Here is a 144,179-nt window from a genome sequence, read left to right as displayed (position 1 = left end):
CATCTTCTGTCTTTTTACTGCAAAGATGTTTCATAGGAAAAAGGTACTTTTGATAGAGAGTGATTGAATGGCAGCCTTTCTCAATGGCAGTTACTCTCTGTCTGACTTCCAAAATGCCTGCTTTTTTTTATAGCCCAAACATCGGATTATCTCATTGGTTTAAGCTTGGCAAAAACAATAAATTCAAACTCAATTGCGTTTTAGTATCCTGAGACATAATTTAAATTGATTGGCTAAGTTTGAATTGTTGTCAAACTAGCAACCAGGTCAGGCAGCATCCAAGGAGCAGGAAAATCGATGTTTTGGGAAGGGATTTTGCCTGAAACATTGAAGTTCCTGCTCCTCAGATGCTGCCTGACCTGCTGTGCTTTCTCAGCACCACTCTAATCTAGACTCTGGTTTTTCAGCATCTGCAGTCCTCACTTTTACCTAAACTAGCAACCAGCTCAGGTATCTATTTCACAGCCAAATGTTACATATTTTCAATTTTCCAGTACTCTCTGAGACTGCTAGTTAGTCGTATGGCAGGTGCTTGTAAGCTCTCAGTGTAAAACAGTATTCATTCTCCCTTAAAGGTACAGTACAGGGCTTTAACTTCATAACACTATGCTCCATGCATTGACAAAAAGAACATTACCTTGTGCCACACATGCTAACCTCTCCTTCTGCTCCAGCCATTATTGCCTTATATATTTTTGTTTCTTTCACCTGATTTAATTTCTTCATATCCTTTTTAGCCTTCTTTTTATCTGTAATGACAAATGTGATTTATCTTGATTATTTTCCTTCTTATTTCTAATAGAATACTCTCTTCCAACCTCTTCCATCAGGCAGAGGGTAGAGAATCTTGACCACACACACACCAACAGATTCAAGAACAGCTTCTTCCCTGCTGTTATTAGACTGATGAATGGACTCTCTAACTTCAAATAATATTTATCTTGTTTTGTGCCCCTCCTGTGCAACTGTAACCCTGCATACCTTGCTCTGTCTAAGCCCCCTATGATCTGTATGTCCTCGTTTGCTATGGTCTGCCTGAACTGCTCACAAAACAAAACTTTTCACTGTACTTAGTTATGTGTGACAACAATAAATCAAATCAAATTATAATTGTTACTACCTTTTTCCATATTTGCCCACCTCTACCTTCCTGTTGTGCTTGTCACTAGTGCATTCTGCTCCAGTCTGGTTCAGTTAGAGTCTAAGCTAATAGAATGGTCCCTTTCCTGCCCTAACACTGGTGCCAGTGTCAATTATAACGAGCCTTCGGGTTCAGTGTCTGGGAAGCTTTGGTTTTCGCTATTACAGCATGAGGAATGAAGTCTGTGCTCCCACTGACTTTCCTATGCCCATTGCATACATTGCATTGACAGCAACAGGAGCATTACAGAAGTGTCACTGCACAAATAATCCAGGCTAATGTTCTAGACAGAAAAACAGAAAATCATTTGATGCATTCTGTTTTAATGAGTGCAATCTTAAGAGTGTAACAGCGCAGAAAGAGGATCCACAAAGACAGTAAGTGAAAAAGACACAAAGAATTGCAAATGCTGGAAATCAGAAACAAGAGTGTAAATTGCTAAAAAAAAAGCTCAGCAGGTTGGGCAGCATCTGTTGGAGAGAAATCAGAGTTAACATTTCAGGTCCAGTTACCTTTTTTCAGAACTGCTCAGAGCAGCTGAGTTTTCCCACACAATCAAAAACAGAAGTTAGTAGAAAAGCTCAGCAGGTCTGAACAGTTCCGAAGAGTGGTCGCTGCATCTGAAACATTAACTCTGCTTTCTCTCCCCAGATGCTGCCAGACCTGCTGAGTTTTGCCAGCAATTTCTGTTTTTGATTGTGACATGTTTCTTAGACCCATGTGGGTTCCAATTAAGATCCACCTTCTGATCATTTTACAAATTTTAATTCTGTGCGCCCTTGATGGACTTTGCCGGTAAATTAATTAATGAGGGAATATGGAAGATTTACTGGTGATAGTCAGTAGGTGAAAAAAATACCATGGGCGATTTGATTATAAGAGAGCACTTGTGGAAATGAAGAAAACGGATTTAATTCTCTTTCCAAATGAAAATTCTCAGAATACCTTTTTTTCCAATTTAGATTATATTTACATTGGTATCAATGTGTCTGTATTCATTCATCCAGCAATTATGGCAATGCTAATTTCAAAAGTAATTGTGTGTGGCATTTCAAGATTTTTTGACACGACAATATGCTCAATAAATACGAGCATTTTATCTCACACTCATATTTATTGGCTCAGCTCTCTCTTATATTTTGGTTTAAATTTCTGGCCTTTACGGCCTTTTTATGGAATAAATGGATTTTAAAATTGCAACATTTACGAGCAACTCATCAACAAATGCATCCATAAAGTTGCTCGAGGCACAATGTGTAGCTTAAGGAGAACAACATATGGAAGTGACTATCATAAAAGCCTTTATGATGCAAGGGGTGGGGCTCATGTCAGGAGAAACAGCAGCTATTTGGCATCAGTTTAGACATTGATGGATCTAGGGTGGTGATCTCCTTGGAAGGGCAATTGTAAATGTATTTGTTTCAGATAGCCCAACCTGGTTTTATTGTGTCAATGTTGGCAGCTTTCTTTAAAGTCTTGCCTCTGGCTTCCAAATCATCAGGTGGCATGTCTAAATCTGGAAGGGTTCCAGCACCTGTGAGAGCATGCCTGAGATTGAAAAGTATACTTTACACATCAGCAAATGCTTGCTTTGTAAATAATACCCTACACCGCTCAATGAGTGAGATTGCTTGTCTTTCGAGCACACGATTGTGATTCACGATTTGGCTCCACTTGGCATACACTTCATGGGAAAGGTTTCAGTCTGACTTTCTGTACATCAAATTAATGGGTTTCATTTGTTCTGTGACTGTGAATAGAAGCTTCCAAGCACATAGAAAACAAATTGTAAATTAGGAACAAAAGAGTACCTCAGGGTCTCAGTTTGAATGCACGAAAAGGAGAGAGAGATTAAACAGGGTGTCTTGCTCAATCCTAAATGGCATGCTCCTAAACAAAGGTGATTTCACAACGTAGAATTGCGAAATTCATATGGTCCTAAAACACTGTTTGCAATCAGGTTCTAAACTTTGATTGCCCACTTCGCAAAATCTCAACATTTGTAACTGTTTATGCCAGCAGCTTTACACATTGTTGCTTCATTGGGTGTATTGTTTCCGGGGAGGGTAGGCTTATTGCCAATTCTAAAGAGCTGAGGATTAGATTTCCACCTGGCTTGCCATCCAGACGGTGCCAGCACAGAGCAGTAGGTAGTGCTTGTCTACAAGCCGGCAATATCCCAGATGTCAGTCTCATACATTGGTACAAACCCTTTGGGGTATTAATTGTTTGGGATGTTTGGGAACCCTCATCTAACCGCAGTTGCAAGTACGCATGGCTGATGTTCAGCGTCTTGAAGGACAGCACCCCCTGCCAATTTTGACTATAAATCCTTTATGTGAGGGACTGGGTACTTATCCAGCTGTGAAAAGTGGTTTACTTTTGTTTAAAATTCCCACAAAGGAGAGCCGACGCAGTGAACTTCCCGATTGTTATGACCGATGCTGCCCATTCCGCAAACTGGATTGGTTTGATGATTCCCTCACTCTCCAGCCTCCTGATTGCTGCCTCTACTTTTGCCCATAAGGCAAATGGCACTGGGTGGGCCTGGCAGAACCTCTTCCAGGTCAACATGCAAAATGGCCTTGGCTCCTTTGACAGTCTGTTGACCTTCCTGAAAAACTTCCAGGTATTTAATTAGGATTTCACTCTGGGGGCTATTTTCTAATCACAAAATGTTGAGCCAATTTCACCCCATCAAGCTTAGGCCTGAGCCTTTTGCTATGATCAGTGATAACTGAACCAGCTGCTTCTCATAAGAGGCCAGAATTGAAGTTGTGCCCCTAATCTGCAAAGGTTCCACGGTATCGGTTCTCAGTCTAGCTGAGGTCTTGCATAAACTTAAGGGTTGGAGGCCAGAGTGAATTTTGTTAAAGGCTGGTTCTGTGATCACTGAAAAAGCCATGCTGGTATCAATCTCTATTAGAACCGGGTGACCATTTAATTAGATGTTTATTTTGATTGGTTCTGATTTAGATGTTGCTAAACAATGTAACTGTTCAAACCAGATGTCAGTGGATTTTCCAGGGTGTGTACTCTCTAGGATACCGGCCTATGCATTCTCTCACTCAGTTTAGGTCTCGTGAAAATCTTTTGCTGTCTTGAGTCCGCATACTGGCAGCAAAAGTAATGGCTTGCTGGCCTGGATCTTGAAGAAAGTTTTAACCATTTGGCTGAGGCTTGGCTTTGTATTGGGGTTTTGCTGTGGGCTGAGCCAGAGTCCCTCTGCTCAGGATATGTCCTGAGTGAGGCTATGCAATTGCTTTTGCTCAAATGGTGAGCCCTTTCACTTCCAAGGGAACACCCTACAACACATAAGCTTAAGTTGCCACATTTTCCAATAACAAATCCAGTTGTGAAGCCTGTTTGAAGTCCAGCTGGGCTTCAGCTAGTAGGTGCTTTTATATGGCTACATCATTAATCCCACATACCAAACGGTCTCTCAGCATCTTATTATGGGTTAAACCAACATCACACGCCTCTGCCAGTCATCCTAACCTAGTCAAAAATGTCAATATGGATTCCATTAGTTCTCAAATTGCCAAGTAAAACTGATAGTGTTTCAGAGTTAGAGGAAGTTTAGGGCCAGAATATTCCTTAATTAAATCCATCAAGTCCTGAAAGGTTTTGGTATATGGTGCCTCAGGGAAGATTATGTTCCTAATAACTGAAAAAGCTGCAGGTCCACAAGCTGTCGAGAGAATTACACTTTGCTTTTCACCTGCCCTTATGTCATTTCCTAAAAAGAATAATGCATTCTTTCCACATACTAGGTTCAATCTTCGGTGGCAGGATTGAATGAGTCAAGCTCTCCAACAAACAGCATGATGCCAGAAATGATTACCCCAATTTGAATTCAATTGTTGTGAGGTAATTTCTTCAGGTGCATGCTGTTCTCTCGTCGCCACTGAAATAACTAGGGCAGCATGGTGGCACAGTGGTTAGCACTGCTGCCTCACAGCGCCAGAGACCTGGGTTCAATTCCCACCTCAGGCGACTGACTGTGTGGAGTTTGCACATTCTCCCCGTGTCTGCGTGGGTTTCCTCCGGGTGCTCCGGTTTCCTCCCACGGTCCAAAGATGTGCAGGTCAGGTGAATTGGCCATGCTAAATTGCCCGTAGTGTTAGGTAAGGGGTAAATGTAGGGGTATGGGTGGGTTGCGCTTCGGCGGGGCGGTGTGGACTTGTTGGGCCGAAGGGCCTGTTTCCACACTGTAAGTAATCTAATCTAATCTAATCTAATCTAACTCCGCAGAGGTCAGTATCCTATCACTAACTCACTCTCTATTTACATATGAGAGTCCTTGACACTGATCCAGCTCCCTCAGAGCCAGCTCTCAGAGTGAACAGAACCTCTGACACTCCTGTTTATATCTGTCAGCCAGGGCTTCCTGACTGGGCCAGGTTAGCAGCCCCAATCAAGGAACTCATATTAATCAAACAGCCCCAATCAAGGTCCACCTGGCTGACCTCATTAAAATCATTACAATAATATTTATACTAAATTTATCTGCCATTTAAAAGTGTTTACCTCTAGTCCATCAGTTTATAATTCCCACACTATAGGTTAAGACCCTTGGACTAGCCATAATGATTCTTGTATGAACTCAATACTAAGACCTGTTGAGTTTGGGTCTCCCTCCAGTGTGATTCAGAGCCTGCCCAGAAGAAAAACAACTTTTGGGGATGGACATTTTACACCTGGGTCCCACCAGCATTTACAAAGATCTGAAAAATGTTTTCCAACTTTGCAAAAAATCCTCCCCATTACGACTGCTTTACAGAAAGCAAATTCTTGCAAACAGTAATGTGAGACTGACTGGGTGATCTGTATTTTTTTAGTCATGTTTGCCGACTGATAAATGTTGGCCACAACACAAGTGAGAAATCCCCAGCTTGCCTTTGAAATTGTGCCATGGAATCTCAAAGAGTCATACAGCATGGAAACAGACTCTTCAGGCCAACTAATCTATTGTCGACCATGTTCCCAAGCTAAACTAGCCCCACCTGCCTGCAGTTGGTCCATATCTTTATATTGTTACTATTGTTTGCTTGACTCTACAACATAAACCACAGAGGTGAAAAGTGTGGCGCTGGAAAAGCACAGCAGGTCAGGCAGCATCCGAGGAGCAGCAGAGTCAATGTTTCAGGCACAAGCTCTTCATCAAGAATGACTCTCCTGGCCCTTGGACTCTGCCTGACCTGCTGTGCTTTTCCAGCGCTACACTTCTCGACTCTGACTCTCCAGCATCCGCAGTCCTCACTTTCTCCATTTACCACAGAGAGTTGGATGCTCCTTGAGTCGGATATTTGATGTTTATTTTCAAGGCTGCAGTCAAATACATAGTCTGGTTTCTATGATTAATGGAACATATAAATTAGGAGCAGAATTAGGCAATTTGATCCCTTGAAACCAATCAATGGGGTCATGTCTGGTCTGTTTAGATTTCAAACTCCATTCCATCTCCCACTGACAGCCTTTCATTCCATTGCTTATTGATGCTACTGTACACTACACACAACCGGCTGACTGTAAAGACCCTATTACACAGAAAGTGTGACGATAGGGGACTGTATAATGTACTGTAATGTCACATGTTTGTTTTTATTCATTCACAGGGTGACAGTGTTACTGGCTAGGCCATCATTTATCGCCTATGACAGTTGAGAGTCAACCACATTGCTGTAGGTCTGGAGTCACATGTAGACCAGACCAGGTAAGGATGGCCAGTTCCCTTCCCTAAAGGACATTTGTGAACCAGTTGGGGTTTTATCTGACAATCAGCAATGGATCCATTGTCATCATTAGTTCTTTAATTCCAGACTTCATTTTCATTAAATTCCAAATCTACCATCTGCCATGGTGGGATTTGAATGCATTCCTCAGAACATTACCTGGGTCTCTGGATTAACGGCTGAAAAATGTGTTGCTGGTAAAGCGCAGCAGGTCAGACAGCATCAAAGGAGAAACGTCGATTCTCCTGATCCTTTGATGCTGCCTGACCAGCTGCGCTTTTCCAACAACACATTTTTCAACTCTGATCTCCAGCATCTGCAGTCCTCACTTTCTCTGGATTAACAGTCCACTGATAATACCACTAGGCCATGTAATTATCGTAAAGATATTGACCTGTGTGGAGTGGAATCATGCCTTAGTACAACACCATCAGTTCTGTACTCCCTTGGTGCTGGACTATTCCCAAGATTGATTCCCATCGTTATCAGTTTACCTCTACATTTATTTCAATAAATGCATTGGTAATCACACTCTCACTTGTCATGGTCATGTGACCTCTGATAAACTTGCCTTATATTTTGAAGCAGAAGCCATTAAAGTCAGTGAAAGGACAGCAATTCTTGAGGATGCAATGGCCTACTGGCATTACCTTTGGACTGTTAATCCAGCAACCTAGTAATGGTTGGGAACCTGGCTTCAAGTCCCACCATGGTGGGCCTGGGATAAAGAGTCTAATGATGGCCATTGTTGATTGTTGGAAAAATCCATCTGGTTCACTAACGTCCTTTAGGGAAGGAAACTGCCATCCTTACCTGGTCTGGCCTACCTGTGACTCCAGACCCACAGCAATGAGGTTCATTCTTAACTTCTTTCTAGAATGGGCAACAAACTATGGACTAGGCAAAAATGCCCTCATTCCCATGAATAAAAGTTGCTTGGAGGGGAATTTGCAGGGGGTGGTGTTCCCCTGTATCTGCTATCCAAATCCTTTTAGAAGGTAAAGGTCATGGATTTGATAGGTACCATCTGAGGATCTTTGGTGAATTTCTGCAGTGCATCTTGTAGACGGTACACACTGCTGCTACTAAGTGTTGGTGATGAAGGGAGTGGTTGTTTGTGGATGCGGTGTCAATCAAGCAGGCTGCTTTGTCTTGGCTGTTGTCAAGCTTCTTGAGTGCTATTGGAGCTGCACCCATCCAGGCAAATGGAGACTATTCCATCATACTCCTGACTTGTGCCTTGTAGATGGTGGGCAGGATTTGGGGAGCCAAGAGATGAGTTCCTTGTCGCAAGGTACCTATCCTCTGACCTGTTCTTGTAGCCACTGTGCTTAAGTGGTGAATCCAGTTGAGTTTCTGGTCAATGGCAATCCCCAAAATCCCCAAGGAGCAGTGATCAGATTGTCTCCTATTGAGGATGGTCATTGCCTGGCATTTGTGTGGTGTAAATGCTACTTGCCACTTATCAGCCCACGCCTGGATACTGACCAGATCTTGTTAAATTTCAACATGGACTACTTCAGTGTCTACAGAGTCCTGGATGGTGCTGAATATTGTACAGTCACCACGTCTGACCTTATGATAGATGGAAGGTCTTTCATGAAGCAAATGAAGATGTTTGGGCCTAGGACACTCGCCTAAGGAACTGCAGTGATGGACATGATAAGACTAACCTCCAATCTTCCTATGTGCCAGATATGATTCCAACCAGCAGGGAAATTCCAGTTTTGCTTGGGCCCTCCCACTCCGGTTATACTCTCTCATACCCTCTTCCGTTGTGCAGAAGATATAAAAGTTTGAATACATGTACAAACAGATTCAAGGACAGCTTCTTCCTCACTGTTATCAGATTTTGAATGGGCCTCTCAAATGTTAATGTTGATCTGTCTCCCTGCACCTTCTCTGCAGCTGTAACACTGTATTCTGCACTCTGTTCTGCTGTCCTGGTGCACTTTGTATGACATGATCTGTCTGTAGAGCACGCAAAACAACATTTTTCACTATATCTCGATACATGTGACAACAATAAATCAAAGCAAATCAGATCAATGGTGCCAAGAGCTGTCATTCTCACCCCTGGGATTTAGCTTTTTTGTCCATGTTTGAACCAAGGCTGTAATGAGGTCAGGAGCTGAGTGGTCCTGGTGGAATCCAAACTGGGTGTCACTGAGCAAGTTACTGCTGAGCAGGTGCTGCTTGATAGCACTGTTGATGGTACCTTCCATCACTTTACTGATGAAATGTCATAAATCACAAAATGTATTTCAACTTTTAATTTACCCATTACAAAACCTGGCAACTCTATAATTTGATTATGAGTGTTTTCTCAGTCTGCAAACATATACACATTTAGGCTGCAATTATCAACTGAAATCCCTTTGAAATCTTAGCCTCTCCAAAGTCCCCACTGTCTGTCAAAGCCAAAACTGTGAAATCAACAAAGCATAGAGTCCTGGCTCTGCATGGACCTGCTCTGTAATGATGACCCGACAACTCTGGCCATAATTAATATATCTTGAATTCTTTAGAGAATTCCCTCATCTTGATTTGGCTTCCTGTATCAACTGTGAGCTCAGGAACCTGCATTACTCCCTAGCCCCCTGTAGACCATCCGCCATTCCTAATTGTACAGCTCTCCTGGAGACAGCTGGCCAGCATAGAAACCAATAAAAATGCAAACAGGAATAGGAGTGGGCCATTCAGCCCTCCAAGCCCACTCCACCATTCAATATGATCATCCAACTCAATCCCCTGTTCCCAATTTCTCCCCATAACCTTTGATCCCTTTAGTCCGAAGAACTATATATGTTCCTTTTCTGTAAAAATAACATACTTTGGTCTCAATCACTTTATGTGGCAGAGAATTAAATAGATGCCTGAAGGGACATCATACAGGATATGCGATAGGGACACTTGCAGTGATCAGAATGAGGTTGACCAGGTGGATCTCATTGAGTATGAGATCCCTGATTGTGGCCTTTAACCTGGACCAATCAGGGAGCCCTGGCTGACAAATATAAATCGATTCTCCTCATTCTTAGGATTGGCTCTGAGCTGACTGGTCAGAGTGCATGTCCTATGTACCTGGAAATAAATGGTGACTCGGTGACAGGGGTACCAGCCTCCGTGGAGTTATTTCAGACACCGTCAAGTTCGGGTTCTGCTTTCAGTCCCAATGCCTACAGGAAAATGCAGCATGATATTTCTGAATAATTAATAGAAAAAAACCATTCCACACCATAGAGATTTAGATTGAGTAGCTCTGTCAGCCATCACTGTTAAGAGAAATAATCTTTTTTTTTAAACAGATGCTTAAGAAAAGGTATGAGAGTCACTGACAAGAATGGTCTGAGACTCAGAAATACAGGTGGAGGGCAGCCCCAATACTGGCTTCATGGGACAAAACATTAACTCTGCTTTCTCTCTGCAGATGCTGTCAGACCTGCTGAACCTTTCCAGCACTTCCTGCTCTTTCTTTAATTTACATCATCCATAGTTCTTGGGTTTTGTTTTTTGTTAATTATCTTTGCGGATCCTCTTTCTATGCTGTCACGCTCTAAGATTGCGTTCACTAAAATAAAAAGCACCAAACTTGAAATAATTGCAAAAATGAAAACTAAAATGCCTTTCGAGACAGCACTGATCCTCCATGTGTATAATAGAGGGAGCACAGAGGGAGTAGGAGACGAGATATTGAAGGCGTCTCCCCAGCTCAGGGCTAGTGCCAAACTGTTCTTGTTATGTCTTGTCCCTTCTCACTGCTCCCACACAGAAATACACACAACTGCAAAAACATCATTCCATTTTCCAATTAAAGCTGTTTGAATCTCTCTCTTGTAGCCAGTATTTTAATATACATTCCTCATCTGTCATTAATGTCCTTGAACAGCAGACTTCCAGTATTGGCAGTGATAAGAGACAAGACAGGACTTCATAGCAACTTATAAACCTCTCAGTAATCTTTGCAAGCCTCAACACAGTCACACACAGCTGGAGAATACAATTAATTAACTTAAGGAGGAAGAGATGAATAAATAATATCCCACAGATAAGAAGTAGCAGATTATAGTTCAAACAGAGAAGAAGGGACCAGCTTCCAAGATGGCAACTTAATGTTACTCGTGATTTCCAAATTGTCTTTGGTATTGAAAAAGAATTTAGAAGAGTTGTACTGGACTCAAAGTCTGTTTCACTCTCTGAAGATATTGCCAGACCTGCTGAGTTTCTCCAGCATTCCCTATGCTTGGAGTCATACAGGACAGAAACAGGCCCTTTGGTCCAACCTGATGAACAGGTTATGCTTGAAACATCGATTCTCCTGCTCCTCGGATGCTGACTGACTGGCTGTGATTTTCCATCACCACACTCTTCGACTCTGATCTCCAGCATCTGCAGCCCGCACTTGCTCCTTCGGTCCAACCAGTCCATGTTGACCATAATCCCAGCCTCAACTCGTCCCACCTGCCTGCTCCTGGCCTATATCCCTCCAAGCATTTCTTATTCATGTACCTAACTAAATATCTTTTAAACGTTGCTATTATACTCACATCCGCCACTTCCTCAGGAAGTTCATTCCACAGGTGAACCACCCTCTGTCTAATAAAATTGCCCCTCGTGTATTTTTTTAAATGTCCCTCCTCTCACCTTAAAAATGTGCCCCCTAGTCATGAAATCCCCCCATCCTAGGGCAAAGACAATTACCATTAACTTTATCTATATCCCTCTTTATTTTATAAACTTCTATAAGGTCACCTCTCAACCTCCTACGCTCCAGTGAAAGAAGTCCCAGCTTGCTTGTTTGAAACGCAGAAGATTCTTAGGAGACTTAGCAAGCTAGATGTGTATAGGATATACACTCACATTGTGGGAGAGTGTAGGACCAGAGAGGCGTAACCTCAGAATTACGTTGTGCATTTAAAACAGAGATGAGGAGAAATTTCATCAGAGGGTTGCGAATCTGTCGAATTCTTTACCACAGAGGTCTGTCGTGGTTGGGTCGTTAAGATTAGACCAGATTAAATTACTTACAGTGTGGAAACAGGCCCTTCGGCCCAACAAGTCCACACCGACCCGCCGAAGCTGAACCCACCCACATTTACCCCTTCACCTAACACTATGGGCAATTTAGCATGGCCCATTTACCTAACCTGCACATTATTGGAATGTGGGAGGAAACCAGAGCACATGGAGGAATCCCACGCAAACATGGGGAGAATGTGCAAACTCCACACAGAGAGTTACCTGAGGTGGGGTTAAGGATATTCAAGGTTGAGATTGACAGATTTTTAATCGGTAAGAAATTCAAGAGTTATGGGGGACAAACAAGAAAGTAGAATTGAGGATTATCAGGTCAGCCGTGATCTCATTGAAAGGTGGTGCAGACCAGATGGGATGACTGGTCTTAAGATACCCCGATGTCTTCTGTTCTAAAGGACTAAACAATGCAATGAAATTCAGCAGAAATGTCCTATTCAGTAGGAATGAAGGTAGAATGTCTTCTCTCTTTTTTAGATCATGTCCCTGGAATATCTTACAGCAGCAAGTTAGCTAAAATAGCGGCCCTGGTCTTCGTTGCACAACACATTATTGAAATTTTACCACTATTTGGTCAAGATCATACGGACAATGGAGACGCTGTCAGATCCTAACACAAATCATAATTATACGTAGGCTCTTAACAAGGATCGGCTCAAAGATCTGAAGCCTCTTTCATCAAACATATGAATGAGGAGCAGGAGTAGACTATTTGACCACTGGATTCTAGATTAGTGGTGCTGGAAGAGCACAGCAGTTCAGGCAGCATCCAAGTAGCTTTGAAATCGACGTTTCGAGCAGAAGTCCTTCATCAGGAATAAAGGCAGTGAGCCTGAAGCGTGGAGAGATAAGCTAGAGGAGGGTGGGGGTGGGGAGAAAGTAACATTGAGTACAATGGGTGAGTGGGGGAGGGGATGGAGGTAATAGGTCAGGGAGGAGAGGGTGGAGTGGATAGGTGGAAAAGGAGATAGGCAGGTAGGACAAGTCCGGACAAGTTATGGGGACAGTTACTGAGCTGGAAGTTTAGAACTAGGGTGAGGTGGGGGAAGGGGAAATGAGGAAACTGTTGAAGTCCACATTGATGCCCTGGGGTGGAAGTGTTCCGAGGCGGAAGATGAGGCGTTCTTCCTCCAGGCGTCTGGTGGTGAGGGAGCGGCGGTGAAGGAGGCCCAGGACCTCCATGTCCTCGGCAGAGTGGGAGGGGAAGTTGAAATGTTGGGCCACGGGGCGGTGTGGTTGATTGGTGCGGGTGTCCCGGAGATGTTCCCTAAAGCGCTCTGCTAGGAGGCGCCCAGTCTCCCCAATGTAGAGGAGACCCCATCAGGAGCAACGGATACAATAAATGATATTAGTGGATGTGCAAGTAAAACTTTGATGGATGTGGAAGGCTCCTTTAGGGCCTTGGATAGAGGTGAGGGAGGAGGTGTGGGCGCAGGATTTACAGTTCCTGCGGTGGCAGGGGAAAGTGCCAGGATTGGAGGGTGGGTTGTTTGGGGGCGTGGACCTGACCAGGTAGTCGCGGAGGGAACGGTCTTTGCGGAAGGTGGAAAGGGGTGGGGAGGGAAATATATCCTTGGTAGTGGGGTCTGTTTGGAGGTGGCTGAAATGTCGGCGGATGATTTGGTTTATGCGAAGGTTGGTAGGGTGGAAGGTGAGCACCAGGGGCGTTCTGTCCTTGTTACAGTTGGAGGGGTGGGGTCTGAGGGTGGAGGTGCGGGTTGTAGACGAGATGCGTTGGAGGGCATCTTTAACCACGTGGGAAGGGAAATTGCGGTCTCTAAAGAAGGAGGCCATCTGGTGTGTTCTGTGGTGGAACTGGTCCTCCTGGGAGCAGATCCGGCGGAGGCGGAGGAATTGGGAATACGGGATGGCATTTTTCCAAGAGGTAGGGTGGGAAGAGGTGTAATCCAGGTAGCTGTGGGAGTCGGTGAGTTTGTAAAAAATGTCAGTGTCAAGTCGGTTGCCATTAATGGAGATGGAGAGGTCCAGGAAGGGGAGGGAGGTGTCAGAGATGGTCCAGGTAAATTTAAGGTCAGGGTGGAATGTGTTGGTGAAGTTGATGAATTGCTCAACCTCCTCGCGGGAGCACGAGGTGGCGATGAATTGCTCAACCTCCTTGCGGGAGCATGAGGTGTCCTCAACCTCCTCGCGGGAGCACGACCTCGTGCTCCCGCGAGGAGGTTGAGGCCACCTCATGCTCCCGCGAGGAGGTTGAGCAATTCATCGCCACCTCGTGCTCCCGCGAGGAGGTTGAGCAATTCATCAACTTCACCAACACATTCCACCCTGACCTTAAATTTACCTGGAAGAAAATTGGAAGAGTGAAAAAGAGCAAAGTAAATAGAAAAACAGGAAAGAGAGCAGGCTGAGGGAATGAGCTCTGTGCCCAGGACCCCTGCTACTGTGCCGACATCTTGTTTGAAAGCTGCTGATATTACCCTCCACACCATCAGCCTTAAGTTTTCACAATAATCTCTGCTCTGGTATTTGTCACTTATTTCCTGAAAAGCTAAGAACGCTACATCCACTATTCCCGCTTATTCGACCACATTCCTTTTTTTAAATAACTCCGATAAATTGGTTAAACATGATTTCCTTCTCAAAACTCTGCCTTATTTTCTTAAATTTTAAAAGTGCCCTGTTATAATGTCAGGTCCGATTCCATGTCACACTATAGACTTTGTAATGACTATCAGACTGTATTTATTTATTTTTATTTGAACTATCAGTATACATGTATTCACGCACAAGGCCTTTAATTTCACTTGTTTTATTTTTTGTGTAACCTCTAGCTTTATCTGTTGATTTACTCTCAGATTTGTTCTCTCTAACACTTTCTGTCATGGACCTTTGATTATTTACATTCTTTACACTTTTCCCTATTGTCTTGTCTCTACTTTTTAATTTCCTACAGCTTTCTAAATTCGATCCTTTGCCTCCACTATTTAGTTTAAAGCTGTCTGAATAAACAAGAACAAAGAACAAAGAAAATTTACATCATGGGAACAGGCCCTTTGGCCCATCAAGCCTGACCTGATCCAAATCCACTGTCTAAACCTATTGCCTAGTTCCTAAGCATCCGTATCTCTCTGCTACCCACTTACTCATGCATCTGTCCAGACATACCTTAAATTAACCTACCGTGCCTGCTTCTACTACCACTGCTGGCAACGCATTCAAGGCACCTACCACCCTCTGTGTAAAGTACTTGCCACGTATATCGCCCTTGAACTTTTCACCTCTTACATTGAATAATCTCTTGTTATTGAATCCCTCACCCTTGGACAAAGCTTATCTCTATCTACCCTGTCTTTACCCTTCATGATTTTGTATCTGCTGCTTTGCTTCTCTAATTGTGTAGTTTTCTTAAAGCCAGGGTTAGAGGATTTGAGCTACAGGGAGAGGCTGAACAGGCTGGGGCTGTTTTCCCTGGAGCGTCGGAGGCTGAGGGGTGACTTTTTAGAGGTTTACAAAATTATGAGGGGCATGGATAGGATAAATAGACAAGGTCTTTTCCTTGGGGTCGGGGAGTCCAGAACTAGAGGGCATAGGTTTAGGGTGAGAGGGGAAAGATATAAAAGAGACCTAAGGGGCAGCTTTTTCACGCAGAGGGTGGTACGTGTATGGAATGAGCTGCCAGAGCATGTGGTGGAGGCTGGTACAATTGCAACATTTAAGAGGCATTTGGATGGGTATATGAATAGGAAGGGTTTGGAGGGATATGGGCCGGGTTCTGTCAGGTGGGTTGGGATATCTGGTCGGTATGGACAGGTTGGACCAAAGGGTCTGTTTCCATGCTGTACATCTCTATGACTCGATGACTCTATGACTGTTCAGATGTAGATCATCCCAATTGTATAGTCCCAGTAGCAGTGCCCCACAAACCAGACCCCACCAATCCCACACAAGTCTTTGAGCGACATATTATTCTTTCTAACCTGCTTGTCCATTGATCAATTTGCACATTAGTCAGGCAACAATCTGGAGATATTACTACCTTTGAGGTTCTGCTTCTTAATTTGGTGTTAGCACTTCATATGGAGGGTAGCATGATGATTCAGTGGTGAACACTGCTGCCTCACAGTGCCAGGGACCTAGGTTCGATTCCAGCCTCGAGTGACTGTCTGTGTGGGGTTTGCACATTTTCCCCGTGTCTGTATGGATTTCCTCTGGGTGCTCTGATTTCCTCTCACAGTCCAAAGATGTGTAGGTTAGGTGGATTGGCCATGCTAAATTGCCCATTGTGCCCAGGGCTGTGCAGGCTAGGTGGTCTAGCACTGGGAAATGCATGGTTTCAGGAGTGGGTCTCGGTGGGAAGCTTGTTGGAGGGTCATTGTGGACTCAATGGGCCAAATGGCCTGCTTCCACACTATAGAGATTCTACAATTTTTCTTTGTCCTACCTATGTTAGTTATATCTGCATGGATCACGATGATTGGATCCTTTCCTTCCTGCTGTATATTCCTCTCTATGCCTGAAAAGATGTTGTAAGTTCTGGCAGCAGGTAGCCAATAAATCCATCAGGATTTTCTCTCTGCTGCCGGGAACAGTGTTGATTTGCTTCACTGTGCAGTCCCCTACCACCATTCCATCCCATGTCACTTCCACCATTTAAATGACTTCCTGTACCACAGTGCCATGGTCAGTTAGCTCCATAGTTCCCTTTGTTCAACTGCAATACTCACACTCTCAATTCTCCCTTCCCCGTCTCAAGTTGCAGATTAAAACTTATCATATTATGGACACTACTTCATAATGGCTCCTTTACTTCAAATTCCCTGATCAAATCCAGGACAGACAAGTTGCTGTTGCAAACTAACTGTGTCTTGGTTTGGAAGGAAGTAGAAGCAAAATTGTTGAGGGAGCCTTATGGAAAGGGTTAGCTGCAGTTCTCCTTGCAGTAGATGGCATAACCTCCCATCTTACTGACTGTCAGAAGGAGCAATTTTCTCCAATCACTGCCACTGGCACTGTTAGGGAAGTCAAATATCGAGGCAAGTGATTTAGGATCTCCTTTATGTTAATTGCAAGATTTCCATGCAGTGTAAACAAAGCAATCGCAGTGCAAGAAATTACTGCATCTTTCACCAGAATTCAATACAGCGCCATATATTGTTTAATAATCAAAAGAACTGCATATTCTACAAATCAGAAACAAAAACAGAAATTGCTGGAAAAGCTGAACAGGTCTGGCATCGCCTGTGGAGAGAAATCAGAGTTAACGTTCCGGGTTGACCCGACTTCTCTCCACGTGTCATACATTGTCTGACTATTTCACTGTGCTGTGAACAGCTCTGTCAATATTGCAACTCATCTCGCTTTACAATACTCCAAGATGTTTTCTAAGTTGGAGCAGCCATACAAGTTCAACTGTCTGGGATACCAGCCAGAGGAATGCTTTCTGCACTGCCAAACAGTTCTGTTTGTTATTGACTTCTCCTTCTCAGGCTCAGTTTCAGTTCCCTCTGCTTCATCAACTGCAGTGTCAGGGCCACCTTGAACTGAAGGCCACATTTTCTTTCTCTGCTGTTGCTTTGCTGATCAGATAATTGCTGTCAGAGTGTCTCGGTGTATGCACACCCACTTGTGAGGCAGTCTGCTGAGACAGTGACACTGAGCAATAACATCAATCCCTAGTTCAGCATTGTCTGTGACTCCATGGGCTGCCCCTTCCTTATACTTTAATACTTATTCACAGAGCAAGTCCAATCTTCTCTCCAGCACAAAGGCCATGCTTTTTTCTGTTCATGTCCTGCAGAATGAATGTGGTTTCCTTAATCCCCCAACTTGCCACAATCATCTGTAATTCTGCTTTGAGAAACAATATAGACAGACAGTAGGTTGGAAGAACACAGCAAGTTAGGCAACACCAGGAGGTGGAGAAGTCGATGTTTCAGGACCTGAAGAAGGGTTATACCCAAAAAGCTGGCTTCGCCACCTCCTGATGCTGCCTGGCTTGCTGTGTTCTTCCAACCTCCTGTCTGTCTACTTTGGATTCCAGTATCTGCAGGATTTTTTTGTCTCTAACCTTGAGAAGCAATTTGCCGGGATCTGCTGACAAGAAAAACATATTTCTTTTTTCGGAATCTCACCAATAGCTGTACCTCAGCAGCAACTGAGAAATATGTTTCATTCTGTTTGGAGATCCTGTTGTAGTTCCTGGGCAAATATGCAAGCAAACCATCACGAAAATATGTCATGGAGATGTGATGGTAAAGTGGCATTGTTGACTTGGCCAAAATGATGAACTGACATTGACCTCAAGTCAGTGAGCAAGGGGCAAATTTCACGGGAGCTGTAATGGAATAGCAGTTTCCACCTTGTCTTATTTTGTTCATAGTTCAAAGTTTGGGAGAAGATTTGTAGTTCGGGTGCTCATTGTTGTGGTTCTGTTCGCCGAGCTGGGAATTTGTCTTGCAAACGTTTCGTCCCCTGTCTAGGTGACATCCTCAGTGCTTGGGAGCCTCCTGTGAAGTGCTTCTGTGATGTTTCCTCCGGCATTTATAGTGGCCTGTCTCTACCACTATAGCGGCAGAGACAGGCCACTATAAATGCCGGAGGAAACATCACAGAAGCGTTTCACAGGAGGCTCCCAAGCACTGAAGATGTCACCTAGACAGGGGACGAAACATTTGCAAGACATTTGTTCACAGTTGCCAGTGTTCATGCTATTCAGGTGCAGTTCAGTTTGTTTCAGTTCAGCAGAACTTTCCAGAAGGCAAATTTTGACACTGTCCTCTGAATCGCTGCTTTCTACAATGACTTGCTACAACTCAAAGTAAAAAGATGAGGAGGAATAGCTCTCCAGTGCTGCAGGGCGACCGTGTGGAGTGAGAGGGTATCTGGCCACTGATTCTGCCCCCAGCCAGCAGGCCAAGAGAAAATAAAGCCATTGCCAGAAATTTCTGCAGCATCAGGCCAAACAGGTGAGATGAAGGCCTGGAGAGGCTAAGTTAGAATGGAATCCACACAGTGTGGAGGCAGGCCATTCAGCCCATCCCAACCCTTCAAAGAGCATCCCACGCTGCATTTCCCATGGCTAATCCCCCTAGCTAGCACATCATGGGCAATTTAGTATGGTCAAGCCACCATAACCTGCACATCCCTGGACTATGTGAGGAAACTGGATCACCCGGAGGGAACCCACACAGACATGGGGAGAACACGCAAACTCCACACAGACAGTCGCCCAAAGGTGGAATCGAACCTGGGTCCCTGGCACTGTGAGGCAGCAGTGTTAACCACTGAGCCACCATGCCACTCTAAACTACTCGTGAAGAAATACACTGGATGACTTATGCTATATATGAAAGTTAGGACAGGGGCTTTTTGTTGATGAGGACATTTTGCAAGATAGATTGACCGACCTGATAGGATCTCACTCTGTTCCACTGCAAGATGCAACAGTTCAAGATGGTGACTCAGCACCAACTGCTCATGAGCGATCAGGGATGGGCAATAAATGCTGGCCTTGCATGTGATGCAAGAATGAATAAACTTTGAAAAGCCTCCAACAGTCTTGGCCCAAATAGTTTTCAATGGCAATTGATATCAGTGCTGGAAATGGACTGCTCATTCAGAGATTTCCAATGGGATAGTGAGGTATAATTCTCTAACACTTCATGTCATTTTCTCATGCTAAAGACACTATGTAAATTAAAATGCAATTTCTTTACTCAGAGAGTGCTGAGCCTGTGGACTCAGGAAGTGGTTTTGGTCAAAATATTGATGGTTTTCAAGCCAAGTTAGATAGAGTTCTTCAGGCCAAAGCAATCAAAGGGTATGGGGAGAAAGTGGGAACAGGAGACTAAGTTGGATGATCAACCATGATCATACCAATTGGTAGAGCAGGCTCAGAGGGTCGAATGGCCTACTCCTGCTCCTATTTTCTATGCTTCTATATAAACTCTTTTTTTATTGGTAAGCAAATTATGGATGGCATGGTGGCACAATAGTTAGCACTGCTGCCTCACAGCGCCAAAGACCCAGGTTCAATTCCCACCTCAGACGACTGACTGTGTGGAGTTGCACATTCTCCCCGTGCCTGCATGGGTTTCCTCCGGGTGCTCCGGTTTCCTCCCACAGTCCAAAAATGTGCAGGTTAGGTGAATTGGCCATGCTAAATTGCCCGTAGTGTTAGGTGAAGAGGTAAATGTAGGGGAATGGGTCTGGGTGAGTTGTGCTTCAGCAGGTTGGTGTGGACTTGTTGGGCCGAAGGGCCTGTTTCCACACTGTAAGTAATCTAAATCTAAAGATGGCTTCTATTAATGACAGACTGGCAAATGAGATCGTAGAGGTCATTTTGTGAGATTCGCACCAAAACCATTTCCAGTCGACTGTATGTTCAATTAATGAGAAAATTCAGATAATGGCCATTTTCAACAAGAGTGAATCCTTGACAATCAATAGCAAGCCCAGCACTGATTATTCTATTATTCACAATAGGATGGTTTTTTGCAGGGTAGGGGAATTAAGGGTTATGGGGATGATGCAGGTAGGAGGAGCTGACACGATGGATAGATCAGGCATGATCTTAATGAATGGTGGAGCAGGCCCGATGGGCCAAATGGCCTACTCCTACTGCTATTCCTATGAAACTATTAACATTAAGTGGGTTGCTATTGACCAAAAATAAAACTGGACAAGGCACATAATATATATGCAGGTTGAAGAGTAGGTAAGTGGCTAGGAATTCTGTATCAAGTAACTTATGTCCTAATTCCCCAGCCCTGTCCATCATCTCCAAGGCACAACTCAGGAGAGAATGATGGGTTACTCTCCATATTCCTGGATGTGTGCAACTCCAGAAAGTTGAAACCATCAAGGGTAAAGCAGTCTGTTTGATCAACTTCATTCCTGATGAAGAGCTTATGCTCGAAACGTCGACTTTCCTGCTCCTTAGATGCTGCCTGACTGGCTGTGCTTTTCCAACACCACACTGTTCGACTCTGATCTCCAGCATCAACAGTCCTCACTTTCTCTCAGTCTGTTTGATGTCCAGCATTGTAAATGTCCACTCTGTCCACCATCGACACATATTGACAGCAGTTGGTACTATCTACAGGATGCACTGCAGTCACTCACCCAGGCTCCTTCAACAGTACCTTCCCAATGTGCTACCTCAAAGCCAAGAACAATGGGTACAATGGAACACTACCTTCAAGGTTCCCTCCAAGCCTGCACCATCCTGATTTGGAAATATATCAATGTTCCTTTCCTGGATAAAATCCTGGATCTCCTTTCCAAACAGCACTGTGGGGTGCAGGCACACTAATTAGGCTGAAGTGGCACGACAACCTCCTTGAGGACAAGTGAGTAATGATAAAAAATAGTTATTCTAGCTGAAAACACCCAGACCCTTTGATAGAATGAAGAAAGGAGAACAATTTGAATAGATGCAAGTGGGACATGGATAGGGTAAATAAATAAGGTCTTTTCCCTGGGGTGGGGGAGGCCAGAACTAGAGGCATAGGTTTAGGATGAGAGGGGAAAGATATAAAAGAGACTTGTATGACAACTTTTTCACTCAAAGGGTGTTGCTGGTACAATTACAACATTTAAAAGGCATCTAGATGGTACATGAATAGGAAGGGTTTAGAACCATTGCGCCAAGTGCTGGCAAATGGGACTAGATTAGTTTACGATGTCTCGTTGGCGTGGACGAGTTGGACCAAAGGATCTGTTTCCATCCCTATGACTCTATGAGATGCTTTGGGATTTAAGCAAATCAGATATGGGGATAAGATGGGCAAGTGGAACTAATCATAGAATTCCTACAGTGTGGAAAGAGGCTATTCAGTCCTTCAAGTCTGCAAATCCTCTCTGAAGAGCATCTCACCCAGATCCAGCTCCCCACCCTATCTCTGTAATCCCACACTTACCATGACTAGTCCACCAAACCTGCACATCCTTAGACTTTGGGAGGAAACCGGAGCACCCAGACACAAAGACACAGGGAGAATGTGCAAAGTCCAGACAGACAGTCACCCAAAACTGGAATTGAACCTAATGCCTGGTGCTGTGAGATAGCAGTGCTAACAACTGAGCCAACGCGCCACCCAAAAACATAGCTAATATAATGTAGTTAATGCATCTAATGTCGGAGCAAAGGTAGTCAATCAAACATTACCCACTTCAAAGGCAGAAAGACTTCTGCTGGATGGTGTTCGGAGGTTATGCTTCAATTATACATTTGAGACCTCATCTCAAATGCTGTGTGTGATGCTTTGTTGGTTTGCTTACCGAGCTGACGAGTAGTCATGCAGACATTTCATCACCATGCTAGGAAATAACAAAGTTAAAAATCACACAACAACAGGTTATAGTCCAACAGGTTTAATTGGAAGCACACTAGCTTTCGGAGCAACGCTCCTTCATCAGGTGATTGTACAATCACCTGATGAAGGAGTATCGCTCCAAAAGCTAGTGTGCTTCCAATTAAACCTGTTGGACTATAACCTGGTGTTGTGTGATTTTTAACTTTGTACACCCCAGTCCAATACTGCCATCTCCAAATCAGGAAATAACGACAATGTCACTTCCATGAAGCATTGTTGTTCTACTCTGCTCAATATTTAGATGATCTGGTGAATCGTAGGGCTCTAAGGAGTGTAGTGGAACAGAGATACATTAGAGTTCAGGTACACAGTTCTCTAAAAATTGAGTCACAAGTTGACAGGGCAGTGAAGAAGGCTTTTGGCACACTGGCCTTCATCAGTCAGGGCATTGAGTATAGAAGTTGAGAAGTTACATTGCAGTTGTAGAGGATGTTGGTGAGGCTGCACTTGAGTATTGTGTTCAGTTTTGATCACCTTGTTTTAGGAAAGATGTTATTAAACTTGAAGGAGTGCAGAAGAAATTTACAAGGATGTTGCCAGGATTCAACAATCTGAGTTATACAGGGAGCTTGAACAAGTTAGGATTTTTTTTCTTTAGAGGTTAGGAGACTGAGGGACGATCTTATAGAGGTGTATAAGATCATGAGTGGCATGGATTGGGTGAATGCACTCAGTCTTTTTCCCAGGGTTGGGGAATTGAGGACTAGAGGGCATCAGTTTAAGGGGAAAAAATAAAAGAGAACCAGATGGACAACATTTTTTACACAGAGGGTGGTACGCATGTGGAATGAGCTGCCAGTAGAAGTGGTTGAGGCAGGTACATTAACAACATTTAAAAGGCATTTGGACAAATAAATGGATGGGAAAGGCTTAGAAGGACATGGGCCAAGTGCAGGAAAATGGGGTTAGCGTAGATGGAGATTTTGGATGGCATGGACCAGTTTGGGTCAAAGGGCCTGTCCCCGTGCTGTCGGACTCTATGACTCTTTCATGACTGGTCTGTTAAGGGGCGTATTATCATTTCTGGTTTTGTTCTGCAGTGATTTGTATATGGGGTCTATTTCTACAGGCTTGTTGATGGCATATCAGGTTGAAAACCAGGCCTCTAGGAATTTCCATGCGTGTTTATGGCAGTCATTACATGGGATTTTGGTCATGCATATTGTGGGTTTGGGTCTTTTGTCCTTGTGATTAGTTTGCATAGTGTGGCTGTGCATTGGTGTGTTACCACGATTACTAGTGATCATAGGAGTCTCTCTGTATGTAATTTTGGACTCTTGACTTAAGGAAGAATGTAAATTGATGAGAAGCGGTACAGATGAGTTTTATTAAGATATTAGATACCTGGAATGAGCAGGGTGTTGTAAGAGGATTGGGTTGGACAGACTTAGCCTGTTTCTAATGGAGTTCAGAAGATTGGAGGATGACTTGAGTGACTTGTATAAGATCCTGAATGGTCGTGACAAGGGGACAGGAAAGGATGTTCCTTCTTGAGGAGCAATCCTGAACTTGGGGACCTGGTTTTAAAGTTAAGATGTTGCCTTTTTAGAACAGAGATGAGGGATAATGTTCTGCCTCTCAGAAGGGTGTAGACTTTTTGGAACACTTTACCTGAGAAGACAATGAAGGTAGGTCATTGAATATTTTTAATATGGAACAAGTTAGATTCATATTGGGCACAGAATCAAAGGTTATCAAATGAGAAAGTGGATTTCCAAACACAAACAGATCAGCCATGATCTTATTGAATGATTGGGCAGGCTCGGGGGCCTGAATGGCCTACTGCTAGTTTTAACTATTTCTTATGTTTATATGTTTTTGAGGAGTGAAAATTGAAAAATTAAAGAGCTAAGAAACACACTGTTGAGAATTTCTCAACAGTACCCAACAGAATTTCTGATGCTTACTCCTCAGGCCAGTGTATCTTTGATGGTGGAGTTGCAGATAGTGAGGAGGATTGTTAAAGGATACAACGGGATGTAGATAGATTGTAGATTTGTACAGAGCAATAGCAAATGGAGTTTAATCTGGACAAATGCGAAGTGATACATTTCGGTAGATCAAATTCAGGTACGAATTATACAGCAAATGGCAGATCCTTAGGCACGTTGACATACAGAGGAATCTGTGTGTTCAGGTCCACAGATCACTGAGAGTGGTAACACAGGTGGATAAGGTAGTCAGAAAGGGGCAGCACAGTGACACAGTGGTTAGCACTGCTCCCTCATAGCACCAGGGACCCAGGTTCGATTCCAGCCTTGGGTGACTGTCTGTGTGGAGTTTGCACATTCTCCCCATGTCTGTGTGGGTTCCTGCAGGTGCTCAGGTTTCCTCCCACAGTCCAAAGGTGTGCAAGTCAGGTGAATTGGCCATGCTAAATTGCCCGGAGTGTTAGGTGCATTAGTCAGGGGGAAATGAATCTGGGTGGGTTACTATTCAGAGGATGGGTGCGGACTTGTTGGGCCGAAGGGCCTGTTTTCACACTGTAGGGAATCTAATCTATAAAAAAAGCATACAGCACGCTTGCCTTCATCACATAGGGGAATGAATATAAAAGTTGGCAGCAGTACAAAACTTTAGTTAGGCCACATTTGTTCTGGTCACCACGCGACTGGAAGAACATGGATGCTTTGGAGGGGATGCAGAGAAGGTTTACCAGAATGTTGCCTGGTCCAGAGGGTTTTAGTTATGAGAGAGGTTGGATAAACTCTGATTGTTTTCACTGGAAAGACGGAGGCTGAGGAGCAATCTGATAGTGGTCTACAAATTTATGAGAGGCATAGATAGGCTGGATAGTCAGAGGTTTTTTCCCAGGGTGGAAAGGTCAACTACAAGAGGGCACAGATTCAAGGTGAGAAGAGGAAAGTTTAAGGGAGAAGTGTAGGGAAAATTTGTGGTGGATGCCTGGAACACACTGCCAGTGGAGGTGGTGGAAGCAGGCAAGTTAGCAACGTTTAAGGTATATCTTGATAGACACATGAATGGGAGGCAAACAGAGGGATAGAAACTGTGTATGGGCAATAAGTAGTGGGTCCACGTTAAGATGAGGTCACAGTGCAGACTTGGAGTGCTGAAGGATCTGTTCTTGTGCTGTATTAAATTCCATAAATTATATATTGAATTAAGTTCAAATATCTAACTCGTTACCAGAAAGCAACAAAGCAAAATATGAAGGAAGTAACAGTGTTGATTGGGATACCACAGTTGGGAATGCAGATGAAGGTCTGTGCAGAGATGAGGAATTCACAAGACAATTACATCTTTGGTTAGGGACAGCATTAAGGGTCTTTGGGGAGTGTTTGCCTTAGGGACATTAGCCCTCAACTCATAATCTGGAGACCTAGGGAATATCCTGTGAACCCAAGTTCAAATTCACCATGGTGGATGGCAGAATTGGAAGTAAAATGGAAACTGTTGTCAATTGTCAGGAAAAGAGTCTAGATTAGAGTGGTGCTGGAAAAGCACGGCAGATCAGGCAGCATCCGAGGAGCAGGAAATTCGATGTTTTGGGTCTGGTTCACTAATGTTCACTAGGGACACCTGGAAAGGCTTATTTGTGACTCCAGACCCACAACAATGAAGCTATTAACTGCCTTCTGGGCAATTAGGGATGGGCAATAAATACTGACCTGGCCAGCAATACCCATGTCTCGTGAATGAATGAAAAGATGGTAAAATGAAGGGGAAATTGCGTTATCTTTAGTGTTTCATGTGGATGGTAACGTTATGAAGAATGTTCTGAGGGAAAAAATGTTCAGGTTGTAATAGACAATAGACAATAGACAATAGATGCAGGAGTAGGCCATTCTGCCCTTCGAGCCTGCACCGCCATTCAATATGATCATGGCTGATCATTCCTAATCAGTATCCAGTTCCAGCCTTATCTCCATACCCCTTGACTCCACTATCTTTAAGAGCTCTATCCAATTCTTTCTTAAATGAATCCAGAGACTGGGCCTCCACTGCCCTCTGGGGCAGAGCATTCCACACAGCCACCACTCTCTGGGTGAAGTAGTTTCTCCTCATCTCTGTCCTAAATTGTCTACCCCGTATTTTTAAGTTGTGTCCTCTGGTTCGGCACTCCCCCATCAACGGAAATATGTTTCCTCCTGCCAGAGTGTCCAGTCCTTTCATAATCCTATACGTTTCAATCAGATCCCCTCTCAGTCTTCTAAACTCAAGGGTATATAAGCCCAGTCGCTTCAGTCTTTCCGTGTAAGGTAATCCTGCCATTCCAGGAATTGATCTTGTGAACCTACGCTGCACTCCCTCAATAGCCAGAATACATGTAATACATACATGTGCGGTAGAGGGCGCAACAGTGACTTCTTCAGGATCAGTAGAAGGCACCTCTGACAAATTAGGAATGATTACCAAAGTAAAGTAAAAAGTAAAATCATTCTTATTGATTATTCATAGGTGATAAGTTGGATTTACATATGATAATGGTACAGAAATTGGCAGTGAAATTTAAAATGGCAACGATAGAATAATTTATATTCAATGTTGGTGCAAATTGGTACAAAAACAGAAATTGCTGGAAAAGCTCAACAGGTCTGGCAGTATCTGTGCAGAGAAATCAAAGGTAATGTTTCGGGTCTGGTGACCCTTCCCCAGTGCCAATTTGTGTCTGGGATTGTAGAGTCATACAGATCTACAACACAGAAAAAGGCCCTTCGGCCCACTGGTATCTGTGCTGGTCAAAAACAACCACCTAACTGATCAAATCCCATTTTTCAGCAGTTGCCCACAGCCTTTGGCATCGCAAGTAAACATCTAAATACTTATTAAATGTTAGGAAAGTTTCTGTCTCCACCAGCCTCACAGGCGGTGAGTCCCAGGTTCCTACCACCTTCTGTGTGAAAAGGTTTTCCTCACATTCCCTCTAAACCTTCTGCCCCTTACCTTCAATCTATGCTCCCTGGTTGTTGATCCCTCCATCAAGGGAAATGGTTCTGCTTGTTTACTCTATTTATGCCCCTCATAATTTTATACATCTCAATCACATCCCCTCTCAATCCCCTCTGACCTAAGGAAAGAAGCCCCAGTCTGTCCAATGGCCAATAGCACGACTGAAAACAAAAAATGTTGGAGGTCACACCAGGTCAGGCAGCATCCATGGAGAGAGAGAAAGCTAATGTTTCAAGTCTAGATTACCCTTCATCAGAGCTGATGTGAAGTGTGGAGGGGGTGAGGCAGCATTTATGCTACAGTTGGGGGGGAAGTGGGATGGATACACTGGAATGCTGCAGCATGCCAAGAACAGACAAGCAGGGTATGCCAACAGGATGCTGTGTTATAATGATCGGCTGAAGGAAGGTCGGGGTTCTGCTTGCACACGGACCAGAGATGTTCTGCAAAGTGGTCACCCAGTCTGCGTTCTTCAATGTAGAGTAAGCCACATTGGGTGCAGCAAATACACACACAATCTTGGAGGAGATACAGGGAAATGGTGTTGGAGTGGCACGGTGACACAGTGTTTAGCACTGCTGCCTCACAGCGCCAGAGAGACCCGGGTTCAATTTGCCTCGGGCAACTGTCTGTGTGGAGTTTGCACATTCTCCCCATGTCTGCGTGGGTTTCCTCCAGGTGCTCCGGTTTCCTCCCACAGTCCAAAGATGTGCAGGTTAGGTGAATAGGCCATGCTAAATTGCCTGTAGTGTTAGGCGAAGGGGTAAATGTAGGGGAATGGGTCTGGATGGGTTGCTCTTCAGAGGGTCGGTGTGGACTTGCTGGGCCGAAGGGCCTGTTTCCACACTGTAAGTAATCTGATCTAATCTAATCTAATCTAATTACCTGGAAAGCCTGTTTAGGTCCTTGGATAGTGAGCAGGGAGCAGGTGACAAGGTAGGTGTTGCACCTTCTGTGGTTACCTGGGAAGGTGCCATGGGAAGGGGAGGACAATGTTGGTGGTTGTGGAACAGATTTGGGCGTCCCAGAGGGAACGATCCCTGTGAAATGCAAACAGGAGTGTGAGGGGGAGATGTGTTTGGTGGAGACATTCTGCTGGAGCTGTCTGAAATGGCAGAGAATAATCCTTTGAATGTGGAGGCTGGTGGGATGGAAAGTGAGGACAAGGGGCACCCCATCACGCTGTTGTTGAGTGAGGGGAAGGGGCAAAGCTGGAAGCATGGTTGATAGGTCAGATGCAGTTGAGGGCCCTGTCAACTACAGTGGGTGGTAAATCATGGTCAGAGAAGAAGGAAGCCATGCCAGCAGCACTGTTTTGGAAGATGGCATTGTCTGATACCACTAGTTGGGAATCTAGCTCTGTAGCACTAAACCCACACCTCCAGCCTCAGCTCTTCAGCTGCTGAAGTTCTCATTGTCACCTCAAACATAATTATCTCAAAGAATATGCACTGACATTGGAACGGCTCTTGTAGCAAAGTGGTAGTATCCCTACCTCTAAGCCAGGAGGCCTTAGTTCAAGCCCTACCTGCTCCAAAGGTGTGTAATAGAGGACCTCAGTACAGGCTGATTCAAAATACTTATAAATGGGTTCAAGCTATCCAGACAAAGCTCACTTGATTAGTATAGAGTAATTGTCTTCTAAGGAAAGGTTGTGTCGATGCACAGAAAATTGGAATAGGCGGAGGCCTTTCAGGTCTGCTCTCCATCCAATACAAACACACTCGATCATCCAACTCAGTACCCTGTAGGCCAAGCCTATGTACATTAGAGTTTGAAAGAATGAGATGAAACCTTATTGAAGCACATAATGTATTAAAAGACTGAAGAAGATGGACACAGAGAGGTCGTTTCCCCTTGTGAGAGAGTCTAGGACCAGAGGGTTTAATCTCAGAGTAAGGGATGGCACATTGAAGATGGTGATGGGAAGCAGTCCCCCTCACCTCCTTTCAGACTGCTCAGGCTCCAAGCCCAGTGAGTGGCACTAACTACCTGAACCAGAAGTCAATGCTACAGGTTGCCATGTGCAGAACTTTGGACCAATTACATGTGCACACAGCCACACAGCTTAGAGGAAATGTTGGGGATGAGGAGGAATGTGAGGATTGTGAATTACATCTACAGAGGGCTTAGGAGGCTGGGTCATTAAGTATATTCAAAGCTGAGACAGACAGATTTTTCTTCAGGAAGGGAATCAGGGATATAGGAAAAGAGCAGCAAGTTTTTGTTTTATTCATTCACAGGATAAGGATGTCACTGGCTAGGTAGCCTTTATTGCCCATCCCTAATTGCCCAGAGGGCAGTTAAGAGTCAGCCACTTTGCTGTAGGTCTGGAGTCATGTGTAGGCCACACAGGTAAGATGCCTTCCCTTGTGGGTGGCACGGTGGCTAGCACTACTGCCTCACAACACCAGGGTCCCAGGTTCGATTCCAGCCTTGGGCGACTGTCTGTGTAGAGTTTGCACATTCTCCCCATGTCTGCGTGGGTTTCCTCTGGGTGCTCCGGTTTCCTCCCACAGTCACAAAGATGTGTAGGTCAGGTGAGTTGCCCATAGGGTCAGGTGCTTTAGTCAGAGGGAAATGGGTCTGGGTGGATTACTCTTCGGAGAGTTAGTGTGGACTGGTTGGGCCAATTGGCCTGTTTCCACACTGTAGGGATTCTGTGATTCTATAAATTACCCTGTAGTGTGCAGGCTAGGTGGATTAACCATGGCAAATGGAGGAGATAGGTCTGGGTGAGTGCACTTTGGAAAGTCAGTGCAGACTTGATGGGCCAAATGCCTTCTCTGCACTGTAGGGTTTCTATGGTTATCAGATTAGTTATGATCATATTGAATGATGGAGCAGGCTCAATGGGCTGAATGGCCTACGTCTGCTCCTATATTGTGTGGTCTTATGGATTTCAATCACAACTCCTCTGGTTTCTCTTTCCTCCGTTAAGTTACTCCTTTTTAAAACCTTTGTGTCCTCCACAACCACCTGACGAAGGAGCGGCGCTCCGAAAGCTAGTGCTTCCAATTAAACCTGTTGGACTATAACCTGGTGTTGTGTGATTTTTAACTTTGTACACCCCAGTCCAACACCGGCATCTCCAAATCTTTTTAAAACCTACCTTTTTAAGCAAAATGTTAATCAGCTGTCTTATTTCCCCCACCCCCCCGTGTGTGTGTGTGCAGGTGTGAGACACAGTGAAAGACACAATGTGTCAGCTGCCTTAATATGAGTGTTTATGTCAAATTTTATTGGGTAATGTGGCTTTGGAATATTTTACTATGTGCTCTGTGAATGCAAGTTGTTGTTGAAAGCAAACAGAGCAGAACAGATCTCAAAGATTGGCACAAAGACCCAAGGCTGAAACTCCTAATTAAACACATCGAACAGCCCAGGCACTGTTGACAATTTTACGGATTCTTACCACAAGATGTAGACTAAACTGAAACCAATATCCAAATAGCATCAGCTTGAAAGAAAAATTAGCACCTTTTTATCTCCTTCCTGAGCACACCTAAAATCTAAACATATCTCATTCAATGTGACTACCTGTCCAAACAACAAATCCTCACACCTCATCATTGTAAAACTCTTAAGTAAGCAAACCATCCATCTTGCATTGAAAACTCTGCCACCTGAAGCACAAATGAATGTGTCACTTTGTAGGTGGAATTACCAGATTCCAAGGCATGATATAACCAAGACATTGACAAACTGTGAAGGAACGAAACAGCTTCTATATTTATGAGCTGGAATTCTGTGAATTTTTGCAGTTTTGTTACTGGTCAAATTCCACAAAACCGCTCAGTCTGACTATAAATCAGTTGCCTGGAATACAACAAGGCTGCATTGTAGTGTAGGGAAAACAGAGAGTTATGCAAATATTCAATAGGTCTGCAAGCATCAATGGAGAGAGTAAAACAAGTTAACATTTCAGGTCTGTGACCCTTTGGTCATTTGTTCCTTGAGATAATTTATTTCAAAACGAATACACATTTTAACACAGGAAAACAGAAATTACAAGAGACACTCAGCAGGTCTGACAGAATCTGCAGAGACGAAACAGAGACGACATTGCAAATCCATCAGAACAGTTTTAGACAGAATCACTGAACTCGAAACATCAATTCTGCTTTCTCTCTCAAGACCTGCAGTTTCAGTTTTTGTTTCAGATCTCTAACATTCACAGTTCTTTGTTTTACTTTTGACGTGGAGGTGCCGGTGTTGGACTGGGGCAGCCAAGGTTAAAAATCATACAACACCAGCGAACTACTTGATGAAGGAGCAGCGCTCCGAAAGCTAGTACTTCCAAAAAAAACCTATTGGACTATAACCGGGTGTTGTGTGATTTTTAACTTTGTTTTAATTTCACATTTTAATACGATTGTTAAAAAGCTGTCGCATAGCCTATGGTTGGTCAATAAACATAATTGCTCTTAAAGAGGATAGGAGAATTCTTAAATGGCAAGAAGTTACAAAGACAGTCTTGAAGCCTTGAATTCTGAGGGTTTACTGAATCCTTCAAAAATATTAGATTAGATTAGATTCCCTACAGTATGGAAATCTAATCTAATATAGTATCTAATATAGAATTAAAAAGCTAGTTGAAAAAGCCAGAAGAGTCATAAAGGATCAAATGGGCTCTGTGCATCGTGTCATAGAGCATGAAATCAGACCTTTCAGTCCATCCAGTCCATGCTAAACATAATCCCAAACTAAACTAGTCCCACCTGCCTTCACCTGGCCCTCCAAAGCTTTCCTATTCATGAATTTATCTAAGTACCTTTTAAATATTGTAACTTCACCTGCATCCATCACTTCCTCTGGAAGTTCATTCCACATGTAAATCACGCGTGTGACATTGTGGTGTAGGAAATTGCACAATAAATAATGGGGTTTGTAAGAAAAGCAGGGTTAGGAATGAACCACCAAAAATATCAGTAAAAATCAAAACTAAACCACAGAGGAACCCCTATTATCCAGTATTTTGATTATCCGAATACCAGATTATCCGGCAAGGTCCCTATGTTCAACTAAACTATGTTATCTGGCATTCGATTATCCAGCATTCGATTAACTGAATGAAATACTCCCTGCCTCTGTCCTTCGGATAATCGAGGTTCCTATGTAATAGTTAGCCTAACATAAACAATAGCACAGTCTAAGCAAATCTTTAAATCATATATTTTAATGAAATAACACAATAAATGTAACACTTTAACACTACAATCACTAAGCTCTTCACCAGAAAGCCTGCAAGCCAGTTGACCCCGTGATACCGATGCAGAATTCCAGTCTTCGAGATTCTCCCCTGGCTTGAAGTAAAGTTCTTTCTAAAAGTACATTATAATTTCCAGTTTCAAGCTAAGTTTCAAGGTTTGCAAAGCTGATTGCTCGCCTGTTTTAGCTGAACACACTGAGCGTGCATTTTGCAGACAGAGGATCCTGAGGCTGGGTTTGGCTATCCAGCTGGTGCCGGGGATGGAGTCGCATCACAGTGAAAGGGAGCTATGCAAAAAAAAACGATCCACATATCACTAATCACATTACAACCAAATAAACACGCATTATAGAAGAATCACCTGTAACTCAAACCTTCCATACCTGGCAACGGTCCTGGTAAATCTCTTCTGAACCCTCTCCAGCTTGATAATGCCCTTCCTGTAACAGGGCGACCAGGACTGGACACAGTTCTCCAGAGGTGACAGCTCAGTGAGTGGAGACATCGAACACTATTTTCACTCTTTGGTGTCTTTTTCTGCCATTTCACATTGACTTATTCCGAAGAACAAAAGAACCAGGAGCAGCAGGAGGCCATTCAGCCCTTCAACCCTGCTCACCATTTATCCAACCATGACTGATCTCATCTCAGCCTCAACTGCACTTTCCTGCCCGCTCTGCATTACCCTTTGGCCGGTTATGAATTAAAAATATATGAAAGATACGATTAATTCACAACACCGTTTTTTTTTCTCATCTGCTTATGCAGTAATTATGGCTGAAATGTCTTCAGGTTCTCTGGTATTATCATGCATGTCAAATTAGACTTTCATATTAGTTCAGGAGTCTAAGGGCTGCATTTTATTTGTGCCTGCCAGGTTTCTTTCCAACCATGATAACAGGGGGGAGGAGGAGTGCTGTTACAAAATAGGGAGAGCACCAAAGCCACCCCCTTCCCACCCATCATTTAGGTGACCATCATAATGCAGGGCAGTGGGTGGGTGGTGGGTCCCAAATTCAGCAACCCAACTGTTAAATTTCATGAAGTAACTAAGGGTCAAGTGGACTCAGGGTGATGCTTGAGAGCCAGAGGAACTAGAAATGGGAAAGGAGGAGTCAGCCATAACTCCACTGTCTTCTGGAGTTTTTTCACCACACATTAGTCAGGATGTACCTGTTATGGCTAGAAGATCGATATGGTTTAGTTAGAATCCAGCACATCGAGGGTGCCCAGTGTGTCTGGACCCCGATCTAGAGATGTCCATATTGTATAAGGTAATGGTTCTGGATGACTCAGTGTTGGAGATTGCTTTAAGCTCTGCCCAGAGGTGAGGACTTGGGTAGGCCCAGAGGTGAGAACTCCAGTAGGCCCAGAAGTGAGGACTCCAGTAGGCCCAGCAACGAGGATTCAAGTAGGCCCAGAGGCAAGGACTCAAGTAGGCCCAGAGGTGAGAATGCAAGTAGGCCCAGAGGTGAGGACTCCAGTAGGCCCAGCAACGAGGACTCAAGTAGGCTCAGAGGTGAGGATTCAAGTATGCCCCAGCAGTGAGGACTCAAGTAGGCCCAGAGGGGAGGACTCAAGTAGGCCCCAGCAGTGAGGGCTGAAGTAGCCCAGAGGTGAGGACTCAAATAGGCCCAGCAGCAAGGACTCAGGTAGGCCGAGAGGTGAGGACTCGTGCGAGCGTGTTCAGAGGCGAGTTTGATTTCCTAGCGGCTTCTGCATTGACGAGGCCGTTCCAGCGCCCCCTCATGGCTGCTGTGGGGGAGGTGAGTTTGGGGTCCCAGTAGTATTTGTATTCAGTGCAGATACATGGAAGTGGGGGCAAGTTTGAGCCCAGTTTGAGACCGGCAGCGGCTGCATCGGCAAGAGTGGGTCTGAAGCAGACTCATGGTGTCAGCAGCGTCAAGTTTGGAGCAGTGTTGTACCTGACAGTATTGGTGGTGACTGCATCAGTGAGGTCCGGCGAGGACTCACAGTGCTGGAGGGGTCAGTGGAGGTGAGATGACACTGGAGAGGGAGAACTTGCATTCCAGCAGTGGTGGCACAGTGAAGGGGAGTCATGCCTTGCCACCAGGCCCATGGCTCATGGCCCATGGTGGAGCACTTACCATGAGTGCATCTTGTCAGGGCAGGCACAGTGGCTCAGTGTTTAGCACAGCTGCCTCACAGCACCAGGGACCCAGGTTCAATTCCTACCTTGGGTGACTGTGGGGAGTTTGTACATTCTCCCTGTGTCTGTGTGGGTTTCCTTTGGGTGCTCTGGTTTCCTCCCACTGTCCAAAGATGTGCAGGTCAGGTGAGTTGGCCATGCTAAATTGCCCAGAGTGTCAGGTGCATTGGCTAAAGGGAAATGGGTCTGGGTGGGTTACTCTTTAGAGGGTCGGTGTGGACTTGTTGGGCCAAAGGACCTGTTTCCATACTGTAGGGAAGCTAATCCAATTTTTCTGCCTTTATATTCCATGTTTCAGTTTAACTTTTTCTGTTTTAAGATTGCACCAGAGAGTGACAACACTACTCAACAATTTTCACTGTATTTTGTAACAAAATACATGTTACAATAAATAAACCAAAATCAAATTTGTGCCTCTGTGAATCTCTCTTGTGCTCTCTTTCACTCACTCAACAACTGACATTCATAATAATAGTGATAATTTAAAGATAGTCCTCTGATCTTTTCTCTGTATCTCCTGATCTTGCAGGTTCCTCATCCACTGCTCATTGGAGCTTCCGATTTAAAATTTTAATGATCAACATGATTAAGAAAAAGAATACATAGGGCAGAATCTTACTGGGTTTTACTGAAGTAGGTTATGGTGAGATGTGTGACAGAATCAGATGAGAATTCTGATTTTTAAACTCGAATTTGGGAACACCTCACTCCATCTGTCACGCTCTTCACAAACAATGCTATGAGCTTCTCAGCAGGCAGAGACGAGTTGTCAATTAAGGAGGATTGTCGCATCCTAAATGTTTGTGGTATCTGTGCTCTTCCTCATTAATATTCAGCTGTCTACCTTACCTGACACACAAAGCAGGCTGGGAGTCAGGAAAACATGGCACAGAAACCAGGCTGGGATTCAGGAAAACCTGGCACAGAAAGCAGAGCTGGAGCCTGCTACGATCAGGAGCAAGTGAGGATTGCAGATGCTGGGAATCAGAGTTAAAAAGTGTGTCACTGGAAAAGCACAGCATTTGAGGAGCAGGAGAGTCAATGCTTTGGGCATAAGCCCTTCATCATTATTGTTTACAGGAATAGTGCCAGAAGACTGGTGGATAGCAACTGTTGTTCCCTTGTTCAAGAAGGGGAGTAGAGACAACCCTGGTAATTATAGACCTGTGAGCCTTACTTCGGTTGTGGGTAAAGTTTTGGAAAAGTTTATAAGAGATAGAATTTATAATCATCTAGAAAGGAATAAGTTGATTAGGGATTTGGAGATGCCCGTGTTGGACTGGGGTGTATAAAGTTAAAAATCACACCAGGTTATAGTTCAACAGGTTTATTTGGAAGCACTAGCTTTCAGAGCACTGCTCCTCCACAACCACCTGATGAAGGAGCAGTGCTCCGAAAGCTAGTGCTTCCAAATAAACCTGTTGGGCTATAACCTGGTGTTGTGTGATTTTTAACTTTGATTAGTGATAGTCAACACAGTTTTGTGAAGGGTAGGTCATGCCTCACAAACCTTATTGAGTTCTTAGAGAAAGTGACCAAACAGGTGGATGAGGGTAAAGCAGTTGATGTGGTGTATATGGATTTCAGTAAAGCATTTGATAAGGTTCCCCATGGAAGCTATTGCACAAAATATAGAGGCATGGGATTGAAGGTGATTGAAGGTTTGGATCAGAAGTTGGCGAGCTGAAAAAGACAGAGGGTGGTATTGATGGGAAATTTTCATCCTGGGGTTCAGTTACTAGTGGTGTACTGCAAGGATCTGTTTTGGGGCCACTGATGTTTGTCATTTTTATAAATGACCTGCATGAAGGTGTAGAAGGATGGGTTAGTAAATTTGAGGATGACACTAAGGTCAGTGGAGTTGTGGATAGTGCTGAAGGATCTTGTGGATTACAGAGGGACATAGATAAACTGCAGAGCTGGGCTGAGAGGTGGCAAATGGAGTTTAGTGTAGAAAAGTGTGAAGTAATCCACTCTGGAAGGAGCAACAGGAATGCAGAGTACTGGGCTAATGGTAAAAGATTCTTGGTAGTATAGATGAGCAGAGAGATCTTGGTATCCATGTACATAGATCTTGGAAAGATGCTACCCAGGTTGATAGGATTGTTAAGAAGGCATAGGATGCATCAAGTTTTATTGGTAGAAGGATTGAGTTTCAGAGCCATGTTACAGCTGTACAAAACTCTGGTGCGGCTGCACATGGATATGGCAGTTCTGGTCACCACATTATAGGAAGGATGTGGAAGGTTTGGAAAGGGTTCAGAGGAAATTTACCAGGATGTTGCCTGGTATGGAGGGAATGTCTTATGAGGGAAGGCTGAGGGAGTTGAGGCTGTTTTCATTAGAGAGAAGAAGGTTCAGAGATGACTTAATTGAAACAAATTAGATAAACAGAGGGTTAGATAGGGTGGACAGTGAGAGCAATTTTCCTCGGATGGTGATGGCTAGCACAAGGAGACATAGCTTTAAATTGTGAGGTGATAGATATAGGACAGATGTGAGAGGTAGTTTCTATACTCATAAAGTGGTAGGGGTGTGGAATGAACTGCCTCAGCAATAGTAGACTTACCAACTTTAAGGGCGCTTAAGTGGTCATTGGATAAATATTTGGATGAAAATGGTATAGTTTAGGTTGGATTGGCTTCAGATTGGTTTCACAGGTCAGCACAACATCGAGGGCCGAAGGGCCTGTGATACACTGTAATGTTCTATGTTCTATGCTGTCCCAATCAGGGAACTCATATTCTATAAGGTCCACCTGACCGATCTCATTCTAATCAGCACAGTTCCTGGATTGGCCGTCACATTTCATCACAAGATGCCTAAAGATCCGATAGCTCACATCCTAGAATCTAAGTAATTAACACACTAGTGCCTGGTGCACAATCAGTACAGGAGGTTGAGTTTTCTTCTCCAGCTGGAGTTAGGAAATGAAGTGCAAATCAGTGCACTTGGTTTTGTTTTGCAAGAGAAGTAAATTTCCTCTGCTTTTACACCTCTGTGTTAGTTTTGTCTATTTTTAAATTCATTCACAAGATGTTGACATCTCTGGCTAGGCCAGTATTAATTGCCTTTGCCTAATTGCTCGGAGGGCAGTTAAGAGTCAACCACATTGCTGGAGTCACATGTAGGCCTGATCAGATAAGGATGGAAGATTTCCTTCCTTAAAAGATATTAGTGAGTCGGATGGGATTTTCCAACAATCGACTCTTAATTCCAACAAGCTCTTAATTCTAGTTTTTTTTTCATTGAATTTAAATTCCACCATCTACCATGGTGGGATTGTGAACCTGGGTTTCAGGAGCTTTAGCTGAATTTCTGGATTAATAGTCTAGCGGTAATACCACTAAGCCAACACCTTCTATTAATGCTTGTCCAGTCTGCCCAGTGTGAGAAATGCATGTGCTCATCTTCTGAGGTCAGTGACCACAGCGTGAGGAGCACAGGAAGATTGAATTTCCTCCTGCTCATCATGTTTATATAGTAGTTCAAGGTTTTAGATGCTTTAAACTTTATGTCCCTTTGCAAATGTCAGGATGACATGAAGAAGCCTGCTGAGAAGTCAGAAACACTTTGGCAGGTAAGTGTAAGATATTCCGAAACCTTCTAATGGTACTTTTAGTTGCTGAACTGTCATGTAAAAGTGCTTTTAATGCAGAGATTCATCATTGGGATCTTATGTTGACTGGTATTGCATAATCATTGTCGTGAGGTCACGACCTATTTTTAATTGGCAAAAGTGCCAATTAATGTGTTAAAAATGTGAAAATAAATATCCTGTCAGCCTCCAGTCTTGTGTTTAATACTATGATTTTCAACTGATAGTTTTAGGAGATAAACCATCCTGCTTTTGAAAGCTTTTTTTTATAAGAAACTTACGACTTGGTCTTTCCACTGACTGAAAAGGAAGCAAAATACTATCTGTTCTGTAAGTTCCATGCAATGTAGCTGTAAATGTTAGCTATAGTCATTGTGAATGCTTGGCTGAATGTCAAGAGCTGTTACAGCAGCAGTTCAGCAGGTGGTCTTTTTATCAAACAAATGTCAACTGTTGCAAGAGGTTGTAATAATAATGTTCTTTCCTGTTTGTTTACAAACCAAATGTGTAATTAAAGGATTTAATTTTAGAATGCTGTAAACTTTGTGTTTCTTTCATGTGCTTGAAATCAGGGTCTTATTAGATTGTTGGAATAAATTTATTTTTACAATGATTTTAAAATAATTCCTATCACATTGCTTTCTGGGGACTGTATGTAACGGATACTGTTGGAGTGGCTTTTGAGGATAAATGGCACAGGGTGACATAGTGGGCTGACGGTGGATGGAGGTGGCATGGACTATCTGAGAGGGCATGCGTTGGCATTGGGTGGATGGACTGAGAGGGAATGCATTGGAATGTGAAGTCTAAATGGCACTCAGTGGCATGGACCTATTTTGGGGAAATGAGAGCAATGAAGTTTGGAGGCATGTAAATGATGTTGGGATCTGCACTGCCAGTTGCACGGCCTTGTGGATGTTTTGCCTGCCTTGCCCCCCACACTCAGACTGATCATGCACCCCACTACGTCTTGCAAATGCAGTGTGACCGAGTGCAGCAGTCTTGGACAAAGTCACTAATGGAAGGCTCAGGTTGGGTTTTCTCAAACACGCACAAAAATGTTTTTGACATCACACTTTCACCATGGGCCCGATCATGACCTAAACTGCCTGGCAGGAAGCCAATACGACCAAATAGCCATCCATTTCACTTCCCTTTCTTGTATTCATTTGTGCAACATGGGCATTGTCATCTGTGCCAGAAATCATGGCACATCTCTAATTGCCCTTGAGAAGCTGGTGGTGACCTGCTTTCTTGAACTGTGGTAATCATTAGGGAAGGAGTTCCAGGGTTTTGACCCCAGCAACACTGAATGAATCACAATACATTGCCAAGTCAGGATAGTGAGTGAGGAGAACTTGTAGGCAGTGATTTTTTAATATAGATATTGAATTCAAATTCGACCATGATATGATTTGAACCTGGGACATTACTTGGGTCTCTGGGTTAATAGTCAAGATTAGAGTGTTGCTGGTAAAGCACAGCAGGCCAGGTAGCATCTGAGGAGCAGGAAAATCAACGATTTTCATCCCGATGAAGGATTTTTGCCCAAAACGTCAATTTTTCCTGCTCCTCGGATGCTGCCTGACCTGCTGTGCTTTTCCAACCCCACTCTAATCTTGACTCTAATCTCCAGCATCTGCAGTACCCACTTCTGTTCTCTGGGTTAATGGTCTAACTAACACCACTAGAGTACCAGTTCCCAAATTCTCAGCCGCTTTCACTTTTTGTTGGGCTACAGTAGCGCAGATCTGTATCAGGGAGCTTTAAAAATAGCCTCAACAGGTCAAAAATAGAAATAGAGAATGCACTCAAAATGCATAGTTTTCTTTCTCCTGCCCTTGAATGGGAATGACGTGGAGTTTTACAAACAACTGCAATCTGCGTAAATAACCCTTGAGAGTAAACTTCTAATTGGCTTCCTGACTGTTTCGGTCTCCTCCCCACTGGGATTTGGGTTTGATGTGATTGGTAAGATTAGCTGCTGTTCCAGTATGGAGGCTAAACATCACAACTGTTCTCCAGAGCCCGGATTCCCTGTGAGGGAGACCACAAGAGATCACCTCGCACAGTTTGAAACAGCTTGGCATGTTGGCTCGCTCACGATCTGGAATCTGTGTGCCAGATGATTAATGGCTTGCAGCTCGAGGCTGTGCACGATTTTCCGACTTTTGTTTTGTTCTCCTGGTGCCCGCTGCTTACAGCCAAGCATGTAATCGCCTCACGCTTCAGTGGCAAAGCACAATTTTCTAATGTCTTTTCTGCTACCACCCTGCAGTCCATAAGGGAGGCACCTCTTGTGCTTTGGGAACTCCTGGCTTACAGAAACTGGACTTGGATTGAGAACCAACAAACTTGTGTCAGGAGACTGGAGGCTGAAATTGGACCTGGCGATTGAACAATCGTGTCATTTTGACCCAGTGCAGACCTGCTTCTCCATGGAAAGGATCTGAGACATTATAATATTCCACTTTGTTAATTAAGACGTTCAGAGTAAATACTTTCTATACAGCAGCTCTGCATCACTGCACATTAAACTGCATGCTTTTTTTTAACAGTGCAAAACCTATTTTAACGAATCCAAAGGAAGAGTGAAGCACATATGGGACAGTATGGAGGCTCAGTGCTTAGCACTACTGCCTCCAGCACCAGGGACCCAGGTTCGATTCCACCCTCGGGTGACTGTCTGTGTAGAGTTTGCACATCTCCCCGCGTCTGCATGGGTTTCCTCCCACAGTCCAAAGATGTGCAGGTTAGGTGGATTGGCCATGAGAAACGCAGAATTATGGGGGGGGGGGGTGTCTGTGTGGGATGCCCTTCAGAGGGTCAGTGTGGACTCAATGGGCTGAATGGCCTGCTTCCACACTGTAGGGATTCTATGATATTAAATGCATTATCAAATTATCCCAAAATGTTCATAGCTGATTAAGTGTACTATCAGCCACGTACATAAATGGAAAAGCCACAATCAACACAGCAAGATCCAGGAGTGAGAAAATGACCAGATCATTCATTTTCGTTGCATTAGTTTGAAGACAATGTTGACCAGGATTCATTTAAAATATGCAAAGTTCTATTTTTTCCCTATGGTTAATTTTTATTCTATTTCGCTGTGTGTATGACTCTCTCTTGGCTCTACCCACACATTTTCCTTATTATTACTTAGCAGTAAAATGAACTTTTTGAAATAACTCACATAGAGGAGACTTCTTCCATTAAATCTATTGTTCGCTAACATTCCTGAGCCTTACGTTACTGCATCATCTGATCTGCATGTTTCTAATTAATAGTAACCACAACTGCCATTGTTACACTAATATGTTTGGTCTTATTCAAAGTGTAATAAGGAGTGGCAATGGTCTAGTGGTATTATCACTGAATGGTTAATCCAGGGGGAACCCAGATAACCCTCCAGGTGCCCAGGTTCAAATCCTGCCTTAGCCAATGGTGGGAACTGAATTCAATAAAAATCTGGAATCAAGAGTCTAATGCTGACCAAGAAACCATTGTCAATTGTTGGGGGAAAATCCCATCTGGTACACTAAGCCCTGTTCGGGAAGCAATCTACCACCCTCACTTGTCCTGGCCTACACGTGATTCCAGACCGACAGCAATGTGATTGTATTGTACCTGCCCTATCAGCAATAAATGCTGGCCTAACCAGAGATGCCATCATCCTATGAATGATTAGGAAAGTCAGCGACAACGTTTTGTTCAACTTGACGCTGTCAAGGTCAAAGCAATCCTGTTCAACTTCCATCAGAATGTCCACACCTTAATCCCAAAGCCTGCATTTCCCTGCTTGTTTACACAAATTAGACATGATCAAATGTAACCCTTGTGACTATCAGACCCCGAATCAAACTTTAAATCAACATCCCATTATGATGTTCAATTTCCACAATCACTGTTACCCCTTCACTCCTCTTTAGAATGACTTTAAAGATGTATTTTCTCCCATGCTCTCCATGCTAATCTCTCAAATCTGTGCCCTACACAGTAGGCCCACAATGGCATAAATGGTCTCCCTCCCCACAGTAATAATTCTGTGATCTTCTAATTCTCCTATTTTTCAATTCATCTTAAAACGGGATCTTGATCAGATGGGCCAATGGGCTGAGGAGTGGTAGATGGAGTTTAATTCAGAAAAATGTGAGCTGCTGCATTTTGGGAAAGCAAATCTTAGCAGGACTTATACACTGAATGGTGAGGTCCTAGGGAGTGTTGCTGAACAAAGAGATCTTGGAGTGTAGGTGCATAGCTCCTTGAAAGTAGAGTCACAGGTAGATAGGAGAGTGAAGAAGGCATTTGGTAAGCTTTCTTTTATTGGTCAGAGTATTGAGCACAGGAGTTGGGAGATCATGTTGCAGCTATAGAGGACATTGGTTAGACCACTTTTGGAATATTGTGTACAATTCTAGTCTCCTTCCTATTGCAAGGATGCTGTGAAACTTGAAAGGGTTCAGAAAAGATTTACAAGGATGTTGTCAGGGTTGGAGGATTTGAGATACAGGGAGAGACTGAATAGGCTGGGGCTGTTTTCCCTAGAGGCTGAGGGGTGACCTTATAGAGGTTTTTTTTAAATCATGAGGGGCATGGATAGGATAAACAGACAAAGTCTTTTCCCTGGGGTGGGGGAGTCCAGAACTAGAGGGCATAGGTTTATGGTGTAAGGGGAAAGATATAAAAGAGACCTAAGGGGCAAACTTTTCACGCAGAGGGTGTTATGTGTATGAAATGAGCTGTCAGAGAAAGTGGTGGAGGCTGGTACAATTGCAATATTTTAAAAGGCATTTGGGTGGGTATATGAATAGGAAGGGTTTGGAGGGATGTGGCTAAGTGTTGGCAGGTGGGACTAGATTAGGTTGGGATATCTGGTCGGGTTGGACTGAAGGGTCTGATTCCATGCTGTACATCTCTATCACTCTATGACTCTATCTAAATTGCCCATAGCATTAGGTGCATTAGTCAGAGGGAAATGGGTCTGGGTGGGTTACTCTTCAGAGGGTCAGTGTGGACTTGTTGGCCTGAAGGGCCTGTTTCCACACTGTAGGGAATCTAATCTAATCTAAAGCCTCATGCCAAGTCAGCATGAAATCTTTCCATTCTTCCAACTCTGCAATCCTACACCATCCCCATCCTCCACTCCTCCTCCAGTGCCACAGCCCCAACAAACTTGAACATTCACTCCAGGTCTCTTCAAATGTCTTGTTCGTTTCCTCTTAAATCCCTCCCCACTTTCAAATGCTCGAGCTGCCTTTGTTTGTCCTCAATAACACTCAGTGTTCATTGCTTTTCACTTTGGTTCATTTATTTAGTGAAGTTAAAAGATACAAAAAAAATGACAGCAATTGCTCGATAAATTCGTTGACTCGAGAAGAAGATTTTAGGACTATAAAGAGCATTATATACCGCATGGCAAAAGTTATAGCAGGGGAAAAGGCAATTAAGATGCCATTAGGGAAGATTTAGGATTTATAGGATGGGGAAGGAAACTGCAGGGGATGGGCACAGTTGAAATATGGAGCTTATTCAAGGACCATCTACTGGGGGTTTGCTAAATAGGTTGAATCTGTTATCAAAAGGAAGAAGAAGGCTTATGTTAGGATGAGATGTGATGGCTCAGTTAGGGCTCTTGACAGTTACAAGTTAGCCAGGAAACACCTAAAGAAAGAGCTAAGAAGAGCCAGGAGGGGACATGAGAAGTCATTGGCAGATAGGATCAAGGAAAACCCTAAGCCTTTGTATAGGTATATCAGGAATAAAAGAATATGACTAGAGTAAGATTAGGGTCAATCAAACATTCGTTGGATGCTGCCTGAACTGCTGTGCTCTTCCAGCACCACTAATCCAGTATTTGCTTTCCAGCATCTGCAGTCATTGTTTTTACCTCAATCAAACATAGCAGTGGGAAGCTGTGCGTGGAGTCAGAGGAGATAGGGGAAGTGCTAAATTAATACCTTTTGTCAATATTCACACTAGAAAAAGACAACGTTGTCGAGGAGAATACTGAGCTACAGGCTACAAGACTGGATGGGATTGAGGTGATTAAAGAGGAGGTGTTAGTAATTCTGGACAGTGTAAAAATAGATAAGTCCCCTGGGCTAGACTAGATTTATCCTAGGATTCTCTGGGAAACCAGGGAGGAGATTGCTTTGGGTTTGATCTTTGTGTCGGCATTGTCTACAGGAATAGTATCAGAAGACTGAAGGATAGCAAATGTTGTTCCTTTGTTGAAGAAGGAGAATGGAGACAACCCTGGAAATTATAGACCAGTAGTCTTACTTTTGTGGGCAAAGTGTTGGAAAGGGTAATAAGAGATAGGATTAGTAATCATCTGGGAAGGAATAAGTTGATTAGGGATGGTCAACACGGTTTAGTGAAAGGGTACTTTGTGCCTCACAAGCCTTTGAGAAGGAACAAAACAGGTGGATGAGGGTAAAGCAGTTGATGTGGTGTATATGGACTTCAGTAAGGTGTTTGATAAGGTTCCCCATGTAAAGTTATTGCACAAAATATGGAGGCATGGGATTGAGGGTGATTTCGTGGTTTGGATCAGAAATTGGTGAGCTGAAAGAAGACAGAGGGTGGTGGTTGATGGGAAATGTTCATCTTAGAATTCAGTTACTAGTGGGGTACCACAAGGATCTGTTTTGGGTCCACTGTTGTTTGTCAGCTTTATAAATGACCTGGATGAGGGCATAGAAGGATGGGTTAGTAAATTTGCGGATGACACTAAGGTTGGTGGAGTTGTGGATAGTGATGAAGGATGTTGTAGGTTACAGAGGGACATAGATAAGCTGCAGAGCTGGGTTGAGAGGTGGAGAATGCAGTTTACTGTGGAAAAGTGTGAAGTGATTCACTTTGGAAGGTGTAACAGGAATGCAGAGTATTGGGCTAATGGTAAGATTTTTGGTAGTGTAGAAGAGCAGAGAGATCTCAGTGTCCATGTACATAGATCTTTGAAAGCTGCCACCCAGGTTGTTAGGGTTGTTAAGAAGGTGTTAGCTTTTATTGGTAGAGGATTGAGTTTCGGAGGCATGAGAGCATACTGCAGCCGTACAAAACTCTGGTGCGGCCACATTTGGAGTATTGCGTACAGTTCTGGTCACCACATTATAGGAAGGATATGGAAGCTTTGGAAAGTGTGCAGAGGAGATTTACCAAGAAGGTCTTATGAGGAAAGGCTGAGGGACTTGAGGCTGTTTTCGTTAGAGAGAAGAAGGTTGAGAGGTGACTTAATCGAGACATATAAGATAATCAGAGGGTTAGATAGGGTGGACAGTGAGAGCCTTTTTCCTCGGATGGTGATGGCTAACACAAGGGGGCATAGCTTCAAATTGAGGGGTGATAGATATAGGACAGATGTCAGACATAGTTTCTTTACTCAGAGAGTAGTAGGGGCGTGGAACACACTACCTACAACCTACAACTCATCAACTTTAAGAGCATTTAAATGATTATTGAATAAACATATGGATGAAAATGGAATAGTATAGGTTAGATGAGCTTCAGATAGGTTCCACAGGTCAGCACAACATTGAGGGCTGAAGGGCCTATTCTGCACTGTAATGTTCTTCGTTCTATGTTCTAGAAAGCAATAGACCAAGTGCAGGTAATTGGGGTTAGTATCATTTCATGTTTGTTGGTTGACATAGACATGATGGGCTGAACAGTCTGTTTCTATGCAATGTGTCTCAATGACTTTATATTCACTCAAGTTTAGAACAATAAGGGAGATCTCATAGAAGTCTATAAAATTCCAACAGGACTAGACAGGGTAAATGCAAGAAAGATGTTCCCAATGATCAGGGAGTCAAGAACTAGGGATCACAGCCTAAAGAAAACAGGGTAGGCTATTTCGGACTGAGCTGAGGAGAAATGTCATCTCCGAGAGAGTGGAGAGCCTGTGGAATTCTTTATCACAGAAAGCAGTTGAGGCCAAGTTGGATATAGTTGGTTAGGGCCAAAGAGATCAAAGGGTAGGAGGAGAGAGCAGAAAGAAGGTGCTGAGTTGGATGATCAGTTACGATCAAATTGAATAGCAGCGCAGACTTGAAGGGCCGAAAGGCCTACTGTTATTTGTATTTTCAATATTTTTCAATGTCTCATCCATAACATGGTCCACCTGATATGGTGTCACTCCCTGGCTGTTGTGCAGGAATGTCAAACAAAAATATACTCCAACGTTTCTGGCCTGAGGTATGACCCGACAGTCTTGCTCATATACCCCTGAGGATACTTTCAACACCAACAGCCCAATTTATTTTTCATCGCGAAATCCTGTGCTAAAATAAATGAATCACTGAATGAGCTGTTAAGTTATGAATGTACTTTCCCGGCTAATTTAAGTTGAGTTATCCTCCCTATTCTGATTAGCACTTTCCACCTTTACAGAGCAGATGCACATAGATCAGTGTTGCAGCAAATTTCACATCCTCCACATAGAGTCATGGAGTCATACAGCATGGAAACAGACCTTTCAATCCAACTAGTCTATGCCAAACATAATCCCAAACTAAACTAGCCCCAGCTGCCTGCTCCTAGTCGTATCCCTCCAAACCTTTCCTATTCATGTACTTATCCAAATGTCTTTTAAACATTATAATTATACCCACATCCACCACTTCCTCAGGAAGTTCATAGCACACATGAACCACCCTCTGTAAAATATTTGCCCCCTCATGTTTTTTAAATCTTTCTCCTCTCACCTTCAAAATGTGCCCCTGGTCTTGAAATCTACCATCTTAGGGAAAAGACAACAATCATTATCTCTGAGTATACCTTTCATTATTTTATAAACTGCTATAAGGTCTAAAGGTCACCCCCCCAACCTCCTATGCTCGAGTGTGAAAAGGCCCAGCCTACCCAGCCTTCCCTTATAACTCAAACCTTCCACACCCGACAACATCCTGGTAAATCTCTTCTGAACCCTCTCTGACTTAATAATATCCTTCCTATAACTGGGCGACCAGAACTGAACACAGTATTCCAGAAGAGGGCTCACTAATGTCCTGCACAACCTCAAAGTGACTTTCCAACTCCTATACTCAAAGGACTGAACAAATGAAAGCAAGTGTGCCAAATGCCTTTTTAACCACCCTGTCTGCAAGTGATGCAAACGTCAAAGGACTATGTACCTGAACCCCTACGTTCCTGTGTTCTGCAACACTACATGTCTCGACTATATGTGATCACATGATTGTGTCTGCATCCACATTCTTGTGTTTTTTTTATCCCCTTCTCACTAGATCTCTTTGTCTGAGGAAACAAATGTATTCCTCATGTGCATTGGACTGGCAGAATAAGACTTTCTGATGAAATACGAAACATTAGGAATATGCAGCCAAGTGATAGAAGTCACTTGGGAAATTACTTTACCACATTGCTATAAATTTAATACTGGCAAGCGTCTGAATTTCTGTATAGACATGTCTCCAGACTGTCTTACTTGGTTTCATGTCAGGCATATGCTTTCCAAAGTCTGCACAGTCCAACTTTGCCTCATCTGGTTTCAACTTTTTTTTTTCAGCTTTTGAACCCACATCTAACGGAGAAAGCAGCTGTTGGCACGGTTTCCTACACAGTACATGGAAAAAATTACCCAACGTCCTTCGATGAGGATGCTGCTCTATTCTCCACAGAAATCACCCTAAATGGGTTTTGCAATGAAGCTAAGTTGGTTGAGAGCCAAAATGCTTTCCGAGCAAACCCACGAACAGGTTTTCCAGACCCGTGGAAAAAAAACAGCTGGTGTTTTATTTTCTTTGCGTCTGCAGATAGGAAAGAGAATGTTTACGGTCATATACGTTTCTGCAATATATAAGAGTTACATTCATTTGAATCCTGAGGTTGCCAGCTGTTGCAGGACTCTTGGTTCGGTGACCTGACTGAGAAGAGAGAGAGCAGAAGAGACTGGCAAGGTTAGTTCCAGGGACAAGTGGCCTCCATTAATGAGACAGGTAGAAGAACCTGGGTGAAGAATAGAATGGAAATGGAATAGAATACAAATTTATTGCCATGTGTACTTTTACACAAAAAATACAGTGAAAACTTTTATATGTCACTTACATCAATGACAGGAGTCATACATAATAATTTTTATAAGGTAAAATTAAGACAAAGCTCATCACAGTTCAGCGTGTCTTCCTCGCTGTGCAGACTTTGCACATTCTCCCCATGTTAGCGTGGGTTTCTTCCTCCTAAAGTCCAAAGATGTGCAGGTTAGGGTGGATTAGCCAGGGTAGATCACCTTCCTGATGAAGGGCTTATGTCCAAAACATTGATTCTCCTGTTCCTCAGATGCTGCCTGACCTGCTGTGCTTTTCCAGCACCACACTTTTCTACTCTGACTCTCCAGCATCTGCAGTCTTCACTTTCTCCATGATAGATTGCCCATGGTGTCCAGGGATGTGCAGGCTAGGTAGGTTAACCATGTGATATGCAGGGTTACAGGGAAAGGATAGGGGTGTGTCTGGGTGAGATGCTCTTCGGAGGGCCAGTGTGGACTCGATGGGCTGAATTGTCTGCTTCCAAACTGTAGGAATTATATGATTCCATGAGCTCAGTTAACAATTTCTGAGATCAGGGAAAGCTGATTTAGGAACGGCGGAATACTCTTAAAACACAGCTGGAAAGAGACCTCCTCCTGTAACACCTGGACACTGAAGATGAAGAAGACGCCCACAATTCAGACGAGACCTCCACACCATGACAAAACTGCCACACCAGGAGGCCACCACACTATACCGAGACCACCGCTACTACTCCTTCAGGCACCTGGGCCTAAGTGTGGACCTGAAGCCTCATCTTAGCTGCGAGTCCAGGCAGGGGTGGACTCCCAAGAGCTGTCCCTCGCTCACCGGGAGACCATGGGCTGGGGTAGACCTCGTTCCATGGAGACCCAGACGAAAAGATAATAAAGCAAAAAAAGAGTAAAAGCACAAAGAATAAAGGAAAGGAAGGAAACCGATGGGAATGGACTATCCCCAGGCTCAGCCGTTAAGGAGATGTCAGGAAGCACTTCCACACTGGTAGAGCTTTGGAACAGCAGGAGATGCTGGGATCAGTTGTTAATTTTAAATCTGAGGTAGATATGGGCCAAAAGGTAGGTATGTGAATTTAGGTCACAGAAAAGTCATGATCTCACCAAATAGTGTAACAGGCTCAAGGCGTTGATTGGTCCCTATGATGTTCAGATGCATAGAAAGGGACTCAGAAGACGGAAAGTAGTTTATTAAATTCCACTAGGAATAAAGCTCGGTTCTGTAACTGTGTCCCTAAAGAGCAATGATGATACAGACTGACCTCCATCAGACTGTGGATAGATTGTGTATTCCCAGAACCTGTCCCAGAATTAGTGAACTGCATTCCTTCAGTCTATGCTTTTAAACTTCATGGAAAGCTCCCTCTACTCTCTGAAAGGAATGGTCCCTCTACTCTTTTAAACTGAAATGAAAGCTCTCTCTGTTAAGTTCAAGGTCACAAAATGGGGCTAAACTGGCTGATGCTATGGTGATACAGATACAAATTCCCAGCAGGCACCTGGTGAAATTTTAAATTCAGCTCACACAAGTTGAGAATATGAAAGTTAAAGGTGGCTGTCATTGATTGACATTGGAATATCATCTACTCGTTTGTCTATATACCTTACAGCCTTCAGGACTCAGCGGTGAGTTTAACAATTTCAAACCATGAACACCTTCTGCCAGGTTCGTTATCCACCCCAGACCCCCAGGTCCCGTTCCTTATGTTCCTACCAGAACAGCCAACATTTTCTTGAGTATTAGCACTTCCTCTTAGCACCCATTCAGCATTGATCTCTTTCTCTAAGCTTAACATCGGCTACCCCTTTTCTTGTTTCTCCATTTTTTCTCTCCCTCTTTTTCTCTCAGTGGACACCAACTTCGTCTGTTTATCTCACTCCTTCCCCAACCGCTTCCCACCCCAGATGTGGCAAAACTGTTTTCAAAACACCAAGAGGAGCAAGGTTAACACTGAGGTGCTGTCTATCCTCTCAGACTGACAAAATAGATACCCAGATATTCCTTGGGAAGAAAATAGAAGAATTGTCCTTCCCATATCTTGGTCAATCTTTAACCCTAACCTGCATCACTAAAAAGAAGATTTTGGAAGGTTTGACACAGCCTTTGACCCCCTTATGGTCTCCATTATCAGCTTTTCTCCTTCCCTGGCTCAGCATTATCCATCCCTTTCTTTGCCTAACTGTCTTTGTCACCTCTGGGCTCCATCTCTCCCTATTTTCTCTATCCTTTATCTCTGACACACCATTTTTCACTTTCACTAGCAATTCTGACAAAAGGTCAGATGATCCTAAACATTGACTCTGCCTTATCTTCACAGACAGTGCCAGACCTGCTGAGTTTCTCCAGCAATTTCTGTTTATGTTTCAGGTTTCCATCATCTGCAGTTCTTTGTTTTCCCTTAGAATCCAGAAAGTCTCACTCCAAAATCTTGGGCAGAAGATTCTAAGTTGTCCCATCAGTGCAACCCTGGGATTGCGGAGAGTGGGCAGAGGTGATCCTGTTTGGATGAGTCCTCAAACTCAGGGCCCATCTGTCCTCACAATTGGACAGAAGAGAACCCATTGAAGTATTTAAAAGAAAGAGCTGGGAGGTTATTCTCAGTGCCCTATTTAATATTGATTCCTTCAAACAATATCAAGTTCAATATGGCAGAGCCCAAAACATCAGTGCAAAAGATAACACTGAAGCATTTGCAGCAATATTCAACCAGAAGTGCTGAGTGGATGTTCCATCCTGGCCTCCTCAAATGGTCCCCAGCATTACAGATACCAGTCTTCAGTCAATTCGATGATAACATCTTCACTGCTAATGACATCTTCCCTCATTTCACTGATGACTTAGAGTAGTTTGATGGGGAGATAATTGGCTGGGTTAGATTTGTTCTGCTTTTTGTGTACATACCTGGGCAATTTTCTACATTGTCGGGTAGATGCCAGTGTTGTACCTGTACTGAAAGATATTTGGCTGGGATCTCCATGCCTCAGGTGAGGGGAGAGGTTGGGAAGGAGAATCCTTCATGGTAACCTCCGGTGGTTCGGGAATTGAACCCATGTTGTTGTTGTCGCTGTGCATTGTATACCAGCCATCAAGCCAACCAACTGCTTTATAGTGAATATACTGCCCAGGGAGATGGGTATTCCTATCAGTGTTCATACTCTGACTGAATTCCCACTTATTCCATCTCCTACAACTCAACCTTTCAGCGTATTTTTAAAACTTTTTAATCTCGTAGACTCATCTATTGTATTTTAGAAAGGTCATGTGTAATTTGCTTCGACCGGTTTATGTGGTACATACACATATATGTGCACACACACACACTGACACAGACATATACACATACATGTACACACATGCACACACATATACACACATATATACACACATACACACACACACATGTATACACATACATACACACACATTCACACATACATATATATACACACATACACATAATACACACACACGCACATGCACCTATACATACATTCTTACACACATACACACATATACACACACTCACATACACATAAATGCACACACACAGATACAGACACACATACATGCACACACATATGCACACACACGTGCATACACATGCACATGCATACACAAACACATATACACACGTACACGCATACACGAGCTCATATATACACACATATTCACACACATGTCCACGATTATAAATTCTCTCACAAGTCAATGATGTCAGTATGATTGACAAGGGAGGCAGTTATTGTGTCCCTAATTGCCCTTATGGAAGAGGTAATGAGTCACCTCCTGCTGTCCATGTGGTGTAGGTACACTCACAGTGTTGTTAGGGATGGAGTTTCAGCTTTTCGACAGAGCAGCATTGAAAGAACAGTGACACAGTTCCAAGTCTGAATGCTGTGTGGGGAACTTGTAGGAATTCCCATGTGTTTGCTGCTCTTTCCCTCCTCGGTGGTAAAAGATCTGTGGGTTTGGAAGGTACTGTTGAAGGAGGCTTGACGAGTTGGCATTCTCTCCACATCTATGCTGTCTAACCCGATCATAATTTTACGGACCTCCATCAGAGTCTCCTCTTTATTTAAATAAATAAAACCTGTTTAATATTTCTCAATAGCTATGACCTCCATTAGGTTATAAGTCAAATTATTCAGTTGAAAAATTTCCCTTGCTGTACTGTGTGCTCTGCCACTGTTGATTCACTGAATACTCAGTTTTAGAAATAAAATTGCTGAATTTATATATCAAAAGCTATTTTCAGTCAGCTTAAGCAAAGCAAGAATGCACTTTGTTTGAATTGTATTGAGGAACGTTGATCAGATATGTTAGTGAATATTTCTTCAGCATTGACATGGTATTTTAATACGGATTTTGAACGTACTTTTGGATTGAGGGTGGCAAATGTACGTTGAATTATCCTCAAATACTAAGTATTGATGAAATACTTTCTTTGGGCTAAAGGGACCAAAGGGTATGGGGAGAAAGAGGGAAAGGTGATCAGCCATGATCATATTGAATGAAAGAGCACACTCAAAGGCCGAATGGCCTATTCTGCTCCTATTTTCTATGTTTCTATGTGAATTAAAATTTACATATTTACACATTTAGACTAACCATCACAGAGCAGGAAAGATGCATAGTTTATTACAGTATGTTTGTATCCATGATGTGGAGGTGCCAGTGTTAGACTGGGTGGACAAAGCCAGAAGCCACATGACACCAGGTTATAGTCCAACAGGTTTATTTGAAATCACAGTCTTTCAGAGCACTGCTCCTTCATCAGGTGAAGTATAGGGAATCGCTCCAAAAGCTTATGATTTCAAATAAACCTGCTGGACTATAACCTGGTGTCATGCGACTTCTGATTATGTTTGTACCATCACTGAAATTGAAGGCAATTTCATTACCATCATCTGATGGCCAGATGGGTGAAATCATTAAGAAACTTGGTGGACATGTCATATACATAATAAAGCACAGATTTCCTCTGTGGTTTCTTTTGGAGGAATTAGTTCCTGTGGTACATCCTGGATCTTCCTGTTCAATTGGAACACAATAGAAAACCAAAACAGCCTCTCCTGATTGACTTAGTTGCTTAGATTTACAATTTGATAACCACCTGATGAAGGAGCAGCACTCCTAAAGCTAGTGCTTCCAAATAAACCTGTTGGACTATAACCTGGTGTTGTGTGATTTTTAACTAGATTTACAATCCATTTCTCCCTTTTCACATTATTAATGCTCTTCTCAACCTCTCCCTTTGCTTGAGGTGTGACAGCCGTTGTGTTAAATAGCATCAGTTCTCTCTCTCTCTAATGAGAGCTTTGTGCACGGGAAATCATGTCTCATGAACTTGTTTAAGTTTGTCAAAAAGCAACAATGAGAATCGATGAGTGCAGAGCGGTGGACATGATCTACGTGGACTTCACAAGGTTCCTCGTGGTATACTGGTTAACAAGGTTAGACCACATGGAATGCATGGATGACCAAAGGTTCTGTTTCCATGCTGTACATCTTTTTATAACTCTATGACTCTATAACTAATCATTTGGATACAGAACTGGCTCAAAGGCAGAAGACAGAGGGTTGTGGTGGAGGGTTGCTTTTCAGACTGGAGGCCTGTGACCCGGGACAAGGATCGGTGCAGAGTCCACTGCTTTTCATTACTTATATAAATTATTTGGATGTGAACGTAGGAGATATGATTACTAAGTTTGCAAATGACACCAAAATTCCAAGTGTACTCGACAGCGAAAAAGGTCACCTTAGATCAGATGGGCCAAGGGGCCAAGGAGTGGTAGATGGAGTTTAATTTAGGTAAATATTGCATTTTGGAAAGACAAATCAGAGCAGGACTTATACACTGAATGGTAAAATCCTGGGGAGTGTTGCTGAACAAGAAGGCCTTGGAGTGCAGATTCATACTTCCTAGAAAGTGGAGTCGCAGGTAGATAGGATAGTGAAGAAAGCATTTGGTATGCTTTCCTTTACTGGCCAGAGCATTGAGTACAGGAGTTAGGAGGTCATGTTGCAGCTGTACAGGATATTAGTTAGGCCACTTTTGGAATATTGCATACAATTCTGGTTTCCTTTCTATTGGAAGGATTTTGTGAAACTTGAAAGGGTTCAGAAGAGATTTACAAGGATGTTGCCAGGGTTCGAGGGTTTGAGTCATAGGGAGAGGGTGAATAGACTGGGACTATTTTCCCTGGAGCTTCGGAGGCTGAAGGTTGACCTTATAGAGGTTTATAAAATCATGAGGGGCATGGATAGGGTAAATAGACAAGGTCTTTTCCCAAGGGTGGGTGAGTTCAAAACTAGAGGGCTTAGGGTGAGAGGGGAAAGACATGGGACAATGTTTTCACACAGAGGGTGGTTCATGTATGGAATGAGCTGCTAGAGGAAGTGGTGGAGGCTGGTATAATTGACAACATTTAAAAGGCATCTGGATGGGTACATGAACAGGAAGAGTTTAGAGAGATATTGGCCAAATGCTAGTCAATGGGACTAGAGTAGGTTAGGATATCTGGTCGGCATGGACGAGTTGGACTGAAGGGTCTATTTCCATGTTGTATACCTCTATGATTCTATAACTCTAGGAGAGAGCGAGAATTTGCTGACTTTATCTTTATTCTATGTAGAACTGATTTTGCATTCACAGCAGTGAGTTACTAGTCCACTATAGTTTGAGATAAATCATCCACTTCAGCACCCCAGAGGTAACTTAGTGGAGTGAACAGTTTTTTCTTCACAGACGCCATCTAGTACTTATTTAATTTCTCCCCTTTGTACTTAGCAGCTGTGGAAAGGCAGCTGTTCAGAATGTCAAAGCATTTGACGTCATTCGAATTGTAGAAAGTACTTTCCTTAAACATGTCTGCTGTGACCTCTGCCTTAGTTTTACTAGCTGTGATGTTAGGAAGTCTGGGAGACAGGCCACTGACAGTCTCCGAAGTTGGCGTGCATGTATGCTGCTTGGATCAAGGCCCTTCGTTCCAGATCAAGGCAAAGCAACAGAATCCATCACAGGAAGAAAACACACACTTAAGTATTATAACGTACTCCTTGGAAATCATCTTTCACGTACAGAACTGGTCTACTCATTAGTTGCTTAGGAAGGGAATTAAATCAGCTGAAGGAGTTTTACTCAGGCTGTATTAACATCACAATCGGCAGGCCGCTTTTGAATTTTACTGGCGCCTATATCCGTAATTTTCATAACGTGAGCTGTTAAGATTATTTTGGCCTTAGATAAACTGGTTAAGGAGGAAAAGAATTCTGAAAAAAGTCAGCATTCATGAGGAGAGAATTTGGCCAACCATGAAAACTTGCTCCCAGCCTCCACCTGCCTACACAACAGTAGCATGCATGAGATCTTCACCAACGGATCCACCAATGACCCAACACAGCCTGGAGTCAACTGAATATCACACCAATGCTGCTCTGTTGCAACAGCACATCCTATATTCACAAGCTTCCCATTGGAAGCTATTCTACAGGACAATGAGAATTGTCTCTGCACATATTGTCTCCAGTCTGCATTTAGGGTCCAACTTCCAAACCACGATCAGTATGTTCACAGAGACATATGACAGGACAGGTCCAAGGCTAAACCTTCAAAGATAAAGGTCCTCTGGCAGACTTCTCTTGGCTTGCAACACAGTTCCCCAAATGCCAAGATCCATGGAAAGCCACTAGATGTAGAGTCACAGTCATCGAGTCATACAGAATGGAAACAGACCCTTCGATCCAACCAGTCCATGTCAAACATAATCCCAAACTAAACTTGCCCTACCTGCCTGCTCCAGGCCCATATCCCTCGAAATATTTCACCTCCATCCAAGGCCCCAAAGGAGCCTTCCATATCCATCAAAGTTTTACCTGCACACCCACTAATATCATTTATTGTATCCGTTGCTCCCAATGAGGTCTCCTCTACATTGAGGAGACTGGACGCCTCCTAGCAGAGCACTTTAGGGAACATCTCTGGAACACCCTCACCAATCAACCACACCGCCCAACCTCCCCCTCCCACTCTGCCGAGGACATGGAGGTCCTGGGCCTCCTTCACCGCCGCTCCCTCATCACCCCATGCCTGGAGTAAGAACGCTTCATCTTCTGCCTCGGAACACTTCAATCCCAGGGCATCAATGTGGACTTCAACAGTTTCCTCATTTCCCCTTCCCCCACCTCACCCCAGTTCCAAACTTCCAGCTCAGCACTGTCCCCATGACTTGTCCTACCTGCCTATCTTCTTTTCCATCTATCCTCTCCACCCTCCTCTCTGATCTATCACCTTCATCCCACCCCCATCCACCCATTGTACTCTTTGCTACCTTCCCCCACCCTCCTTCCTGACCTATCACTTTCATCCCCTCCCCCACTCACCTATTGTACTCTATGCTACTTTCTCCCCACCCCCACCCTCCTCTCATTTATCTCTCCACCCTTCAGACTCTCTGCCTGTATTCCTGATGAAGGGCTTTTGCCTGAAACGTCGATTTTCCTGCTCCTCGGATGCTGCCTGAACTGCTGTGCTTTTCCAGCACCACTAATCCAGAATCTGGTTTCCAGCATCTGCAGTCATTGTTTTTACCTTAGACTGGATTAACCTGAACCAGCTCAGGTTGGACTAATCCTAACCAGCTCAGGTTGGACTCACCCTCACCAGCTCAGATTAGGCTAACTCTAACCAGCTCAGGTTGATTAACCCTGACCAGCTAAGGGGACTAACCCTAACCAGGGGGTGTGCTTACCTGCTTGAATCTGATCATAAATCCAAAGCCACTGTTGGGAGAGTGTCTGCAATGGTGAGAATGCAGAGGATTGTGTGCTGCTGCATTGTCAAAGACCCCTTCCTCGTCCACCACCTCCTTCCAGTTATATTGGCTATTAAGGCTTATAGGTAAAAACAAGGACTGCAGATGCTGGAAACCAGATTCTAGATTAGAGTGGTGCTGGAAAAACATAGCAGGTGAGGCAGCATCCGAGGAGCAGGAAAATCGACATTTCGGGCAAAAGCCCTTCATCAGGAATAGAGGCAGGGTGCCTGCAGAGTGGAGAGATAAATGAGAGGGGGGTGGGGGTGGGGAGAAAGTAGCATAGAGTACAATAGGTGAATGGGGGTAGGATGAAGGTGATAGGTCAGGAAGGAGGGTGGGGGAAGGTAGCAAAGAGTACAATGGGTGGATGGGGGTGGGATGAAGGTGATAGATCAGAGAGGAGGGTGGAGAGGATAGGTGGAAAGGAAGATAGGCAGGTAGGACAAGTCATGGGGACGGTGCTGACCTGGAAGTTTGGAACTGAGGTGAGGTGGGGAAGGGGAAATGAGGAAACTGGTGAAATCCACAGTGATGCCCTGGGGTTGAAGTGTTCCGAGGCGGAAGATGAGGCGTTCTTCCTCCAGGCGTCTGGTGGTGAGGGAGCGGCGGTGAAGGAGGCCCAGGACCTCCATGTCCTCGGCAGAGTGGGAGGGGGAGTTGAAATGTTGGGCCACAGGGCGGTGTGGTTGATTGGTGCGGGTGTCCTGGAGATGTTCCCTAAAGCGCTCTGCTAGGAGGCGCCCAGTCTCCCCAATGTAGAGGAGACCGCATCGGGAGCAATGGATACAATAAATGATATTAGTGGATGTGCAGTTTAGAGGCTTTTATTCCCGCCTTCCCTGCTCCATCAGGTTTACTGTGGTTATTGACACCCCAAGGCACTTCTAACAACAGAATATACCCAATGTTCTTTATTAAAACAACATACACTACAAAAAATGCCCTGTGAAAATCTTACCCATACAATGCTTGCAATCAGGAGTGATCCCTTTTTTGTGGATCTGTCCATAGATCAGGCTGGAACAGGTGATGAGCCTGCTCCATCTCAAAGTCCCACCATTGATCAGATGATCTCTCCCCCCCCAGTGAATGTGCTGTGAGGCACGGAGTTAAATTCCTTCCAGACAAAACAGCTCCACAGTTACCCTGTTGGCACTGCTCAATCCCCAGCAAATGACAAACATCACAAACATGTCATGTTTCCCACATCAGTTTGATCAATTCAGACTTTATTGTGTCTCCTTGGGAAGAGGCTTAGCCCTTGCTCATAATGAACTCTGACCTCAGTTTAATTGCACTCACTCTTCACTTTTATGCAATTCTGATGAACTGTAGGATTTTTACACAGCACGGTTCCATGACAATTATACATTCAGCTGATAATCAGTCCGCATTATCACATCTGATTCACCATGTCTGTTTTAAACAAAACTTCAGTTTTTTCAGAGTTAGTATAACAATTCAGTCCTTTACTACTGAATTACAGTACTTCAATCTAAACACACACATACACACACACACACATGTGCACACAGACACACACACACAGACACACAGACACACACACACAGACACACAGACACACACACACTACTTCAGCTTAGCACGGAAACTCTTTCAGATCAGTTACCTTCCTAACCATTAGGTCATCACCAAGATTCACATGCTTTCTCCTTTTTTATCAATTTATTTCATTTCACTGCATTTTGGATAACTGAGAAGATTTTAGGTTTGTACCTACAGGCCTATGTATTCAGTGTTGAGGGTGGCATGGTGCCCATGGAGTGCCAAATGATCTTTTGTGCAGCTGACCTTGTTCTCTCATCCTCTCAGGTGGACCATAAGAAATTGGAACAGAATTAGGCCATTTGACTCTTCCCTGTTTGCTCCACCATTCAATAGGATTGTGGCCAATCTGACATTCCCCGAACCCACTTTCATGTCCCCTCCCCATAACTCTTGATTTCTGACTGATCAAGAATCTATCCATCCCAGCCTTAAATATATAAAAGGAAACATTCCTGTTCCACCATCAGCAACTGCACAACAATCACCGTTTCCCAAGTCTTCACTCTCAGAGGGTAGTGAATCTGTGGAATTCTTTACTGCAGAGAGCTGTCAAGTTGGTCATTAAGTATATTGAAGGCTGTGATAGACAGATTTTTAATTAGGAAGGAAATCAAGGATTATGGGGGGAAAAGGAGGAAAGTGGAGTTGAGGATTATCAGATCAGCCATGATCTCACTGAATGGTGGAGCAGACTTGATGGGCAGAATGGCCTACTTCTGCTCTTATGTCTTATGGTCCTCTTTTACATTGGGTGAAGATTCCAGTACAGCTACAACACTGGAACATACCCAATAATGTGCAACATTACTCAGATCTATCTCAACATGACAAAAGCAGGACAAACCTAACCAGCCAACTACCACTCTGTCAGACTACTGCCCATCACCAGCAAAATGTTGAATGGGTTTGTTGACAGTACAATCATGCAGCACCTGCTCTCCGATGTTTGGTTTTGGGGTGTCCTATGAATTGCGTTAATGCGAATATTTCTTTGTCGTAAATTTCTGTAATGGAGGTATAATGACTAATCCTTCACAATGCTTCCCACTCATTGTCGTAAAAATAGTCCTTTGACACACATCCCTTTTCTAAGACTGGTCAAAAGAATTCATGTCTTTTAAAACAGAAACATAAATAAGAAAGATATTCAGTAATATTGCTGGCTTCCTCTGTGGTTTCCGTTTTGTTGTCCCTGTACTGGAGAATATTACTTTTGCTTTGGATGAAATATTGAATCAAAGTTATTTAAGGAATTCTTTTCTTTTCCCCAAAGAGAATGGTCCATAAACCATATGAAATATGTTTTTTGAAACATAACTTCTGTAAATCCCTCTGCAAATTCCTTAACAATCATCAAGTGTTACGTTTACAATGTATTCTACTGAAATGGTAAAAGCAGACCTGACTGTTGCTGAAGGAAGAAGGGAACAAAAGTATCCTATTGCCAGCAATGGATAGCACAGGCAAAACCCTAGCAGTCTTTGGTAAATTAGTCGAGGGTTCTGAAAACCTATAGAATACTGAGAAGGTAGAGTGGACATGAAGAAGGTGCTCCGATTAGTGGGAGAGACTAGGACGTGAGGGCACAGCCTCAGAGTGAACGGACAACCCTTTAGAACTGAGATGTGGAAGGAGTTCTTCAGCCAGAGGGTGGGGAATCTGCAGAACTCATTGCCGCAGGAAGCTGTGGAGGCCAAATTATTGAGCGTATTTAAGATAGAGATATGCAGGTTCTTGATTAGTAAGGGTATCCAGGGTTAATGGGAAGAGGCAGGAGAATGGGATTGAGAAACATATCAGTTTATGATCAAATGGCTGATCAGACATAATGGGCCAAGTCGCCTTCTTCTGCCTTTACAACTTTTGGTCTTTTGTCTGTGGGTCAAACTCGTTCAATGAATATACAACACATGCCAACGCAACATGATTTCCACATCCTTCTGAGCAATAATTGCAGAAACAATATCCGAAGAAGCAATACTCTAACTTGGAAACATGTTCAACTGAAAAGTCCAGCAAGTAATCAAGAAAATAATCCCTCAAATATGATTATGCAAATGTACAGAGAATCAATCCCATCTAATAGATTATTGGACAAATACACTACATAGTGTGGTACCAAATGATATAGTTAGCAGATCTATATTAGATCAGCCTCACCAGCCTATCACTGCAAATTTGTCCCATGGGAAAGGAAAATCAATCAGGAATGAGAAAGAACCATTTAAGGTTGCTATCAAGTGACCTCTGACAGAGGAGTCCATGTAAAGTCTCAGAATGAAGACAGAACTGGCACAACCTTGATCACTTCAATGGCTGGATGGTAAATCTGCATTGGGGTAAAAACAATGACTGCAGATGCTGGAAACCAGATTTTGGATTAGTGGTGCTGGAAGAGCACAGCAGTTCAGGTAGCATCCGAGGAGCAGCAAAATCAACATTTCGGGCAAAAGCCCTTCATCAGGAATAAAGGCAGAGAGCCTGAAGCGTGGAGAGATTAGCTAGAGGAGGGTGGGAGAGGGGAGAAAGTAGCTGTGGTAGCGAGTTTGTTTCAGGATATGGTTGAAGAGCTTCAGAGCAGAGGAAATGACCTGGGAGTTGCAGTGGGAGAGGGACTCTCTGAGATTCTTGTAGAGAGAGGAGGAAAACTTCTTCAAGGCAGGCATCCTTGCAAGAGGATTTGCAGTAGGGTTAAAATCAACGAGGTAAAAACAATGACTGCAGATGCTGGAAACCAGATTTTGGATTAGTGGTGCTCACCTTCACTAATGAAGATCCAGCATTTATAATGCTGTGAAAACATAACTCAGCATGAGTCCATGCCACTTAGGATCAGAAGGAAACATTTGGGAGGAGATAATAAAAGGGATTACAATTGGAGTTCCAAACCTTGGTTTGGTGAGATAGTTAATTTGGAATCCTGAATAATGAGGTCTGAAATTGGGAAGAATATGGCGTGTAAACTTTTATAACTCAACGCACAAGGTGAAATTGGCAATTGATAACTCTTGAGTTATTGATTATTATTATTGATTGAACTGCATACCCCCACTTTTCAAGCAGTTTAAACAACATTTAAATTGCTAAGAGTAAACATAGGAACAGACCATTCAGCCCCTCGAGTCTGTTCTGTAATTCAATGAGATCATGGCCCATCTGTGGTCCAAACTTCATATAGGCCTTTGGCCTATATTCCTTAATACCTTTGCTTAATGAAAATTTATCTATCTTGCATTTAAAACTGGTAAGTGATCCAACACCCAATGCTGCTTCTGGAAGAGATTTCCAAACCTCCACCATCCTCTATGAGTCGAAATGCTTCTCCTGAACAGTCTGGCCCTAATTTTCAGACCATGCTCCTAGTTCTATTTGTCATTGCTTACTCATAATTATGTCATAATTTCAGAAAATGTTTTTTTTTACATGTGCCAGGAAGTATTTTGTCCAGATCAGTCTGACTGTTAATGAAAAGTTTCTGTTCCTGAAATCTATGTTATGTGCCTGTAAGTGAAGCTCATTTAAATTCCCATCTCTGCTTTGCCATTAAATTTTGCTTATGATTGCAGTTGTTGCTAACATGATGGAAGACACATTTGGTCCTTTGTTTTGTAGAGTGCCCACAGTGTGGAAGCAGGCCATTCAGCCCAACAAATCCACACTGACCCTCTGAAGAGCATCCCACCCAGACCCACCATCCTACTCTTTTCTACCTCTGTCACCCTGCATTTCCAACAGCCAAACCACTTCACCTGCACACCTTTGGACTATTGGAGGAAATTCACGCAGGCACAGGCAGAATGTGCAAACTCCACACAGAAATTCGCCCAAGGCTGGAGTTGAACCCAGGTCGCTCACACTGTGAGGTAGCGGTGATAACCACTGAGCCATCATACTGCCGTTCCTAAGGAGGATAAGATTTTATTATACATTACCATACAATACAGCAAAGGAATAGTCCCTCAGCCCAACAAGCCTACACCGATTCCTAAATCTTATTTGGACCCCCTACTTATTGCCCAGACATGATTTCTATCCCTCTGTTTGCCTCCCATTTTTGTGTCAATCAAGATACGCTTTAAACATTGTTAATGTGTCTGCTTCCACCACCTCCACGAGCAGTGCATTCCGTGCACCCACCACACTCTGTGTGAAAATCTTTCTTTGCGCTTCTCCCTTAAGCTTTCCCCTTTCAACCTTGAACCTGTGCCCTCTTGTAGTTGACCTTCCCACCCTGGGAAAATGCCACTGATTATCAATCCTGTCTACGACTCTCATAACTTTGTAGACCGCTATCAGGTCGCCCCTCAGCCTCCGTCATTGGAGTGAAAACAATTTAAGTTTATCCAAGCTCTCCTTGTAACTAAAACCCTTCAGACCAAACAACATCCTGATAAACCTTCTCCGCACCTTCTCCAAAGCATCCATGTCCTTCTGGTAGTGTGGCAAATAGAACTGCATGCAATGTTCCAAATGTGGCCTAACTAAAGTATTTACAGCTGTCACATAACCTGCCAACTATTATATTCGATGCCCCGGCCAATGAAGGCGAGCTTGCTGTAAGCCTTCGCTGACCACCTTATCCACCTGTGTTGTCACTTTCAGGGATCCATAGACCTGTATACCCAGATCCCTCTGCATGTCAATGTGCCTAAGAGTTCTGCCATTTATTGTATAATTTGCAGCTTAATCTGGTGTTTCAAAAAATATAATCTCGCTTTTGTCCAGATTAGACTTCATGTGCCATTTCTCTTCCCAAATCTGCACTCGAGCTACATCCTGCTATATCCTTTGACAATCCTCCTCACTATCTGCAACTCTGCCAATTGTGGAGTCACCCACAAACATACTAATCAAACCACCTATATTTTACTCCAGATCTATAATATAATATAGATCTATATATAATATTACAAACAACAGAGGTCCCAGTGCTGATCGGTGTGGTACACTTTCGTTCACTTTATATATTAATGATCTGGATGAAGGGACTGGGGGCTTTCTGGTGAATTTCGCCGATGATACAAAGTTAGGCGGACAGGCAGGTGGTTCTGAAGAAGCAGGGAGGCTGCAGAAAGATTTGGACAGTTTAGGAGAGTGATCCAAGAAATGGCTGATGAAATTCAATGCAACCAAGTGTGAGGTCTTGCAATTCGGAAGAAGGAATACTGGGACAGACTATTTTCCATACAGTGAGAAAATTCCTAAAGCCAAAGAACAAAGTGATCTGGGAGTCCTCTAAAGGTTGACTTGCAGGTTGAGTCCGTGGTTAAGAAAGCAAATGTAATGTTGTCATTTATGAGTGTAGGTTTGCTCGCTCAGCTGGAAGGTTCATTTCCAGACATTTCAATACCCTACTAGGTAACATCCTCAGTGGGTCTCTAGGTGAAGCACTGTACATGATTCCTGCTTTCTATTTATATGTTTGGGTTTCTTTGGGTTGCTGATGTCATTTTATGTGGTGATTTCATTTCCTGTGGTGATGTCATTTCCTGTTTTTTTTCTCAGGTGGTGGTAGATGGGGTCTAACTCAATGTGTTTGTTGATAGAGTTCTGGTTGGAATGCCATGCTTCTAGGAATTCTTGTGCATGTCCCTGTTAGGCTTGTCTTAGAATGGATGTGTTGTCCCAGGCGAAGTGGTGTTCTTCCTTATCCTACTAGTGAGAGAGGGCCATGTTGTTTTGTGACGAGTTGGTGTTCATGTATCCTGGTGGCTAGTTTTATGCCTGTTTGTCCAATGTAGTGTTTGTTACAGATACCAAGACTTACCAACAAATGGTGATAGATCTGACCCCACAACTAGAGAACCAAACCACAGCCCTACTCAAAACACTTCAGAAATCTGGAGAAATAAATAAGACCGAATTCCAAAAAATGAAACCAGATGGATCCAACGCACCACGCTTCTACGAATTATCCAAAATTCACACACCAAGAGCCCCCTCAGACCTGGTACACCAACTTACAGACTGGCCAAGGAGCTAGACCAAAGACTAAAACACTTAGTAGGAGTCTCATGTCACTCCATCCACTCCACCCAACAATTGCTCAAGACCATCAAAGATACTAAGATAGAAGAGGATGAAATAATGGTCTCCTTTGATGTAACAGCCCTGTTTACATCAATCAACATTAACCAGACCAACGAAACACTGACTACACTATTAGAAGACCCAAAGACACATACACCAAACACCGCCAAACAGAGACACGCATGAGAATTCCTAGAAGCATGGCATTCCAACCAGAATTCTATCGACAAATACATTGAGTTAGGCCCCACCTACCACCCCCTGAGAAAAAGAACAGAAAATAACATCATCACAGGAAATGACATCATCAACCCAAAGAAACCCAAACATACAAATAGAAAGCAGGAATCATCAGCAGTGCTTCGCCTGGAGCCCACTGAAGATGTTACCTCGTATGGTGACGAAATATCTGGAAATGAACCTTACAGCTCAGCGAACAAACCTACATCCAGAACCTCAACCTGAGCTACAAATCTTCTCAAAACTCGTTGTTATTTATCTCACGAGGGTTGGAATGTAAAAGCAACGATATGCTACTGAGACTTTATAAAGCTCTGCTTAGGTCCCATTAAGAGTGCTATGCCCAGTTTGGGGGCACAAAAATCTCAGGAAGGACATACTGGCAATGGAGCGTGTCCAGCAGAGAATCACATGGATGATCCCTGGAATGGTAGGCCGAACATATGGATGAATGGCTGAGAGTCCTGGGATTGTATTCATTAGAGTTTAGAAGGTTAAGGAGAGATCTAATAGGAACTTACAAGATAATGCTTGGCTTAGAAAGGGTGGATGCTGGGAATTTATTTCCATCAGGTGGGGAGACTAGGACCCGTGGGCGCAGCCTTAGAATTAGAGAGGGTCAATTTAGAATGGAAATGAGGAGACATTTCTTCAGCCAGAGAGTGGTGGGCCTGTGGAATTCATTGCCATGGAGCGCAGTGGAGGCTGGGACGTTAAATGTCTTCAAGACAAAGATTGATAAATTCCCAATCTTGCAAGGAAGTAAGGGCTTATGGGGAGAGTGTGATAAGTGGTGTTGAGTTGCCCATCAGCCATGATTGAATGGCCGAGTGGACTCAATGAGCTGATTGGCCTTATTTCCAATCCTATGTCTTAACACCTCTAGTTACTGATCTCCATTCCGAAAAATACCCTTCCACTGCTACTCTCTGTCTTTTATGTCCAAGCCAGTTCTGCATCCATCTAGCCAGTTCACCTCAGACTCTACCTTCTGTACCAGCTGGCCATGAGATACCTTATCAAAAGCCTTACTAAAGTTCATTTGGACAACATCCACTGCCCTTGCGTCATCAATCATTCTTGTCACCTCCTCAAAAAAGCTAAAGCCACAAAGGAGTAGGAATGCCCTAAGGACACAATGAATTAACTGATCTCAACACCTAGCACTGTTACGTTAGTCTGTCCTGTTCCCATATGACAAGAAGTGAATGAGATCAGAATTTCCACTCTGTTTGTTCTTTAGTGATCCCTGATGAATCTGCTCAAGTGCAGATAATTAATGATGTCAGGACCAAAACAAAAGGTTCAGAGGATTACAATAAACACTTACGTGGCCAATTTCTAATTTCAAATGGGTCTGCAAATACCCTGCACTGGGCTCAATCTCTCTCCCCCCGCCACTGGGCTCAATCTCTCTCCCCCCCACATTGGGCTCGATCTCTCCCTCCCCCACACTGGGCTCAATCTCTCTCCATCCCCCACATTGGGCTCAATCTCACTACCCCAAAATGGGCTTGATCTCTCCCTCCCCCACACTGAGCTCGATCTCTCCATCCTCCACACTGGGCCCAATCTCTCTCCCCCCCACACTAGGCTCAATCTCTCTCCATCCCCCACACTGGGCTCAATCACTCACCCCCCCCCCCCCCCCCCCCGCCCCCACACTGAGCTCGATCTCTGCCCACACTGGGATCGATCTCTCTCTCCCCCCACACTGGACTCAATCTCTCTCCCCCCCCCCACACTGGGCTCGATCTCTCTCCACCCACACTGAGCTCGATCTCTCTTTGAAAAATCACATCAGTTTTAACTTTGTATGTGTTAGAAATCTACTTTCTGCAATAGCATCGTGTTCTATTGAGACAACTGATTGTTGGCATATATAAACTCCATACAAACCTTATATAAACTGATGGACCTGCTTTATTGTTACATTTCTTCATTCTTACCTGCTTCACACGTGGTATTTAATCATTGGATGGACTCAATTTCTTATCAATTGGCCTGCATTTCTAAAGTCACTCACAGAAAAGGAACAGCTGCTTTTGTGAGACAGGAGTGAGAGAGAATAGGGAACTATTCTCTCTCACTGGGTCCAGCAATAAAGCACTGACCGCTGAGGAGAAACAGGATGCTTGTAAGAACTTTTTTTTAATCTGCTCAAAAACAAAGGAAATGGACCAGATGGAATTTTTGGAGATGTAAGGGAAGTTTGGAGCTTCTACCATCTATAGCAAAGGATATCTCCATTGTGCAGTGGATAATCTTTCTATTTTGAAGCCAGTGGTCACTGGGCTCAAGACCCACACCCAGACATAATGCCAGAGAAGGCGTGTGCATAACTGGCTGAATACATAGAGTATCAACTTATAAATTCTTGCAACACACACCAAGGTTAGAGCTTCAACCATCCATCGCTCAAGGCAACTACATGAGTGTAATATGTATGTTATCCTTGGTGGCTGGTCAGAACAGGTGACTGAAAAAGCCAGCGTAGATCAGATTGGTGATAACACTGCACATTACATTATAATTGATGTGTGTTATGTTGGGGCTGTCTCCCTTAAGAGATGAGTCACATAAGCACTGATGAGTCACACTTACGAGTCATCGGCCAGGTTGTGGGCTTGTTCAGGGTTGTAGCGAACATTTACGGAGCGCACAGCTGTGGAACAAATCCCCTTGAAGCGTTGCAGCAAATAACAAGTTGGCATAGTCTTTAGCTCTGACTGGAGCCTTGTAGCTGCCCATTGCAGTATACCACAGAGCTCAATCCCTATTCTGTGTGAGTAGGTTTGGGACATACTTTGTGCCCTACCCAGAGTGAAGTTCATGGCACTGTAGAGAACTGAAGAAAATAGCTCTTTTGAATGAACATAACGTAGCAAGTGACCTATGTTTATACATGAAACCTAATTACGAGGACTGCGCTAAAGAGCTGCATTATACTTTTCCAGTCACTACTCTGTTATGAGTGTTGAATTGTACAAGATATTTTTGTTATCCAATTTATTCTTTGTCTTAAGATAAATTTATGACTTACAAAAATACTCCAGCTCAGAGATATGTCTACTGGGGGAAATCTCAAACAGGAATCACATGACAGTTTGCCTGCATTTTTAGAGTTACTCATAGAAAAGGAGCAGCTGCTTTTGTGAGACAGGAGTGAGAAAGAATAGGCAACTACAGCTGGATCCAACAACAAAGCACTGACCGCTGTGGAGAAACCGGATGCTTGTAAGAATTTTTTTTAATCTGCTCAAAAATGAAGGAAATGGAACAGATGCAATTTTTGCAGATGTAAGGGAAGTTTGGAGCGTGTACCATCCATAGCTCAAGGCAATTACATGAGTGTTATCCCTGGTGGCTGGTCAGAATAGGTGACTGAAAGGCCAGAGTGGGTCAGATTAGTGCCAATGCTGCACATTACATTATAATTGATGTAAGTTACGTTGGGACTGTCTCCCTAAGAAGTAATCTTGGTGGGGAGTGGACCTGAAGAATCCAGACTTTCAAAGGATAAATTGTGACTTAGCACAACAGGGAAGAGATTAGCATGCTGGAGATCCAGGTGTAACGTTGGGGCTTGCTGTTATAGTCTCATACATCTTCACCTGACGAAGGAGCAGCATTGTGAAAGCTTTGTGATTTCAAATAAACCTGTCAGACTATAACCTGGTGTTGTGTGACTTCTGACCTTGTCCACCTCAGTCCAACACCAACATTGTCATCTAGTAAAACTGCAGCACACTGTGAAAAGGGTTAGAAATGCATTTTGTTTGTTTGTCAGTGATTAATTCAAAAGTATCTTTTCTTTAGTTTGATGTAATAGTTACTGGTTACATCAATGTTGATTGTAGTAAATTTCTTACAAAAAAAGTCTTAAAACAGGAAATAGAGTCAGAGACATACAGTATGGAAACAGACCCTTTGGTCCAACCCGTCCAAACCGACCAGATATCCCAACTCAATCGAGTTCCACTTGCCAGCACCCAGCCCTCCAAACCCTTCCTATTCATATACCCATCCAAATGCCTCTTAAATGTTACAATTGTACTAGCCTCCACCACTTCCTCTGGCAGCTCATTCCATACACACCACCCTCTATGTGAAAAAGTTGCCCCGTAGGTCTCATTTATATCGTTCCACTTTCACCCTAAACCTACGCCCTCTAGTTCTGGACTCCCCAACCTCAGGGAAAAGTCTTTGCCTATGTACCCTATCCATGCCCCTCATAATTTTGTAAACCTCTATAAGGTCACCCCTCAGCCTCCGACGCTCCAGCGAAAACAGCCCTAGCCTGTTCAGCCTCTCCCTATAGCTCAAATCCTCCAACCCTGGCAACATCCTTGTAAATCTTTTCTGAACCCTTTCGAGTTTCACAACATCTTTCCGATAGGAAGGACACCAGAATTGCACGCAATATTCCAACAGTGGCCTAACCAATGTCCTGTACAGCCGCAACATGACCTCCCAACTCCTGATCTCAATACTCTGACCAATAAAGGAAAGCATACCAAACACCTTCTTCACTATCCTACCTACCTGTGACTCCACTTTCAAGGAGCTATGAACCTGCACTCCAAGGTCTCTTTGTTTAGCAACACTCTCTATGATCTTACCATTAAGTATATAAGTCCTGCTATGATTTGCTTTCCCAAAATGCAGCACCTCGCATTTATCTGAAATCCTGTCCATTGGTTATTTTCTTTTGTTGCTTGTAAGATTCATTTCTTGGAAGTTGTAGCTCACAAAGGGAACAACGTGGAGGAGAATTAAAAGAGAGAAACCCTGTGTTGTGGTTCTGTTCGCTGAGCTGGGAATTTGTGTTGCAGATGTTTCGTCCCCTGTCTAGGTGACATCCTCAGTGCTTGGGAGCCTCCTGTGAAGCGCCTCTGTGATGTCTCCTCCGGCATTTATAGTGATTTGTATCTGCCGCTTCCGGAACACAAATTCCCAGCTTGGCGAACAGAACCACAACAACGAGCACCCGAGCTACAAATCTTCTCCCAAACTTTGAAGAGAGAAACTCTATTTGAAGATAAAATAGTACAGGGCAGGTTGTCAAGTCTTTTTATACTGCTACATGTATTTCTCATCACACCAATTTTCTTTTGTAAAAAATGCAATCATATGAAGATTTTACCATCTAACATTAATTTATTAATTTATAATGTTCGTGTACATTCTCGATGAAAATAATTTATTAGCAAGTGCAAAACATGTTCACGACGTATTTATGTCCATACAGAGTGAGTAATTCAAAAACGTTGCACCAATAGGAGAAAGTAACATGTTAATCAGAACTTTTCTTATGCTTTCACCAAATATCGTTACTATGAAATTGGTTGTTATTCACTTAAGTCAAAAAGTGTGGTGCTGGAAAAGCACAGCAGGTCAGGCAGCATCCAAGGAGCAGGAGAATCGACATTTCAGGTATAAGCCCTTCATCAGAAATGTGACAGTTCTCATTTTCTCCTGTTATTCACTTAACTCATAGGAGTCATGGGCCCTAATATTATTACAACAGCTCAGAAGTTTATGTGGGTATTTTTAATGCTAACAACAAATTACTCCTAAAACAATTTCATAACTTGCCTCAGTGAGGTGGATATTAGTCAAGTAATAAAACTACCTTACCCCTCTACCTGTTGGCTCTCTATCAAGCTTTCTTGCTTTGGAAAATCACTTCTCACCTCCACCTCCATAAAGTGCCAAATGATCCAGAAGTGCATCCAATATTTAGAGAACAGCTTCAAACACGTGAGAAAATGTTAATAAAAGACTAGGTTGCAGGACTCCACTGATGGGTTAGGAAATATAGATGCTACATTGAGGGATGGTACAGTAGCTCAGTGGTTAGCACTGCTGCCTTACAGCACCAGGGACCTAGGTTCAATTTCAGCCTCCGATGACTGCCTGTGTGGAGTTTGCACGTTCTCCCTGTGTCTGTGTGGCCTTCCTCTGAATGCTCCAGCTTCCTCCCACAGTCCAAAGATATGCAGGCCAGGTGAACTGGTCATGCTAAACTGTCCATTAAATTGTACGTTAGGTGGATTAGTCACGGTAAACATGATGTGGTGGTGCTGGAATTGGACTGGGGTGGACAAACTTAAAAATCACACAACACCAGGTTATAGTCAAATAAACTTGTTGGACCATAACCTGGTGTTGGGGGATTTTTAACTAAATTCATGGAAAATGTGGGGTTATGGGACGGGGTGGGTCTAGGTGGGATGTCCTTCAGAGGGTCAGCTCTCTTGCCCTGTTCCATCACTCACAACAGCGTGATTGGGTGCCCCTTCTCCTCGAAGAAAGTGAGGACTGCAGATGCTGGAGATCAGAGCTGAAAAATGTGTTGCTGGAAAAGCGCAGCAGGTCGGGCAGCATCCAAGGAGCAGGAGAAACGACGTTTCGGACATAAGCCCTTTGTCTCACCAGCCTCCACATTCAAAGGATCATTCTCCACCATTTCTGACAATTTCAACGGAATGCTGGGCTGAATGGCCTGCTTCCACACAGTAGGGATTCAATGCTTGGCTGTACAGATTGAGAAGGTTGGAAGTCCAATACATAGGTTATTGCTGAGCTATCTGGATCAGTGGTTGTAGCAGCATATATTAGCCAAAGCACTCTTGACAAGGACAGAGAATAACCACTTTAGAAGGCCCCATTCCATTAACATTTGTTGGGCAAGTGAGCTTCAGTTAAAAAAAGAGAAGCTTGTTCAGTCGATTGGATAACCAACACTTCAAAAATAACCCTTTATGTAAAGAGGGCTGCCAAGAACTGCAGATCTGTATCCAACATGAGTCACCAAATTCAGCAGCAGAGAGAAAACTGGGAGTGGAATGACTGGGATGCAAATTGTGGTTTCATCGTTAAGAGTCCAGTGTTCTGGCTTTGGAAAGCTCAGAATATTTGCTTAAAGGGAACATTTATTTAGGCACCAACCCACTTCCCATATAGACTAATAAGGAAGTCTGCCAGTTGATGGGAATACTTTAGGTTCAAAGTTTTTGAGAAGAACTGTAGGTGTCAATTGCTACTTTATACACACCATTTCCACACAGTGCCATAATCCATTTGCTATTGGATTGGTAGATGCAAGTAATTTTCTTACAGGTAATGTTTCTTGCCATATAGTAAATAAAATGAGGTGCTACAGAACCACGAACTTTAATCTCACCACTTCAAGCTGGCAAAGCACACCTGCAAGTAGTTCTTAATTATGAACACAGCTATAAGATAGACAGCTAATTGTAGTTTAAAGGGTAATGGACTGTGAGGCAAAATGGGTGCAGGCTACAGTTGAAACGAAGAGAGCTGGGAAATGTAGGGTAAAGGAAAACATGTAGGCAGCACCAAGACGTGGCTTGGCTGGTGGTGAGAAGGGCTCTGCCGGTGAGATCCTTCATGCACGCCCTGACTCTCTGCCGCACCGCACGCTGCCCTCGAAGTGGCTGCGGGGGGGAACGAGACTGTCACACACCTCCTTCTAGAATGTGCCTATGCAGAGGAAGTCTGGAGAGGAATGCAGTGGTGCTTGTCGAGGTTCGTCCCCAGCAGCGCCGTGACGCGGGACTCCGTGCTCTACGGCCTGTTCCCCGGGACTCACACCGAGACGAACATTAACTGCGCCTGGAGGATCATCAACTCGGTGAAGGACGCTCTCTGGGCGGTCCGAAACCTGTTGATCTTCCAGCTGAAGGAGTTGACCCCTACCAAGTGTTGCAGACTGGCACATTCCAAGGTCCAAGACTACGTGTTGAGGGACGCGCTGAAGCTTGGGGCAGCTGCCGCCAAGGCGCGGTGAGGAAAGACCACCGTGTAAGATCGGCCTGCCTAAAGAAGAACAGGGGGCCCATGCGGACGTTTTTTTGGGCTCTGCTGATGCCTCAGCCAAATATATGTACAAGATTGAAAAATGCACAGACCTGTATATGACAAGGATAAATTTGAATCTGTGTTTGTAAATGTGGACATATGTATGGCATGACCAAATGTACAGACCACTAAATCATTTTATGAATAAAGTATATTTTTGAAATTAAAAAAAATGTAGGCAAGAATAATGACTGAGTCAAAATCTAAAATGCATGTAAATATATCCTTGTATGTGTAAGAGGTATCTTTGGTTTGTTGAATAAAATCAAATTCCAGTGTTTTAGTTTCTTTCATATGCTACTGTACTGTGACTATGTACACACATGAAGTTTTTTTAATGAATAAAGTATAATTTTGAAAATACAAGAAACAAGTAGACAAGAATAATGATTTTGAGTCAAAGCTCTGATTCATTGAAGGTTACAAGGATGGGTAAGTAGCATTTTGTTATAGAGTGAATATGGGAGGAGATTTGATTTGATTTATTATAGTCACATATACCGAAGTACAATGAAAAGCTTTGTTTTGTGAGCAGTACAGGCAGATTATAGCAAACAAGGACATGTAGATCATAGAGTGCTTAGACTGAAGTGCATAAAGCAAGATCAACATTAGCAAGATCAATATTATTTGAAATTAGAGGGTCCATTCATCAGTCTAATAATAGCCAACAGGTTCAAGCTGTTTTTGAACCTGTTGATGTGTGAGAAATTCTAGTTGAGCACAGATATTATATAAACAGCTGGTATAAGTAGATTTTGAAAGTTTTAATATTATAACTATAATTATAATGTTATGAAAAATAATAAAAGGGCTATGGTATGCATCTTGTGTGGAAGTTGTTTGGTAACAGAAGTAAACCTCGCGCATTATTTACAGCTCCAGCCATTTGGATTATGATATGCTAGGAACACCAGGTTCTAAAGCAAATGCCAGAAGCCATCAGACTGGTCATTAACAGGCTCTGACCTAACACCAGTGCTTTCACTCTTGCCCTGTTCCATCACTCACAACAGCGTGATTGGGTGCCCCTTCTCCTCGGAGAAAGTGAGGACTGCAGATGCTGGAGATCAGAGCTGAAAAATGTGTTGCTGGAAAAGCGCAGCAGGTCAGGCAGCATCCAAGGAGCAGGAGAATTGACGTTTCGGGCATAAGCCCTTCGCCTCACCAGCCTCCACATTCAAAGGATCATTCTCCACCATTTCTGACAACTTCAGCAGAATGCCACCACCAAACCCATCTTCCCCTCACTCCCCCTGCCTGCACCTATGCTTTAATGCAAGGAGCATGCTGGGTAAGGCAGACAAACTTAGGGCTTGGATTGGTGCCTGGGAGTATGATGTTATTACAATCACAGCGACTTGGTTGAAGGAAGGTCATGATTGGCAACTTAATGTTCCAGGATATATCTGTAGATTCTTCAGACAGGACAGGGAGGGAAGTAAAAGTAGGGGAGGAGTTGCATTGCGGGTCAGGGATGATATCAGGGCTGTGCTAAAGGAGGACATTATGGAGGTCTTAAGCAGTGAGGCATTATGGGTAGAGCTAAGAAATAAGAAGGGTGCAGTTACACTGTTGGGGCTGTATTGCAGGCCTCCCAACAGTGAGCGAAGAACAAATAGGTAAACAGATTCTTGAATGATATAGAGGCAACAGGGTGGTGGTGATGGGAGATTTTAATTTTCCCAACATTGACTGGGATACACAGTATCAGAGGGCTGGATGGGGAGGAATTTTGTAAGGAGCATCCAGGAAAGTTTTCTAGAGCAGTATGTCAATAGTCCGACCAAGGAAGGAGCCATATTGGACCTGGTGTTAAGGAATGAGCCAGGACAGGTGGTAGAAGTTGCGGTGGGGGACTTCTTTGGGAATAGTGACCATAACTCTGTATGTTTTAGAATACACGTAGACAAAGATGACAGTGGTCCTAAGGGATGAGTATTAAATTGAGCCAAGGTCAATATTATCAAAATTCAGCAGGAGCTGGGAAATGTGGATTGGATACAACTATTTGAAGGGAAGTCCACATTTGAGATGAGGGAGGCTTTCAAAGATAGATTAAAGATAGTGCAGGATAGGCATGTCCCATTGAAGGCAAAGGATAGGAAGGGCAATATTCGTGAACCATGGATGACAGGAGAAATTGTACGACTAGCCAAGTGGAAAAGGGAAGTGTACATAAGGTCCTGGAGGAATATCGGGAAAGTAGGACCAATCATAAATGAAGAATCAAGTGGGCTGAAAGGGGTCATGAAATAACTTTAGTGAGCAGAATTAAGGAGAATTCCCAGGCCTTTTATTCATATATAAGAGGCAAGAGGGAAACTGAAGAAAGGGTTGATCCACTAAAGGTTAAGGAAGGAAGGTTGTGTGTCGAACCGGAGAAAATGGGTGAGATTCTCAATGATTACTTTGCATCAGTGTTCACTGAGGGACAGGATGAATGTTGAGATTAGAGATAGGAGTTTGTTTACTCTGGATCACGTTGACATAAGGAGGGAGGATGTGTTGCGTAGGCTAAAGGATATTAAGATGGACAAATTCCCAGGACTGGATGGGATCTATCCCAGATTACTGAGGTAGGCAAGAGAGGGAATAGCTGGGGCCTGGACAGATATTTTTGTGGCATCCTTAAATCCAGGTGAGGTGCTGGAGGACTGGAGAGTTGCTAATATTGTCCCCCTGTACAAGAAGGATAGTAGGGATATTCTATGTAACTACAGACCAGTGTGCCTGACATCAGTTGCGGGAAAGTTGCTGGAGAAGGTACTGATGGATAGAATCTATTTATATTTGAAAGAGAATGGACTTATCAGTGATAAGCAATACGGTTTTGTGTGAGGGAGATCGTGCTTTACCAACTTAATGGAGTTCGTTGAGGAAGTGACCAAGTTGATAAATGAAGGAAGGGCTGTAGATGTCATAGATATGGACTTTAGTAAGGCATTTAATAAGGTTCCCCATAGTAAACTAATGGAGAAAGTGAAGTTACATGGTGTGCAGGGTGTTCTAGCTAGGTGGATAAAGAACTGGTTGAGCAACAGGAGACAGAGAGTAGTAGTTAAAGGGAGTTTCTCAAAATGCAGAAAGGTGACCGGTGATGTTCCACAGAGATCAGTGTTGGGGCCACTGTTGTCTGTGATATACATAAATAATCTGGAAGAGGGCATTTTGTGGCCTGATCAGTAAGTTTGCAGATGACATGAAGATTGGTGGAGTAGCAGAAAGCATAAGGGACTGTCAAAGAATACAAGAAAATATAGATAGACTGGAGAGTTAGGTGGAGAAGTGGCAGATGGAGTTCAATCCGGGCAAATGTGAGGTGATGCATTTTGGAAGGTCTAATTCTGGAGCAAACAATATTGTAAACGGAAGATCCTTGGGGAACGTTGATGGGCAGAGAGATCTGGGAGTTCAGGTCCATTGTACCCTGAAAGTGGCTGCACAGGTGGATAGAGTGGTCAAGGCGGCATATAGTATGCTTGCCTTTATTGGATGAGTATAAGAGCAAGCAGGTTATGTTAAAATTATACAAGACTTTGGTTCGACTGCATTTAGAATACTGTGTACAGTTCTGGTTGCCACATTACCAAAAGGATGTCGACTTTGGAGAGAATGCAAAGAAGGTTTACCAGGATGTTGCCTGGTATGGAAGGTGTTAACTATGAAGAGGGGTTGAGTAGGTTAAGATGTTTCCGTTAGAAAAAAGGAGATTAAGGGGGGACCTGATTGAGGTCTGCAAAATCATGAAGGGTATAGACAGGATGGATAGAGATAAGCTTTTTTCCAGGGTGAGGGATTCAATAAAGAGAGGTCACACGTTCAAGGTGAGAGGAGAAAAGTTTAAGAGGGATACACACGGAAAGTACTTCACACAGAGGATGGTAAGTACCTGAAACACATTGCCAGCAGAGGTAGTAGAGGCAGGCATGGTAGATTCATTTAAGGTGCATCTGGGCAGATGCATGAATAGGTGGGGAGCAGAGGATTATAGATGCTTAAAAATTGGGTGACAGGTTTAGACAGTGCATTTGGATTGGTACAGGCTTGGAGGGCTGAAGGGCCTGTTCCTGGGCTGTAAATTTTCTTTGTTCTTTGAAGGGATTGTTCCCTTCAGGACACCCTAACCCGTTCCACAACCACCAACACCATTTCCATCCCCCCCTCCCCCTTTCCCATAATATCTTCTCAGGTAACCAAAGAAGGTGTTACACCTGCCTCTTCCCCTCCTCCCTGCTCACTATCCAAGGGCGTAAACAGACTTTCCAGGTGAAGCAGCATTTCCCCCAATCTTGTCTATTTTATTCACTGCACCTAATGTGGCCTCCTCTACACTGCTGAAAACAAAGGCAGACTGGGTGACTGCTTTATGGAACACCTCTGGTCTGTGCACAAATATGACCCTGACCTTCCCATAGCCCGGTCATTTTAACATAGGGTCCTGTTCACATGCCCTCGTGTCTGTCATCAACATGCTGCAGTGCATCAGTAAATCACAGCGCAAACTGGAGGAACACCATCTCATCTTCAGGCTGGTCACTTTTAACCTTCTAGATTTAATATAGAGTTCAAAACCTTCAGATTGTGAACCCATTCTCATTCCTTCCCTTTCTTTTAGTTTTTCTTGTTACATTCTCTGTCACCATGTCTGTTCTCTCTCCCCTCCCCCCAAACCAGTGGCACCGTCTATTCTTTCCAGTCTGGCAGTCAGACACACCATCCATCGTTCTGCTATTTTCACATTTCGATTAACTACCAACCCTTTCTCCCTCAGCACTCTACACCCCTCCCCAACTATTGAATAAATGCTGGCCCCTCCATGCTTCACTTTAGCTCTGATGAAGTGTCATACAGACTTGAAACATTAACTTGGTTGAAGGATTTAATGCCCAAAACATTGACTCTCCACAGATGCTTCCTGACCTGCTGTGCTTTTCCAGCATCACACTCTCGACTCAGATGCTCCAGTATCTGCAGTCCTCACTTTCTCTTCCATAGATGCTGCCTGACCCACTGTGATCTCCGGCATTTATTATCTTCAGTACAGATTCCAGCATCTGCAGTCATTTTCTCCTTCTCATTATGTGCCAGCAATTTTCCAGGAGGCAATTCAAGGGTAACATGCAAGATTAACAGGAGTAATGGTAAGATATTTTCCAACTTCTTTCAGTGACTGGTATTACACAGGTTGTCCCTGAGGTATGACAGGTTTCTCTCTGGTGTGTTTGCAAATTGATTTGTACTCGAATTGAAACACAATGCAGGACAACATAAAACAACCATTCATAATAGAATCCCAGTGACCCATTCCCTTACTAATCTACATTTATCCCTAACTAATGCACCTAACCAACACATCCCTGAACACTATGGGCTATTTTAACATGGCCAATTCACCTAACCTGCATATCTTTGTGACTGTGGAAGGAAACCGGAGCACCCAGAGGAAACCCACGCAGACACGGGGAGAATGGAATTGAACCTGGGTCCCTGGCACTGTGAGGCAGCAGTGCTAACCACAGCCACCATGCCGCCTGGTGAGTACAGAAAATGTTTGTAGGTCTTTAAAAATACACACCGCTACGGGCTTGTATTTATAAGAATAAGCGTTCTTAAGTCGATGTTTGTAAATTGGGAACCATCTGTATTGAGGACAGGTGTTTCTTACATGTCCCGATAATAAAATCTATTGAAACTTTCTAATATTGTGGCTTTAACACATAATGGAAACAACTGGATGAAGCAAAAATCCCATTAACAATAAATGTAGACATTTCAATTAAGAGCCTTGCATTTTGCTGGTTTGGCACATTGCATTTCATATGAAAATTTAATTTTGAGACACTTTCTAATAAATGTCAGAGCACTATATTGGTGGTGCTTCAGTATGCATGAGTGGATTTCCTTTGTAACATCTTGATGAAGACGTTAATTTAGAAACTTACCAGTAATCAACTAATGCTTTTGCAAGAACAATTAATCAAACCTTAACTTTCTGTAAATTTGAGCAGATTGTTAATATATCACTGCGTTTGAATTCAGACTAACATACTTGGTCATTGGAAAATATATGGCAACATTTTTGTCTCAAAAATAATGTTTAAAATCACAATGAAACCTCAAGTGCAGCCTGATTAATATTTATTTCATACAAGGCAGCCTCTTTGAGGTACAATAATTAATTCTATTCATGGTAGTCTGCACCACTTTTGCTTTATGTGGTCTGCATTTGCTTTCCATGTTTTTGTCCTTGGCTATTGTACTCAGGAAAACCTTGACATTCTTACACAGCTCTTTTGTTTCATGCTAATGCTGCAAAAAACAGAGAAAATCAATCAATGGTTCACCCAATACACACTCTCTTCTCCGTCAATCATTTAACTCCCTTGTAAGGACAGCTGTTAAACAAGACAGTCAATGGATCCGGTATAAGGTCAATAACTAAGTAAGGAACTAAATAAGTAAGGAAGGAAGTATGGGCACTGCTCGTCACTGGCCACTTGGGTGTTTCCTTTTTTCCTGGTGGTGGAAATTGAATAAACATTTGTACACCTGTTATCTTGCACTGTGTCTCACACCTGCACAAACACAACATGGGTGCTGGGGAAAATATAAGCACTACCACAGTTTGGCGGCACTGTGGGGGGGTTTTAGAAAAAAAGGGAAAAAAAAACTAAGGAAAGAAGCAAAAGAAAAATAGATGCCTGCACCTTTCCTGTGTGCCAATCATTTAAGTTTGCTCCATATGCTGGAGAAAGTGAGGACTGCAGATACTGGAGATCAGAGTCAAACAGTGTGGTGCTGGAAAAGCACAGCCAATCAGGCAGTATCAGAGGAGCAGGAGAATTGACATTTCAAGCATTCCTAATGAAGAACTTATGCATGAAATATTGACTCTCCTGCTCCTCAGATGCTGCCTGACCAGCTGTGCTTTTCCAGCACCACACTCTTCATCAATGTTATGTCGGTACAGGATCTTACTTTCAATCATCTGTAACATATTCTTAACTTAAAAAGGAAGCAGTCTCCAATCCCTACATGAGATACCATATCTTGCAAGCAGTCATAAGATCATAAGACATAGAAGCGGCAGTACACTATTCAGCCCATCAAGCTTGTTTCAACACTCAACAAGAGCACAGCTTATCCAATTATGGCCTTAGCTCCACTTTCTGCCTGTCTCCTAGAATCATAAGAATTACTGTCAATCAAACATCTGTCCATCAGAGCCTTGAATATATTCAATAACCCTCTCTTTACTGCTGAGGAAGAGAATTTCAGAGACTGAACACACTCAGAAAAGAAATTCCTCCTCATCTCTCTTGAACAGGTGACATCTTATTTTAAAATGGCATCCTTTAATTCTAGGCTCTCCAACAAAAGAAGCATCCAGCAGTATTTTAACATGTCCCTTCAGAATCTGAGTTCAGAGAAATCCAACCTCCTGTTTTCCAAGAATGAGCATCAACAAAAAGAAAAATACTCTCCAGATGATCTTTGTCCTCAATCAACTCAAGGGGGACTCTCATCACTCACGGTATCTCAACAGACTCAAGGGCAGCACCCATCCCAGTTAAGGGGCTTGGACATGATCAGTTGGCTGCTTAGGTTGGTCAGGGTTAAGTTGTCTGTATCATTATAGTCAGGAGTAGGCCTACAGTTCCAGTGTAACAAATCTGAGCACGTGCGCGCGCATGCCGGGGTGGGGCATGTTAGCGCTAAGTCAGTCAGGGGCCCGTCACTCATCAGAAATGAAGAAAATGGGTCATTGCTTCCTTCACTTGTAATGCATGCACAAAGTGCAACTTGGTGATCTCTGAGTTCTTTAGCAGCACAATTCGATAGGTTTCACATTAGACTAGGTTAAACCTTTCTCAGTCAATATTTGAGATCAAACAGTTAAACTATTGTATCTCTAACAACAGAAATTACTAGAAAAGCTCAGATCTGGCAGCATCTGTTAAGAGAAATCAGAGTTATCGTTTCAGGTCCAGTGACCCTTCTTCAGAATGGATGTACCTGCACTTTGTCCAATATTTAGTTCTAGGGGAAGATGGCGACGGAGCAATAATGTCATTTGTCTAGTCATCCAGAAGGACATGTTAATGCTGTAGAGGCATGAGTTCAAATCCAATCAAGGAATTTAAAATTAATTGATAAATTTGGAATTGAAAGCTTGTAATAGTGACGACAATAATTATCCTTCGTTGTCACTAGCATCCCTTAGGGAATGAAATTTACTCTCCATGTCCGATTTGGCCAACATGTGCCTCCAAACTCTCACAAAACATTTCAGAGAAAGGAAATTCAAGTTGAGCAACAAATAATGACTTCCCCAGAAATACCTAGATTCCAAGAAAGAACAAAGAAATATAGATTTTGCACACTAACCTCATGTCTGTTTTGAATGCACACAGACCCTTCAGAAAAAGCTTGATGTCCCAACAGCTAGACCTGCTATTATACATATAGTAAATGCAAGATAAGGATCTGCATCTACAAATAGCTAAAAATAATTGTACTGATACAATTTAGGCTTTAAAAATGTTACGGTAAAGAGACGCATTTGCATTGTGGAATGAAGGGGAATTTTTTTTTTAAAGCAATTGTAATTTACTCCAGACAATTTTTTTGCAAAGCCTATTGATACGTAGCATGTCACCAGAAGTCTGAAAGTGTTGGGAATGGGTGGTGGTGGTAGTGGTGGGGTGGGTGGAGAGATAATTATTTTCTTGAAAAAAAAATTCAGTGACACAAAACAACAAATTAACTACAGCAGTATTTTCTTCTGTCCATAACTCAAACAATTAAGTAATAACACAAAAACAGGTCCTTTAAAAATTACAACCTATACTGCTCAGTAGAAGGATCATATTGGAAAATATCTATAAATTAAATTGCAATAATGTTAATCTGAGCAATTACAACTTCCTGATGTACAACAGGTTTGATCTTCACTTTTCAGATTGATCATTACGGTTGCAGTATGCATATTTTTGATAAGAGTTACGATGTGAATCAGAAATATGGGTGCCTAATGTTCTGATGACAAAATGTTTGAGGAGATAAAATACAATTCATGGAATAAGGAAATATCTATACTGCCACATCTCCCTCACAAGACACAATGCAGTATTTATCTTCATAGGCTCAACATTTGCCAGTGCAAATCTCCCATGTTATTAAGATCATTCGATCACTTTTGGCAGCTGCAATTTAGTTTAAAAGCATGATATGGGGTACAAAGATTACGTAGCAAGTAAATTTAAGTCTGAATATAAATACGTGCTCCTTCAAAAAGTATGGTTCAAAGCAAATGCCATTTTATTGTCAACTTAGATGTGCAAACAAGGCACTACAATTCTGACCCATAGTCAGAACTAGCACCACATAACTAACATGCTGTACCGCCAATAATAAATTCTAGCATACTAATGAAGTTCAATAAAAAAAATGTCTCCCTATTATACAAACATAGGTAAAATACTAGTTATTTACATAATTTACAGGTGAAAATTCATATCTCAGTAAAAAAGTATAAAATAATAAAAAATATAGCAAATTCGTCATACTTCAGAAGGGTAGTGTTCTCAAAATAAAAGCATACATCACTAACATTTCTTCTTGGTCCATCCATCATCAGTTTATGCCGATTTACAACCTGTTCATGATACAACTATTTCCTAAATGAATGAATTGTTTTTTTTCCGCAGAACTGCAGCAACACAGCTTTATGAGGTAGTTTGTTCAAGTCTTTCTTTGGTACAATAAATTTCAGTGTAGTAGTTCATACGTCTACGTATTAACTCTGTAAGGCTGAAATACTGGAGTCCTGCATTTGTCAACATTGCGTTCGTAAGTACTATTGTGTTGCCCAGTGACAGAAACCGGAGGATTGTCTGACTGTTCTTCAGCCTCAGAATCACTGTGGAGTAAGGCTCGAGGATTGTGATGAAGTGTTAATGATGGAGATACAGCTGGCTGGGTACAATCAGAATAGGGATCTTGGAGTGTTCTCCACAGAGGTTTCCCAAATGTCCCTGAAAACAGATGCAATAGAAGCATTTTATCTTCCAAGGTAATTTGAGTTTTGAAAGTATCATTTTGAAAAAAGAAAGAATCTGCTGTTACTGACGTTGTGATTAAAAACTCAAGCAACAAACATAGGCCACTGCAAAATTATCAGAAGGATAGCACAAGATATCAAGTATGGAGCATGCAAGATGGAGAACAAAGAGACATGGTAAGTGGGTGGGAAAGTGGTGTCACAGCCACCAATGTCTTGAAGTGCAGGTTCTAGAGACCAAATAGTCTACTTCTGCTTCTACATCTTTTGTTCTTTGTACAAACAGAAATACAAATGGATGGCAAATTTGAAAAGGTCTGTGTGCAGTATTTAACAAATCTATTAACTACGCCATTTGAAAAGTTTAGCAAAAGCTTTTGCTGGTCCTGTATTACTCTATTTTTGCTGCAGAGGGTAATAATACTTGTAACCTGAAAAATATTGAAGTCATTTTTGTTGTGACATATCTTATTGAAATGTCAAGGGCCACAGTAGTTCCAAGTATGCTTGTTCTCCAAATGAACATGTCAAACATGCAGTTTCTTTTAAATCTACTAAAGGATTTTAAGTTGGTGACATTTTAGCGTCTGGTGAAAGATAGAGCCACAACAGAAATGTCTTTCCATTCATATCCAGTGAAACAGAAGGTATTTGTAAATGTTCAGTCTTGAACAAAAGCTGAATTAGGAAAGCCCATTGAGCCACAAAGGTCATGCACACCTATTTTCACTTAAAAAAACTGGAAGAAACAAAGGAAACATGGAAAATAGGTGCAGGTGCAGGCCATTCGACCCTTCCAGTCTGCACCAGTATTCAATATACTCATGGCTGATCATGCAATTTCAATATCCCATTCTCGCTATCTCTCCATACCCCTTGATCCCTTTAGCCGCAAGGGCCATGTCCAGCTCCTGCCTGAACATATCTAATGAAGTGGCCATAAATAGCTTTCTGTGGTAGGGAATTCCATAGTGAAGAAATTCTTCCTCATCTCAGTCCTGAATGGCTTACTCCTTATTCTTAGACTATGACTGTTAGTTCTAGACTTCCTTAACATCGGGAACAGTCTTCCCACATCTAACCTATCCAGTCCCATCAGGATTAGATTAGATTCCCTACAGTGTGGAAACAGGACCTTCGGCCCAACAAGTCCACATTAGCCTTCCGAAGAGTAAGCCAGCCAAGACCCATTTCCCTCTGACGAATGCACCTTGCACTATGGGCAATTTAGCATGGCCAATTCACCTGACCTGCACATCTCTGGACTGTGGGAGGAAACCTGAGCACCCGGAAGAAACCCACGCACGCATGGGGAGAACGTACAAACTCCACACAGACAGTTGCCCAAGGCTGTAATCAAACCTGGGTTCCTGGTGCTGTGAGGCAGCAGTGCTAACTACTGAGCCACAGTGCTGCCCTTATATGTTATATACTTCTATGAAAGATCCCCCTAATTTTTCAAAATCCAGGAAGCACAAACCCAGTTGATCCAGCCTTTCATCATATGTCAGTCTTGCCATCCTGGGAATCAGTCTGGGACAAAATACCAATGTTGTTTTAAAAATGCAAGTGCTTGTGCTTTAATTGTCATAGCAAATAAATACTACTTTAAATGTCACATCACTATTTTAATATCATTTACTCATAGCTAAATTGACATTTAAAAAGAAATACTGCAACATTAGGATTTGGTAACAAGACAGGCATACAATCTGATCTTAATCCTTCCATTATATCACTGAGCGAACAAAATACATACCACCATACATGGTTGCTGGTAATTTTTCTGAATTTCTGCTTGAACCTGGAACGCCAATAGGAGTTCCTTTGTGCAGGGTTTGCACAGAATTGAACAAGTTTGAACTTGGGATCTGTACCATTATCTTTGCGATGGCTTGATCAAAGGGATCTTCTGGAGGTACTTGGGAATATTGACAATATTCCTTTTTCTTTGAATTTATGCTGGAGTCATCATATGCATTGGCACAAGCCACTACCTGATCAGAGTTTCCATCTGGTTGAAATAACAAATAGTTACAGTGAGATGTTTTAGCATGGCCAATGCCTCTGCATCTGCAGTGTTCTAGTTTTGTATTAAAGCACCTAGTTTGCATTTACCGTGTTGATGGATTCCTTCCAGCCGTTCTGATTCATACACAGTTCCTCCCATGTACACTGAGCCTGCTTGATCTGGGTCATGAAAAACTAGTGGGTCAGCCATGCCTTCTAGATCGGTGTCGCTTCCATTGTCAATATGACAAAGATCTTGAAAGAAAGCACATTTTTAAATTTGCTGATCTATACTAAATTGGTTTTACATTTTTTTCTAAAAATCTTCAACAAAACCAAAGGAAGCTACTCAAGTGGTTTTCAGAGAAACATCTCAAATTCTTTCCTGCTGCTTGTTAGTAAGCCATTTGGGAGGGGCAGTAGAAATGTTTTCTCAGCTTCCCTCCATTAGACAGTCAACATACAAAGGAAACTTAATTCTGCTTTAACTGTCTGTTATTCACCCTCTCTAGGCTCCATCACTGCCTATCTACTCATTCCCCCTCCCTCCCAACAGCTGTTAAAAAATCATCACTGGACTTGAAATGTTAACTTTGCTCTATCTCCAGAGATGCTATCAGACCTGCCCAGTGTATCTAGAAATTTCTGTTTCTTAATTTTGTTTTGCTTGCAAGCTGGACTGGTGAGTATAAAGATTTTCAACACATGCCTTAAATGACTTAATGCAAACGAAGGCAGGCAGACTATTGTGGAACATTGAGAATTTCTCCATGCCAATTAGCTTGAACGCTTACCATCACTTCCTCTATGCTGAAGTAAATATCCATTCATAGAGGAAGTCATAAGTTGATGGTGACTTCCAGCTTCTGATCGCCCATAGCCTTCCTGATGATCTGATAGGGTTCCCTGGGATGACAAGTAACTTGGGATGTCTGCAGGCAAGTTTGTCTCATCTGTAAAACAAGTATCATCGTTTTAAATGACACTATTCCCCGGTTTAATAATTAAAGTAATTTATTTTATAAAGCTGCAAAGTAAGAGTCCTTAAAATCACTTCAGTTCCTTTCAGGATAAAAAATATTTTGGTTCTATGTATACATGTCAAATGTTACTGTCAGTTCTTGAGCACAGCAACAGTAGTGCTTCGTATTTTTAGAAGTTATTTCTAAGTAACACTACTGATGTTTCATGTACTATGGTCTTATACCCTTGTACATACTTATTGCCATGTAATGTTTTGAATTTGAGATTCACAAGACAGACAGACTACAGTAGCACGCAACTCATCCATTAAGGAAACTAAAGTAGCAGCTAGTGAAGTTCTAGGAATCAGTCCATGAATGCTCAATATGATGCAGTACTCAGCTCTGCAGACCAAGATGTCATATTTGCAGCTGTGTTTAGTTAAGCCAATCGCAGACAGCCACGATGGATCCCAAACAACTGGCCTCAAGTTCTCCGCTGGTCAAGCAAGAGTTCTTGTTTCTGAATTCTATTCTAGAGGATGTTAGGGACAGTGGAAGGCAGGATCAGGAACTGTAATTTTCCTTTCGATCGAACAATTTATAAAAGCCTGATCTCAGAACAGAAATAAAGGAGTCCAAGTACTGGCTTTATATCAATCAGGATGACATCCAGTGATGGTGCAATATTATTTAGATATATATCTTTGATGATTAAAGGTTATTTAGTTATTTCAGATTGTCAAGATAGTCAAAAATGGTTTGCAAATACAGGCATTCACTAGGCCACAAACAGGTCCCATTCTGGAGTCTGTTCCCAAGTCAATTTGTTCGCAGGCCAGAACACAATACTGGACAATGTAAACGAACCATTCAGAAGTATAGGAGTTACTCGTATATCATGTTTTTAAAAGTTACACCCAACTATGGGATTGCTTTCCTAACTACAAGCATTTGTAAAATTTAGATGTCAATACTCTTTTAACCCAAGATTTTTTCCACATTGGATTGCTATTAAATACGGAAGCAGATAACTAAAGAGTTTTGCTTTGACCACAGAGCTGTTCGAAGGAAATAAATGCTGAAAATTTGTACCTCCAATGCTTTCAAAATGTTGCAGTATGTCATAACACAAAATTATGAATACAGGTGCAAGTGTTGAGTTAATTACCTTGGGAGCATTCATTACTTTTAAAGAGTGGGTGGGTTGCAGGAACAGGTTAACTAAGAAAAACAACAGAAGGCCTGAGAGGGGGAAAAATCCAACTCCCATGATGGCATTATATATTAACCTATAAATAGCTGAGCTGCACATGTTAGGAACATTTCAGACCCAATTCCCAACACATACTGATATACATGATCTCACTGGCAGCATGAGGCAGAATGCTACAACGGTTTCTCCAATGCTTGCATGAGAGGATAGAAAAAAAGAATGAGAACCATCAAGGATTCTCTCAGATGGTTAGCCAGAGGCCTGACAAGTATACAGTCCAGTGAAATAAGGACAGGATTGATCGTTACTGTAGTTGAATAGCCTGCCAATATCTACAGGTTAAGGTTCAGTCACAAACTACAACCCCATTCCTTGAGCAATCAGTACTCTGAATTATACCCAGCAAATTGTTAATGCAAACCAATCAATCAGGAAAGTTGAGGAAGAGAGGAGAGAAAGTGAGAAACTTCCACTTACAAATGCACATTTTTTTATTACTAATTCTGTAAAACAACAGGGAAAGAAAAACAGAAGGTAAAAACCTCTGTGCTGTTGCTATTAAATAATCGTGAGCTAACATAGCATATCCTCACCTGTGTTTGTTACACTGCAGTCCTCACTCTTCCGTCTTGTATGGTAAATAATAACCACCCAGACTAAAGAAGTGCCAACCACACAGCAGACCACTGCAATGATTACAATTCCAATTGTAGACCATCCATCCTCTTCGAATGGTGCAGCACTCTGTGTTGAATCACAGTTTGGTATAGGAATTACATTCAGACGTATGTGGCCTCGCTCAGTGCCAAGAGTATTTGACATTTCACAAGTGTACTTTCCAGCATCTTCCAGGTTGGAGTCTACAATAATCAGAAGCTGATTTCCAGCAGCAAAGAAGTGTCGTTCAGTTACTGTTAACGGGCTGTCATCTTTGGTCCAGTTTAACCTTGGAGGAGGACTTCCAGCAGCTATGCACTGTAGAACTGCAGTCTCACCTTTTGCTACTGTTTTATCAACAAGAGGGCGCACGAATGAAGGAGTTTCTGGTTTAAAAGAACATACCAGATTTTTATTTCTTATATAGTTATCATTTAGAAAAGCAAGAATAATGCACTGGATAAATGCTGAAGATCACAGAAGCTGCAAATGATGAAATATTGACTCAACGGATGCAGATAGCTCTTCTATAACACAATGGTTGAGTTCTTGTGCAACCCCATGTTAAAGAAAAATTACGTTTTAGAAACAGCGCTTAAAGTGTTGGTGCTGTAATCGCATTATAGCCAACACGTTTTAAAAAAATTCTCACTTTAGATACAGTGCCCCCAATTTGGCAATTGCATTATAGCGAATTCACATTAACGTTATAACAGAACGACTTGTATTAAGAAAGTTTTCCCTGCTCTATATTCCATTATGAAGGCTACACATTTCTAAAGAAGTTTCATATCTGTTGAATGATAAGATTGACTCACCAAGTACAGTGAGTGTTGCATTGGTTGAAATGGCTCCAGCACTATTTTGAGCTGTGCAACTATAGATTCCAATGTCTTCTATCTTCACATCTACAATAAAAAATACATCGTCCTCTGGCATAACATGCATCCTTCTCTCTCGTGCAGCAGGGAAATCAGTGCCACCATCCTTCTGCCAGGCTATCTGTGGTGTTGGGTGACCAATCGCAGCACATTCTAAACGGGCCATCGCTCCTGCCCGAATAGTAAGATCTGTTGGTGATTTTGTAAATGATGGTAGCACTGCAAAACAAAATAAAATAAAAATTATGAAAGATATTGTACATGTATCAAACGGACATCTCAATTCGGAGGACAACTGTGACTTTACTTGCATCTCAAACAGTGAACTAGCAGAAAATGTCAGAAATATACCACCTCAGTAGGAGCAAAGACCGGTGATGCTTCAGGTGTATATGCATTGATGGAACAGATGAAATGTCACTATCTAATCATTTTTCCTTACACATGACCTATTAGAAATGGACTGCAGGGTAGTCATATTTGAGAACACGGGTAGTCAAGTTTTATCTGTTCTGTTGAAAGGTATACGATGTACTGTAACTTATCTTCTAGTTGTTCCCTTTCATTGCTGTGTATTTTCTGAGATTCAAATTTCACTAGTTCACTTGTAATTAAGATGGGAGCATCACTGATTTTCAGCTGTCATTTTTATATTGCCTGCTTTTATTTCAGAATCCAGCATTTATTTTTGTTTGGGAACGAATGAAAAGCTCTCACATTTTCTCCATCCTTTCATTCTACTAGGCCAAGTTAATTGCTGATATTTTTTTCATGAACATGGATTGTAGTTTTTGACATGCAGGTGGTGAGATAATAAGAAATAAACTGTGAGTAATGCCAGTTTCTCTCTCAGGTTAACAAATGGGTAGAACCCAGCACATGTTGCTAAGTTTCATCCATACCATTTTAATGACAGCAAAAGAATATGGAATGGGTAAAACAAATAAAAAATCAAAATTAACAGCAGGAAATCACATCAATATAAACTAGGACACAGGATTACATTACGGCTGCAAAGTTGTGAAGTTATGGTATTGCTAGAAGACATGCAAACCCACAGTAAATACTATTGTTTCCTTACTTTCCATTGTGTTCATGCTTGGGTGTATAATCATAGCAGAACAATGAAAGACTTAATTAAACAAAGAGCAAAGAAAGGGGAAAAACTGATCGGAGAATGCTGCTCCAACAGCACAACTTGTCAAATCAGTAACTTTTAAAAAGCACAAGTACAAATGATAGTTACCTCACAGGACGATTGGAAGGGATGGGGAGGAGAACAGATACAAGACAGATATTGCAATATACAAGAATACAAATGAGAGTTTTTAAAACCTCTCTGGAGAAAGAGAAGTGGTTCAGCAATGCAATTAATGGCGAGGGCTTTACTTGTCCGAGATGACATTTGTAGTATTCTTGTAAACAGACTCTCATTAGAGTCAGAAGGCTGTGGATTTGAAGGCCCAGTCCAAGCCTTCAGCACACAATCCCATTCACACCCTAGTTCCACAAACACTATAAGGTCGCAAGTCTTACCAGACCACAGAGCTGTGCTTTCATTAGAAAGATCACTTTTGATGGTTTAACATGAGGGTCACCACACCTCAGGAAAGTGAGAAGTTGAGCAGGAATACCTTTCATGGTGACTTCAGCCAGTATGGGAATACTCAGTAATGAATGACTAAATGGTAAAGAAAGAAAATGTCTGGTACTTGATCTGTTTGAGAAATCCAAACAAATATAACTGCTTTATCTGTATAAGACAATTCACATACAATTAATCACTGAAGCATGAGAAATGCTTCAAGTGCTTAAGATGTGTCATAAAGAACACTTCCATACTAGCTTTTGGGCGCAGTTAAATTCCTGGATGGAAAGCTTTGAATTCAATACATTTAAAATAGTGAATATACCAAATTTAACTTTCAATATTTGGTCAGTGAAAATTGTTGATACATACTGTTCACAGTTAGCTTGGCTTTGTTGGAATATGATGAACCAAAATGGTTGGAAATGACACACTGGTATTTTCCTTCACTACTGAAATTCACATGTCGAAGGCGTAAGATGGTAGTATATTCCATGACTTCGCCTCCTTGTGACCGGAGATGTGCGTAGTTCTCAATCTCGCCGTTATGAAGCACTTCATTATCCTTCTTCCAGGCAAAAGTCATTGGTGAATCACTGCTGCTCGCTGCTGAGCAGATGAAACTGACGTTGGAATCTTTTACGGCTGCTTGAGTTTCAGGCTGTTCAATAATCTCAGGTTTGGGGAAGTCATCTGCGAGGAATCATATTTCAATTAAATTTAAACTAAACAAAACAGAATACCCACTGTAACTGTCAAAACGTCTACATGTGCTAATTCCAATATGGACAGATGCTTTGTGTAAAAATCTGAATTAATAAGATATTTGAGAATTATTCACATTAACCATATACTTACCAATTTTACTCAAGAGATTTAAAAAATTTTAATTTGCATTTTTAAAAAGTGTATCACATACCACATACAAAGTCTTCTGGTTTGGTGGCAAATATACTTTTTCCTTTCAGCCACTGGGGATGAGCACAACTTGCATTAATGAATGGTTGAAATCCATTATCTGTCACCCATTGGTGCAGCCATTTTAGCTGGCAATCACAAAGAAGGCTTGTAGTGTTCAAGTACCTAAGAGAAATAGACGTTAAATATAACATAGGTACAGTAAGTTCACAGAAGAAAACAAAATCAGAAGCTATGGCTTGGAACTAAACAACCTGAATAAGACTTTAGATATTATATAATTGCTTTGCACTTCATATACCAAAGATAGGTTTAAATTTAGTTGCAGCCCTTCAGATCATGTAACAGTTACGTCAGGTCACACTTACAATTCGTGAAGCTTCTTCATTTGAGAAAAGGTATTGCTTTGGACAGACATAATTGCATTATTGCTCAGATCACTGCAAAAGAAGGAACGAAGGTAAAATGAATAGATGCATGAATGAAATAATACACCGACTATTAACATTTCTTTTACACAGCCTTCAATATTGCATTCCATTGTACTGATCCAACTTTGTCAAATTTAAAATGTTGAATTAAGGGTGACTGCTCAAAGGACTAGCAAACTTTGATTTGGAGGTGCCAGTGTTGGACTGGGGCGTACAACATTAAAAATCACACAACACCAGGTTATAGTCCAATAGGTTTATTTGGAAGCACTAGCTCACCAGCGCTCCAAAAGCTAGTACTTCCAAATAAACCTGTTGGACTATAACTTTAAAGATTACAAACTGTCACTTAATAATCAACTAATGATAAGAAAAAACAAATTAAAATCCACAGGTTGGCTTTAGATAATCTTCTCTACATCTATACACTACAATCAATTCACACTTAGTATAAAAAGTGATTATTTACCACTTTACCAACAAGTGCACATTAATGATTTAACTGGTTGCAGCACTGAATACCATTGGTGCTAGAATTACAGGATACTTACAGGTATTCAAGTGCATCCAGGCCAGAAAATGCTTTTCTTGTGATTGATCGAATTCGGTTTCCTTGTAGCCCCCTAGAAAACAAGCATTTAATTTTAATTGTAGGGAAACTGAAACATTCACATTTGAACAAAGTCAGCAGTATTAGTAGAGAAGGGAGGTGTTTGGTACAAAGACATGGATCAAGCTTCATTACACAAAAATTGTATTTTTATTTTTATATATCTGCAAACAGATCATTTGCAAAATACTCATTGCAACATCATTCTGCTAACTTAATTGAAAATGTTCAATTTTGGAACTAAGATCTCCAGCTACATGGAAATTCACAAACAAGAAAACCCAATTTTAGCTTTGTTTGCTCGGTACCCTGTAATATGCATAAAACAAGGCAAACAGGCCTGGCTAAAAATTTATTATCAAACACTAGCTTTTCAAAATGAAGCCTATGGTGCTACAGTTCCAAATACATCCCCAATTGCTTCAATCAAAGCATATAGAATTAAACAGCAAGAAAACAGACCATTCGGTTCAACTAGTTTATGCTGATCATAATTTCAAACTAAATAAGTCCCACCTGCCTGTGCTTGGCCCATATCCCTCCAAACATTTGTTATTCATGCACTTCTCCAAATGTCTTTTAAACATTGCATCTGTACCCGCATCCACCACCTCCTATGGAAGTTCATTCCACACATGAACCATTCCATGTGTAAAATGTTGTTCATGTCTTTTTTAAACCTTTCTCTTCTCACCTTAAAAGTATGTCCCCTGGTCTTGAAATCAACCACCAAATGGAAAAGACACCTGCCATTCACCTCATCTATACCTCTAATGATTTTTATGCACGCCTTTAAGGTCACCCTTCAACTTCCTATGCTCCAGTCTAGGCATCCTCTCCTTAACTCAAACCCTCCAGCTGTTAGCAATATCAGGAAAGATCTGCTCATGATATATATAGTAGTTTTGGATATTTTGTTCACATCATACATCCAGGTAATTGTATATTTGCTTTCCTCACCAGAGACTTAATGCCCTGAGTATTTTCCATATCACTGGTTCAATGAAGGCGAAGTAACTTGTTTCAACACTTAGAAGTTTCCTCTTCTCTATCTCTACCCCTAAATGCAGGTCACATGCAAAAACCATTAAACTGACACCATTTCAGTGACTTAGCAATCACAATCAAGCATTACAAACAAAATAAACACTTACAATTTCTTAAGTTTGCTCAATTCAGAGAAAGCCCCATTCATATCCTCAATAGTCCATGAGATTTCATTGTTTCTCAGGTCTCTAGTTGGGTGGATTAAGAAAAGGAATTAAATAATAGAAAAACAAACATTTTCTAAAACACAGAACAGATGGGACATCTGATTTGTGAAAGCTAGCTATGCAAAAATTATTTGAGCAAAGATATGTTTCTGTCGCTAAGGACTGAACTTCAAAAACAGTTACAACTGTACAAATGGTCTGTTGGCAGAAATTTCTTTGAGCCATTTCTATTACCGAATGGACTTGACAATAAAAACCCTCAATGTTTGGCCTTTGAGTAGTAATTCTGTTGACCTGTGCAGTTTCCTAATCTAGGTGAAATGTATTCACAAGCACTCAATAGGAAGCAACCAGTTTCCTAAAATGCTGCACGATCTGTTGAATATTTAGAGCATTTTTTGCTTCAATTTACTTCCTAAGGAATGTTTTGCTATGCCTACCAGAATCCTGTTCACCCTCACAATGGATCGTGCCTTTTGAGGAACAGATATATTGGTGATGACAAAGTCAATTGGGTTTTACTCCTTGAGCTTCTCGCAGCACTTGCTGCAGATCCAGCATGGTAAATATGCCTTTTGACACAGTAGTGTTACAACTGATACCCTTGATAGTATAAATTTATAGTTCCCAACTGGATTTCATTCTATGGCCTTACTGCCTGCAAAGTTCTTCCAATGGTAATCAGTAGGTTCCCTTACTGGTCTTTCACCTGATGCCATGAAATGTCATGGGGTCCACAGTCCATGTCAAAGACTCCCACTGCATCATGCAAAGTCATTTCCTTTGGTGGGTGTATCCAGTAAGTGGGCCAGGATACACCCGAATATGATGACAGAGGAATATGGGACATTAACTACAATGTATGATTTAGTAAATATAACCAGATCAATGCTTAATTCATGCTGAAGAGCAGTCTGACAATTTCAATACCAGGGACAGATCAAGAAATAGAACCATGTGTCAGATATGCAAAAGAAAGATGACTGAGGATAAATGTATTGGGACTCCAGGCATTATGTTACGTGTGTGAGAAGTGAAGCCATCAAAGTGAACTTTGTCATATCTGGCAAGTTCAGAATGGAACCAGGTGAATGCAGTCCAACTCAGCGAGATGACAGGGGATTATATTGAGGTCAAATGCCTAAAGGGACAGACAGTTTAGGTAGGATGGACAAAGATAGTTTGTCACTGCCATAGTCCACAGGATGTCCTGTGGCATTAACAGCTGTTTCAGTATCATGACAGGATAGAAACTTGGCCAGGGCACAAATATGAAGAAAACAGACAGGCAAACATAGACTGAAACGAACATCTGTGTTTCAACAAATAAATCACTAGTTTTTCAAAAAACAGAATCATAAAACTTACAGGCTATGCAAGCTGGAAAGTCCTCCAAAGGCACCATCAGCAATGTAGCTCACTTGATTGTTTCCGATATACAGCTGTCCAAGAAGGCTCAGGCCAACAAAGCTGGAATCTTCTAAACGTGTCAACTCATTGAACGAAACATCTCTGTCAATGGAGAAAAAAATATATTTTACATTGCAAACAATAAAAATACAAGATTCAGCCGGGTTACATTTAAATGGCTTCAAATTCAATTTTCCAGTGATTCAACAAATTTACGTAGTGACCGGATGGGCCACACAAACCAGGAACATACCAATTTTAGTTGCCAGCCAGATCCAAGTTATGCAAGCTCATACACTGTGGCAGCAACATCAAGACTATGATTAAGATTTGGAACCGGTACTCTTGCAAAGTCCAAATTGTCTACTGTAGTTTACACATGAACATTTTCTGTCCTGAATATCCTGCTTTAGCCCTGCAACCACCTCTTTAATTTTACCTGAGCTACTTGTGTTAAAATTAGAGATTAGCTTTTTCTCACTCAAGCACATATACTTCTGGCCTTTTCTTCAGAATGCATCCAAACCAAAACTGTACAGTTACCAACGTTGGACAGACAATCTCCAACTGTAACACACCCTTTTTTTTGACTTATTTGACTTCCCAGAACCAGAGAGTCAACAGAATTCCTTCTTTCTTCACACTGAAGGCATAATGATCCAAAAGGGTTTCATCTAAACAGAGGAATTCTTCTCCTTCCCTCCTATTAGCAATACATTTTTCTCAGTCAACATAAAAGGTCATTAAAGTCTCCTAACATTACTGCTCTATTTTTGCAACATGTCTTTGAAATTTGTTGACAAAAGTTTCCTCTCTTACACTATGAAAATAAAACTCCCAAAAATGTAATAACACCCCCTCAGTTCCTCAACTAAGGCCAAACAATGACAAACTGTGGAATGTTCTCAGGAGACGGCCTGGAAAAAACATCAGAGAGAGAAAAATGGACAAAAATTATTTTAAAAGTTTAGGTAGCCCAGGAAATATCTAGCAGAACCTGATTTAAAGAAATGAAGTGTACTTAATTTTGTTAGTATCACTGCAACCACAATATCCAAGCTGTTTTGCATTGTAGTGGTTCAAGAGTGAGCTAGAAAGTGAATAGGAGGTTTCAAGGACCAGTATTCTATATTGCTCCATCAGAGACCTACCAATCTAATTTATTCCTGTTTAGAAGATGGTGTCTATATCAATCATCTAATTAAGATCAGCTTCTGATATTATACTGCGAAATCAATACTCTGCAGCACAGCAGCAAACCTGTACACTCAGCTTTACCAGCTCTTGGAAATGCTCCTGGAAATGTGCATGGTTTTAAAATAACAAATGATGTCTCAGCAGAGGTGACAAGAAATGAACTAAGTATTAACATAGATTAAGATTATTGGAAATGTAGCAAGGAGCCTGATGAGCAAAAGACATATTCTTGAATGGAACTGCTGCAATGATTTTCACTCAAGAGACAGTATCCATTTAAACCAAAGCAACTTATTAGGTTATGTACATGGGGCTGGATTTTACATTTCTCAGCAGCATGAGGAAGGTAGAACAGAAATTGAGTCGTCATCATGCTACCGCTTTTCCTGATCATTGAATCAAGTATTAGTTGGTCAATTCGGGGCCGTCCAGCCAAATAAAGATGAAAAGGAAACTCTGCCCATTTGGGAGTCTTGCCTACTGTGTCACGCAGCAGAGGGTTTACACTGCAAATAGGAAGAAGTTGGTCATGGTTTCAAATTTAACCCCAGCCCCAATCTCAGAATCCATCTTTATTCTGTAATCAAGACTCAAAATTATTTTTAAAAATAATAAACAAACATACAGATGCTGCCAGCCGGAGTAGAATCTATCATTCAGTCATAATCCCAGTGGCAGAGCTCTTTTATTGCTTGGTTTAAGCTGCCATAAAACACATGCTTGCTTTCAAGGCTAAAAGCATGGAATATGCAGGGGGAAACAAAAAGAAAATTTCAGATGATGGATCATTAGCAAGCTCAATAGTTTAAGTATTAGCAGTTTCAGAGTGGAAGATAGGACTCCGATTTCTTTGCTCACATTCTGTAATTTGGGAGACTGTCCTGAGGCAGTTTTATTGCTCACCTTTGAAATCCAGCCCAAACGCACAAGTATGTTGCAACTTAGCAAATTCTCCTCGAACTAAGCTACTATTGGACAAGCAACTCAATATTTGCTAGTTAACGGTTCTTGTTGAAATGACTGTTTGAAAGTGACAACTCCAATACAAAGGAACATCAATTACCCGAATATCGGAATATCCGGCAAGATCATAATGTCCCGATGCTCGACTAAACTATGCTACCTTGCATTCCATTATCTGAATGAAGTAATCCCTGCCAGTGTCCCTCGGATAACTGAGGTTCCTCTGTATTGCAGAAGTGAACACCATGTCCAATTACCGTTCAGCACTCTCATTTCTGCAGGTCAGGACGTGGTCATGATGGCAAAAGGGTTACTTGGGCTGCTGAACCTCATAGGACACTGCCAGTAAGATAGTGAGGATAGCCCCCTGGAATTTAAAGGAATCTCTCTTAAGAGGTTCAAATTACTTGCCAATCAATCATCTTTCAGTAGCACTGGTTCCCCAAACCTCAATCCCTTTGAACACAGCATCCACACTGGAATACAGAGATTACTGTATCCATCGTTAAATAACTAATTTTTAAACATTGAAAGAAGTGAACTTAATTTAAAAACAGTTTTCTACATTTCATTATCACACCACTGGGAGACCTCAAAATCAATTCCAAAAGATTCTTCACTTCCCATTTGTATGGGTGGCCACTTGTGCTATTTAGATGACTACATCAACCAACTGAACACAGCAAACTTTGTTTTAACCAGCACCTTATGTCAGTCTCGATAAACCAGCAAGAATTATATACCTCAAATTCTGGAAATTTACTGCATTTTTGTGACATCCACACTATGTCAGTCGAGGGTACAAACGAGAAGGCTCTCTGCTGTTAATTTTTATTTAAAGCAAAGTGGCAATCTTGTTTAAATGATTTATGTTATAAATAAAGTATAACAATGATGTGTATATCCCCTGCATTATGTTTACGTTGCTTAGTGCGCGTTTTTACATCGATTATGTGAACCTCTTGATCAATTGGTACACTCTTGGTCCCGTAGGTGCCAGTCAATAAAATTATTGCTGTATGAAAGCGACAATTGATTAATTAATTTGATTTTAATGGTGTTGATCGAGAGCGGAGTGTTGGCCATGAACTCAAAACTTCCGTTTTTTTTTCTAATAATGCTGTTTGGGACTTCCGTGGGGAGGCAGGACCTCACTAAGTGCAAGACACAATCTATTCCACAATTGGTTTATGTTCTTCAGCAGGATACCTGCTGCTTATTGCGTTTTACAAATTAAAGAATACTAAGTTAGTACAAATCCAATTTGTGTTCATAGCTGTAAAATTAAAAATAGACAAAAAGAGCATTATAAACAAGTCATTTGTGCTCTGAAAATAAATCTTGCATCTTACCTCTCATAAGAAACACTACTTTGGTCATCTTAATTAAAAGAAACTTTATAAAAATTACACTCAAACATAAAGCTAACATTTTGGCTTGATTTCGGGACTGGAACTGGAATGGAATAAAAGCTACTCACAGTTCACTGAGTTTTTGGCAGAACTCCCAGGCATCTGGGTTGATCCTGTTGATGGCATTCTGGCTAAGGTTAAGTTGTTGCAACATGAGTAAGCCATACAACCATCCTTTCGTTACTTCTGTCAGATTGTTAAAATCTAATTGTCTGGGAAAAGAATTAACAAAAAAGTAATCTTGAATTATCCTGAAAAATAGGTTTTATTATTTACTTTACCTGTTTATTACACGGTTAAAAAGCTTGGCAAAGGCAATTTAAAAAGAAAGAGGCCATGTGGCTGGATTCTCTGGAATGAGAGTCAACTGCCAGAGCTGCGAGGCCAAAAAGGTAGAAAGCAGCTCATTTTACAAACAAGTTTTTACATATTTTGCTGAACCAAGTACTTTGTGTAAAAAAAATTCTAGGTGAAGATTCAAATGAAGTAATTTCATAACATGCAAACATATGAATAAAAAGTCTTTTTACAGCATCTAAGATTCAAAATGAATTCTATTTTGGCCTTATGAATCGTTCATATGAAAACTATACTAAGTAATTAAAAGCAGTTCTCACAAAGTCTCGATGTTACTCAGTCCCCAGAAAGCTCCATCCATGAGTTTACTAATGCCATTTCGTTGTAACTTCAGAGATTTCAAAGCACTAAGTCCTTGAAATGTAAGACCATCCACTTTTTTAATTTTATTGCGGCTAAGTTCCCTGCAACAACATAAAAACACGAGTCTGGAATGGCAAAGCAACAGATTTTTCCACTTTAAATATAAATGAATAAGTAGTAAAGTGAACATTTAAACCCGAAATTCAGATAAAACACAACTTAAACTTGCAAGTGCTTTTTCAAATTTTGAAATGAAATAAGTGAACTTACAACTGCTGAAGATGGGACAGCTTAAACATCTTTGAAGGAATAGCCGAAATTTTGTTCCGGTTGAGCTTTAGGATTTGTAGTGTGTTGGAAAGATTGTCAAAGCAACCAGGATCCAAAGAAGTTATTTTGTTATTGTTGATGTACCTAAACAATAATGCTCACAATTAGGAAATCTTATGTAACGCTACACCATTTGCAGAAGTGTCCAGCGAACAAATAAAGTTTAATTTCTCAGCAAGTCAGTAATGTTGCCTCCAATCCCTGCCCAGAATCTTTAGAAGTACACAAAAGACATAACATGTATGAGATGCTCATCAGGAAAATCTTTGTTTCAATCCCTAGACTATTCTAGATTAACCAATTACTTCTCTAGTGACAGCCAGGCTACAAGAGCTGACCTGGATGCGTTATCAGCCAGTAGCTTCACCCCAGATTATCTCACATCAAATGAGCCCGAGGAGAATGAGGAGCTTGAGCTCAGGTGCACCTACCCCAAATCAAATTGCTTGCCAACACTGGACTAACCTTGGACATGAAAAATTAACATTCAGACAAGGAAGCAAGCACTGTGAACTAGCACCTGAAACAAAGCCAGCATAAACTGCCCTCAAAAATGAAGAGAAAAATTTCAGTCATTTGGTTGTACAGAATTCTAGCATTGCTGAGACATTTTGTCCAAGTTTTTCTGTCCTTACAAAAGGCTCCTAATTTCTCCTTCATTGGTTTGAAGTCCATTTGTTCTAACTATACTTCTGAAGAAACTAGGGACTTTAATCCATATCAAATGTATAAAATAGATCCAAGAGACCACTGAGCTACTTATAATCGTGATCTCTAACGCAATACAGGAAGAAACCTTGAGAAAACTTTTCCTAGGAAGATTTACTGCATTCAGTAGAATTTGCATGGTGAAAGGCAGCCCTGTAAAATAAGATCCTATTTTTTGAACAAGGTTAGATTGAAAAGGCCTGCTTAATATTGTTTCCTCTGCTCATTCTGAAGCTCTACCCATCTAAAACACAATTCTTTTATCACAACTAGCACAAAATGTAAGAAGTTAGGCAACACACTTACAGACACCGAAGTTGCAGAGGTGGAAATGTTTTCAATTCCGAAATGTGATTGTTACTGAGATCCAGTGTTTCCAAAGACCGGAATGGTGTCAGTTGCTCAGATCTTACCTCAACAATTTTGTTATTAGACCTGTGGCAAAAATGAGATTTGATGAACAAAAACTAAAAGGTGCAAGCTCTTGGATTCAAGTACATAGTTATAAACTTAGCCTTAGTATTAAAAAAAAGCCAAGTAGAACTTTAGCATCAGTACTCTTACCACTTTTCTGACAAAAGAGTGGTGCAACAAAATAGCACATTATACTTTTAGACAAGAAATGATGAAATAATCCAACTGGATGTGTGTTCTGAGAAAACCAATTTCTTCTTAGACATAATGTATCAGCACAAATTCAGAACAAAGAGATTGCAGCAGTGAAAATGTTAATAAATTATTTGTGAAATTTTCTTCTTTTCTACCAATTTGCAGTTCTGTATGTTGGAGTAGAGCTAACTTCTGACTCTAAATGGATCATAATTGTTGACTGTATAATTTGATTATTTATAAGCCAGTTTCAATAGGTGCTGCAATCAGCTAACTTTTATTGCTGCCTTGTTTTAGTAAATGCCCAAATGATAGCGTCATGGGTGATCATGAAAGGGGATCATTAGAAAACACTACAAGCTTTCCACAACTTACAATTTACAGTATCTAAACACTTTTGAAACATGCGTAAACAATTTATGGATGCTTACTTGTAAACTGATTTATTTAAGGGTGTGTGTTTATTTAATATAAGCAAAGTGCAACAAACTTAACATGTTGCTCACACTCCATACACCCTCGATTACAGCTGAAACTTAACAACCACTTTTAATTCAGTTCCACTGGCATGAATGTTATTTCTATGAAGTAATAGTTCACACAAAGTATATACATAATTTCAGTTAATGATATATTAAACAAAATTCTGACATGCTAACATGCTAAAACTGTGACTCTAAAGCATTTGTTTTAACTTAATACAAGCAGTCAAGGTCAAGAATATTGACTTCCCATGTTCTAAACAGAATCCATCTACCTATCTCCTCCAATCCACTGATTGCAATTGGGATTGGTTAATTACTTAGTATAAAGATGTGTCTCATCCTTCAGTGCAAATACTAAAATAATGCAGGTTACACTAACAGGCCAACACACAAGAAAGTTTGGTGGAGGTTTGAGAAGTGACAGTGGAGGAGTTAAGTGCAGGAAACAACAATACAATCCAAGAAACAGAGATCCTTCCACTTGATGGCTTCAGGAATTAGAATCATAGAGAAGTTCAGCACAGAAACAGACCCTTTGGTCCAACTCGTCCATGCCAACCAGATATCCTAACCTAATCTAGCCCATTTGCCAGCACTTGGCACATATCCCACTAAACCCTTCCTATGTGCATACCCATCCAGATGCCTTTTAAATGTTGAAATTGTACCAGTCTCCACCACTTCCTCTGGCAGCTCATTTCACACATGCACCACCCTCTCTGTGAAAAGGTTGCCCCTCAGGTTTCTTTTATATCTTTCCTCTCTCACCCTAAATGTATGCCCTCTAGTTCTGGACTCCCCAACCCAGGGAAAAGACTTTGTTTCTTTATCCTATCCATGCACCTCATGATTTTATAAACGTCTATAAAGGTCACCCCTCAGCCTCCGATTCTCCAGAGAAAACAGCCCCAGCCAATTCAATCTCTCCCTATAGGTCAAATCCTCCAACCCTGGCAACATCCTTGTAAATCTTTTCCGAACCCTTTCAAGATCCACAACATCCCTCCGATAGGAAGGAGACCAGAATTGCACACAAAATTCCAAAAGTGGCTTAGCCAATGTCCCGTATAGCCGCAACATGACCTCCCAACTCCAATGCTCTGACCAATAAAGGAAAGCATACCAAATGCCTTCTTTATTATCCTACCTATCTATGACTCCACTTTCAAGGAGCTATGAACCTGCACTCCAAGGTCTCTGTTCAGCAACACTCCCTAGGACCTTACCATTAAGTGTATAAGTCCTTCTCTGATATGCTTTTCCAAAATGCAGCATCTCACATTTATCTAAATTAAACTCCATCTGCTACTCCTCAGTCCATTGGCCCATCTGATCAAGATCTCCTGTACTCCGAGGTAACCTTCGTCCATGATACCTCCAATTTTGGTGTCATCTACAAGCTTACTAACTACGCCTCTTATGCTTACATCTAAATCATTTATGGACCCAGCACCGATCCTTGTGGCACTCCACTGGTCACAGACCTACAATTTGAAAAGCAACTCTCCACCACCACCTTCTGTCTTCTACCTTTGAGCCAGTTCTGTAACCAAATGGCGAGTTCTCCCTGTTTTCCATGGGATCGAACCTTGCTAACCAGTCTACCATGGGGAACCTTGTCAAATGCCTTACTGAAGTCCATATATATCACATCCATTGTTCTGCCCTCATCAATCCTCTTTGTTACTTCTTCAAAAAACTCAGTCAAGTTTGTGAGACATGATTTCCCACGCACAAAGCCATGCTGACTATCCCTAATCAGTCCTTGCCTTTCCAAATGTGTACACATCCTGTCCCTCAGGATTCTCTCTGACAACATGCCCACCACTGATGTCAGGTTCACTGGCCTATAGTTCCCTGGCTTGTCCTTACCACCTTTCTTAAATAGTGGCACCACATTAATCAACCTCCAGTCTTCTGGCACCTCACCTGTGACTATCAATGACACGAATATCTCAGCAAGAGACCCAGCAATCACTTCCCTGGCTTCCCACAGAGTTCTAGGGAATACCTGATCAGGTCCTGAAGATTCATTCAGTTTTATGTGTTTCAAGACATCCAGCACCACCTCCTCTGTAATATGGACATTATTTTCAAGATGTCACCATCTATTTCTCCACATTCTACATCTTCATGTCCTTCTCCACAGTAAACACTGATGCAAAATACTCATTTAGTTTCTTCCCCATCTCCTGTGGCTCCACACATAGACTACCTTGCTGATCTTTGAGGGGCCCTATTCTCTCCCTAGTTATGCTTTTGTTCTTAATGTATTTGCAAAATCCCTTTGGATTCTCATTAACCCTACTCACCAAAGCTATCTCATGCCCCCTTTTTGCCCTCTTGATTTCCCTCTTAAGTATAGTCCAATTGTCTTTCTGATCTTCGAAGGATTCTCTCGATCTCTCCTGACTATATCTGACACATGCTTTCTTCTTTTTCTTAACCAAAACCACAATTTCTCTCGCCGTCCAGCATTCCCTACACCTACCAACCTTTCCTTTCACCCTAACAGGAATATCCTGTCTCTGGACGCTCGTTATCTAATTTTTGAAGGTTTCCCATTTTCCAGCTTTCCCTTTACTTGTCAACATCTGCCCCCAATCAACTTTTGAACGTTCTTCCCTAATAGCCTCAAAATTAGCCTCCCTCCAATTGAGAACTTCAACTTTTAGATCCTGTTTATCCTTTTCCATCACTATATTAAAACTAATAAAATTATGGTCACTGGCCCCAAAGTGCTCCCCCACTGACAGCTCAGTCACCTGCCCTGCCTTATTTCCCAAGAGTAGGTCAAGTTTTGCACCTCCTCTAGTAGGAACATCCATATACTGAATCAGAAAATTTTCTTGTACACTCTGAACAAATTCCTCTCCATCTAAACCCTTAACACTATGGCAGTCCCAGTCTATGTTTGGAAAAATAAAATCCTCTACTAGAACCACCCTAATATTCTTACAGATAACTGAAATCTACTTACAAACTTGTTTCTCAATTTCCCACTGACTATTACAATCATATATAATACAATCACAATAAGATGATCATCCCTTTCTTATTTCTCAGTTCCACCAAATAACCTCCCCGAATGTATTCCCAGGAATATCCTCCCCAAGTACAGCAGTAATGCTGTCCCTTATCAAAACATGTCACTTCCCCCTCCTCTCTTGCCTCCCTTTCTATCCTTCCGATAGCATTTACATCCTGGAACGTTAAACTGCCAGTCCTGTCTATCCCAGAGCCATGTTTCTGTAATTGCTATGATATTCCAGTCCCATGTTCCCAACCGTGCCCGGAGTTCAGCTGCTTTCCGTTAGACCTCTTGCATTGAAGTAAATACAGTTCTATCTGCCAGTCCTCCTTGTTCTCTGCTTTGTTCCTTCCTGCCCTGACTGTTTGACTCACTCCCTTTACCAAGTGTACCAGTTTCGAATGGACCTCTTTCCTCACTTTTTGCCTGGGTCCTACCTCCCCTCCAAACCATACAAGTTTAAATCCTCCCAAGTACCTCGAGCAAATCTCCCTGCCAGTATATTAGTTCCCTTCTAATTCAGCTGCAATCCATCCTTCTTGTACAAATCACTTCTACCCCAAATGTTAACCATTCTCCCATACACCAGCTCCTCAACCACACATTCACCTGCTCTATCCTCCTATTCCTACCCTCACTAGCTCATAGCACCAAGGAGTATTCCAGATATTACTTACCGAGAGGACCTCATTTTAAATTCCTGCACAACTTTCTATATTCTCCCTTCAGAATCTCATCCTTTTCCCTTCCTATGTCGTTGGTTCCAATGTGTACAATGACCTCCTGGTGGTCCCTCTCTCCTTTGAGAACATTCGGCACCCTCAGACATCCTTGATCCTGGTGTTTGGGAGGCAACACACCATTCTGATTTTTCACTGCTGGCCGCAGAAACATCTGTCTGTGCCTCTGACTAGAAAGTCTCCATCACAATTGATCACTCGAAACCAGACATTCCCCTCATTACATTAGAGTCTGTTTTGATACCAGAAACTTAGCTGTTCATGCTACATTCCCCCGAGAGTCCATCACCCGCTACATTTTCCAAAACAGCATACTTGTTTGAAATGGGGATAGCCATAGAGTCCTACACTATCTGCCTACCTCTCTGACCTTTCCTGAATTAACCCATCTTCCTGACTGTATCTGCAGCTTTTCTCCCTTCCTGTAATTGCTACCTATCACACCCTATCTCTTGTAAATTCCTCATTGCCTCTATTTGCTGCTCCAACTGATTCATTCGATCTGATAGGATTTGAAACCAAACACACTTCCTGCAGACATAATCCTCAGTAACAACAGAAATTCTCCCTAAACTCCCACATCCAACAAGAGCATATCATACTATTAAAGGCCATCTTTGTTACTTCACAATCTACAGACCCAGAAAATAGCATCACGTGGTGCTGTATGAATGAATATGAACTTGAAAACTTCCAGCCTCAGCAACTGGCCTAATTTGGGTATGTGAAGTATTGAAGCTTCAGTGTTCTTGGGCAGGGATGACAGGGGGAAAAACATTAGCAATCTTTTCTTGGTCACTGGTTCCACTACAAACAGCTATGTAACTAGGTCAGCCTAGCTCTTAATGATCTTCCGAGCAGAACAGATGTAAAACTTGTCCCCCACTCCTCCTTCTCTGTCCAAGGCCCCAGAAGATCTTTTCACATCCGACAGATTTTGCTGCACATTCATCCATCTCATCTACTGTGTCTGTTGCTCTCGATTTAGTCTCTTCCACACTGGGGAGACAGGATGCCAACTTGCGCTTCATGGAATATCTCTGGGACACATGCACTAAACAACCCCACCATCCTGTGGCCAACCACTTTAACTTTCCCTCCCACTCCACCAAGGACATGCAAGTCCTGGGCCTCCTCCACCGCCAAGTCCATGCCTGGCAGAAGAATGTTCCATCTTCCGCCTCGGGACCCTTCAACAATACGTCATCAACATAGGCTTCATTACTTTCCAAATCTCCCCTCCCCTCATCCCAGATCCAACCCTCCACTCGGCACCACCCTCTTGACTTGTTCTACCTGTCCATCTATTGTCATCATGTTTCCCCCTCTCAGTCGAAACAAAATACTCAGAGACAGTGCGTCTTTCCTCCTTCATCTTTATTCTGGGCCCTGGAAGGACATAGAACGGTCGTCCATACGCACAGAGACACAAGTTCACAGTCTTCTCTGGAACAGCAGTTTCTCAATGAATTATATGGTCATTTTACAGGGAGGAGCATCCAGATAAGGCCACATACATATTGATTGGGTGACCATTACAATCAGAGTGTGTCAATAGCAAAGATTAAGCCATCTGCTGTCACACAATGAAGAACTGGCTTCACATAATGAATATGTTTTACCTTGTTAAACTGACCTCACATACTGAATGCTTCCAATACTATTAAATGGTTCCACATAATGAATGCTTTTCCACCTTGTTAACCCACTACCCTTGCCACCAGCACACCATTGTTAACTGCAAGTTCTTATCTGATCTGAGTCATGCTCAGCTGAACCTCTTTCACAAAACTTTTTCCTTGCCTGCTTATACCCTATACATATTCTCACATCTTCCTTCCCATCTATCCGCTCCACCCTCCCCACCGACCTATCACAAATCACCCTCCACCTGCATTTCCCTATTGCTTTCCCAACTATCTTCCCCAAGCCCCACTCCCATCTTCCTTTTTATCTTTCAGCTCCCCCCTCCCACAGTCCTGATTAAAGTCCTTATGCCCAAAATGTTGACTCTCCTGCTCCTCGAATGCTGAGCACACCTGCTGTGCTTTTCCAGGGCAACACACATTTCGACTGACTCTCCAGCATCTGCAGTTCACTTTCTCCTATTTATTGTACACAGTCACTTGTGAATAGCCACTATTACCATCCACAAAACTGGTACACAAGTTGCAACTTATCAGAGAAGCGGGCAACAAAATCATAGAAGGCCAAGGGCGTTTAAATGACAAATCTACCTCTACAAAAGGGAGGGAAACTGAATAACATTTCTCTATTTCAGTTTGCTCCAATCGTCCATTTCTATACCCCACCCTACTCATTATACGCTGCAAATTCATAATTTTAAAATATTAGTCTAACTGATTCATTACTGTCACATGTCCCAAGATATAGTGAAGTGTTCCTTTGTGTGCTGTATGGACAGATCATATCATATAAAGCGCATCAGATTAGCAGAACAAAGTGCAAAATATTGTGTTCTAGCTGCAGAGAAAGTGCAGAGAGAGATTTCAGAATTAACATTTGCAAGATCTGATCAAAAGTCTGATAACAATGGGTAAGAAGCTGTTCTCGAATCTGCTCATATACGTATTCAAACATTTCTCTCTTCTGCCCGATGGAAGAGGGTTGAAGAGAGTATAATCAGGATGGGAGGGGTTATTAAGTCAGATGCTTTCCCAAGGCAGAAGGAAGTAGAAATGGAGTCAATGAATTAGCGTGATGGACTGGGCTGCGTTCACGACTCTGTAGTTTCTTGCAGTGTTGGGAAGAGCAGTTGCCATAGCACGCTGTCGTGCATTGGGATAGAATGCTTTCTAAGGTGCATCGACAAAATTTGCTAAGTCTTTGTGGACATACCCAATTTCCTTAGCCTCCTGGGGAAGTGGATATGATATTGCCGTGCTTTCTCGCGTCGACGTGGGTGTATTGGGACAGGTTGTTGGTGATCACTCCTCCCAGGAATTTGATCATCTCAGATTGTATGGCACAATCAGATGTAGCAACAGTGAGCTGCGTCTGTCATTTAAAGCTTCAATTATATCCATTTCTACCACCCTTTCAGGTAGTGAATTCTAGATTTTAAGAACCCTTGCAGTATTTTAAATCTATGATCTTTGATTAACAACCCACTTGCCGTCAGAAACGGAGCAAGATAAAAAGAACCATTCAGAATTTTATCTGAACTTCCCATTTTTGCTCAGAGAACAATCTTAGCTTCTCCAATCTCTACAAATAATTCCAAGTCCCTACTCGTGATAAATATCCTCTACACATTTGTTAAGACCTAAGTGTGGTACCAAGTATGATGCAGAATACTGCAGTTGAGGCATAAACAGAGACTTTCAAATAGTGTAATTTTGTTGAGTACAATATACCCATCTACAAAGCCAAGCTACTTTATTAAAATGTATCCTGCCACTTTCAAAGATTAGTGAATTTACATGCCAGGTCTCTCAACTCTTACATCATCTTTAAGATAGTATAATTTATATTACATTAACTCTCCATGCTGTTCCTCGTAATGTGCATCGTTATCCACATTAAACCACATACTGGCCATTTCACCAGACTGTGCTCATATAGCTGAAGTCTGCTATTAGCATGACCCCTATTTACGTCATCAAGTTTTGCAATGCCTGCAATCTTCAAACCCAAACTCAAGTGCAAGCCATTCACATACAGGAAAACAAAAAATCAGTCATGATATTTGGGGATTTCTACATCATACTTCTCCTCTATGTCTAGACTCCTACTGCCTGGATAATTACTGTGAGTTCCTGCACACACTTCTGCAGTTGAATAAATGAGTCATTGGTACTCTAATGTGCCTCTTCAAAGTCCATATATTTAGCATTCACCACATTATTTTTATCACTGTTGTGACTACAAAAATGTAGAATGAAGTTTAGTCAGCCACAAATGCCCATTAATATCTTGTATTAATCCTTGATTCTTTGATTCTCAGTGTGACTGATAAGAAGAAGAGTCTGCTGACAGTAGCAATTTATTTGAATGGACTTATAATAATGATGCCATATCCCAACTGAGCATAATTTTATAAATAACGCAGTGCTTCATAATACTGTGACATAACCACACTGCAAATGCCAAGCAGTCAACTTTTCCAAGAACACTTTCTGCTTGAAAGATTCAATGCCTGATTTATGGATGTCAGCACTACCTAGTGAATTTGAAACAGCAGAACACGGTGTGCTATGCCATTCAAGTTAAAAATATAACAGAGGTGATACATCGCAGAAACAATATGCTCAGTTCTCATGCCATAATGCAAACTTAAACGCACAAATATACAATCTCAAAAGGGACATGGGTTACTTCTTTCAATAGGTTTATGATATTTGTCATCCAATATGCAAGACTGTATTAAACATAGGTACCTATCTCAACATAACCAGTTTTCTGTATTTAGTATGAGCTCATCCTATTACTATTTTTCATGATTATCACTCCCTTGCTCGAGGTCACAATGCTACTGCTGGTTTCACACTAAAAACTGAGGTTGATACTCAAACGTAACTATCATCAATAATCAATTCTCCGGGGAATGGGACCAACACAAAATAGTGATAAGTGACTGAAAAAGTCTACTACGGTCCATGTTATCCAATAAATTAAAGTATCAAATCATCTTTTATTTCTCTGCAAAAACTCTATTTTGCCAGTTCCTGAACTTGTCAAGTCACCCCACAGTAAACCCTTCAGAGTCAATTCTATACTTGACACACAAGCTGGTGTGTGTATGGAAATCAAAATGCTGTTTCACAACGAGCTTTTAAAAACCTAGATGAGCTTGAAAAAGGGTAAAGTACCTGTTTTAGACAAGACAGCTTATGTCCAGAAATAAGGGAGATTCATATTTATGCAACGGAAATAGGTAAACTAATTGAATTCAGGAAATTTTGTATACTGAAGAGTCACAATGACAAAATGGCAACGATGCATCGAAAACTTTAGCACCTAAAGCAAAAAAGGGTTCTGTTACTAGCCAAATACAATGTAGATTCATGGGTACAGAGCAAGGCAACCATGAATCTACATTGTAGCTAGGTAGCTATTGATTGATCAGATGTGGAGTTTGCTTACGTTTTAACAAAAGTGTAAACAACTTCAGTTCAAAACTTCTTGGTTATGAATTTGCGATAGTAATCAGAAGAATTATTTCTCACAGAGTATAAAAATGATGCAAGTTGAGAAAAACGAAGAGATCGGATATGACTTTTCAACTAACAATAGGTGTGCTGTGTCCAATTCTCTTGTTTTATTTCAGGTTCCTAAGATCTTTTAGGATTCAATTAAACAACACATGTATAAAAATTCATTCACGTTGTTCATTACTGATCATTTCAAACAGCTGAAAAACATACCACGAACTGCATTATCAAAACTTCAATGTGAGCATCACATGTTGCAATTCTCTGGTTGTTGGGAATGGAATAATTAAGATTATTTCACAAATCAAACCGAAGACTTTCCAGGGTTTAATGACTAAACTGCTCATGAGCGACTGTGGAAGTTCTTCTTTCTTCAGTTTATTCAAAACCATAAAGTCAGAGCTGTATAGCACAAACAGACCCTTTAGCCCAACTCCTCCATATCCATCAGATATCCTAAATTAATCTCGTCCCATTTGCCAGCATTTGGTCCACATACCCATCCAGATATCTTGCCTTTTAAATGCTGTGATTTCCGCCACTTCCTCTCTCAACTCATTTGATACACACACCACCCTCTGCTTCAAAAGGATGCCACTCAGGTCCTTTTTAAAATCTTTCCTCTCTCATCTTAAACCAATGCCTTCTAGATTTAGATTCTCCCACCCTGGGGAAGACAACCCTGCCTTAGCACCCTGTCTATGCCCTTCATGAATTTATAAATCTCTACAATGGTCACACCCCCCCACCCCCAAATGCTCCAGGGAAAATAGTCCCAGTCTATTCAGCCTCTCCCTATAGCTCAAACTGACTTAGCAGTTCCAATACAACTCAATACATTTTACTTCACTTTTTAAAAATTTACAGCAATAAAATGTATCCGTACATAGGTGACAAACCCAGTAAACCTTGCATTTTGGCCGAAGATCAAGCATTATACCAACATGAACAGGAGCAGAGAAAAGACCATTCAGCCAGTTGATTTGCTGATTTTCTACAATACCATTTTCTTGCATCATTCCTGTGATATTTATAATATGCAAACATCTGTCAATCCCGGTCTTGAACATTCTCAATGACTAAGCTCCAGAGTTCCCTGGAGCAGAGAATAAAAACGATTCAGTGAACTCCCCATCTTTTACAAAAAAAATTGCACTATTCTGGGTCCTCTACTTATTGTCATTTACATAAATGATTTGGATGTGAGCATTAAGAGGTACAGTTAGTAAGTTTGCAGATGACACCAAAATTGGAGGTGTAGTGGACAGCCAAGAGGGTTACCTCAGATTACGAAAGGATTTGGACCAGATGGGCCAATGGGCTGAGAAGTGGCAGATGGAGTTTAATTCAGATAAATGTGACGTGCTGCATTTTGGGAAAGCAAATCTTAGCAAGACTTATACACTTAATGGTAAGGTCCTAGGGAGTGTTGCTGAACAAAGAGACCTTGGAGTGCAGGTTCATAGCTCCTTGAAAGTGGAGTCGCAGTTAGATAGGATAGTGAAGGCAGCATTTGGTATGCTTTCCTTTATTGGTCAGAGCATAGAGTATAGGAGTTGAGAGGTCATGTTGCAGCTGTACAGGACATTGGTTAGGCCACAGTTGGAATATTGTGAAACAATTTTGGTCTCCTTCCTATCGGAAAGATGTTGTGAAACTTGAAAGGGTTCAGAAAAGATTTACAAGGATGTTGCCAGGGTTGGAGGATTTGAGCTATTGGGAGAGGCTGAACAGGCTGGGGCGGTTTTCCCTGGAGCATCAGAGGGGTGATGGGTGACCTTACAGAGGTTTACAAAATTATGAAGGGCATGGATTGGATAAATAGACAAAGTCTTTGCTCTGGGGTTGGTGAGTCCAGAACTAGGGTGAGAGGGGAAAGATATAAAAGAGACCTAAGGGGCAACCTTTTCACGCAGAGGGTGGTACGTGTACGGAATGAGTTGCCAGAGGATGTGGCGGACGCTGGTACAATTGCAACATTTAAGAGGCATTTGGATGGATATATGAATAGGAAGGGTTTGGAGGGATATGGGCCGGGTGCTGGCAGGTGGGACTCGATTGGGTAGGGATATCTGGTCGGCATGGACGGGTTGGACCGAAGGGTCTGTTTCCATGTTATACATCTCTATGACTCTATTGTTCAAGTAGGTAGTGACAAGTACACTAGTAAACCTCTGCTCAGTTGTTTCTTTTTAAAACGTTTCATGGATTTGTGTGTCATCCTTGCACAGGGGCCATGCCAATCTTCTCTGTAGTGGTCCAAATTGAGAATGCATGCTGCTTAAATCCTTTCCTCGTGGAAACAAAGCCCCATTGCAATTAGCCCTGTTAAGACTGTGAAGGTAATTCCATAACTAGGAGTCAATCTTCCAAACGTTTTTGCATCTTGGAAATGCCACTCCAAAACAACTCAATCTCACTCCCACTTCAATTCTTCAAAAGCCTTCTAGAAAATGAATGATTAAATGCCTTCAATTTTACATCTTGCTAGCTATCTTTTTACATTATCCCACAAATCCCTCAAGTCCCACTGTACTTAAAAATCCATAGCTCTGTTTTAAATGGAATGACCACCAGGAGTCTACTGTTCCCTCAGCTACAGAATTACTAAGATTATAAAGGGCAGGTCAGAGCCTACAAATTATGTGGTCACTCACTCACCTTCCATCTATTAAGATATGAGTGAGGTGTGAGGGGGAATGCTTTACACTTGACTGGATCAGTATAGCTCCAATAACATACAAGAAGTTTGACACTATCCAGGACAAAGCAGTTAGTTTTATCGTTTCCTAATCTTCGAGTTTCAACATTCACTACTTCCACTACTAACAAACAAAGTGTCAGCAGTGAGTACCATCTACAAGATGCATTGCAGCAACTCACCCAGGCTTCAAGAGCCCTTTCCTAATCCACCAGCTGTCTTACCTAAAAGGAAAAGGGCACACATCATCCTGACTTGGATCAATATTGTTATTCCTTCTCTGCTATTGGGTCAGAATTCTTGAGTTCACTTGCTAATGGAACTGTGGAGGCATCCTTATAAATGCAAAGCTTCTAGTAGGGATGGGCACTAAATGCTGGCCCGGTACCAATGCCAAGAAAGCAATACAGGGTCATAACAGTAATGTGTAAAGAAACTTGTTCCATCGATTCTAAATGGCCAACACCCTATTTTCAGGCAAGACGCAAGGTGAAAGGACAATGGTTCACAAAAGGGACTGTACAAGAATCAAAATGACATATCAGCACTACTGTTACTCACCTACTTAAGCCAGACATGTGTCAACAAAGCACCACATCCAACAAACAACTCTGAGAATACAACATCAAAAGAACTATGGTTGCTGTAAATCAGAAACAAAAACAAAAATTTCTGGAAAACTTCAGCAGGTCTGGCAGCATCTGTAGAGAGAAATCAGAGTTAATGTTTCAGGTCGAGTGGGGATGTGTTCTGAGAAACAGTCACTTGACATGAAACGTTAACTTGGATTTCTTTCCACAGATGTGGCCAGACCTACTCAACCTTTCCAGTAATTGCTGTTTTTGTGTCAAGAATGGACCTTTTTACTATTTTATTCCAGTGGTCTTGAAATGGTAATTGGTTAGTTATTCTCAGAGAATAGAAACATACCAACTAAAGGTGGACCAGATACTCAAAACAGAACGTTTGCAAAGAACAAAACTCGAAATTCCAATTTGAATTCAGATGAAAACCCAACCATTCAAGCCTCAGCCTGCATGCTAGCACACAGAATGCTTGGGTTTTAGGATTTTTACATTAGAACTGTAAATGGCCCAAAACGTATTTAATAAAAAGTAGATATTTCTACTTACTTTTAATACGATTGTCTTTATGTGTTGGGATGCTATATATAACCCTGCTGGTGTAGTGTATTTGAAAACACAGGATATGGTAGCGATTATGTTACTGGATTAGTGAGTTATAGGAACGCAGAACTTGGGAGCAGGAGTAAGCTATTCAAGCCTTTCTACTCTGGTCGACTATTCAATAATATCACAGCTGATCTGCTATCGAAACGACTCCACTTTCCCATTTCCCCACCTGCATAAAACCCCACTACCAACTCCATCAAAAATCTATCCAAATCAGCCTTGATTAAGATTTGGAGATGCCGGTGTTGGACTGGGTGTACAAAGTTAAAAATCACACAACACCAGGTTATAGTCCCAACAGGTTTAATTGGAAGCACTAGCTTTCCGCCGCTCCTTCATCAGGTGGACAATGGTGTTGTGTGATTTTTAGCCTTGATTATATTGAATGACCTGACTTCCATCATTTTCCAAAAAAAGGTCCCATCTTGGTCCTAAAAGCAAGACATCTTACTTTTAAATTGTGCTCCCTAGTTCTAGTATCTTATAAGGGAAAACTTCCTCAGAATCCACCTCAGGTCCCCACAGTATCTTACTCATTTCAGCAAGTTGACTTCCCATTCTTGTAAATGTCAGTGGGCGAGGCCAAACCTGTCCAAATCTTTATTTTCCATAAGTTTAGTGCTTCATCCCAAGAATGTAAAACTTCTTTGAACTGCATTGAACAAAATTATTTCCTTCTTCAAAAGCAAAATAGCTTCACTAAGACCCTGAACAGCTGCAGTAAGATTTCCCTACCCTGTATTCCATTACCCTTACAGTTCCAATTCTCACCACCATCTCAACAGCCTTGCTAATAATGTCCATACCTTATGAATCAATTGAAAACACACATTGAAAATACTGGATTCTGATTTGAGATGCTACATATTTGAACAATTTTTCAACAATAGCAGTGGAGGATCATTATTACCTTGCAGTGAAACATTAGCGAGGAGTCTGTAACTTTAATAAAACGTCAAGCTAACAACTTTAAAGGCCCAATATTACTGGGCATGCATCCACTGCACCCAGTGTAGTCTCCTCCACATCGGGGAGACAGGACACCTTCTTGAGGATCGTTTCAGAGAACATCTCTGGGACACCTACACCCACCAACCCCATTGCCCCCGTGGCTGAACACTTCAACTCTCCCTCCCACTCAGTCAAGGACATGCAGGTCCTGGGCTTCGTCCACCACCAAACAGTTACCACTTGACGCCTGAAAGAAGAATTCCTCAGGACCCTGCAACCACAGGGGATGAACATGGATTTCAACAGCTTCCTCATTTCCCCTTCCCCACATTATCCCAATCCCAAGTCTCCAACTCAGCATTTTTACATTAGAACTGTAAATGGCCCAAAACGTATTTAATAAAAAGTAGATATTTCTACCTACTTTTAATACGATTGTCTTTATATGTTGGAATGCAATATATAACCGGTCCATCACTTCCCCCCTCTGGCCTATCACCCCCAACCCCACCCCCTCCCATTTATCCCTCCCATTTACAGCTACATATAATTCCTTGAAAAGGTTATGTTTCAGGTACAATTAGAGGAACAAATTTTTAAAACATCGATTATCCTACATTGAAGGTTTCTTTTTAAATTCCTATATCAGAGTTTTAATTTTGGAAGGCGCAAACATTGTGTGTGCACACACTTACTGGATGTTTTCAATCCAAAATTACTTTACTGTGCAATCTTATGAAATAAGTGAAAGAAAGTGACAAGGGATGCTAAAGGCATTACAATCACTTGTACATGAAATAACTACCTGATACTTGGCTCTTCTCATTAGCTTTATATGACCTTTATCAAACTCAGAATCCAAAATGGAGAGTACTGTAAAAGTAAGTTCAATAAATAATAGTAATTAGTCAGCAGTCAAAAATGGAAGGAACACCCATCTTTGGGGTGGTGAGATGGTGGCTGGGGATGGAAAGCATAGTGAGGACTGAATGGAGTATAGATTTATCTTGCAAGAGATCTATTTAACACAGTTGGAAAGGAATTCCATGTGCTTTGAATTTCAACAGTGAAAATATACAATATCAGATACAGAATTTCACACATTTTAAGTCTGTAAATGATACCTTGAAAAACACCATTCAAACCTGGGCTAATAAGGACACCTAGATCACAACATCATGTGTCATCCTAAAAAACTGAACTGTGACAAAAGGGAGGAGGCAGAACATTTAATTCTGCTATACGATGACATCATGGATAGCTGGTTCAATTGCAATACTGAGCAACTTTCACAGTATCAACAACTGGTATTGAAAATTAGTCTGAAGCTGTAAATTTAAATTTTCATTTTGAACGCCAATCCTGCTTTCACAGACGAATGATACAACAGATGAAAGCAAGAGCCAAACTGCAATGCAGGCTTATTAGGACAGGCTGAGCACTTGACTAATTACTCCTTCACGGAACATTGGTGCCGCTGACTTTTATCACTCATTTCTAACCTGCCTTGAAAAGATGATAGCAATAAACTGCCCTCTTGAACCACGGCAGTCCATGTGACGTGGTGACATCCACAGGAAGATGGGGAAGGAATTTCCAGGACTTTGATTCAGAGACAGGAAGTCTTGATGGTGTGGGGTTTGGAAGCAAAATTGATGGGTTGCTGGTATTCCAGTGCATCTCCTGACTCTCTTCCTTCCAGGTGGTCAACATTATGGGTTTGGATGATATTGTCAAAAGGTAACCTGGGGGGTGCTGCAGTGCATCTTGTATGCTATACACTGCTGTGAATATGCAGCTGTAGAAGGAGTAAATATTTAAGTTAGTAGCTGCAAAGGATTTTTTGAGCATCTCAAGTCATGTTGGAGCTGTATCTAGACAGATAAGCCTACTCAATTACATTCCTCAAGTGTACCTTGTGGACAGGCTTTGAGAATCAGGAGTGAGCTATTCAGACTTTCCAGCCTCTGACCTGTTTTTACAGTGATAGCATTTGAATGGCTGGTCCTCTTCATTTTCTGGACAATGGCATCTATAGAATATTGACAATTGGTGATAAGTGATTGCAACACCACTTAATGTTAAGGGGAGATGGGTTGGATTCTCTCTTGTTGGAGATAAACATTGCCTGCATTTTCACGGCACTGAATTTCACTTGTCATTTACCAAGTTTAATTTTGCTTGTCCAGGTCCTGATACACATAGACCACCCCAGTATGCAAGGGGTTAGAAGACCAGGTTGAAGATGGCAATGACAAGTGAACAGCATACTTCTGATCTTATGATGGAAGGAGGATCACTGAAGATGCAGGTGTCATAGGTTGAGCTTATGACATTACCCTGAGGAACTCTTGCTGCAATATCCTGAGGCTAACAAGATTGGCCTCAACTAACACAAAGGCAAAAGCTTGTGATTACTGCTGAATTCAATTAGTGAAGAATGCTGCCACTTCTACAGGCAGAAGGGCAAAAAAAAAGCACTATACATTATATGTGTGTACATGTAGTAGTGTCAGTTCATTTACCTTCTATACTTGTGGTGGTGGAGTCTTTTGCCATTTGAAACATTTCAAAGCCAAATTTAACAGAATACTTTCTAATTGTGTTTTTACATGATTTTTCTACTACTAGAAATATTCAAACTACTCCGTAATTTCCCATGAATTTAATCTTATATAGTGCTAAAGTCTCACAGCACAGAAACAGACTATTTGGTCCAACTTGTCCATGTTGACCATGTTTCTTAACGTGAACTAGACCCATGTGCCTGTTTGGCCCATATCCTTCTAAACCTTTCCTATACATTTACCTGTCCAAATGTCTTTTAAATGTTGTAATTGTACCTGCCTACACCACCTTCTCTGGCAGCTCATTTAGTATATGCACTACCCTCTGCCTGAAACAATTGCCCCTTAGGACCCTTTTAAATTTACAAGGAAAGGCCGAGGGACTTGAGACTGTTTTCGTTGGAGAGAAGAAGGTCGAGAGGTGACTTAATAGAGACATATAAGATAATCAGGAGGGTTAGATAGGGTGGACAAGGAGAGCCTTTTTCCAAGAATGGTGACAGCGAGCATGAGGAGGCATAGCTTTAAATTGAAGGGTGATAGATATAGGACAGATGTCAGAGGTAGTTTCTTTACTCAGAGTAGTAAGGGTAAGGAATGCTTTGCCCGCAACGGTAGTAGATTCACCAACTTTAAGTACATTTAAGTCGTCATTGGACAAGCATATGGATGTACATGGAATAATGTAGGTTAGATGGGCTTCAGATTGGTATGACAGGTCGGCGCAACATCGAGGACCGAAGGGTCTGTACTGCGCAGTAATGTTCTATCTCAACTCTTGTACTCAATGGTCTGACCAATGATAACAAATATACCAAGTGCCTTCAAAATCCTGTCAGTGCCACCACTTTCAAGGAACAATGTACCTGTCCCTCTAGAGTTCCCTATTCGACAACACTCCCCAGGGCCTTATCATTAATTGTATAACCCTGTCTGGTTTGACTTACCAAAATACAACATCATACAGTTATCCAAATTAAACTCCATCGGCCAAGAGCAATGTCACATGGAAGGGCTTTTCCTACACCCTCAACTTATAGTAGTATTTGTGAAACTGAACTTATTTGAATCATTTTTAATCTAAAATATCAAGTTATTTGTAATGGAAGTGCTACAATGGCTGCTAAAGAGTGTCACCTCAGGCTACAGAATAATGAAGATTAAAACTTATTTCCTTCTTGCACCCACATTCAAGTATTTTTCCATTATTAAACATTATTAACCATAAGCAGACATTTTAAGAATACCTATATTTGTGTTCATTTATAGAAGAATGTAAATAGAGAACAATACTGAATAGAAAAGCACGAAGTATAATTTTGGTTTTCCTTCAAAAGTCATAAAAAGCAACTACTTCATAATGATGTTGCTGATTTTAAAGTATTGAGCAACTCTACCTTGTTACAAAAACTGCTTTCAGGAGATTTTTCAGCAAAGATTTATTAAAACGACAAAAAAATGTTCCTGAAGCTTCAGTCTTGCTTAACCCACAGACAGCATTACATTAGTATCTTAATACTGTCAATCTCAATTTACAAATCTCAGATCAATAAACAGCCTATCTACTGTCAAATTTGGCTTGAATCCAAACCTTCACTTCCTTCCTCAAGGTTTTACAATCTAAAAACACCTAATTTTATTATAGCCCAGCATGTGCTTATGCACTTCAAAGTTACGTGCATCCCAAGGTACAAAATTATGTACAACTACTTTTATTTCCAATTTGAGACGTATTTGTAATTTAAATTTATAGTTTAAAAAGCTGCTTCTTACAAAAGACTATCTATTTGTAGCCTTATATGAGAGACAAAAATAGGGATTAAAAACCTTCAGTGTCAGTTAATTCTGTCCTTTGCTAAATCAAAAAAGTATTTAGTCCCCTAAGAATCTCACGCTGGATTTGCTGGCTCACAATACTCTGTCACTCATAGCTAGCCAACTTGCTAAGCAAAGTAAGAAAAAACAGCAGGTTTTGGAGGTGTTGCCACTCACTGCACAAAACTCTGCAATCCAGGTTCTGGCTGCATCAAAGGCCTTGTGCAGTATAAAAGCAGCCTTTGATATGCAACATTCATTGATGATGGCTGTCAATTTAACTTTGTTTTGATTTAAGAATTCCACCATGGACCATAATTAGATTAACATAAACCATCATGCTTCACCTGACAACTTGCTCAAGAAAAAATTCTTAGGGTTTCAGCTCCTATTCTTAAAGTATTATACTATATAAAGTTTGCATTTTTAATGGAAGATTTCTCAAACACCATCTGGTTTCCCATTCACTGTTGGAAAGCTCTCATTCATATCATGTGTCACTTAACTCTTATTCAAGCAGTACTGCAGACATGCTGACTGCACCAGCTGACCTGGGTGTAGTAAAAACAAACCCCAATAAATCACCAGATGCAAGTAATTGAACTGTGATCAAATTAATTAATTGAACAGTTTCCTGGAATTTATTGTGTTATGTAACTCTGAAATCTCATTTTGTAGCAATTATTCAACATGCTAATCACAGGTTAGAAACTGTGGTACGTCAACTTCCATAAAGGATGAAAGTTTGATTGGCTGAATTTGAGAATCTTGCTGAAAATGAACATATGGTGATAGTATAGTTTCTGCATGAAGAAGTCTGATTAGCCAGCATCTAAGGTTTATCTGGTAACATTCAATAGTAATTCCAAAGTTTAATTTCTTCTAATGAGTCAAAGCCCTTCAAAGTGGAGGATGATTCTGTTTTTCATTAAAGGGACCATAGAATAAAGCATTTCATATTATGGTTTACAAATGTGTGTTTCAACTCCAATAGGAAATGCCACACATGCAGCATGGGTTTGGCCAAAGTTGCAAAGCATGATGTGATTTTGCAGAGTATAGTTACAAAACAGATGCATTTAACCCATCACATTTGCAATAAGAAAAAAATGCTCTTCCCAAATAAATTGAATGCCATAAGGCAGCCAACAACTATTCACTGTTTAGAAATCGCAGAGCTTACTTGGCGGAGGTACCAACGTGAAAATTCAGTCAGGTGCTGAAAGACAGAACATTGCAGACTAATATCTTTACCCCTTACTTATAAGTTATCTGTAGAGGAGTATTGCATGTTGTCCTCTTCCAATAAATATCGCTCAGTCTGTTCCTGATTACAGTTGAATCCCCAATTATTACCTAAACACCACAATATCGAATGATATACAATTAACAATCAAATACTGTTGACACCATTGGAGTTGCAGCTCAGAAGTAGAAAGAGACTACAGGAAGAAACAGAATTAGAATTGCCAAACCATAACTAATAATAATCTTAAGTGTGCATCACCAATTTGTGCAACAGCCACGAGTATAGGTGATCAACAATAGGATGTAACAAATTGACTAAAGAACAATTCAGAACGGCTCTGTAAGCTAAAGAACACAAAACTAAGGTTAGGCACGTGACTGACAAACCAATTGGCTCAAGACCAAAATCGCTGGTTGTGGTGTGTTGCGCATTTTGAGGTGAAACGATCTTCATCCATCATTGACTTAATTCGAGCATTGTGTGCAATGTGGTCTCGCAAACTCACCAGACACCACATTGCTTTTCTTATGGTCATTTTATTCTATAATTCATTTGCAACATGTATCACTGTTTAACTTTTACAAACCTAAATGGAGACTTCTGTAAACAGAAGTTGTAGAAACAGAGAAGGCCATTCAGCCTTTGCTTCACTGATATCCCCATTAGTTTCCCTAGCACTTTTTCCACACAGAGACAGTTATTGTATTTAGTCCCTTTCCTCCTTTGGCCCCCTGACTATTAATTTTGGATTAGTGTCACCTTCTCCTATGGAACAAAAGAACCGTAAGCCAGCTCTCTGGTTGTGGAGAGAGGAGGAGAACTTCTTCTTTTGAAGAAGCTCTCTGGTTTGTAACAAGCACACGAAGTAGCCAAGCTGTACAGTTTTATCAGGTCACTTAAACTAAGGGCAAAAAATTACAGGTCAGTATTCGCGCTGGATTTTAATTATTTGCGAAGTGTGGGAAAGCCAAAGGAAAGAACTGACCCTGGATCTCACGGTCTGCCCCAGTCTAATACTCACTGACTAGGTTTAACAAAGAATGATATTTCTGCACACTACCGGGGGATGTCACGTATTTGGTGGAACGCCAAACGTAAAATGATGCTTTCAGAACAGCACAAGAAAATATTAGTCAAAAAGGAAAATTTGTAAAATGGCAAGATCATCCAATTCAAACAGAGACAATGAACGCGTATGCTTACTATCATATAATTTATTTGATCACAAAGGTGGACTACATTTCAAAAGTATTTTAGTGGCTAAGAACTGCTTTTGAGTTGGAGGTTACAAATGGAGTTATATACATGGAAGCCCATAATGAAATATTTCATATGGTTTGATCAGTTTTGATTATTATGGTACTGTTCTTGAGCTCAAGCTAGGGTTACAGTTGTGTCATTCGGTTCTCAATCCTACACACACTCACAAAATATCAGCAAGAAACAATTAGTCAAACTTTCTGAAAAGCTTCAAAGAAAGAAATTTCAGCAAAATCCATACAAATGAAAAACTGATCAAAATGTTAAACAAACACAAGCTACTAGGGAGAATGCACCACACAGTTGTCCAATTAACTTTGCTACACAACAGAGAACTTGGGTTCAATTGCAAGCTCTGCTAAATTAAAGCTCTCGAACTAGCAACAATAAACCAAGTACCATTTCATGGGGCATGTATCGATATAGGCAGGGAAAATTGTGGTTTAGAAACCAATCGCGTAACACAGTTGGGATGCTACACTAGGCCCCAACTTCCTTAAATTAGGAGTGGCAAAAGAAAATAACAGATAGGTTTCCCTTTTCCAACCAGTATGCATCAAAAGTAAACATGTGAAGACAGGGGAAAAAGGTGAAATAGATTACAGTAACGCTTTGAAGTTGGAATGCATTAGTGCAATCTTCAAAATTAGGTAGCATCAAAGAAAAGGAAGGTTACCAAGTATGTTATCCTACTGAATTATTTGCTTCAAGTCTTCAATGGCAACATACAGTGTTAAATTATGGGACAAAACAGTGACTTTAATATGCCAGAGTTTCATTTCTAAACTGAAATAATGGCTCGACAGTGCACAGGTGCTATACTCTGTCACTTAACACAAAGGAAGAAGTTCTAACTACATTTTCTTGCACAAATGTTATCTGAAGAAATACGCATGTTGATCTATGTTTACTCCTGGAGAAAAACACAAGCATAGTTAAACTAAATTGTGCATGAATATCTTCTCCAAAATGATAGGACAATTGGAGGTCTGGGTTCACATGCCATGTCTGCAATCGTGATTTGAAAATACACTTCGACAGCTACAGATGTTTTATTAAGATTTTTCTGCTTTTAACAGCAACTTTGAGATCTTTTTAACCTTCGCTAGCAAAAAAATGCAGATGCTAAAAGCAATGACACTGAACGCAAGGAATATGGGAGTAAATCACGAAGTTGGGCAACATTTCTTTAATAGTTAATATTCACCATATTAAAAAAACACACCTTGGTACTATCAGCTATATTGCACATAATAAACACTATACATTCTGGTTGCTTCAAGGTTTAAAATGCACAATTTTTAAAAATATAATATCACTGGATTCCTTACTTTTCAGATATGTGCTCTTTTTTCACCCAAGGAAACTATAAAACTGGTATCAGACAAATGTATCGGATGGTTAATTTGGCAGAGTCGTGGGTTCTCAGCTATAACCAGGATTACAACAAAGAACCTGAGCATCAATGGATGTACACACCTCTTTCCTTCCTCTAAATCTCATTCTAACTACTTAAAAACATAGTTTATAAGGCATTCAAATTGTAATTCCTCTGTGCATCACCTGCCATATCATTTTCATGCTAATGCTGTGTACAGGCAGTGTGAAAAATTCAGTACAGGTTTCTGAATTCAAACTGCAGCCAAACAGTGCAACTAATTACACATCACCAGCTAACTATCATCGCACGCATAAATGCTGCATTTAAAAGCCAGTCATGACAAACTTTGGATTGAGCTTGTATATCCAGCTCAGTTTCAATCCTAGTATTTGTAGCTCCCTTACCCTGGTGACAGTCATAACCCCAACACAAGTTCACAGATGCGAGTTCTTACACATTAGGTAGCATATCAAAGCTTTCCAACAGCAAAACCCAATTCAAAAGTTGAAGATATACAGAACCTTACACAATATATTATTTTGAAGTGCAGTGGCTATTTTGTAGACAAATGATGCAATATTGTTTATCAGCCAGTTCCTACAGACTCACGGCAGGATTGCTCGTTCTATTCGGAGCTATAGGAACCAGGTTATCGAAAAACTACTTTTCTACAAATAATGCATATTTATTTTGCCACCTGAACAGAAACTGTGGTTTAAGCCACCTGTCCAGCTCATCCAGTGAGCAGCACTTTCAAACAATGTAACACAATTCAGGAAACACTTTAAATGAAAGGCTTAGATTATCATTTTAAACATGGAAGAGATACTGTATCCATAATCCTCTAACACCGAGACCAGTGTTAACCAGACACATTCCTCAAATAACAGATCAAAGTGTAAAATGTGTTGATTATTTCTTCTTCTGAACTGTCCAGTTTCCATGGATACCACCGCAACATATGTCTGGGAACACCATAAATTTCAAAAAAGGTAGAACGTAATATAAAAATTTGATACTCACAGTGAAAGAATGGTAATGTTTGAAGCCATAATTCCGAAGTTCGGCACTTCAGTTAATTCATTGTGGGTTATTTTTCTGAAAGTCAAAAATCAGTTTTTAATAAAGATAACTTTTATCACCAAAACTTCAAACTTAGATCACACTTATCTCTTACAGGAAGAGTGCCACTTACACTTCGTGTAAATTGTGAAGATTGTTAAATAAGCTGCTGTTGATGGAAGTAATTCGATTGTGGCTCAAATCCCTGTAAAATATAAACACATTACAGATTAATGTGGAATTCTATTTCAATGTGTGTAATTTACAACAAAATAACAGTTAAAACAATAGTGGAGTCATGGGAAAATCAGATACAAATCTTCACTCATCAAACTGAATTTTTAAACGAACTACAATGTATATATAATACACATGGATTCAAGATGGCGCTGACACAGGGCAACACTTTGAGAGTTCTCTACAGCAGATCTTATTTTCACATTTCTTACTTTCACCACTTTTATACCTCAGTCTGTACAAATCTAATGTTGATCTTGCTTTTTACGCATTTTCACTGCTGCCGTAACTTTGTATTTCTTGTTCTGTTCGATCATCCTATGATCTCTGTACATGATGATCCGCTTTTACTGCATGCAAAATAAAACTTTTCACTGTACTTAGGTATATGTGATAATAGCAAACCAAATCAAAGTTGAAATAATAAGTAATTTATTGCCAGCATGGTGGTAAACATATGTATGCAGTAGGATGAGTTTGGAATACACAACAAGAAAGTCAAAGGTTTCTAAGCAAGTCAACAGTGGAACTACAATTACACTCATTGTTCCCACACTTGGATGAAATGGCTAGGTTTCCTTCTCTGCTTTCTACCAATTCATAGCAGGAATTATTTGTGTAGTGCTTTGATCCAGGACGTTATAGCTTCTAAACATACGACAAAATGGAAACTGGAACATAGCGACAAACTTTGGAGCAAAACATTGAGCCAAACTGTGACTATCCAGGTTAACTTGATAAATGATGTGTCAGGTCATATTGTAGCAGTACACAACAATCATAAGAGCTATTAGTGCCAAAGTAACTAAGCCCCAGAACGGAAACAGTATTGTCTTCAGAAAATAGGCACTTAAAAACAATACCAGCATAATGCTGTTGCTTGATATACTTAAGCATGAAACACAAGATGTTTGTAATGTATTAAATCTCACCAAAAATGTTACCTTTTTCAGCCAATGAGGGACAAGTGTTTAAACTGTTATCATGCTGTTGGGACAATTTCTACTAATAGAAAACACATGATGCTACACCATGCTGATTGACACACCTCTAAGCATTAGACACATGCTGGAGTGAGGGCTAAGAAAGGAAAATCAAATCAAAACACCATCATTTTTCACAACTGAAGTTTCCCAAACATACAAATGAAATCTTGGATATAATGAACTAGGACACTAAGTTTACAAGTTTCCAATACCACAGGGCATATCTCAGAATTAAAGGCTGAAAACTTTCACTTACTCCTTACGCCGTACAATGTTCATTTGAAATAATTGGGTTTCTAACTTAATATTTGGTTTGACAACACTTTAAAGAGACAAAAAAAATGAAGAATAAAGGGAGTGTTTTCAGCTAGACAATCTGCAACTCGTGGTGTGCCACAGTGCTGGGGTCACAATTATTTACAACATATATTAATGACTTGGATAAAGAAAGCAAATGTATTACAGCCAAATTTATGGATGACACAAACGGAAGTGGGTAGGCAAGCTATGAGGACAACATAGTCTGCCAAGGGATACAGGCAGGTTAAGCAAATGGGTAAAAGCTTGGTAAATGGAATGGAATGTAGGAAAATGTGAGGTCGTGAACTTTGGCAGGAAGAAGAGAGGAGCTAAATATTATTTAAAGACAGACAAAAACTGCTGAAAGCCACACAACAGAGGGATCTGGGAGTCCTTCTGCACAAATCACAAAAAGTTAGCACCCAAAGTTCAGCAGGTAATACAGAGGGCAAATGGTATGTTGGCCTTTATTTCAAAGGGAGTGGAGTATAAAATTAGGGAGGATTTGTTAAAATTGCACAAGGCACTAGTCAGACCACAGCTGGAATAATGTGAACAATTTTGGGCTGCTTAAGATATACTGGCATTGCAGGCAGTCTAGAGAAGGTTCAGAAGGCTGATACCAGACATTGAGGGACTGTCTTATGAGGAGAGGCTGAGTAAATTGGGCCTGAACTCATTGGAACACAGAAAAATGAGAGTCTAGATTAAAGTGGTGCTGGAAAAGCACAGCAGTTTAGGCAGCATCTGAGGAGCAGTAAAATTGACGTTTCGGGCAAAAGCCTTTCATCAGGAATACAGGTTTTTACCACAGAAAAATGAGAGACAACCTTGTTAAAACAAAGAGGAGAAAGTAAGGCTGCAGATGCTGGAGATCAGAGCTGAAAACGTGTTGCTGGAAAAGCGCAGCAGGTCAGGCAGCATCCAAGGAACAGGAGAATCGACATCCTGAAGAAGGGCTTATGCCCGAAACTTCAATTCTCCTGTTCCTTGGATGCTGCCTGACCTGCTGCGCTTTTCCAGCAACACATTTTCAACCTTGTTAAAACATACAAGATTCTTAGAGGATTTAACAGGCAGATGCGGAAATGTTGTTTCCCTTTGAGAGAGGGGGTTGGGGAGTGGGAAAGCGGAGAGAGACGAAGGGGTCACACATCTTAAGACAAATGAGGAGGATTTGCATCTCAGAAGGTAATGAATCTGCAGAATTCTTTACTGCACAGGGCTGTTGAGGTTAGATCATTAGGATATTCAGGACTGAGACAAACAGATGTTTATTCAGTAAGGGGATCAAGGGTTATGGGGAAAAGGTAGCAAAGTGGAATTGAGGGTTATCAGATAAGTTATGATCTCATTGAATGGCAAAGAACACCCTACGTCTGTTCCGAGGTCTCATTCTAAAGTCAGGCAGCACCTATGGAGATAAAAATTTCATGTCCCAGGTCAAAACTGATGAAAGGTCACCTCAACTTAAATATTAACCAATTCTCTCCACGGACTTCAGAGATTTACTGAATACCACCAACTTTTTAAATTTTTATTTAAAGTTTTCAAGGTCTACAACATTTTACTTTTACATTATAAAGAAAGTTTATACTAACTGAAATCAATTCTTTTGCATAAACAGCTGTGCACAATCTAGTCACGAACGTGTTTAATAAATTTTTTAAAAAACTGCAATCCATACCAGAGAATTTCAACTGAAACCTACAAAAAAAATATCTGAAGCATGTTTGAAAAGGGACCCACCAGACAGCTACAGACACGAGTAGATCTGTTCAGCTGGAGTTGCAACATGTACTGAGCTGGCAAAGGATTTAAACTACAAAATCCTTCAATTACAAAGACTGCTGTGCAATATCGCCACACTGGAGCCAGACACATTTACTTGGAGTTCAAACTCCAAACCCATCTGCAGTCTATCAGCAACTGCGAAAACAGCATTTAGCCCATTTTTAACTAAAATTTGTCCAACTACCTTTTACAAATAATTACAAAAAGTTGAAAAGACTATAGCGTACATTTAGGACTAAAAGAGTGCAAGATGGTCAATGGATTGGAGAGAAACTCAATCGGACTCAAGCTCAACGTCAAATAATCTTGTGCCCACAAGTTAAGACACACAGGTTAAACTATTGATCATTTACTTTGGAACCAATCAATCAATTCAATAAATTTAAATATAGTATTCTAAATGCAAGAAAAAATGCAGGTGAACTCTGAACTAACTTTAGTCTCCAAAACGTTAGTCAAAAAAAAATTAGGACCCAAACTACACTTTTTCCATCTGTGAAATAGCCCTTCAATCACTACTTTTACGCAATGGTTTTTAGAAAATGTAGACACTTCAGTCTGGGAGTACATAGGTGCAAGTCTCTACTAGAAGAACAGCTTGTTTTAGTAAAGGATTATATTCAGCTTAGGAATTTTCTACATATGGCAACTTGCCCTTGAAAAGTGCTGGGTCCCACTTCACATATAAATTTCTTTATACAAAAAAATCCCAAGCCAAGAGAATCACCATTTATGGAATCAGATTCTAGACAGTTGTTTTGACCAAAGTAACTAAACCTCTCAATGATTGATTTTGTTACCTTGTTCTGGCAAAATATTAGCTGAACTAGTTTTAGAAATTAACTTTCAACTTATGCTTTTGCGCTGTTTAAATTAAAAAGGTATGATCAAAACTCTATTTTGACCCACACTGATAATTTTATCATGAGAAATGAAACTCAACAATAAGCTAAATGGCCCCAATTTTAATGGCTTAACTAGAATTGCTCAGTTCTGAGATCCAAGTGATTATCCTCAGTATTTTGCCATCCATGGAATCTTAAAGTCTGCATATAAACTTCGGATCTTACCGCTCCTCAACAATGACCCTCTCTTCCCTCCTCAAGAAAGATACAAGGAATGGCCTCTCTAATGTCTCGAGGAATTAAGGGCTATGGGGAGAATGCAGGTAAGTGGAGTTGAAATGCCCATCAGCCATGATTGAATGGCGGAGTGGACTCGATGGGCCGAATGGCCTTACTTCCACTCCTGTGTTTTATGGTCTTAACACCATAATTTGCTGAGAATTGCAACCAGTTTCCATCAATTTTAAGGAGAGCAAAAGAATTGAATGGAAAATATTTTGACTTACTCTGAACTGAAATAAATAAAAATTTGTAAATAGGTTCAAAGAAACAAATACCAATCGTTTCCCTGCACAACACTCAATTGTCCAGATTAGCAGGTACAAATTTTGATCTGCAAACTTTACTGGACTATCTGATTTTGCTAAGTGATTGCTTTAGGCTAGAGAAGATAAAGAAAACTGCAAACACAGATTCAAAAATCAAACTTCACCATCCTGCTTTTTTTTCCATATAATCTGTACATTTCAATTTTTTTGTGAAATAAATAGTCATCTCTCTCCAGCTAATCCATGACAAAAATATGTTATAGTTTTACAACATTATGCATAAAAAAGTTATATTTCTTGACTCAGACTTTCCGTGATTTGACTCACTGAATGTTAGAAGTAAATAACAACTTCATTTCATTCCTTTGCAAGCACAGAATTGATAATAAATTGCCATTATCAATTTCAAAGTCATAAAAACATCTCCTTCAGCAGTTTCTAATCCAGTATACACAACCGATATTGCAACCCTTACTTGTGTAAACAGTTTTCTATTTCTAATACAACTATGAAGAACATTCTTAATGGTTTCAATGTCCTTTCTATGATGGAGTTAAAATTTACTGCATACAGGTAGTTTTTTCTGTAACACAATGGTTGCGTCATGTGCAATCCATGTTGTAGAAAAATCGCACTCTGGAAACAGCACTTAAAGTGCTGGCAATGTAATTGTATTTTCACATTTTAGAAACAATGTTCCCAATTTGTCAATCGCGTTATAACAAATTTGCGCTGACAAAACACATATTACAGTAGAATGATCTGTACTTAACTTTTTTGCACAATTTCATCTTAAAGACGAGATGGGAAAGTTTTGAAAGGACCGAAGGAGCAACTTTTTCACGCAAAAGGTGGCGAGTGTATGAAACAAACTGCCAGAGGAAGTGGAAGCTGGTAGAACTCCAACATTTGAAAGGATAGGTACATGAATAGGGAGGGTTGCGATGGATATGGGCCAAATGCTAGCAAATGGGACTAGATAAATTTTGGAAATCTGGTCAGTATGGACGAGTTGGACCAAAAGGGACTAATTCCATGCTGTACAACTCTGGGGCTCAATAACCTCTACTATTTCCACTATTTATAAATCCAAATATAAACAGCTTAATGGAAATATACATTATGATGTTATAGACTCAGCAACCTAGAGATCCATGAGGTTCGGACATCCCTAGAATAAAGCATACGCATAGGGTTCCCACTAATCCCAAAAAGAAAGAACAGCAGTTTGGGTGAGGAACTTAATAATGAGCTAACAACATGAGTGTGTGCATCGCTCACTTTGGCACTTCACATATATTTAGAATCAAATAGTAATCTGTAAAGCAGATAAAAAATGCGCTCAAATTTATGCAGTTCCTTCTCAAATCACTTCCATGAATTACGTACTAATATTTGCTCATTTAGTTTGCAAGTAATTCCTAAGCACACCATATAGTTCTTGGTTAATCATAATCCCAAACAAAATATCAACATTGTTGTGATCTCACCAGTGTACTGTGAAACTAAAGTATAAATTCCTCACACTGGTATTGGAGTCTTGTAATAAACAATATCGTTCTGACCATTTTCCTATTTATTTGCTATTCCTGCATTCTAATTTTTGAGATTTGTGCATGAGGACACAGTTCCCTCTGCAATCTCAACTTGGATAAATGCTAATGATGATTAAGTCACAAAGGCAACAAATAAACATGATCCTGATGCTGACATATGTAACAGATGAAAGGTCAGACATGAAAACCCTGATCAAACTCACTGTACTGTATGACTCTATTGGAGATGATGAACTAGTCAGTTAGTTACTAATGCAAACCCAAATAAAAATAAAATTCAGAAACAATTGTTTGCTGATTACAGAATAATCCAACAGCAATCTGGTATTTTTAAACATTGCTTAAAAAAAAATAAACATTCTTCATTAAAAAGTTCTCTGCTCTGGAACCAGCTTCAGATATTGTGGAAAATACAAATGCTGCTGATTGCAGATAGGTAAATCGCCCATCTGCAAAGCTCCATGGCATGCAACAAAATCTCTGGGTTAAGGTTAGCTCTGCAATAAACATAAGAAGCAAAGTTGTGAGTGCATATACGGTGTTTCCATATGAACAACAGATTCTAAATTCTCTCTCTCAAACCAGAATGAAGTGGAAAGAAGCACTGCAAAACTTAATAGTGAGCTCAAATCACCCAAAACAGAATCCAAAAAAATCACAGCTTCGGTTTGAGAGGATCATCACAAAATGCACTCAGGTATATTCATGATTACCTAACAAAAAAGGTATTTGGTGCACTGAAGAACAAGGAATAGTTAAGCACAAAGTCAACAGTTTGTTATTTCCCCACCTCAACTAACTAAGCCAATGTTTTTCCAAGTTTTCTCAAATATCCTATTTCTAAGGCTTGCTTGAAAAGGTGTTAACAAAGGAAGGAAATAGCGTTAAACCATAGAGAACAAACAGCCATCACTTGGAAAAAATTAATACCTCTACATATTCTTCCTGCAAGGAAGTAAGGCCACATTGTGACACAGTAAACAGTGTGCACCTGGGGTAAATGCTTGAGGCCAAAAGATTGTAAAAGGGGCTAATACTATAAGGTTAAGAGAATCACCAACTGTGTGTGTTAGAGGTTAGCAGGCATTTTCCATTTAGTCATTGGTATCTAGAGCCCGTTCTATTTTGCAAAGTAGTTTAATATCGTGGTTTAAACATCTGCATAAGTAAATCGAAATAGATTTTAATCAATGCCATAATGTGGGCAGATCTGCTAATTCAGCAAAATAAAAATGCTGGGAAGGGAGAGCAAAGCTTTAACCACTTTAAGACACCAATACTGAGTAACACATAAATCAGCCTGGTATGTTAAAAGTTTCTGGTCTGGATTGTACAGAAAAGCAGCTGTGGAGAATAGCTCATTGCCATGTGTTTTCCTTGCTGCCATGACAATAAAATCAAGGATTTTTAAAAATTGGATCTTGGGAGTTATCGCTCGAATTTCAAGAAAAAAAATGAATTTTTACTGAACCTCTTCCCTTGACATGCTATTCTTACTCTAGCACCAGAAAACAACTCAGCAATCCAAGTTGGATTTTTGTTTGACTATGGGCAAAGACATACAGAGTAAATTAACATTAATTATAAATGCAAGTTAAACAACTGTTGCTCTGTAAATTAGCCCACACACAATAGTAATTCCACTTATAATTATGAATCTTATTTCCTGATTCTGATGTAGCAATCTCAATTATACAATTATACAAGTAATAAGCCACTAGCTTTCTCTGAACTTTCTCAAATTGTTTCTTTTCTTCTAAATCAATATGTCCAGGGATGTTACAACACAATTCTAGAGCAGGGGGCACTCAAGCCCGGGCCTCTTAGCTCAGAGGTGGGGACACCACCACAAGTGTCCTCAAAGCAAACACTCCAGTACTGTCAGAGATACTGTCTTTCAGATAAGATATTAGGTATTTTATAAACAACTTATTCAGAGATGTCACTACATGCCACTGGAGCAAATGTACTTGAACATGGGCCTCCTGATTCAAAGACAGAGATATTACCATGACACCACAAAAACATTACTCTTCAGTGTACATAAATTTTAATTACTAATAGAAATTGATTTCAGGCTATTATCTAATCTTAGAAATTCATCAACAGCTTGAGCTTTGCCCTTAAAAGTTTGTAATCGCTAATTGAAGTATTGCCTGAGTAAGTCCCAGATCACCACTGTAAAACATGTGTGGTCTGAGAAGTGATCATTTTCCTGCTGCAATGAATTACTTTGTCTTAGTCCTTGGCCACACTTCTATTACTTGTTCCTTCAGCCTTGCCCTGAGGGAAGGCAGATAGTCTAGAACATCAAAAGGGCATAGACAAATTGGTAAAATGGGCAGATGAAGGTCAGATGGACCAATAAGTAGTAATTTATTTTGCTTAGAAGAACAAAGGGACAGAATGAACATTACAGTTCTCAAGAAGGTGCAAATAGGTTAAATAAGCAGTGAATAAAGCACCTAGTACTGGTTCCAGTTTTGGGGCCACACTTTAAGGAGGATGAGAAAACACTGAACAGTGTGCACAAAAAACAACACAATGGTTCCAGAGACAATGAACTTAAATTGTGAAGATTTATTTGAATTAAAACAGAGGAACCTTGATTATCCAAAGGACATAGGCAGGTAGTATTTCATTTGGTTTTAATTGAATTCTGGATAATCGAGATTCTTCTTTAGATAGGAAGAAATTTCCTGCTCTCAAAAGGATCAAGCATAAGAGGGAACAGATTTGTGGTAATTTGCCAAAGAAGCAACAGTGGTGAGATAAAACATTATCGTTTAGAATTCATGGCCTGCATGTAGTGTAAACAGTTAATATTTGGCAAATAAAAAGTCAATGGAGTGTTATTTGATAAGGAACAAAGAAGAGAGAGAAGGGAGGAGAACTGATGCAGACAAGAGTGAAATAATTGGGTCCTTCTGAATTTCGACTGAATTTATTGTCACATGTACCTAGACACAGTGAAAAACTTTGTCTTGCGAGCAATACAGGCAGATCACATAGTTAATGGCATAGATAAATAAATAATAGGTAAACAGTGGCAAAACAAAAGTACAGATACAGACAAATGCTATGAGTTTGACAGTGCATTCAGTATTCCAACAACAGAAGGGTAGAAACTGTTTTGAAACCGGCTGGTGCGTGTGTTCAGGCTTCCTAACCTTCTCCCCGATGGTAGAGGCTGTAGAAAAGCATTACCAGGGTGGGACTGCACCCTTCTTTATTCTTTTTTTCCCATGGATATGAGTATTTATGACATTGCACCATTTGTTGCACATCCCTTAATTGCCGTAGAACTAAGTGGCTTATAGATATCATTTCAGACAGAAGGTAACAGTGAACCATATTGTTGTGGATCTGGAATCACATACAGTTCAGACTGGCGAGAATGGCAGATTTACTACCCCAAAGGCCATTAGATTAGATTCGATTCCCTGCAGTGTGGAAACAGGCCCTTCGGCCCAACAAGTCCACAGTGACCCTCCGAAAGTGAACCTGATGAGTTTTAAAATTACAGATTAATGATAATATAGTCACCATTACTGAGATCAGTTTCATATTGCAGATTTTTAAATTGAATTCAAGATTTCCCCAGTTGCATTCATACCCAATCTTCACAGAAGTAGCCTGGACCTCTGGATCATTGACATCCTTCAGGCACCTCTACACAACCACTGTCAGAGCGCATCTAGTGTGAAGCTGCTTTAATGCTGGCCTGTGTGTTTCGCACAGGCACTGTTTCTTGACATGGGTCAACTGCTAACACTGGTTATCCCAAAGTAAATTCAGTAGATGAATGCCAAGGCCTTTGTAAAAGCAAGTTCCAAACAAGACCATTCGTCAAACTGGCAGCTTCTCATTTATTGCCCCAAAGGGTCATTTAGTTTTTTTTTAAACTGGGACATGGATTAAATGTAAATAAACCATCAGAAAACAAATGGTGAGGCATTACAACTTTGATGTCTTGTATTTTCTAGTTGCGTATTCACTAGGATTTAATAACCTTGTACAGTACAGATTCTTATATACGAAATCCAAAAAGAAAATCAGCTTGTAACAGTCAATAGTCCAAAGAACTACTCTGCAGCCATCCATAGCCATTTATGGCCTACTTCTTTTGCCTAAACAAACGTTTAAAAGGTCAGCTAACAAGTTTGTTAATTTATCAATTATCAATTAACCCTAGCTTAAGTCATGATCGTAGTTTTCATTTGGAAGTACTTCGCTGAGCAGAAGTTAATATTCTCCAACATTTGTATTTACACTGCAATTGACAGGTGTTGAAGTATTTAAAGCAATTATGGCTGTGACCACAGCTTCAAAGAACAAATAAACCAGTCAAACAGCAATCCACTGACTACAAAGAGCTAATTCAATTCGCAGAAAGTTACTCAGATGCTAACACAAGTTGAACAGCTCAGTCCAAAGAGTAAGCTCTGAAAAAAATCTATTTAGGACAGAGTCCATATTTTGGCTCCCAAATTTCTCTCACCTTCCCTTACAGTTTTCTTTCCTGAAGGCAGTAATTCACACTGAACTAGTCCTTCTCTACATTGGGGTGACCGAACGTAAACTTTGGGAACGATTCACCGAGCATCGCAGCTGGGCCCACAGGGGCTGACCAGACCTCCCAGTCACTGTCCATTTCAATTCCTCTAACCACTCCCTCTCCGACATGACCATCCTTGGCCTCCTCCATTGCCACAATGAACCACACTGCAAATTGGAGGAACACCTCATTTTCCGTCTGGGCAGCCGACAACCCAGAGGACTCAATATTGAGTTCCCCAATTTAAAATAACTTCCCTTTCCATACCCTGATTCCGTTCCCAGCCTCTCCCCATCCCTTCCACTCCTCGCTGACACCAACCGGATTCATTCCTCCCACTGACCAACCAGGTCATACCCTCTACCTGTCTTCACCTATACCCACTTCACCACCCTGTCCCTGCTACCCCATTTATCTGCAGCTCTCCCTACACCCACCCCCAGTCTTGACGGGTTACACCAGAAACGTCGACTTCTCTGCCTCCTGGCTTGCTGTGTTCTTTCAGCCTCCTGCCTGTCTATTCTAGTTCTATGGCTGGCACAGCATGTTCTGGGAGCCATTTAACAAATAAACAAATCACAGAAAATCAGGTCCTACTCTCATCATCTGCATTAGCATATTCAAGACTGAATAAATACCAATAAAAGGAATTAAAATTTCCTTTTCTCTAAAATAAGTAAATTAAGCCAAAACCAGAGCATCACTTTCAGATTGTGCTGAATCTGTCCAGTAATTTGAATGAAATTTCCTCCCCTAAAATAGTCTCACCACTTCCTTCAGAAATGTGGCAGAAATTAAACTGACAAAATTGTCCTAGGCTGACAAGAAGCTATGTATCTAAAATGACTTACATACATGAGAAAGCATACAAGTTCAGGAGATTCAAAACTAGACTTTCATTCAAATAAGCTTTACTTTTAAAGTCTGATGCTCAGGAAGTTCATCTACTGATTGTTACTAAGGGAAAATGCTATGTCACCTGTTCTTAGGACAATCATTTTGTTACCAAGGTTGAAATTGGTCTAGAATGATTACTTTTTTTGCATTATGTAGGAAAAAATAAACTTGCTCCATCTTTGCACTAGGGTTTGGGAAAGAGTGGAAATGTGTGATCAGGACTTGCTGACTTGTCGTTCTACTACATTGCAAAGAAGCATTTGGTATGAACCAGGTTTAATAGCTGCCTGAGTCATTTGCATGTGCAAAATTATTCAACCAGTAACTATGAAAACTATCCAACCTTCCTCATTCTAGTTGCATTGATTAGAGGCCAAGAGAATTTTACAGTGTTGAATACATTTTCCATTGCCGGGAAACAAAAGTACTGGCAAGTGAGTCACTGCACAACACTATTTAAACATCTCTCTCGTGCTTCTTTCCTCTTGGACTTCAATTTTTTTAATAGCCCACTAAAAGCCTCATTTCTTAGAATTACTCTGCTAACTCTTCCATTGCAGTATTTGTCTCTTCTGTAAAATACCTCTGAGTGCTTCATAAAAGGAGCTACACAAAGTGTAAATTTCTATTTAAATTACAGCACTGTATTTCTTTGAGACACTTATCAAGCTACCTAGGGAAGCACAATGTGAATAAAACAACAACCAGTTTTAAAGTACAGTACATGGATAACATGCTAATTGTATGCTGGCACCAATATCTTTTCGAATTAGAAATTTTACTTTTTCAATTGTACATTTCTGCATTTAAACTTAATACTTACTGAGGATTTAACTGACAAATTTTGGTGCCACAAAGTCCAATGCTACAAGGTTCTAACAATAGCAAGTTTTGAGAAGTTTTGTGGCTCAAGTTGAGGCCTTGTATATATGTTTGCTCGCTGAGCTGTGAAGTTCATTTCCAGATGTTTCGCCACCATACTAGGTAACTGCTTCAGTGAGCCTCCAATGAAGCACTAGTGTTAGTGACCTGCTTTCTATTTATGTTTAGGTTTCCTTGGGTTGGTGATGTCATTTCCTATGGTGATGTCAGTTCCTGTTCTTCTCCTCAGAGGGTGGTAAATGGGGTCCAAGTCAACAATAAGCAAAACTAATGTCATTTACAATGTACCTTGCAAGAACTGTAACAAACACTACATTGGACAAACAGGCAAATAAAAACTAGCCACCAGGATACATGAACATCTACTAGCAGGCATGACCCATTCTCACTAATATCCTTACATACAGACGAAGGAGGACACCACTTCGATTGGGACAACAGATCCATCCTAGGGCAAGCCAAACAGACACGCACAAGAACTCCTAGATGCATGGCATTCTAACCGGGACTTTATCAACAAACACATTTCGAGTTAGACCCCATTTACCACCCTCTGAGAAAAAGAACAAGAAATGACATCACCACAGGAACTGATATCACTAAACCAATGAAACTGAAATACATAAATAGAAAGCAGGACACTAACACCAGTGCTTCAACGCGGTTCACTAATGATGTTACCTACTATGGAGACAAAACGTCCGAAAAAGAACTTTCCAGCTCAGCAAGCAAACTTACATACAGGTTCTAACAACGAATTAAGGAATCTTGGAGGTCAATCAATTTCCATAAGGCTTCCACAAGTACAGAACAGCTAGCAACACAGGAGGTTATCAAAGCATCTGCAGATGACATCAAACATGGTTTACATAACAGACTGTTGCACCAATGGGGTATCAGTTCAAAGACAGAATAGGCTAAGTAGAGTGCAAGTTAGTTACAAGTGTAAATCTTATTTCAGTTAAAGGACAGGTAGGTGAATTGTTGAAGTGTTAGAGATGGTGAATAGGGAAAAAAAAATTGATACACAAACAAATGTTAATTCATTCTTATTGAGGAGAGTGCAATTAAAAGCGTTGGACATGAAAAACTTCAATATGGCCACAGCAAAGGAAATCCTGAATACTGAGAATTAGTTTTAGTTTCAGTATTCATAATACAAGGAATATAACCCAAATGAAAGTGCCCAAGCAAGTCCCTGAATTTTCATTTAATGTTAAGATGATCTACTTCAAGGCATCACTCCCTTGCAAATCAAAACAGAAAATCTTGGGACAAGTCTGTTTAGATCTGGTTAGGAAATTGAGGGGAGAAGCATTAAAGAAATGATCCCCTAAAACAACTGAACAATTAGTTTGGATCAGGGCAACATAAACACTAATAGCAATGTCCAAAGAGAGAAAAGAGGTGGAGCTTTGTTTCCGTAACCTAGATGATGCTTATTTAGTGCATTTGATCTTTAAAGGACGTAGCTGTGTACAAACTGGCTGCTGTGTTTATCTATTGTATCCCAGAAGTAACTAATTAGCTGTGAAGTGCTTCAAGATGTTCTGAAGACATGAAAAGATTTGTCTAAATTTAAATCCTTCCTGGTATTGTTAGTAATCAGTTTCCAAACTTCCAAAAACAATTCTAGCATAACAGCACGAACTGGAAGAATTTTACCTTTTCAGAAGAGATGGGTCAATTTTGCCTGAAGAGTTGCTATCCCGTGCCCTGTACACACATGGCTAGCTGCACTTGGATGTGAATTGTATGAAAGGTTTCCTCAATTTAATGGATTGTTTTTCCTCAGGAAATATTAGATTGATAGTGAATGTGTTTAATAAGCATTTACATACTGATAACATTAACACAGTTTGGTATAAACAGCAGAAATGCTCAGATATTTGAAAAACTGTCAGAATTCTCCAAAGGGTGATCACACGATGTGCACCAAAAGCAATGTTAGTAATTGTTTACACAACTGGAAACTATTCACAGCTGCTCTTCTCATCAACACTTCTGTACTAAACAAGAGGAATGCACGGATACAAGTCCACATCTCTAAAATGCCTAGAATAATGGAACAATTCAAACATCACTATCCAGCTGCCGCATTAACTTCATTGTTAGCTCATATTTTGTACAATACAAAGCTATTAGCTTTCAGAAAACATGGTGAAGTAATTTCCACATCCAACATGTTGCTTTGAATAAAATGTGCTATATTCAATTGTGGATCAGATATTATCAAAAAGAGAAATCTTAACCATATATAAATTAGAATTTGAGCTGTTCCATGATGTTTAACAAAACTAAACTTAGAAAAAATTATTTCATGTTTGGAAGAAATGGCATTTCATAGCAACTAAAATTCAAAGTACAATAAAATGCCTTAAAAGCAAAGAACTGCAGACACTGGAGACCTGAAACAAATGAAAACAGAAAACGCTGGAAAACTCGTCAAGTCTGACAGTGGCTGTGGAGAGAAAACATAGTTAATGTTTTCGTTAACTGCTTTGCTCACCACAGATGCAAATGCTGCCACAATAAAATGCCTTATTCAATTTTCTGAATAGAAGTAAACTTGCCTGGTTACAAGTCAAGTTTAATACAACTAAATCTGTATCTCAGCAAAAGAATAGTACAATGTTAGAATTTACTTCCAATATGACAGAATATACAAGAATCTATTTAATATGTAACCTTTATAAAAAGTATAGAAATTTTACTTTAACAAAAGACATGTTTCCTATAAATCAAGTAACTTACTTTGAAAATCCATTGCCTTTTTGACAATCCTAGGGATTGTTGTCAGTGTGTAAATGCTTATTAAACATATTCAATATCAATCTAATTTTTCCTGAGGAAAAACAATCCATTAAATTGAGGAAACCTTTCATACAATTCACATCCTAGTGCAGCTAGTCATGTGTGTACAGGCCACGGGATAGCAACTCTTCAGGCAAAATTGACCGATCTCTTCCGAAAAGGTAAAACTCTTCTAGTTCATGCTGTTATGCTAGAATTGTTTTTGGAAGTTTGGGGACTGATTGTTAGTTATCCCTAGTTAATCCTTCAAAGTTGTTCACTCCACTGACACTGAAATGCTTAGAAAGTAAGTTAAAAGAGCTATTCAGGTATTATGAACAGGGCAGCATGGATTCCAGATGAGGTAATTTGAAGGAATTAGCCACAACTAATTGCAAGTCTCCCTACTTTGTTCAACATTTAGGCCCTTTTCAGTACATATTCAGGTACAGTGGGGAGTTGCAAAACGTTTGATCGTCAATCCTATGACTTCCTTACAGACAGTAGTTTATCAATATTACATGAAACTTCAATTATCTTCTCCCCATCTTTCCTGTTGGTTTTTCTTCTATATTCTTTCTGCCAATAATCTTTGCATAACTAGGATGTGTAATATTACTACGCAGTCACTTCACCAAAAGGGCCTTGCTCATTCCTGAAGAAGGGCTTATGCCCGAAACGTCGATTCTCCTGCTCCATTAATGCTGCCTGACCTGCTGCGCTTTTCTAGCAACACACTTTTCAGCTTGTATTGGTGTCTGTATGGCAAACTATTCCATTACAGAAAGCATCACAAACCAAGTGCAATTCTCTCCTCAAGAGAATTACTGTACTTTCTGCATCTGTCCTGTACCTTTGTATGGTATCCATGATGTGGAGGTGCTGGTGTTGGACTGGATTGGACAAAGTTTAAATATCGCAACATCAGGTTATAGTCCAACAGATTTATTTGGATGCACTAGCTTTCAGAGTGCCGCTCCTTCATCAGCCAAGTGAAGGAGCAGCGCTCTGAAAGCTAGTGCTTCCAAATCAACCTGTTGGATTACAACCCGGTGTTGTGATTTTTAACCTTGCACGGTATGGCATTTCAATGGTTCATCCAAATATGTAATTTCCTTACCTCTACCACTATTTTAGGCAGCGGATTTCAGGTGCCCACCACTGTCTGGGGTGAAAGAAAAACTCTCCTCCAAACGCTGCTAAATCTCTTGATCCTTACCTAAAGTGAACATCCCCTTTGGTTACTGACCCTTTTCCTGCAGGGGAAGTGCTTCCCCTGTCTACACTCCTAAGAGCTCCGTACACCTCAATCAGGTAACCTCCTCAATGCTAAAACACAGCACTAGAGAAACTGCCAGACAAATCAGCTGAGTTTCTCCAGCATGTTCCGTACGTTTTTAAAAAAAAACAGGTATTCCGCATCCCTAGTACTTTGCGTATGTCTGATCCTGTACAAAACGGCGGCAGAAACGAAACAGAAAAAAATTCCTCTGAACTTTGGAGGACAACACGAGAGGTTATGCACTGAGATTTTTCGACTGCAATTACGTGCCACCTCCCCCCACTCGTTGACTTGTATCTCTTTGAAGACTGTGCATTAGACGATGTAGAGAATACACAAATTCATGGCTTGCAACACTCAGACGGACGGTCCATGTCTCTTGCAGATCGAACTTTGTAGGGCTAACAGGATAAGGTGTAAGATGGGAGGCAAGCATTTAAATGTTTCGACTGCATTTATCCTTCACCTCCTCGTTTTCTTATTTGCTCAGTGCATAACTGACTTCATACTTTCTGCAAAGCTTAAATCTGAATGTATAACACTCGGGCGGACGGTTCAGATGAGCAACTTGCGGCTCCAGGTTTGTGGAGGAGGTAACACGAAAAGATGGGGGCAGTCTTACATAGATATATGTCTATTACAATTGTACCCCACATCCCCAAAAGCTCTCCTTCTGCTGTACTGTATGCTCCGTGCATAGACAATGTTGCGCAGTGCATACCTGTGGATTCAGAAACAAACTGAGCGAAACTCAGTAGGTCTAGCAGCATCGTCGGAGAGAAAAAAAGTTAACGTTTGCAAGAAGGATCACTGGACTCGAAACGTTAACGCTGCTCTCTCCAGCTAAGCCTTTTTTTTTCCTGTGGGTGTTTCAGATCTTTAGCATTGAGGGTTCTTTGTTTTATTTTTAATTATAAAATGCAAAATTGGGGGTGATTTAACCATGCAACGAGGGAGGGGTGGAGGAAAGAGGAGTTCGCTTGCATTGTTGATGCAGGCGCTCGAACGCAATGTAGCCTTACAATAACAAGAATAAAAAAAACTGAGTTAATCACGCTCTGGAGAGAGGAGAGAATAGAGTTTGCATTGTATATCATACACTGAGGGGAAGGCGGGTGAATGGAAAGAGAGAAGAGTTTGCACTGTCTCGGATGCACGCACCCTAACACAATGTACTGACTCTCAGCTTCCAGAAATAAAAAAAAACTGGTCTGAATCGTGCAACGAGAGTTTGCCTTGTCTACGATGCACCGACTCTGATCTCGCAGCAACAAGAAAAATAATACTTCAATCACACGAGAGGAAGGATAGAAAGAAAAATGTTTGCATTGTATACAATGCATGCACCCCAACGGGATGCACCAAAACAACTTTGTAACAACAGTGGTTTAATGAGACACCGAGACAGACGGAAGGGTAGCAAGAGAACAGAGTTTGCACTGCACCCCAACGAGATGCACCAACTTTCACAACAACAATGGAAGTCTTGGTTTAACGAGGCATCGGGACGGGTTGCGGGGGGTAAGAGTAAAGGAAAAGAAAGTTTGCATCGCAGACGATGCACCAACTTTCACAACAACAATAGAAGTAGTGGCTTAACGAGGCATCGGGAGGTGTTGTGAAGGGGGGGTGGGAAAGAGTGTAGAAAGAGAAGAAAGTTTGCATCGCACACGATGCACGCACCCCAACGGGATGCACCAACTCTCGCCTTGCACGTAACAATACGGAGTAAGTACTCACAGGCGGACGGTCCAGGCGGGCAGTGGCGCCGGTCCCCGGCTGAGTTTCCTCCGGCTGCAGTCCAGCAGGCGGGCAGCGCACGAGCAGCGGGCCGGGCAGGCGCGAGGCGGCTCGCGGTCACCCAGCAGCGCGAGCGCCCCGCTCGCCCACAGCACGAGCGCCGCCATCCACAGGCGCCTGGCCGTCGCCGACATGCCTCCCCTTTCTCTCGATTCCACCCCCCCTCCTCCCCTCAGCTGCAACTGTACTCCCTCCCCTCAACGAACTTCCTTCGAAATCCACCTTTCGGATCGGACGGTAGGTTGTTTCCCCCCTCCCCCCTTCTCCTTTTCACTCGTTTATTTCGGTTTCGCTTCGCGGCTCCGGGAAGAAGGTCCCGTCCGACTCCGGACAAACAAAAACTTTTCTTCGACAACTTTCTCGTTCACACGAGGGTGAGGGAGAATCTGTATTAGAGATGTAGATGCGCGTGTAAATATATGTATATATATTCTGAAACGTTTTTTTGTCTGAAAGCCAGCTGATTGTTTTGTTTTCCTGAGTAAATCCCAGTCTTGTATTCCGTTCGGTTCGGTACAGGTACGAACACAACCTCCGTCCCCTCTCCGTCTGTTGTGTTAGAGCCAGCCTTCTCCCACCTCTCTCCCCACCGCCGCCCTCATTGGTCAGCGCGCCCTCGCCCACGTGATCCAAACCGCCGCGGTGGCTTCTGGTCATTGTAGTCTTTCCTCAGCACGGGCGGGCGCACGTTTCTCAGCCTGACCGGGTCGGACTACAGCTCCCGGCCTGCCCCGCGCTCCCTTTCCGACGCTGTTGTGTTGCCGGCCGAGGGCACGTGTCTGAGCTTGCACAAGGGATATGCGGGTGCCCGTGGGATAGACGTTGACAGAAAGTTTATTTTAATGAGGTTACACTCGCAACGTCGACTCTCCTGCTCCTCCCTCGGATGCTGCTTGACCTGATGTGCTTTTCTAGCAGCCTACTCCCGACTCTGGTGTCCAACATCTGCAGTCCTCACTTTCTCCATAGTTAAAAATCACACAACACCAGGTTACAGTCCAACAGGTTTATTTGGATGTACTAGCTTCTGGAGCGCTGCTCCTTCATCAGGTAGCGATGGGGCAGGATCATAAGACACAGAATTTATAGCTAGACTGGAGATGTAGCTCTGCTTGCCTTCTCGCCAGGTGCTTGCGAGACCAGTTGAGTTTCTCCAACATTTTCTGATTTTTGTCAGTTAAGATTAAAGGTCTTTTGACCCATCACTCTGGTCAGAACCAGGTAAGGAGTAAGCAGCTTAGAGGGCATCTGAGGAAAAGGTTTTTGGATGGTGCCCTGCCTGAGACAGTAGTGGGAGCAGATGTTTTCACAACATTTAAGAAGCATTTGGATGAACACTTAAAATGTCACAGATCAGCCATGATCTCATTAATTGGCAGAACACGCTTGAGGGGCTGAATGGCTTTCTCCAGTTTCTATATTCGTATGTGATCTAGATCTATTTCCACTTTCCACTATTTAGCCCATTGTCTTGTATGCATTGGCATCGTAGATGCAAAACTAAATATTTTTGAATTGTTATGA

General features: G+C 41.4%; 1 protein-coding gene and 1 non-coding gene across 3 annotated transcripts; both read right to left on the bottom strand.

Moving 5' to 3' along the window:
* Positions 1-82,027: 82,027 nt before the first annotated feature.
* Positions 82,028-142,804, bottom strand: LOC140457998 (leucine-rich repeats and immunoglobulin-like domains protein 3). 2 transcript variants are annotated; one of them, XM_072551926.1, is made up of 19 exons: positions 142,596-142,804; positions 124,311-124,382; positions 124,139-124,213; positions 100,266-100,394; positions 99,192-99,335; positions 98,879-99,022; positions 98,330-98,473; positions 94,648-94,791; positions 93,220-93,300; positions 92,007-92,078; positions 91,393-91,464; positions 91,026-91,189; positions 90,479-90,799; positions 88,456-88,737; positions 87,574-88,023; positions 85,597-85,755; positions 84,911-85,057; positions 84,552-84,806; positions 82,028-82,766 (listed from the first exon to the last, which is right to left on the bottom strand). In XM_072551926.1, exons 1-19 carry the CDS (start codon positions 142,787-142,789, stop codon positions 82,522-82,524), a joined length of 3,294 nt encoding a protein of 1,097 aa, XP_072408027.1. In that variant the 5' UTR covers positions 142,790-142,804; the 3' UTR covers positions 82,028-82,521. The 2 variants fall into 2 exon arrangements, with proteins under 2 accessions (XP_072408027.1, XP_072408028.1); XM_072551927.1 differs by lacking the exon at positions 93,220-93,300.
* LOC140458318 (U6 spliceosomal RNA) lies at positions 112,185-112,288 on the bottom strand. Its single transcript, XR_011953476.1, has one exon. It is a non-coding gene; the product is annotated as a U6 spliceosomal RNA (small nuclear RNA).
* Positions 142,805-144,179: the final 1,375 nt, after the last annotated feature.

The sequence above is a fragment of the Chiloscyllium punctatum genome, chromosome 32, assembly GCF_047496795.1.
Source record: "Chiloscyllium punctatum isolate Juve2018m chromosome 32, sChiPun1.3, whole genome shotgun sequence".
Lineage (NCBI taxonomy): Eukaryota > Metazoa > Chordata > Chondrichthyes > Orectolobiformes > Hemiscylliidae > Chiloscyllium > Chiloscyllium punctatum.
The sequence above is the reverse complement of the archived record's forward strand: the minus strand, read 5'-3'. Positions and strand labels throughout refer to the sequence as shown.

What these genes read in the sequence shown, in the direction of transcription:
- LOC140457998 (XM_072551926.1), bottom strand. Translation starts at nt 142,789, where the DNA reads ATGTCGGCGACGGCCAGGCGCCTGTGGATGGCGGCGCTCGTGCTGTGG. An exon ending in CTTCACAATTTACACGAAGT is followed by an intron (nt 124,214 to 124,310) that starts GTAAGTGGCACT and finishes TTTGACTTTCAG; the next exon opens with AAAAATAACCCACAATGAAT. An exon ending in CTTTCCAGCTTGCATAGCCT is followed by an intron (nt 93,301 to 94,647) that starts GTAAGTTTTATG and finishes CCACCCAACTAG; the next exon opens with AGACCTGAGAAACAATGAAA.